This window comes from Furipterus horrens, unplaced genomic scaffold, assembly GCF_987537825.1.
Source record: "Furipterus horrens unplaced genomic scaffold, mFurHor1.1.pri manual_scaffold_1, whole genome shotgun sequence".
NCBI classification, from domain to species: Eukaryota; Metazoa; Chordata; class Mammalia; order Chiroptera; family Furipteridae; genus Furipterus; species Furipterus horrens.
Window position 1 is genome coordinate 214595368 of NW_028327171.1, and position 119102 is coordinate 214714469.

Genomic DNA, 119102 nt, shown 5'->3' on the forward strand with positions numbered 1-119102 from the left:
CTGCCTGCCTTTTAATCCGGCCACTGCTGTGCTAACCCAGACTCAGCGCGAACAGCTTCACTGTGTTGTTTAAATCACGAACGGGGCTCCGTCCACGCTTCCTTTCCACTGCGAGCCGAGTTGCCAAGGCTCTTAGTCTGTGAACGTGCCCATCCCTGATACCGTGGCGCCCCGACGCTCAGGAGAGGGGGCTGCGCTGTTCCTCAAACTGGAGAGGTGGGCAGGTTGGTGCAGACGAAGGGAAACGTTAGGCCCAGAAGCCCAGGCAGAAAGACGCTAAGAAGCATAGTTGGCTCAAGTGATCTGTGTGCTTAAAAACAGTTAAATATTAATTGAGGTTGTGGCCCATCAAGGGCAACGTGCCGAGCGGGGAGAGGTAGGCGCGGCCTGTGAGGCGGGTGGGGATTTGGGGTGAGGAGCGCAGCCAGGAGCCCTGGGGCTCAGGGAGCGGAACCGATCCTCGCTGCTACTTGTCCGCCCTGCCAGGATGGCCGGCATCCTGCGCGCAGGTCGGGGCATTTCTGCGGGAGTCTTCCTCGTAGCGCTTTGGGATGCGGTTCTCGGCGCCAGGCTGCTGGTCGTCCCTCAGGATGGAAGCCACTGGCTCAGCATGAAGGACATCGTTGAGGTGCTCAGTGGCAGGGGTCATGACATCGTGGTCCTGGTGCCAGAAGTCAATCTGCTCCTGAGAGAATCCAAACACTACACAAGACGGACCTACGCGGTGCCCTACAGCCAGGACGAGCTGCAGCGGCGCTTCCGCGCCTTCGGGAACCAGCACTTCACCCAGAGGTCGCGCCTGAACGCCGCCCAGGTCGAGTACAGGAATAACATGATAGTCGTGGACCTGTTCTTCATCAGCTGCCAGAGCCTTCTGAGGGACTCAGCCACCCTGAGTTTCCTCCGGGACAGCAAGTTCGATGCCCTTTTCACAGACCCAGCCATGCCCTGCGGGGTGATCCTGGCCGAGTACCTGGGCCTGCCGTCCGTGTACCTGTTCAGGGGCTTCCCGTGTTCCCTGGAGCACACGTTCAGCCGGAGCCCAAACCCCGTGTCCTACCTTCCCAGGTGCTACACTCAGTTCTCAGACCGGATGACTTTCTCCCAGCGCGTGGCCAACTTCCTCGTTAATCACTTGGAGAGCTTCCTGTTTTACTGCCTGTACTCCAAGTACGAAGACCTGGCCTCAGACTTCCTTGGGAGAGGGGTGCACTTGCCCACCTTATATCAGAAGGTCTCCATCTGGCTGTTAAGATACGACTTTGTGTTCGAGTACCCCCGACCCGTCCTGCCCAACATGGTCTTCATTGGGGGCACCAACTGTAAGAAGAAGGGAGTCCTGTCTCAGGTGGGTGGCTTGCTTTCTTTGTGATGGCTCCATTTCTTCACGCTCTGCTTCCCTCGCTTGTTTGGCACCCCCCAGCGACTGCCATCTGGGAGGGCTACCTGAAATGGGGTGCCAGGCTTGGAGTAGGGGGTGAAAGAGACCCGAGGCAGAGCTTTTGGATAATGCAGAGGCTTTGAATGAAGACGGTGCTCTTGCCTGGCTTTAGCTAGGTAATCTGGGGACAGCCACAGAATCAGGGATGAGCCTTAGAGATTTCCAGGCCAGATCCTACCCTTATCTGTTGAAGAAGCAGGTGAAGCCTTGACCAAGGGAATAGAGAGCAAAGAGGACAATCCAGGCCAACACCTGTTCTCCCAACTCTATGTCATGCCTTTTCCCAACCCCAAAACTGGGGGTCAGCAAACTACAGCTGTTGAACCCAATCTGCCCGGAGCCTGGCTGTTATATGGCCCACAGCTAAGAATGGTTTTTATGTTTTGTTTTCTTCAATTTTTAAATAATTATTTATTTGTTTATTTACTTATTTGTTTATTTATTTTTAGAGAGAGGGGAAAGGAGAAAGAGAGGGAGAGAAACATCACTGTGTGGTTGCCTCTCACTCGCGCCCCCAACTGGGGACCTGGCGTGTAACACAGTCATGTACCCTGACTGGGGATCGAACCAGCGACACTTGGCTCGCAGGCCGACGCTCAATCCACTGAGCCACAGCAGCCAGGGCTGGTTTTTATGTTTTTAAAAGGATGTTAAAAACAAGTAATATGGGACAGAGGTGTACGTGGCCCACTAAGTCTACAGTCACTATGTAATCTTTTACAGAGAAAGTATGTTGACCTCTGACCTGAGGCAGGTGTTTGTAGATACCCTCTGACACACGGGGAAGAAGGCCAGGCACGACTTTGGAAAATAAAAACTTGTGAGGCTCCAGGGTCCCTCCCTTGTCCCCATTTCCTTAGTAGAGTTAGAGCTATGAGACTCGGATTCGAACCCGGCTGTGTGGCCGAGGTAGGTGGCCTACCTGAGTGTTCATCCCTCCCTGTGTTAAATGGGAACACTCAGGAGTTGCAGTGGTGGGCGGGGAAGATCACGTTCCCGGGAAGGCTTTGAACACTGTTAATACAATGCAAATGGGACAGGGCCGCTTTAGGCTGGAATAACAGGGTGGAGGCCCTCAGACAGGAGGCAGGCCAACTCCGTCATGTAAAGGGGCAAACTGGGGCTTCTCCCCGAGTGAGCTGGGGAGGCCAGGGCTGCAGCTGCACGCAGAGGCACGATCCGTCCCCTCTCCCTGACATTCCCACCCGAGGTCACCTGCTGGCCCACAAGTAGCAGCCTCAAGAAGGGAAGGAAGAAAGCTGGATGGTGAGTCAGTGGATCTGACCAGCCCCCTCCTGGCCGTGTAGACTCGGACTTCTGCTTCCTCGCCTGAAAATGGGGCCAAGAACATCTGCTCACCCCTCTCAGGGTTGTCTGTAGAAGCGCATGAGAGACAGAAGGCGGGAGTGCTTTGGGGCTCTCAGGGGAAACCATGGCCCCCTCTTCTCTGCACCTCGGCTCTATCCAGGCGGAAACTTTCTCTCTGTGAGGGGCGGAAAACAATGTGGTTGTCTTTCGACAGTCTTTGGGGAGCACTTCCCTGGAAAACTAGGTCCCAATTCCTCATTATGAGCTCTTTCGTGCCCACGTTTTCTGCTCTCGTGTTCCGGAATCATCTAGATAGTGGTTCTCAAATGGGAACGATTTCGCCCTTTGGAGATTAATACCCGAGGACATTTTTTGCTGTCACAACTGGGAAGTGACACTGTCATCTAGTCAGTTAAGTCCAGGGATGCTGTTAAAAATCCTACAAAGCACAAGAAATAACCAACCTACACAATCTCAACAAAGAATGATCTGGCCCAAAATGTCAGTAGTGCTGAAATTGAGAAATGCTGACCTGAATACCTTCCAAGGGAGTATCAGTGACCTTTATGCAGCAGGGCCGGGAGCCAGGCGATGAGGGGGCAGCAAGCACCCTTTGCCCGCCCCCGAGCTCACCCCTTCTTCCCTACAGAGGTATCTCCAAGTGGAACGCCCTCAGGCTAAAACCTCAACCCTTGTTGGTTGAGCTGAGGATTGAATTCCAAAAACATCAGGAGAACCAAATCCCCCAAAATGCCAAGTCATTCTTAACAGGCACTTTTAAAAACACGTGACTGAAGCCAATGTCTACAGTTTTCCTATAACCGGTTGCCTCTCCTTCTGAGCCCTGAGTTTATATCTTTATGGCTGTTTATCTTGGAGATGAACAGACGTGCGGAACGTTTTGACAGCGCGGCTTCTGTTACACGGCCCTTGCCCAGAGAGCGGCGAAATGCTAGAACGAGTCAGACGTGTCTGAAAGACTAGAAACTTGGGTGGGTGATAATGGCGATAATTCGAGGAGAATGAAATGAAGTGGGTTACTTTATGTGAAGATGTAATTCACATGTCATTGAAAGTTTATGACTCCGTGGCGTTTAGTACAATCCCAGAGTTGCGCCATCGTCACCACAACCCTTTTTTAAAACAGTTGCCATCAGTCCCCCCACAAAAGGTACACTTTTTTTCCTGACTCCCTCTTCTCCCCACCCTCTGGCAACTCCTAATCTAGTTCCTGTCTCTGTGGATCCGCCTGTTCTGATCATTGCATACAAATTGAATCGTGTAATAATGTGACTGACTTTTTTCACTTAGCATAATGTTTTCAAGGTTCATCCCCGTTGTATCGTTTTCTTACCGAATGATATTTCGTTCCATGGATGGACCAGACTTTATGTATCTACTCATCAGCGGATGGACATCTGAGTTATTTCTACCATCCTGGGGCCTCTGCAACTCTGATTCAGGCCCTTGCCTCTCACCACCAGGCTCCCAGCAGGGCTCCCAGTAGGTCCAGCCTGACCTACGAAGTCATTCCTTACTTCTATGCAAGAGGGACATCTCAGGAACACGAAGCCAAACCTACCATACCAACCTCAGCGGCTGCCCTAGTCTTTAGGAGAAGGCTGGTGGAATTGAGACCCCTTCCAAAAAGTCCTAAGCCCCTAGCGCCTCAGAGGGTGACCTTTGGAAACAAACGATCTTTGCGGAGGTCGTCAAGTCAGCATGCGGTCACTAAGGTGGCCCCTGGTCCAATATAACTGGCATCCTTATAAAAAGGGGAAACTTGGATCTAGAGACGGACACTTGGGAGGAAGACAGCTGAAGACACCGAGGGAGAAGATGGACAGGTGACTGGAGTGATGTCTCTGTAAGCCCAGGGAGGCCAAGGGTCGCAGGCAAACACCAGGAGCTGGGAGAGGCCACGTAAGATCCCCCTAGAGCCTTCAGAGGGAGCATGCCTGATTTGGGCTCTGCCCTCCAGGGTACGAGACGATACATTTCTCTCCTGTTCCCAGTCCCCCAAGTCCGGGCACTTAGTGTCGGCAGCGCCAGGAAGTGAACGCACCCTGTCTGCTTGCGGCCTCTGGCTCCCTGCGCTCACGCCCTCTGTGAGCTTCTGGGCTCCCACTGCTCAGAATGCTTCCTGGTGGGGACACCAAAGCATTGGAGAATGGGTCTCAGGGGCGTGATGCGGCATGCACGCGTGGCTTGCCCTCATAGCAAAGTGCCCTCAGAATGGGTGCTGGGAAAGGCAGTCTTCCCCGGACCATCTTCGGTCCCACTGGCCGTGTAAGAATGGGCCCCGGGCGGGGACGTCTTCCCCACCAAGAGCCTGTGCCGCCTCATCACCTAGTGCGGGAATGACTTCCCTGTTTCAGGCTCGAAGAAAGTTCCTTCGTCTTTGCTTGAAGCGTGTGGGTCCCCTGGCACCGGGCCAACCCCAGTGTTCCGTCTACCCTCCAAGGGGAGGGGACAGGGTCTTCCTACTGCCGCACAGTGGGGGTGCAGTGGGCGAACTGCTCTGTGTCTGCTGTCATAAACACCTGCTGGCCATGGGAGGCCACAGTTGGAGTTGTCTACTCTGTCTCTTTCCCACACAAGTAAAGCATGTTGCATCCAGTGCGTGCCCACATCACGTTCTTGGTGACTCCAGTAGCAAGGTGCCGTGCGCAGAGGTGTCCGGCCTGCTCTCTCTGGTGGCCGGCAGAGTGATGGTCTTCACTGTCCTCCGTGAAGTTGGAGTTGTCCCCTGGGATTGATCCCCGGTACCCAGTGACCTGCTCTGACAGTTTGGTGCAGTGAGCAGGGTTGCCAAGGAAACACCATGGCATGGAGGACATGTGTGGGCCCCTGAGCATCACCGCCCCAGGGTGGTGCTGGCTGTCCAGCGAGATAAGCTGACTGAGGTGCTGGCCACTTTCTGGCCACATGGAGACAAACGAGCTGCAGATACTCTCCCTGTTAACAGGAAGGAGTGGGTGCAATGGCTGCAGGCAGGCATAGGAAAGGTGGGTGCAGGGAACCTCTGCCCTCCTGCTCCTGTGTTGTTTGGTGCCCCCTTGCTCTCCTTCAGCTTCTGCATGTCTTCCCTTTCTCTGCAGTGCCTTCAGACAGCTTTAAAAAGGGTTTTTTGGTAAGAATTTGTAATGATGACCTGCGAGAGCACTGGTCTGATAGGAACTACTGTTGTAGTACCAGAAGAATGAAACATTTTTTTGTGGGCGAATAAAACATTGTTTGTCATGTTAAAAATCCCAGTGAGATTTTGTTTGACCTTGTGTTAAATCTATAGCTTAATTTGGGACAAAATCAAGAGTGTTACCATGCTAGACCTTCCCATCCAGGACACTGCATGCCTCTTCACTTATTCTGTCTAGATTTGTTTTCATCTCCAATTGAAGCAGAGAAAACATCACCACCATCACCAGAGCCCTGGGTCCACCCTGTCTTCTTACTTGGTTTATAGCATCTTGTCAGGTTGGGTTGTAACCACAAGGCTGATGATCACAGTGACAAAAACGAGGCAGGTGGCCCTGGGACACACACCCTCTGGCAGGTGTTCGGTGTAGTGCAGCCGTACAAGGAACAGGGACGACCGAGTTCTCAACAGGATGAAGGTGACCCATCCCGTGACCTGCTGCTTCCGCCATTGGCATGGTGGTGGCAAGAAGCCGTAAGGGCATCTTCTCTTCATCGTGATAATAGCAGCAGCTGCAGCACCGGTAACAAACTTGAAGAGGTGCTTTCCCGGCTACGGGCTCCATTCGCCCTCATGCACTTAATGTAGGACATGAGCAGTCTCGAGCCTACACACTGAAGTCCTGTTGCCTGGCTTTTTGTAGACGTGAACGGGGGTGAGGGGACAGATGATAGGACTTATAAGACCTGTGAGTAGGGGACAGAAACGGCGCCTTGGGGAAAACATACCGTTATACTTCAGACAGAAAGAGGATCCGAAAAAAGGGGGCAGAGACGTTACTGTTGGAGAGGCAGGTGTAGAACCAGGGTCCTGGACTCAGAGCCTGCAAGGAAGGGGTGGACCTAACGCTGCCCGCACAGTGGGGGCTGGTGTTCCATGGGCAGTGTCCTGGTGTGCACACACATGGCCAGTGCTGGGATCTGTCACTGCCGTGGATCTTTCACGGGGTCATTTCCTTCCAGAGGGATGCCTCGGCCTTGCTAGTCCTGGCGCCCTGAGCCTGGATGTGGGTTGGCAAAGACTGAGGATGCAGAAGAGCACACTCAGTGGGGGAGGAAGCTGGACAGGCAGGGCAGGGCGCTTACTCACATCGTCCCCGGGGCAAACAGGACACGGAGATGGCAACTGAGCTCACAGGGGAGCAAGCCTGGCCTCCTAGGCATGGGACCTCTGAGGCTGCACAGGCTTCCCCTCCTCCCAGGAGGGGCCCCCACACTATGCAGCCCATCCTGTTCTGGGGAAATCCATTCTCACGGACTCAGACTGTAAGTGACCTTGGAGAAAAGCCTGAATGCACGCTGCAGGCTGTACGAGAGGCCTGGGTTAAGGCGCACCCCGCTTCCCGAAACACAGCCGTGGGAGACTGGTCCCTGCAGCACCCCAGAGAAGAGGGATTCAGACAGAGCCCAGCCTGAGGCGAGGTGACAGCTCCCCCATGTCCTGGGGAGAGCAGGCCCTGGGGGGAGGGTGCTCTCTGAACCCCTGCGTCCTTGCCCGCTCATGCTGTAGATAATACCACCTTCTCATTCCCGGAGGTGGGTCGCGAAATCTCAACAAACCCTGTGTTGTCTTCATCAACGCTCGAGCTCAGGGTCCCTCCGGACGTTTTCATGTTTGACAGCTGCTCAGGCAGACTCTTCCCTGAACGTGGCGAGTGATGTCTTTGTGTGGAAGAGGAACAAACCCAGAGAGCCCGGGTCCCTTTCCCCGTCGGAGGAAGCTGTCTCAGCCACGTGCTGTATATTTGCTGGGTGTGCTCTGTGTGACCCGCCAACGGGAGGGAAGACCTTTAAGAGTTCTCAAATACGGTCACGCCCAGCAGAAAGGCTCTGGCTGGGGACTGGGCGCTGGGCGCCCCTCGGGGCTCAGCCACAGCCCTGCAGGACATGGTGAACAGGTGTGGGCGGTGAAGGGTTGGAATGAACCGCCACAGTCTCGTGTGGGGAATGGAATGAGAAACGAAGAGGGTGAACCAGAAAGTTCCCTGGAGAAAGCAGCAGACTCAGATGGATTTCTCCAAAATAAGGGGGATCGTTATCTCTCTAGGGAAAGTAGAAGGGTGAAGGCCAGGGACAGGTCCTTCTGTAATGATTAACGTAAGTAGGGCACCCTGCCCTCCGATGACGTGCCCTGCTGCTAACTGGCCTGATGGTACGATAAGACAAAGAAAGCACTCGTATCAGGCGCAGTCTGAGCCGAAAAGGCAGCTGCTGGCGCGTCTGCGGAGATGGCCGCGGGCCCCCGGCTTCCGCCGCCCGTGCTCGCGCTCACGGGGCTGTTGCTCGTCCTGTGTGCCGGGCCCGGGGCCGAGGGCGGGAAGCTGCTGGTGGTCCCCACGGAGGGCAGCCACTGGCTCAGCATGCGGGAGGCGGTGCGGGAGCTCCACGCCAGAGGCCACCAAGTAGTGGTCCTGGCCCCGGAGGTGACTTTGCACATCAAGGCGGAGGACTTTTTCACTCTGAAAACATACGCTGTTCCGGTCACCCAGGACGAATTTGAGTATGTCATGGTGAAGCAGACTCAGCTGGTTTTTGAAAGAGTGCATTATCTAAAAACATTTTTGAAATCTGTGGTAATTATGAGCAACGTGTCTCTTGTCTTTCAAAAGTCTTGTGAGGGTCTGGTGCTTAACAAGGACCTGATCAGCCATCTGAACGCCAGTGCCTTTGATGTGGTTTTGACGGACCCTGTGTACCCCTGCGGGGCGGTGTTGGCTCAGTACCTGTCCCTTCCTGCTGTGTTTTTTTTGCGTGCCATCCCATGTGACTTTGATTCTGAGGGCACACAGTGCCCAAACCCTTCCTCATATATTCCCCGGCTATTAACAAGGAATTCGGACCATATGACATTCCTGCAGAGGGTCAAGAACATGCTCTACCCTCTGGTCATGAAGTACCCTTGCCACGTTTTTCTTTCTCCTTACGCAAGGCTGGCCTCTGAGCTTCTGCAGAGGGAGGTGTCGCTGGCGGACATTTTCGGCTACGCGTCCGTTTGGCTGTTCAGAGGAGACTTTGTGCTGGACTACCCCCGGCCGATCATGCCCAACATGGTCTTCATCGGGGGCATAAACTGTGCCAACAGGAAGCCGCTCTCTCAGGTGTGTATTCATGCGCATGTTCAATCGGTGTGTCAGGCAGGGCACGTTTTATATTTTAAACTAACTCCAAGGGCTTATGTGCCTACCAGCCTTTTCGGTGGGTTTCTGCCTTCTAAGTCTTTGGGAGGTGAGTTGGTCAGGGGGCCCCAGTAGCGTGGTGCAGGTCAGCCACGGTCACCAAGAGGAATGAGAGGCGGGGGTGAAGCTCTGTCACAGGATTTACAAACGGTGGTGTGAGCCCCCCAGGGCGGTCCTTTGGTAAAGGGGCTGTCTTGAGGGTTGCTTTAGATTATTTTGGGTTTATGCACAGAAGTGGAATCGGTCAATCATATGGTAATTGTATTTTACATTTTTCGAGGAACTAGCATATGATTTTCTGCACAGCCTTACATTTCTATCAACAGTGCACAAGGATTTCGATTCCTCCACATCTTCTCCAACGTTTGTTTTCTTTTTAAGTAGCCACCCTCATAAATGTGATGTGGCATCTCATTGTGGTTTGGGTTTGCATTTCTATTTGTGACGGTGAGCATCTTTTCATGTGCTAATTGGCCGCCTGTATATCTTCCTTGGGGACATGTTTTTTCACGTCTTTTGCCCATTTATGCATTTTTTTCGGTGGGGGGGGTTGTTGAATTTTTGAACTTGTCTATGTATTCTGGATATTAATTGCTTATCAGATAAATGATTTGCAAATATTTTCTCTCAGCCTGTGGGCTGCTTTTCTACTGTGTTGCGAGTACCGTTTGATGTACCAATTTATATAAATTTTCATAAAGCCCAATTTGTCCGTTCTTCTCATTACTTGTGTCTTTGGTGTCGTATCCAAAAGTCACTGTCAAATCTATGGTGTCCAAATTTGTCCTGTGTTTTCTCCTAGGCGTCTTATGGCCTTAGGTTTCTCATTTACGTGTTTGATTTCCTCGGAGTTAATTTTTGTCTGTGGTGTCAGCGGAGGGCCCAACGTCATTCTTTAGGATGTGGGTCCCAGTTTTCCCAGAAACACGTGTTGGAAAGACTGTCTTTTCCCCCCATTGAAGGGTCTTGCCACCCTTGCCAAACATTGTTTGACCGTATCGATAAAGTCCTCTGTTTATTTTTAACTTAAAAAGTTCATAAAAACTTGCTCAAAGAGTTCATAACATTTTTAAAATGCCTCTTGTGATAGTTTCTTTGATGTAAGAATTCTGTAGAGTCACATAATGTATACATAATCGATTTCATTCCTTCCATTTGGTGTAAACTCATTCTCTTGGCTTTGTTTCTTGTTTCTTTCCTTTCCTTCTTTCACCAGCCCTTTCTTGTTGCTGCTGTCACCGTGGAAGCTCTCCGGCACTTTTCCCTCCCCAGTCAGTGCCGAGTAGCATGTTTAAACCTCCGCTCTCTTGCCTCCCTCTTTCACCTACAGGGACCCTTGGGAGTACATGGAGTTTCCCCAGATAATCCAAGATAATCTCGCTCTCTCAAGCGCCTTCACTTAACCATATCTGCAAAGTCCCTTTTGTCCTGTCCGGGGCCAGGGATTAGGACGTGGGCACACTCACAGGGCCAGTTTTGTGCCTGCCGGGCACGGTAAGCCTAAAGTGAATGCCAGGTCCTACAGAAAACTTGCAAGTGCTCCTCTAACTTATTAAACTTTTTCCTCTGGTTCCTTTGGGAAGGTGTGTCCTCCACAGGTTCCTGTTTTCCAGGCTCTTGTCACTGTCCTCTCACTCTCCAAACGGGACCCTCTCTATTTTCCGTGGCATCATGGGGGAGCATCTCTGACAGAAAACATTTGTATCACTGATTTTACTTCCTGCCTCATCAGTTGTGATCTTTTTTGCTTTCTATGTGCATTAAAAAAAAATCATTATCTTGCTTCCTTCAAGTCAGTTACTATCCCCACTCCATGATATGAATATATATTTATCTTCAATGAATAATTTTGTTTTCATAAAGCTCCAAATAAAGAATTCACCTTAATTTTGTCAAGTATAGACGAGTCAAGTGGAGCAATCTCCCTGGTCTTACATAAATATCTTTATCCCTTAAGTGGGAAAAAAAAAAAAAAAGAGGTTCCCTTGAGAACTTCACCTTAACAAAGCTTATTTCTGACTGGGTGTACAACTAGTTGCTTATTAGTGGGAGGAAGAGTTCTCTAAGTTACTGAAAGTCCAAAATACAACTGAGTCAGGTACAGATGAACTGACTGTTGCATTACCGAGGCCATAGCCAACTTCCCAGAATATAGTCACCCTGCATGGCTGTCACTGGAGTTCTACTGAAGGCTGTAAAGGACAACGGGAGCGAAGACAATGAAGGGACCATGTGTTTACGGAGAAAGGAAGCTGACTAGGTGGGATTAGAAATTCCTAGAGAGAAGCAGCGGAGGGAGTGATTTCCTAAAACGAGGAAGAGAGTAAGTGGATTCACAGGGAAGAAGGCTGATCCTTTAATAGTTATTTAAAGAGAGCATTCACCCTTCCAAAAGCTTTCCAGCAGAGGCGGATGAAGGTGGGTTGAGGCCCCGGGCGCAGAAGAAAATATTGGGCCCCTTAAAAGAAAAAAAGAGGGAGACGGGGAAAATTAAAAATACATGGTTTTGCGGGGCCCTTCAGAAGTCGGGGTCCAGGGCGAGCGCCCGGTGCGCCCGCCGTAAAATCCACCTCTGCTTCCCCCTGCGTGGTAAGCGGAACTAAGCCAGGAAGGTGCGCCACGCCAGCTCAGGGAGGTGTTTGGCTGTTTGGGTTCTGCGGGGATGGCCACGGGTCCCCAGGTCTCCTGGGTTTTGTGGGAACACGTATCTCCCCGCCTGGTGTGCTCTTTGGGAAGATGCTAGAGATCGGTGGGGTTCCTCACTGCAGGAGACATGAGGTGGTCAGGTTTGCAACAGAGCAAATGCCTTTTCTGTTTTTTGATTTGAAGGTCTGGACATTTTAAAACAGATGTTCAATTTTGAAAATTCTTTAAGTAAAATGCTTTATATTTCTGTAAAGGAGAAACTTCCCACTTAGGAGCAGTCATCTAGGATATTTCAAACTGCAGTGCTGTTTATTCTCAACGATTAGAACGAGCCAGAGCTGTTATGGATCTATGACCTCTGAGTGACCCTGGTATGCCAGACTTTTGCTGGACCCAACTGAAGACTTTCCTGGCTACTGAACATTGGTGACTTACTTTAACCAACGGTGTAGACACAAATGCCCTTATTCTGTCCTCTTCAGAATGGTAATTTTCAACCCTTACGTGGCACATCTACTATGGAAGTATGCACCCGTCTTCCTATCATGTCAAAACTCCTGACATCCTGTCCCCTCCTGCTCCCGCCAACCCTCTCCCAGCACATTACTCTGGGAATGTCTTCACTGGTGTGAGTTCCTTTGCCTGGCAAGCAAATGATCTCATTTTTTAAAAAGCTGTTTTGTTCTGATAGTTGTTATACAGTGGCTCTTTGATGTGGTTTTTTAAAGTATATTTTATTTATTATGTTGTTACAGCTGTCCCAATTTCTTTTCCCTTCGCTCCCCTCTTCCCAGTACCCCCCTTCCCTCCAGCAATCTCACCCCCGTTAGTTCATGTCCATGGGTCATACGTATATTTCTTTGGCTTCACCCTTTCCTATATTATTCTTAATTTCCCCCTATTTTGTACCAACCGATTATGCTTCTTAATCCCTACACCATTTCCCCATTTCTCCCCCTTCCCTCTCCCAGCTGATAACCCTGCAAATGATCCCCACACCTATGATTCTGTTCCTGTTCTGGTTGTTTGCTTAGTTTGTTTTTGTTTTTATTTTTTAAATTTAATTGTTGATAGTTGTGAGTTTGTTGTCATTCTAGTGTTCATATGTTGATCTTTTTATTAACTAAGTCCCTTTAACATTTCATATAATAATGGCTTGGTGATGATGAATTCCTTTAGCTTTACCTTGTCTGGGAAGCACTTTATCTGCCCTTCCATTCTAAATGATAGCTTTGCTGGATAGAGTAATCCTGGTTGTAGGCCCTTGCTTTTCATCACATTAAATACTTCTTGCCAGTCTCTTCTTGTCTGCAAAGTTTCTTTTGAGAAATCAGCTGGTAGTCTTATAGGCACTCCTTTGTAGGTAACTATTTGCTTTTCTCTTTATCCTTAACCTTTGGCATTTTGATTATGATGTGTCTTGGTATGGTCCTCTTTGGGTCTAGCTTGTTTGGGACTCTCTGTGCTTCCTGGACTTGTATGTCTATTTCCTTCCCCAAATTTGGGAAGTTTTTCTTCATCATTTTTTCACATAAGCTTTCAATTTGTTACTCTTCCTCTTCTCCTTCTGGCACCCCTATGGTTCAGATGTTGGCATGTTTAAAGTTGTCCGAGAGGTTCCTAAGCCTCTCTTCATTTTTTTCAATTCTTGTTTTCTCATTTCGTACTGGCTGACTGTTTTTTCTTCCTTATGTTCCAAATCATTGATTTGAACCGCAGTCCTTCCCTTCACCACTGGTATTGTGTAGATTTTCCTTCATTTCATTTAGCATAGCCTTCACTTCTTCCCTTATGCATTTGCTGTACTCAAGCATATCTGTTAAGTCTGTGGGCATCTTTATCACCTGTGTTTTGAACTCTATATTAGGTTGGCTATCTCCTTGTTTGTTAGGTTGGCTGTCTCCTCATCGCTTAGTTTTTCCACTGGAACCTTGATCCATTCTCTCTTTTGGGCCATACTTTTCTGTCTCCTCATCTTGACAGGCTCCTGTGTTTGTTTGCCTGTCTTAGGTAGAGCTGTCGCACCTGTTACGTTTAAGGGGAGGAGCCTTAGGGATTCGTCAGTACAGGGCGACCTGTTTCACCACGTTGTGGTGCTGTGTTTGGGGGAGGGGTCTGAGTGGGAACAATGCTGCTTGCTCAGCACTCGCCCCTTTTCCAGGCACTTCTCCCACTTCCGTATGGGACTGGTGCCTCTCTAGTTGTTGCTCTGGCCATCATTCCCAGAGTGGGTGGGTCTGTGGATGTTCTAGGACCACGGGGGCCCTTTAAACAAGCAGACTCTGCTGAGACACCAGCAGTTTCTGCCTCTGCCCCAAGCCCCACAGGTTTGCACAGTCAGAAGCAATGAGGCTTGATTTTCCTGGTGCTGGGACCGTGAGCTGCATGGTCTTGTGCTGGGAGCACTCCTCAGGTGTCCCTCCCTACTTTTTTAAAGGTGCGACTGCACTTTCCGCCGGCCTGCTGCAGCTGCTGCTACCACCATACCACATCCTCTCCACCCCGGCTCCGCCCCTCTTACCTGTCTGGATGAGTATTTCTTCTTTATATCTTTGTTTGTTGGACTTCCATGCAGCTCAATTTTCTGGAACTTCTGGTTGTCTCTAGTTTTGAGGTAGTTAGTTGTCTTCCTTCTTAGTTGAGGAGGGAGACCCAGTGTGTCTCTCTAGGCCTCCATCTTGGCTGGAAGCCTTTTGATGTGGTTTTAACAGACTCCTTTTGCCCATGTGGGACAGTGGTGGCTGAATCGTATGTTCCTGCTGTGTAGTTTGCATGTTACACCACGGGCATTGGACTGTAAGGGCACTAAAGGACACCAAACTCATTCACATACGGGCTACATTTCAGTTGTCTTTTTGCTCTTTTGCTTTATGCAAGCCTTCCCTTGGAGATGACCAGGGGAATAGCACACTTTGTGATGGGCTAACCCAAGGCAACCATACCCCAAGAGGGTTTCTCTAGGGGCACAGACTGGCCCAACAAAAGCCACTCCCTCAGATGTGTGTATGTTGCGTCACTCAATCAATATTCCAAGTGAAACCTGGCTTTCACCAGCCTAATGTGATATGAGATACAACCTGTGCATGACAATGCAATGGTGTTATGTAGCCGCATAGAAATGCTTTTCACATTTCCATCAGTTACAGTTGTGGGAGCAAGTTGGGTCAAGGTTAGCAATGTGACTTGAATGAATGTATATAGCAGTCATCACTACCACTGTTTTATTAAGTGACCTGAATATGGTCCTGATGTGTTTAACCAACCATGGGACTAAGAGAAATTCACTTATTTAGCCCACAGCCTTTGGAGAGAACATGTGCCCGCCAACACTGATTTCAGTTCAGTGAAACTGACTTCAGACTGCTGACTTTCAGATCTTTAAGAGAATAAATGTGGATTTTTTTTAAGCCACCAAGTTTGTGGTAGTTTGTCACAGCACCCACTGGAAAGTCATACATCCACTTCACCATGTTTATCTGCTTTCCAGAAGGCTAGGCTTAACATCATGTTTAAACAACAGTTAACTACCGTGTTTCCCTGAAAATAAGACAGGGTCTTATATTAACTTTTCCTAAAGACATGCTAGGTCTTATTTTCAGGGGATGTCTTATTTTTCCATGAACAAGAATTCGTATTTATTGTTGAACAAAACATCAACAGTTATTAATATTCTGTAGTCATGTCATCACAAACATCAGCATAACCAGGCAAGCTCTGAATTCCATCAAGAATTTGGGGGGAGCTGTAGCCATGACTGCCGCCAGGTCTTATTTTCAGGGGAGGCCTTTTATTTCTAAGCTTGAAAAAAAAATTGCACTAGGTCTTATTTTGGGGGGATGTCTTATTTTCGGGGAAACAGGGTATGTCACTGGCATGTGTATAGAACCAAATACATCTTTAACTTAAGCAGAGGTATTATTCATATCTTCCTATCTTTTACTACCACGGGCTACTAAAAAACGAAGTAAACTGTTTCATCTTGGTAGTTACTAACTCCAGAACCAACTACCTGGCTGACATTTCAAATAAAATGGAAAGGTAATGTTCAAGGTGCCGCTATGAACATTTTGCCTTAGTACCGTGACATTAACACCGTCTGCCTCAGGATTATGTTTGATCAAAGCAAAGGATATGTTGATATTTACAAGGGTTTTAAAGGGAAGCAACCAGAGGTCCTATTCACGCGTCCCCAACAAGAAGAACAAGTAGGCATTGCTTGGCATGAACTGTTTATAAATTGCTGAGTACAGTGACTCTGAAAGTAGAACCCACTTGCAATCTTCAAAAAATGTCCCGCTCCGCCTCCTGATGTGTTTTCGGTTAAACGAGGACTGGAATTACTTGGTGTTGATGGGAAGCAACTGCTCTTTGCCATTTATAATCAGGGACTTCAGCTCCCCGTCTTCTTCGACTTCCACCCTTTCTTGGCCATTGTCGATGATTCGCTTGGTGGTGATACTTTTGCCATTAATGATTTCGGTGGAAGTTGACACGGACTGGAAGTGACCCATCCCACCGTTGCCGCATGTCATGGAGAAGGAAGCAAGGCCCCCATTCCCCTGGGAGGTAAAGGAATTAAATCCTGAGTCGAAAGAAGAAAAACCACCAAACGCTGGAAATTCACTGAAGGTGGAGAAAAGGGGTGCGGACCCCCTGCTTCTGCTTCTGCGGGTGCTCCTCCGACCTCCCCAAAGGGCCTCCAGCGGGTCTCTGAACAAGTCAAACGAAAATGGGTCCTGGCCCCCAAAAAACTCCCTGAAGACCTCGACTGGGTCGCGGAAGGTGAAGGCACCGTGGAAGGGGTCCTGGAAGGGCGCCCCGCCGCCCACGCCTCCCTGCTCCACTCCCGCCTCGCCGTAGCGGTCGTAGACGCCCCTTTTCTGCGCGTCGGACAGCACCTCGTAGGCCTGGGCCACTTGCTTGAACCGCCTCTCGGCCTCCTCCTTGTTCTCGGGGTTTTTGTCGGGGTGCCATCTGAGCGCCAGCTTGCGGTAGGCCTTCCTGATGGCGTCGGGGGAGGCCTGGCGGGGCACGCCCAGCACCTCGTAGTAGTCCACCATGGCGGGCGGCGGGCCACGGCCCCGGGCGGAGACAGCGAGCAGCGCAGCCGGAGTTCCCAGGCCCCGGCCCAGGGCCCAGGGAGCCCAGGTCTCCCAGTAGCGGAGCCCCTTGTGACGCAGCCCGCAGCTCATTGGTCCAGGCGGCGTTCCGAAGGGCGGGGCTACGAGGCACGCCCCACGCCCCACAAGGCGCTCTGTGACGGGTTCCCTGCAGGAGCCGAGGCCCCGCCCACCAGGGGCCCCGCCCACCCCTGGCTCCTCCCAACCCGCCACCAGATGAGCTGCAAACTCCAGATAGGGTCCAAAAGAGAGGAATTTAACCCGCGGAGAATAATTTTCTTTTCTATTTTCTTTTTTTAATAATTTATTTATTTGTTTATTTATTTTTAGAGAGAGGGGAAAGGGGAAAGAGAGGGAGACAACATCACTGTGTGGTTGCCTCTCACTCATGCCCCCAACTGGGGACCTGACGTGCAACCGAGTCATGTGCCCTGACTGGGAATCGAACCTGCAACACTTGGCTCCCAGGCCGATGTGCAATCCACTGAGCCACGACAGCCAGGGCTGGAGAATAATTTTCTTAACGTGGTCTTTACTTCAGGCTTGCCTTGGCATGAAGTGCAGGTGGAGTGAATTTATTCACTCTGGGCTGAAGGACAGTTATATATTTTGTCTTGGACATTAGTTCTCCCAACTTTTTGGCCTCTGGACCTGTTTGCTTTTGTTTGTGTGCGTTATAGCTATCGATACTTCCTCCGTGAGAAAGTAAGACAATTAGAAAAATTCATTAATCAACTCAGTTACAACAAACCCATTACATGCTATCATATATCGTATTTTTATGGAAAAAATTACTTTTTTGAAACAAAAAGATTTAGTGAAGAGGGTCATCATTTTACATTTTGTGCTTCTCACTGGCTTAGCTGAAGAGAGCTAGATTCTCATTTCTTCTTCTGCATGCAATCTATTGTTATATTACATGTCCTGAGGCCACTGGCAGACTCCTGTGTGCACTTGGGAGAGAATAAGAGTGATAAAGTCCAATATCATAATTATGGAAGTAGTGCTGACTTTGCAAAATTCCCCTGAAGAATTCTTGGGGATTTCCCAGAGTGCCCTGGTGCATAACAATATCAAAATGATCGAAACTTGCTGGTTGCATTTGTAATATGTGGCTAAACTGGGGGCGCAGTGATTATTTCCACTAAAACTGTTGTATCACACCTATGGTTTTATTTCTGGCATTTCCTGACATCTGATCTCTCTCTCAGTCTCTCTCTGACCCTATATTCTCTGCTTCGATAAATGGTGGGGCAACACTAATAAAGGTCACTTAGTTCTAAGAGGAAAATGATTAACCAATGAACTCTCTAACGTTTCATCATAAAGGGTAGTTGATTCAAAAGCGTACATGTGCTGTATCCCCAGAACAAACTGCTAACTTTATGTCACCTTGAGATACTGCATAGAAAGCCCCCGACCTGGCACTTGGGACACGCAGTAAACTAGAGTGAGAAGCTGCCCAGGAGTCGAGTCCAGTGTGAACGAAGCAATGTGGGAAATTACAAAGCGTCTTTGTGGAAGAGCAAATGGTCCGGAATGGCTGGAGGGAAAGGGGCAGAGGACTTGAGTGGGGGCCTGAGCTTGGGGAGGTGGGCTGGGTCCATCCCCAGTTCTGAGGGCAAGGCTGAGGAGTCTGAATGTTATTCTGGACCATCAGAAGCTGTTGACGAAGGTCTCAGGGGTGGTGGTGAGGTGGGGCCGCGCAGGGGCAGCTGAGGCCAGGAGTCAGAAGGCACAGATGGGGGTCGGGAACGCTGGCCATTGAAGTCCTCAAACAGGACCATGGTGGCTGGATCTGAGAAACAGCGATAGAGTTGTCTGGATACAGTACTTACTTGCTTGGATGTGGGGCCTAGAACAAAGGGAGAAATGAAGTCACAGCTGTACAGGAACATTTACTGAGTGCTTAAGGTCTGGCAAACCACAGACTGGCACGTGAGTGACAGAGTGACTCCAAAGCTGATGCTGAAAAACCCTGCTTATAGGGAATATAGATAGATAACTAGATAGGCACACGCAAGGAGCAGAGACGGTAGGCAAACTGCGAAAGCATACAAGACAGAATTAAACAAAGCTACGGAGAGTCAAGGAAGACCGCTTTGTTTCCCTTGGAAGGTCTTATAGATTATCCCAAAAGCAATAAACTTGTTTACACACCTGCTTTAGGAGCATCAACAAGCAACTCCAGTCTGGTCCCATCAAAGGAGCTAGGAGTGAGTGAGATGTTGGGTCTCTTAACCACTGGCTTCGGCTTTACAAAGAAAACGCCTTCCAGTGGGTTCCAGGAACTCTCGCAGACAACCCCACTCCGCAGTTGCTGCCCCCCCCCCCCAGAGCCCACTCACCTGTACTGTAACTTCCTGGTTGTCTGTCCACGGGAGCCCTCCTGATGGGCACGAGCTACTTCTAACTTGGTTTTCCGGTGCCAGTTCCCAGCATGGCGCCAAGAGGGCCAACACTCTCTATACACGTTTGGTGACTGGGAGGATTAGCAATGGATTTTGCATTTTGGGTCTCCTCGGGTTCTAGAGTAGAAGCTTTATTGGGTGGCTTAGTAGTGGTTCTTGATCTTAATTCTTGAGAGTGAATGTGGACTGCCTGCTATTCATGTTAGTAAACAACATACTCCAGTCGTGGGTACAGTTGGGACTGAAACCCCCTAGGTGCACAGAAGCCCCCCAAAGTTCTGAGGTTCTGTGTGGTGCAGGGAAGTCATAAAATCATTACAGCAGTGACTGTGTTTACAACCTTTGGTTCCGTGTAATGTACAGATGAGCTCTCATGACATAGAGACTTTAGGAGAATTATTGTCCTTGATCTTGAGACTGGAGTACGAACATCACAATTGCAGATAAGGGCACACCAACAAGTCAAAACACTTCTCCCCTTTTCTCCTCATCCAGAATCTCAGTCCTGGAGAATGGAGAGTGCTGGAGGCGGAGGTAGTGCGGAGGAGTTTCAGGGTACATGTGCATGTGGGCACACACATGCGTACTTGTCTATAAGCACATGCAGGACTGGAGGTCTGTGGAGGAAGGATGGTGGTACAAGGACAAGGGACCCTAAGTACCTACTACTCTAAGGACCAGTTGGAGGGGCCCTGTGAATATGTCTGACAAGACACCAATGCTCTAAAGTTAGCAGTCTCTCCATGACCCTCCTAACAGATCCCCCAAATATGGGTGGCCACTGTCATTCACATCAAAATATTGGAATTGGTGTTTCATCCTTGGATTGTACAGAGCAGCACTGGGTCCCCAAAGGAGAGGGGGGACACTTGGTTCTGTCTGCACTCCAGTGTGCCCTTTCTGCAGAAGGGGCACTTCTGTTAGGCAACTACCTTATTTGTTCCCTGATGCTTCGCCCGATCTGTCGGGGTGCCGGCTGGTGCTGGGTATTGCTGCGTGAGCACATTCTACTTGGTTCCAAAGTCCGGCCCTCTGCCCTCGCTCCGTTAGTGTCCGAGGTAAGGACTGTGGGAGCATACCCTCTGAGGCCAACTGGTAGATTTTAGTCGTGACCTTACGTACTATTATCTGGACCCTGCTCGAGGCCAGGGGGCGTTGTGGTAAAGAGCAGGGTCTCTATGCCCTGACAGTCACAATCTGGGTCTCAGCTCTGTCACGTGGTAAATGTGGGCCTCCGGCCAATCCCTTTGCCTCTCGGAGCCTCAGTGCCTTTGTCTGTCCACTGGGTATAATAGTATCCGCCTTTACAGGATCATTCTCGGGAACTGCATAAGGTGTGTTGTGAAGTGCTGGGCACAGGGTACCTGCTTCAGCAAGGTCATCTAACTTTCCCAAAGTGTCTTCCTTCCCCTGGCCCTTGGGCCTGTGTGATGCGTATAATTTAAGTTTTGTTTTGTCACCGATGTTAGCCTTTTACACACAGAAATCTTCCCGCTGCCTCTGCATGAATGCAGATCTGTCCTGCAGAAGGGCGTCTGCGCTCTTGTACTCAAGCGGGCTCCCCTTTCCCTTCATTTTCAGTCCCACCTGCACTCGGGTCCTTCTTAGCCTTTTTCACAACCTCTGACGGGTCTGTTTATCTTTTTAAGTTGTCTGTCTGTCTCTCCTGATGGAGGAGGGGTTCTGGGGAGGCGAGAGACTCCTTGGTGGTGGCCTCTGTCGGAGCCTCCAGGCCAGCGCTGGGCTGGACTCAGTCGATACATGTCGGCCGAATGAATCCAAGCTGATTGGAGTGCAGAGAAGTACATTCTGAAAGGCTTCTATGGGCCAAAGGCGGGCTTGCCAAATCTTATTCTTTTCTTTCTCAAAGGCATGGGCAGCTTTCTCTCTCATTTCTGGAAAGGAGGTCTAATTTTCACCCCATGGCCTTCGGTCCCTTTCAAGTAACCCTCTCTTGGTCTGTGGAAATACTGATTTAATGGAGTGAAAGCTGCTAGCGATGCTTTGCCGTCTCTGGTCACATAAGAATGTGAGCTGAGTGGCTGATAAAGAGCCCCAGCCAGTTAAAGCTTGTGTTGCCCTTTTAATTTCTGTTAAGTAAACTTTCCGTGACCTTTAGTTGATTGACAGCTGTTGTCACCGGCTACCGTCAAACATTAACTTGTTGTATCATCAGTTCTTGGAAAAACGTAAGTGGCAGAGGGCAAACGTCTGGCAGATGGACATCTTGGTAGCAGAGGCAGAGGCGCTATGGCGGCAGGGTCCCAGGGCCCACGGCCGCTTGTCCTGGGCCTGCTGCTGTGTGTGCTTGGCCTGGCTATGTGCCAGGGAGGGAAGCTGTTGTTGGTCCCCATGGACGGCAGCCACTGGCTGAGCTTCCGTGGGCTCATCCGGCAGTTGCAGCGGAGGGGACATGACGTCGTGGTCTTAGCGCCTGAAGCCTCGGTGCACATTACAGAAGGAGCGTTTTACACCTTGAAGAGGTACCCCGTGCCATTCAAGAGGGAGGACCTGGAGGCGTCTTTTATCAGACTTGGGCATAATGCATTTGAGAAGCAGCCTTTCTTGCAGCGTGTGGTGAAATCATACAGGAAGGTCAAAGAGGACTCGGCTCTGCTTCTGTCTGGGTGCTCCCATTTACTGCACAACAAGGAGCTGATGGCCTCCCTGGCCGAGAGCCACTTCGACGCTTTGGTGACAGACCCTTTCCTCCCTTGCGGCCCCATCGTGGCCCAGTCCCTGGGTCTGCCCACTGTGTTCTTCTTGAATGCACTGCCATGCAGTCTGGACTATCAGGGGACCCAGTGCCCGAACCCGCCGTCCTACGTGCCCAGGGCTCTGTCGTTTAACTCGGATCACATGACCTTCCTGCAGCGGGTGAAGAACATGCTCATCGCCCTGTCAGAGAACTTTCTGTGTAGCGTGGTGTATTCCCCGTATGGGACGCTGGCCTCGGAGGTCCTTCAGAAAGATGTGACTGTCCAGGACCTTATGAGCTCTGCATCTGTCTGGCTTCTCAGAGGTGACTTTGTGAAGGACCACGCCAGGCCCATCATGCCCAATATGGTATTTATTGGCGGGATCAACTGCGCTGACCAAAAACCATTATCCCAGGTGTGTAATCTGAGCGGGAGCTTCGCGAGCCTGTACTTTAGGGAGATGAACTGCTGGTCACGGATACATCCTGAGTGAGCACGTCTAGTTTCAGATGCCCTCTGGTGTTAGCTTCTGCCTTGCAAGTCTCCTAGGTCGAGTTGTAACTTATATCTGTCTTTGAAATCATCTTCTGGGTTGTTTCTTTGGCTCGGAGGCTTTGGGAGAGCATGCTCTGGGCAGCTTATTCTCTGGCTCCAGGGGACAATCATCAGTTACAGGCAGCAGGGGTTAAGGGCCATGTGCGCAGAGCACTGGGTTCTGGGTTTTGTTTTGTTTTTTCAGAGAACAAAAGTGCGCAGGATGCACCTTGCCTTTGATTGGGTCAGGCATGCAAGATTCAAATGCTGAAATAAATTTTTGACATCTGTAGGTCCCAGCAGGGAAAGTTGACTTTATGTTCCTGGTTAAACCGCCAGTTTCTAGATATTCCAGCTTCCCAAGCTGGATTCCACAGTCCTATCATCTCTCGTAAGAAAATAACCAGACAGCCAGGTTCTGACATTGGGCAGAAAGGTCATGAGTGTCATCCGCTGCAATGCTCATCTGTTCATTCTTCCTCTACGGAATTTGAGGAAAAAGGAGCACACACATCCTCTTCCTGGAGGCCCCTCCGGAAGACGGGTGGGGAGGGGTTCTTGGGGAGGTGGCCCCTCAGTGGGCTTTCACTCATTTATTCTTCAAGTTTGGCTGAGGGTCTGCTGACAGTTCAGGTACTTTTCAGGGGCTGCGTCATCCCCGTGGAGAACCATGAATCTTATGTCCATCCACTGTGCCTTCAACGCAATTCACATTTTAAATGATCGTGCATTGTCATCGCAAGGAGAGACTTTGGGTGATAGGAGAAACACCAAGTGAGAAATCAGGGCTGGGCTGGGCTGGTGCCACCGCCCGCGGCAGACCAGATCGCCCCTGTGGGGCTCTGATCTCTCCCCTAGAATGTGGCGAGAGATGTGATGGCTTCTAATACTCTGTAGCCTGCTGGGCAAGTTTGTGTCTGAGGACGTGCTATGGTTAAGAAAGAAGGAAGTGCTGTTATTTTCAGAAAGCAAAAGGAGAAACCCTAGCAGTATAGAAAACCATTAATTATTTTCTCTCTTTAAAAAATAATTATTGTATCTTTTCCATTATCATTTAGTCCCCTTGTACCCTCCTCCCCCCAATTATTCTCTTTCACATGGAGGAGAAGGAAAAGATGAATATTACCAGACCAACCGGCACATCTCAGGTCAAAGGAAAGAAAGCTAGCCAGCATGTCCGGGTCAGAGAGGTGTGAAAGGGAAATACTTTGGGTCTCATTAAGAAGGATCCCAGAGAAAACGATCGTGTCTCCCATTGACTTTGAAATGGAAAGGTCTTCACTTTGGAGACGTACATGCATCATGGAAATTCCATGTGAAGTAGAAGGGCTTGCCTACGCTGGCTTTCCCCTCGATTCCTGGGACATTCCAAAATACGTCCCGGTTCAGGACCCTTGAACATGCTGTTCCCTCCTTCTGCGATGCTGTTCCCTGAATCTGTTAGGTGGCCATCTTCTCATGATTCAGGTCAGCTTCAATGTCACTTCCCCAGGGGGTCCTTCTCTCTAAGACAGTGTCCTGCCATTTCCTTTATCACACATCACATATCGTGATTGTTTCATTTGCCTGATTATTTATTGACTGTCTCCTCCTTATGTGGGGGCGGGGACCACTCCTGCCAGGGTACCGCATCCTTAACACCTGGCAATGGATGTGCACATGACTGGTGTCCCATAGTATCAGCACCTAAGGCATGTAATAGGCCCTCATCTACTGTTTGTTATGTGAATGAATGAAAACGGAAAAAAGCGGCCAAACTGAGGACTAGCCACTGTCTGGGTAGTGATCCCCAACTGTTCCTTACGTCCCTAGAATCACACACAAGCACATGTACACGCAGAGAATCTTCGGCTGCTCCCTGAGCACCATCCGCTCGGTTAACAATATGTCACGGACACAGCTCTAGCTCTAAATATTGCATCTGGGTGTTTAACTGCTACGTAGTATTTCACGGTATTTACATGCCATGGGTTATTCTGTCAGCTACCCGGGCTAGAGCCCTGCGGAGGGACCCCGAGATGGGTATTCCAGGGTGTTTAGCTCTCATTACTTCACACGTTACGTTACCGACGATCCCATACATTACAGTGTTCTTTGTATTGGTTCTGTTCTTTGCTTAGCCACTTTTCTTAAGTGTTTCATACTTTTGGGGGGTCAGTACTTTGAAAGTGATATTTTTTCCATTTCTGCCTCCAGCTGGTTATCTACTTCCTATTCGGCCATCTCATCTAAATATTGATCTTCACCATTACAAAAAAACAAGCAGGCAGTCATCTGCCAAAAAATAGATTAGAGTTTTTCTGTTCTAAGTTCCATGCCAACTGTCAGTCTTATTGAATTAGCTAGACTCTCTAAAAATAATTGAATACCTTTGCCAATTGTAAGGATTCCTGTTTCACTCCCAATTTTAATGGAAATCATTTTTCATTTCACCACTTTGCATTCTGTTTGCCTTTCTGTTTTTTGGCAATTGGGCTTTATTTATTTAAGTAATTTCTTTTTCTACATTAGGATGATTAATGGAAGGGGCTGCTGAAATTTATCAATGGCACTTTTATGTTTTAATTATTATTAATCAACATATTTTTCCCCTGTAAACTTGTCTAAATGGTGAATTGTATTGACTAGCTGCCCTGTCTGGTGCAAGCAAGCTTAGGTGTGAGGATGTAATTGTAGTGTAAATGGTACCTGACAGTTCCCCTCTTGGTCCTATCTAATGCTTTAATTTGAAATTCCACTTTTTTGGTAGTAATATCATCATCCCTGTATTATTCTTGTTTACTTTCCCTAGTATCTCTTTAGCTCCCCTTTGTCTTCAAGATTTCTTCTTCTTCTTCTTCTTTTCTTTTTTTTTTAAATAAAGAACAACACAGAGCTGATATTTTTAAGTTGGTCAGACAGGTTCCTTTAACGGGTAAATTTTGCCTGTTTGCACTTAATTTAACAACTGATAGAGGGGGTCATTCTTCCATTTGACTTCTTTTTATTTTACGTTGTCATGTTCCCTTTTCCTGATTTTTGCTGATTCGTAAGTTGCTATTTCTTTCCCCCCTTTGTGAGTTAAAGAATATTACTTGTCCACTGAGGGTCGTTGGTGCCAATTCAACACCAACAGGAGCCCAGATTTGGGGTGCAGAGAAGAAGGAAACTTTATTCAATGCCAACAGCTCCGCTGTGAGGCAACACGCAGCTCAACGGTCCTACAGCTCAATTGTAAAGCAGCAGGGCTGTGGGCGGGACCTCGGCTGAGGCCCCTCCCCCACTAGACAGCTCTACTCTGCTCCACCCTGCCCTGCCCTGTTCACCTGCTCCCCCTGCTCTGGCGAAAAGTCTCAGGGAGCAACGCAGCCTGCATCTTTCCGTCTTTGCCGGAAGGGAAAAGTGCACTCCCAGAGCCAGAGGGGAGCTGACTTACATAGAGAAAATTTCTGCTGCTGGTCCCCGATAGGCTCATCCTTATGCAGATGAGGAATCCAAATCCTTGCAGTTTGAATGACCCAAAAAGCGCTGTCCTGACTGGTCCGCAAGGAGCCTTCCTGATTGGTTGGTGAAGATGTTGATGGGGGAGGGCAGGGATGGAGCTGAGCAGCTCCATTTGGGTGGGGAAGCCTCAGTCCTGTTGGTTGAAGTAGAGTTCCAGAAACTCCTTTGTAAGGGTGGGCTCGGAGGCAGCAACGCTGTGCAGGCAGGCGGTCCAGTATGGGAGGCAGGCGGCTTAGTGCTGGCTTCTTCCTGAAGCAAGGGCCACATGAGAGGCCCCTGTTTAGAAACAGCGGCTATGCTCTTTGTACGTTTGAGCCCAGTTAGCCCCCAGGAGTTCGTGGTAGGCATCTTCTTCCTTGGGGTCAACATACTCTGTACGTCCATTCCTCTGCGGGAGACTGTCTTACTCCCAGGGCTTTTGGTTAAAGTCCTGAACTTCAAGAAAACCAATAAATCTTTATTCAATAAAGAGGGTCCACAGAGAAACCACAGCCTGGCATGGGGCATACCTTGGGATGCCCAAAAGACAAAAGATAGTAGAACAGCATTGAGAGCAAAGGAACGGAACTCAAGATTCCACGATGTCATTTCCCTCTCGGGGTGAGGGACCATCTCTGTGGACAGGTAGAGACTCGGAGGTGAAATTCATGCATATATATTGGGTGTGCGGGGAAAATAGCCGAACAGGAGATCAGGGAGAACAGACACGTGAAGATGGCGAGGAGAAGAAAGACTGGCGACCGCACAGGCCTGCAGTACGTGTAGGCGACTCTGAATGCAAAATGATACAGTGACATGCTTCCAACATGCTAACTGCTTAACCAGGGCTCTTGCAAAACTAAGGACATTTGGGAAGGGAGAAGGTAAGAAGAGCCTGGAACTAAAATGACTAAACTCTCAGCAAAAGTAAGGAACTATTTTAAAGACCTCACTGGAGTGGGTGAGTGCTTTGACTTCAGAAGTGGCTTCATTTCTTTGCAAGGTGATAAGAGGTGGGAGAATCACAGGTTATTTTCAGTTAAGAAACACGTTGCTCCACTCTTTGGCCATCCCGGAGTCTGTGAAGTTGCAGCAAGGTTTAGGGGAGGTTTTGCCAATTAGGGAGAAGGTGGACCGCACGTTAATTGACTCCCGTAAGAGCTGGCCCGGGACAGGCTTGCCCATGATCCCACGGTCCGTGTGGTTTGCCTTTGGGATCTATAAATGCAGTTCTGTGCCATTTAAACTTTAGCCGAGTGCTGATATTTACCCTCGGGTGTTTGCGGCCTGTGGGTTCCGCTCGTGTCCTTGCACTCTGCTGGTTGCCGAGTGGGTGTGGGAGGGACGCCGGGAGGGGAACTTGGATCCGTCCCTTTCCAGACAAGGTGAAACATGAGTGGCTTCACTCAGGAGTGAAGGCAACGCTTGCCTGGAGCTGAGCTGTGTCTTCCCAAGCAGGAGGGCCGGGGCGCAGGTCTTAAGGAGGAAGGGTCTTGGGAGAAGCATCTTCAGGATGTCCTTACCACACACCCAAAATGCAGTGCGGTGGCAGAGAGGACGGTGCTGGCCTCCCGGACCTCTCGGGTGAACCCGGCGGAAAAGGCCGGGATTTGGCCTCCAGGAGCCAGAGGCCTGGAAGAGGGGCTGGGGCTGGGAGGGCGGGCCAGACAGGGGGCTCTCCTCTGAGGGTGGCGGGTCAGTGATCTTACTGGTCAGTCTCTGAATCGAGGCTGGCAGAGCCTCTGAAGAACGTGTGTGCTGAGCCCTGTCAGACGTCTCCTCCGTCTCACATCCGGGGTGACCCACATCTGGGTCTGTTCAGGTGTAACGCCAGAAGTGCCACGCCCCAGGGAAGCCCTCAGTTCTGGGAAAACGCTGCCACCTCGCGCCATCTCACTGATGCCCTTGGCATTCTTTGGAGACATATAAAACCATTTGGGGACTCTTGGGGAGTTGATTAGATCATCAGTGACCTACAGTTGGGGAAATTACATTACTTCTTTCTTGCTCTGTTTCCGCTAAGTGAATTATCACTGTGCGTGTGCGTGTGTGTGTGTGTGTGTGTGCCCTTGCATATATGTGCATGCAGGTGTGCGCCTGGGTATGTGTGCATGTGTGTGTGTATGTTTTCTGAAAACTAGAGTTGGCTTTCAAGGTCATGCACAGAACAGGTAGAGTTAAGGTCATTGCCAAGGGTTGAATCTCAGGGCTTCCTTACTCTCTTCCTGGAAACACGGCCCCCACTCTCATCTCCAGCTGCCCGTTGCGATGTGTTAGTTAATGTTGCTGTTCTTCTGACGGCTGCATCCTTTCCGAGCTTCTGTGGGCCACTCACCTCCAACGTACGCTCCGCATCACGTCGGGAGTAGGTCTTCGATGAGCCGTAACCCGAAGTCAGTTTACTAGTTGGGCTTCCCTCCCGTCATGGTCTCTCTCCTCTCTATGCACAGACAATTTCTAAAATCCTACAGTGCTGCCTCCAAGGGACACGGATCACTGTGTAACACTCATTATCAACTGGAAAATCACTCCCTGCGTACAGCTCAAAGATACCTGAACTCATTTGATCAAAAGCCAATTACTCTTTGATCAAAAAGACGACTGAATGGCAACAGATCGCCGTCAGCACTAGCAAGGACTTTGAATCAAGTCAGCCCCTCCCCCCGTGCCCTGGTTTTTAAATGATGCCATCTTGTCCATCTTGCATGCAGGGGAAACCAGCTGATGTGATTGTAGAGGCCCCTCCCTGCCCTTCACTCCTTATTCTGTCAGCCAGCTGGCCCAGAAGTTTCTTCAGAAGCAAGGCCCGGTGTTTTGAGTTCCATCCTTAAAGGGCCAAGGCTGTCATGCCCACAGGAAGTCTTTGCTGGAGACAGTGGAGTGGCCTTCTAAGTGTGGCCTTCCTCAGGTGACAGTGATGGACATCTTTCTGTAGGGAATTGGCTTCTGGACCAGGACAGGAGCAGTCGGTGAAGGTCATACGCTCGGTGGGCTGGGAGTCAGTGCCCGTCAGACCTGCCCACGGTGGCTTTGCCAACCGAGGTTTCCTCACAGGCCCTTGCCATTTTCTGAACCGTGTAGAAGGGGCTCAGGTCCCTGGTGCCCCCTTGGCCAGGGTGTCTGTCCCCTACTTTGTAGCTCTCAGACCCAGGGAGGAGCAGTTTGCTTTTTTGGGTCCCTTACGGAACCAGCAAAGAAAGAGTCAAATACACCCCTGCATATTCTTCTTGCTCAGGCAGGAAGGTGGACTCACACTCTTTAGAGAGCTCTTCTCCAGGAAAGCTGGAGCGAGGCGAGGCTCGCTGGTTACACTACCGCCCTGCGTGGGTGCGACTTCGCTCTGGAATCACCCACGAGACCGGCTGCCAGGAGGCTGTCCTCCCCTGGGGGTTTCCCCTTTCCTGTGAGCCTGAGCCTCACACTCTGGAGCCTTGTGCTTACACGCTCTTTCCACATAGAAAGAATGTTGCAGAAGCCGTGGAAAGTGACAGAGACCTTTACTATAGGCTTTCTTAAGGGGAAAGTGCAGGCGCTTTCGAGTCCGTAGCGAGCTTTCTGAGACCCCCTTTGAGCAGCGTCCTCTCCCCCCGTGCTTCTGTTCACAGCTAAAGGCTCTGTCCTCTCTCCGTGATGCCCCTCCTTCCCCACTGCCTTCTGCTCCCTCCTGGCCCTTCCCTGAAGCCTGCGCTCCCCCTAAAACCTCCCCAGCTGCCCAAAGCCCTGGTCACGGGGCCTGGGCTCATCTCTGATTGGTTTCCTTTTGGAAAATTGGCACATTACCTGGACTCTGCCTCTCAGCCCAAGAGAGAGCTCAACACTGAAACCCGCGGGCAAGAAGCTTTTCTCCTTTGGAAGGGAGTAAGGCAGGCAGAGATGCCGTGACACACACTGATACCTTGTGTTCTCTACCACACACACCCCCTGCATCACATTCTCCTTTTACAATGCTCACCCGAGGATATGTTTTTATTGATTTGAGAGAGAGAAGGGGGCAGGGGGGAGAGAGAGAGAGAGAGAGAGAGAGAGAGAGAGAGAGAGAGAGAGAGAGAGAGAGAGAGAGAGAGAGAGAGAGAGAGAGTGGTTGTCTCCTGCATTTGCCCCAATTGGGAATTGAACCTGCAGCCTTTTGGTATACAGGATGATGCTCCAACCAGCCAAGCCACCCGGCCAGGGCTAAATCACGTTCTTTAGAGAAAGATATCAGAGTCATAGCTTAATGTAGGCAGTCACCCAATGAATATGAGAAAAATTAACTGGAAATTTCTCCTCTGGGTCTAGGAATTTGAAGCCTACATTAATGCCTCTGGAGAACATGGAATTGTGGTCTTCTCTCTGGGCTCAATGGTCTCGGAGATTCCGGAGAAGAGAGCTATAGAAATTGCTGATGCTTTGGGCAAAATACCTCAGACGGTAAGACGATGCTATACTTTATCTGTCGTAAGAGTTCTAACCCCAAATTCCCAGTTCTGAATTAATTCTATAAGTTGGACTTTAGACTTGGGTTCCCTGCCACTTCCTAATTATTAATCCCAAGTTCTTTTTGCAATTCTGCTCTCAACTGCTCTGTTAAACCATGATCCACTTCACCTGGATGGCTCATCTTCCCCGAGATACTCAAAACTGTGTTAAGGAGAACTTATTTTAAAAGTAAAATAAAATAGCATATTGTCTCTTCATATTAGGTAGGAATATTTCCCCAGAAAGCTGTTGGTCAGAACAATCATATATAATTATAGTTCTACATTCACTCATTTTATTAAATAGATTTTTCCTTGAAGTGCAGAAAGGTACAAAACTCATAAATGTGTAGTTTGCTAAATTTTTACAAATTCACAAAATGTTATCAGTCCCCAGAGCCTTCTTAGTTACTATACTCTGCCCCCGCCCCCCCAAATGAGGTTATGTCCATTCAGAAGACTCCAGTTTCTAGCCACTATAGGAGATTAGAAAAACAAAATCGCATTATGTTCTCTAAACTCTCTTCTTCTTTGTAAGGTCCTGTGGCGCTACACTGGCACCCGACCCCCGAACCTGGCAAAGAATACGATCCTGGTCAAGTGGCTGCCCCAGAATGATCTGCTTGGTATGTGGAAAGGATTTGATGTGTAGGTCCAACCAAGGTCAAGTTAGGAAAGTGGCGTAGGCACGGCCGCTCTGAAGGATTGTCTAGCTGGCAAATACGATGGCCAACATACCCCACCTTGCTTTTTACCTGGGCGGCGGGCATCCCCACCTCATTGTCTTCCGCAAACTCCTGCAAGGGCCACGCGTGGCAGCGCTGAGTGCTCAGAGCGCTTTCAGGACCTGGCGGTACCGGGATGTGACCCTCGGCGCCCTGACCACCGCATTCCTCCCTCGTTGCCTCCCAGGTCACCCGAAGACGCGTGCCTTTATCACACATTCCGGCTCCCACGGTATCTACGAAGGACTGTGCAACGGGGTTCCGATGGTGATGCTGCCTTTGTTCGGGGATCAGATGGACAACGCAAAGCGCATGGAGACCCGGGGAGCAGGCGTGACCTTGAACGTCCTGGAGATGACTTCCGAAGATTTAGCCAATGCCCTCAAAACTGTCATCAATGACAAAAGGTAAGAGAGGCGGCGGAGAGGAACACTATGTCTGTCCTGCCCATTGCGTTCACAGTACGTATTCAAGCAAATGCTTTAAAATCTGTTCATACAGAAGAGGATTTGGGGTTATTATTCATTTTATAAAAGAATGCTTGATTCCTACTGAATTATGGGAATGATTTTAAATAACTTTTCCCTCATAGGTTTAAAACGTAATTTAAAAAATGTCAGCATAATAGATGCTTGATCTCTAAGTTCCTGAAGAGAGAGAAAGATTCCGTTGCAGGAAGCATGCTGGAAGTACAGGGTTTCCCAGCCCTGAAACCTATGAGAAAGTGTGTCCATGAGATCTGTGAATGGCAGGGCTCATGTGCTAGCACTTGTAATAAAAGGCTCATAGTGCAAAGCAGGGACAAGTTTGTTTGCATGTGGCTCTGAAAATAATTCAAAAGGCAGAGCTATCAGATCAAATGATCGCTGCATAAAATGTATAGCTGTCAAGGTCACTAGTAGCAGAATGCTTAAAACTTTGAGGAAAGAAGTGATGCCCAGGGGTAGGTTTCATCCAACACTCCGTAATGTGTGTGTACAACTGTGCGTGTGCACACGTGTGCGCAGGTGCGTACATGTGTGTGTTTGTGTGGACACCGGCCTGCGAGAGTCTCAGGTCCCTTCACCTGTGGTTTCTTCGTTTCAGAAGAATCACCAGTTAGGAGGGCAGATGTGACTCCTGGGAATGTGTTCGGAGGGGGCGAGATGCACCGCAGGGGGACACACGGAGCCTGGAAGAGGGGAAATGGAGGAAGGGCGGTGCTCACGCGGGGGCGGTGCCAGTGGACGAGAAGGGACCGTCCACAGGAGTCCCGGGGTACCGTGCCCCGAGCGCGCAGTGGCGGCTCGCCCAGGGCGGCTGGGGCGGGGCTCCCCACGGCCTTCAGCTGGCTGCTCCGGGGGGCTGGCTTCTCAGTGTCACGCCGCTCACCCGCCGGGGCACTTCAGACCCGTCTTCTCTCTCCGTGTGCTGAAGGAACTCGCGCCCGAGGGTCCCACCAGTAACATTGCTCTGATCTTTCGCTTGCTGGTGGAGACGGCTCCTTGAAACCTCACAGGGACCTGGCAGACGTTCTCTAGTACATTCTCTTTAAAAAACACTAATCCATCAACTTAAGTTGTTAACTTACGTCAGCTGTTTGCTTCCGAGCCACCTCTGTCTGGCTGTGAATCTCCATGTTTCCAACAATCTGAGCTTCAGCTGAGCCTACATAAAATAAAGATAAACGGAAAAAAAAAAATTTGAACAGCAGATTACGCAACCAGGCCATAACAGGTGCTCGATAAATATTGAATGAATTAAAGTCCAAGGAAATCTACCTTGCTTAAGATAAGACATATAAAATGAAGATGATTAACAGGGTTTATGGCCAAATATTAATGTAATAATGCAATAATGTATCCAAATAAAATGATGGGCATGTTTAAGGGCAGCAAGGGTCATAATTACTTATGAACAGAAGTAATTTTTTTTCCTTTCTTCTCTCTTCTTTTTCCTTTTGCTCCTCCTCCTCCTCCTCCACTTCCTCCTCCTTCTCTCTTGTCTTCTAGTGCATGTATACTAAGCGTTGAGACATTTAAACCATCTGGGCTTTGGATGTCCTCATGTGGCCGTCCACACTGCCAGATAAACAGGAACCCGTTTGCTTGAACAGTCTGCGTAGACACAGCTTCACGCAAAACTTAGATCAATTAAATCGATTGTCTTGGAGATGGTGCTTAAAAATGGCTTTTACTTTTGATTAGATATGATTCTTTATAAGTTCAAATGAGCAATCATTCATAACTTCTAATATGACATTTTCTTTATTTTTTTATCTTACTCTAAAGAAAGTATAATTTAATATCCTACAAAAATATTACTAAAAAGAAAAGAAGAAATGTAGCAAGTAGGTTTCAAATAATGTAAAATTGTAATTTTGGCTTCCGGTTTTTCTTTCTTTTCCTTTCTCTCTCCCCTTCCGTCCTTCCTTCTTTCCATTCTTCCTTCCTTCCTGGAGACAAAGAACACTGTGTGTGCGTGTGTGTGTGTGTGTTCTTTGCTACTTGTAATAGAGACACATTTCTCTGTGGAGTTGGAAAAATCAGGTAGCGTGTCTCTATGCAAGCAAGCATGCATGACAGTCCCCTGTCACCGGTGTTCCCGGCATTCACATAACTGTCTTTGTGTGTAGCTACAAGGAAAACGTCATGCGCCTCTCCAGCCTCCACAAGGACCGCCCCATCGAGCCGCTGGACCTGGCCGTGTTCTGGGTGGAGTTCGTGATGAGGCACAAGGGAGCACCGCACCTGCGCCCCGCGGCCCACGACCTCACCTGGTACCAGTACCATTCTCTGGACGTGATCGGCTTCCTCTTGGCCATCGTTCTGGGAGTTGTCTTCATAGTCTACAAATGTTGTGCTTTCGGCTACAGCAAATGTTTCGGGAAGAAACGGCGAGTTAAGAAATCTCAGAAATCCAAGGCGCACTGAGGGGTGGGTGGGAAATGAGGTGCCCGAATCTGAAGAGTGTATTAGATTCATGTTAGGCTTGTTGAAGAAATACTTTGCTGTATCAAGTTAGACACCCCAGAGTCTTTTTTAAAAATAAAAATAATTTAATTGGCAATCGCACCTACAGGTAGAAATATTTGAAAATGTTTTCTGCTGCCTCCAGTACCTTTAGCTGGGGCCACACTTGCTACCTTTCAAAGGACCTGCCAAGAGGGTCAGACAGGTGCCTCCTTCACTCTGTGTTGCTGCTCTTACTCAGAGAGGGGCCCGTCTGGGAGCCAGGGCTGCCCTTAGTGTGGATGATGGTCCTGACATCATCTGACTTCTATAGACTGTTGTGATCAATTCCTTCAGTAAGAATGGCAGGTCCTAATTTACTTACATGCTTCCCAGATACCACTTTGGGTGTTTAAAGAAGGGAACATGTATTCCTTTAAGGCTTCGTGCCTTGTACTTGAAATGAATGAATGCCACAGGGCCCTTTGGGAACAGCGTATGACTCTGTCTTTGGGGGAACATGTTGATGTCTAAAGTTGACGGGCATTGTGTTTGAGAGGATAGTCATTGTTTGTGCCAAGTGCACCTGAATTTGATAAAAGTCCAAAGTGTATTTCTCTCTGGTGTGCGTTTCCTACAACTAAAAAACATATCAATAAATTTATGTAAGTTATATTTCTCAGGTGTTCTTCTCTTCATTGGTGTTGCATTTATTTATTGTTAACTTACATGTTCCGATTACAAAAGTAATGCATCATTATGACAAAAACACAGGCTTGTACTCATACGCGCACAAGAGAATAAAAGTCGCCCGTAGTCCTTCCTGTTCCTCAGAAATAATCGCTGTGACTATTTTGGCAAATGCACATAAACTATTGCAGGTATACGAAATATTTCCAGTGTTGCCTGATATCCTGTCTTCACTCCACTCTATCATGAATGTCCTTTGTATGAACATTAATTTGTTTTCAGTGACCAAGGATTATTCTGTTGTGTGGATTTACCAGGACGTATTTAACCACCACTTCTGGGTGGATCCACTCTTATCTTCTTTTATATAAAAGAGCTAAGTCTTTGCACATATTCCTGCCTATTTCTGTGGGAAAGAGCTTTACCACAAATTAACCGCTGTCTGAGCCTGGGCTCCTGTGCGGTGAGGATTTAAGGGGGAGAGGTTTGTTTGGGGACTGAAGGGAACCCCAGCACGGCGCGGGGAGTTGGGTGGGGAGTGAGGCCCGCCAAGAAGCCGGCTCTCCTGTGGGGGACGGAGCTGAACCCCTCTGGTGGCCGCTGGTGCCAGTGCAGAAAATGCGCCGGACTTATCCCACCAAGAAGCAAGGCCCTTGGGTGGGGAGCTGAGCACTCGCCTTGTCAGTAACCTTGGCCGGTCCCAAGTGGTTGTTAATTCCCTGCACTTCCAGTGAGCCCGGGGGCTCTGGGAGCCAGATAGCCCCTGGGAGGGGAGAGGAGGGCGTGGTGTTGGAGGTGGGCTTGTGCTCTAAAGAGAAGAGGGGACAGGACATCTGGCTGGGGCACGGCCGCATCTCACTGCAAAGGGTTTGAGCCCTTCCCAAACTGCATCCCGCGATGCGGTGAGAAAGCCGCTTCCCGCAGCCTCTGCAGGATAAAGTACTGCCTTGCAAACAATGGCAGAAAAATCCCAAACAATAACAAAAAAATCAACGTGCTTGAAGAAACATGGGATCTTTTTTTACATTTCTTAAAATTCTATTATACTCTTAAGAGATGAATTTTTACAAGCGCATGCATTTGCTTTTCCCTTCCTGTGCCTGTTTTCGATGGGGTGTATTACCCCGAGGACTTGCCGAGGGAGCTCACTGCCCGAACGAGAATATCCTAGCGTGTGCCGGGAGTGTATCTTCTCCACCTGTTCTTCGCCTTTAATTGTGTTCACACCTCTGTTCGTTGCTTTGTGTTACCTGCAGACACTTTAAACATATCAGCTCCAGGTGGGGCTGCGTGTCACACGGGTAGCCAGGACTCCCGACCCCAGCCCCATTCGCTCCGTCCCCTGGCTGCTTTCGGAACACCAGCTGTTCACGCCAGCTCCTTTCTCACATCTTTGGGCCCCATGGGGATTCTTGGACTAGGGGCGCCCTCCTTCCGGGCCCTTGCGACGCCCCCCCCCCCCCCCCCCCAGCGACCATCCCCTGGGCTCCCTGCCCACGCTCCCTGCCACTGTGTCTGTTTCAGGGACCCTGAGCTGCTCTGGGTTCCCGTGTGCTCCTCTGCACCTTGGTGTTTCTAGCCCTTATGGCCTCTTGTTTCCAAGTAAGAGACCCCCACTCAGGATACCGTAAGCAAAAAGGGGGCCCTTTTCTAAGGAGGTGGGTTTCCTAAGGACTCAGGGCTCCTGGCCAAGCCTCCAGAGGGGCCAGAGTGAGTGGAGTCTCTCTTGTCCTCTCTTGTCCCTGTGTGCTCTGGGTGACAGCTTTGCTCCCCTCTGCTCTTGTCCTTCTCCGCCCCTCAGTCCCCAGGTCCCTCAGCCCCAAGATCCCGCAGGATACTGACTGCGTTTTCTCTTACCCACGTTCCTGAAATCCTGGGAGAAAGGATCCGGACCAGCTGGATCAGGTGCTCACTCCTTGTCTGCTCACGATTGTTGGGGGAGGGATTACAGAGGAAAACCGTGGCCACCAGGAGCCTATGACTGTGACCCCAAGGGTCAGAGAAGAGGGAACCTTGTGAGCTGGGGAGATGCCACCGACGGTGGTCAGTACCTGCATACATTTCCCCCGCTTCCTGCCTTGGTTCTTTCATACACTGAAGCTCCCGGGTCTCTATAAATACAAGGTTCTTTTGTTTTCAAGTTAGTTCCAACGGAAGTGAGGGTGGGGACCTCTGTAGGGTGACAGTATATGAGGGTGGCTGATTTTATGAATGGATTAGGAGTGAGTCAAATATTATTGTCATGATCTGAAAAATAAAAGAGTATTTTTATTTTGGAAAACCAAGGAGGGTCCCCTTGTCATTCCTTGATCTCACTGTCTTTGGGTTCTCGCTAGATAACGTATTGGGGGCATCACACTTTTTGCTGTGCTTATATACTCACCGCGTGTGTAAGAAGAAAGTAGCCCTCCTCTACCTCTCTTAACAGCTATGTCCTTTACCCTTTGCAGCTCTTCTCATGAAGGGGGATCTATTTCCCCAGCTCTTGCGTCTGGGCTGGCCTCTGACCTGCGTTGGCAGCGGTGATGGGTGGCAGTTCCAACTCTAGGCTCCGAGAGGCCTTCGTGTTTCTGCTCACTGTCTGGGAACCCCGCCTAGCTGCTGTGAGACCCAGTCGCCCCAGTCCCTTCAGCCAAGAGCCAGCCAACTGTCAGACCCCGTGGGAGGCCATCCTAGACCAGCCAGCCTCCGCCCACCCCACTGGCTGCAGCAGATGCACGAGTGACCCCCTCTGGGCTTGGCTGGACATGGCCCAGGTCAGCAGAGCCACCCAGCTGACCACCCACGGGCTTGCGAACAATAATAAATGGTTGTTGTCAGTCATGAAGGTCAAGGTGGCCTGTTACACAGCCTTGGCTCACTGACACGTTCACTTCCGGCTGTACATCCACGACATTTCCTGTGCGGGGTCTTTAGACCCTCAAAGGACAAGGTTGTGTCCACCCTCCCTCTGGCTCTGCCACAGCATGGAGGCCACACTTGGCTGCTGGGAACCTGCACCGTGTCACTTGACACGTCTTTGGAAGAGAGAAGAAAGCCTAGAGGGGAGTGAGAGGGGCCCGTGCAAGAGGGGGCTTGTGTGATCATTGTCTTCTTGCGTCTGGTCCCGATTTGTCAATATGTCTCCAGAGGGCAGACCAAGGAACGACGCTTACAGCTGATGGGGTAGAGGCGGTTGGCACCATACAGACGAAGCTCATCTTCTAGCCACCCAGAGTCAAGAAGTAGAAGTGGGTTCACGAGGGTGACAGGCTGCCCGGTACCAGAGGCGCCCACCGGAGGCTGAGAACTCACCCCCTCTCGGCAGGGCGGGCAAACTTGGGAGTTAGTGTAGCTAAGCAGCCGAGAGTCAGGTCGTCCTCAGGCTTGTTCTGCGTCCCCGCAGCGCAGGAACCGAAAGGCTCCCAAACGCCAATATGTCCCTGCTCAGACCGATGACCTGGACTCTCTCACAGCGGCCAGTGACAGCGGGATCCTTGGCACCTCACGTTTGGTTTCAGAACACAAGGCCCCTGCCTTCTTTGAGGTTCTTTGCCTTTGAAGAATTCTGCCAAGAGGACGCCCTTCCCCATCCTGCAGGTCACCCAGCCCTTGGGGAAGAGGCGTCCTCGTCCCAGAGCCTTGCTGGAGCCCCACTGCGCTCCACGGCCCTGACCACACCTGCCCCACCCCCAGGGCCCTACGACAGCACCCCCAGGGGACTCGGGGGTGAAGCAGCCGCCCGGTCCCCACCATTTCCCTTTCCCAGACAGGCCCCCGTACTTCACCAGACACGTGGCTAACGGAAACGTTCCCGCAGCACGAGGGGGGTTTTCTCGCAGGGCAGGGCACTGTGCGCTCGTCAGCACCATCAGCTCACAGAGACTCAGGGAGGCAGTTGGAGCTCAAAGTTCCAAGGCTCCGGGCCCTAACGGTGGTGATCTGAGGACGCCCCTCCGTGCCAGGAGAACTGGCCCTCCCCTGCGTGCCTGCTGAGGAGCCCTGCTGTCCCCACGCGGACAGGCGGCCCTGCCCCATCTGCATTGCCATCGGTGTGTTTTAGGGCAGGAACGCGGCTTCCTCTCGCATTGTATTTTTGTTCCAGCTGGGAGAGGATTCGGGGAGACGGTCAGTATTTCAGTCCCAGAGCAGCTCTTGAAAGGATTCGCAGGAGGAAGGAGCCCAGGGTGGGGGGAGGGGGGCCCTGGGCTGGAGTCCGAGACCGAGGAACTTGGCCATGGGAGGAGAGGGGACCTGGGAGCTTCAGTCTCCCGTCCTGACACCCGTGCCGCTGTCCGTCAGCCCCTAGGAAGCTGCTCACGTCACGGCAGCCCCTGGTCACGGGCTCTGTGGCTTGCTGGGCGGATCCCTACTTAAGCTTTGTCGTCAGTGTCTAGAAAAGAGGGAGGAGGGCCTAGGTCACCAAAGGAATTATTTATTTATTTATTGCTGCGTCACCAACGACTATAAACCGAGGGGCACTTACTATCACATCGTTTCTGTGAGTCCGGGTCTGGGCACGGCTTTCCAGGGACCTTTGCTGGGGCTGCCCAGGCTGCACTCAGGGTGGCAGATGGCTGCCTTCTTTCTGGAGCTCGGTGCTATCCCAGGCTCACGTGGGTGTTGGCAGAACCCAGGTCCTTGCGGCTGTAGGAGCGAGACCCTTGGGTCCCTGCTGCGTGGCCTCCTCCACGGCAGCTACGTAGTGGCCGTTACCTTTCAAGGCCCGTGGGAGAAGGTGAGAGGATGCCTTCGTCCCGTCCGCTAAGACGGTGTCTGATATGACATCATATGCCATGGGAGGGGCTTCCCAGGAGCTCTGCCATATTCTTCCTGGTTAAAACCAAGTCATGGGTTCTGCCTGCCCTCAAGGGGAGGGGACAATACAGTGTATATTATCTTAGAGGGTGTCAATACACCATGTATTTTATAAATCCTTTTTTAAAGATTTTATTTATTTATCTTTAGAAAGAGGGGAAGGGAGGGAGAGAAACGTCAGTGTGTGGTTGCCTCTCGCACGTCCCCAACCTGGACTGCAACCCAGGCAGGTGCCCTGACTGGGAATTGAACCGGTGACCCTTTGATTCACAGGCCGGTGCTCAATCCACTGAGCCGCACTAGCCAGGGCTACAGATCTTATTCATGTCCAAAGAGCCTGAGGAAGAGACGGCAGAATCAGCGATAGACTCAAATGAGCACCTGTCAGATGAGACAGAGGAGCCGGAACCTCTGGAACCAGATGACGGTGGTGAGAAAGTCACCCACATCCTTGCAGTCCTGAGCCATCTTGGCCAGTGACCCCCTGAGGGCACATCCCAGCTGAGGTCTCAGTTTCTCCACCTGTTCAGTGGACAAGAAGGTCCCTGTCCCCACACCCCACAGGGGGAGCCGAGGCTGAGCAGGAGTCGGGGAGGCCTGGGCACAGGAGCACCTGCTGTGTCATGTCTATCTTAGGGACTTTCCAACAAGTCACAAACCTGCTCGACATCATGGACAGCGAGTCAGCCATGACGGACACTCCTGGGGCTGGTCCCAGCATGCGGAAGGTGCTGGCCACGGCGATCATCACGGAGAAGGCTTCCACCGCGCCCGGCGTGGTGCTGAACGCCCTCATCCGCTGCCTGCAGGTGCCACAGGTAGGGCCGCCTTCGCCCACGGTCGCTCCTCTGAGCCTGGCCCCGGCGGCTGCCTGTGCCCACCCACTGCTTGGCCCACGTGCACCAGCCATCGAGGGGGCAGGGCTGGGCGCCGGCAGGACTGTGAGGTTCTCGCAGTCCTTGAGGACCCAGGGTGCCCTGGGGCTTTGACAGTTTTTAAAACTCCTCCGTATTTAGACGCAGTGGGTTCAGGAGCCATCATCCTGGAGCAAGAGCAAAGCCAGCAGATGTTAGGGAGCAAAGACTCAGCCGGCCCCGGGCGAGGGGATGCTGGGCCGGTCAGGGGACAGTTTAGCGGAGCAGGAGGCTGGGATGGAGGGTGCTGAAGGGATGATGGGAAGTGTGACGGGAGACCGTGGTGGGCCGCATACGGCAGGGCCTTGTGGGACACGGTTGGGATAGAGCATCAGAATCCCCTGGATAGCTGGACCCCCACTCAAGAGTTTCTGGTTCAGTGGGTCTGGGGTGGGGCCCGAGGAATCAGCATTTCTAGCAAGTTCGCAGGTGCTGCTGCCGCTGGTCTGGAGACCACACTTGGAGACCTCCTTGAGTTGGGCGGGGGGGCAGCAATACTACCTGGAAATGGGTAAAACCCGTCCTTGGAGGTGGGGGGGTCATGAAGGAAATCTCACTTTTTATGTATAAAGCACAGAGAGGTATACAGCCCATAAAGAGGTCCATACTGTATTTGGGATATTAAGTTTTCGTGGAAAAAAGTTCCAAGAAGGGCCCTTAGGGAGCAATAAAAAATAGAGAGAGACAGTTGAGAATCACCGGCCTGGAGCCACACGGCTGTCCTCTGCCCAGCAGCCCTCGCGAGGAGTCTGGCTGGGGTCGCCCAAGCCTCCGTGCCTTGCGATACCAAGACGAGGAAAACAAGACCAGCACACCCTGCACCGGATTTCTGTAGAGCGTACAAACTTGGGTGAACGCCTCTCTTCTTGAGGTCCCCAAATGGGCTAAGGTGTCTGGCCTGTTGGGAAGTGACCCTCTTGCCACCCGGGGGAGGGAGCCTTCTTCCCAGATGGCTTTGCAGGCAGACAGTGGCTCGCGTTACAGAGTCGACCCTCCTTCTGTAGGAGTGGAGGGTCGTCCCTGATCTAGTGAGAGTCATTCTCAAGCGCGACTCTGCGGGTGTGGCCGGGCTGCGCAGCCTCTGCCAGTCCCATCGTTTATAATAGTGATAAGTGCTATCTGGGAACCTAAACTGGGTCAGAGGGACAGTTCCGGGTCTGCAACGGTGCCTCACTCGGCCGAAGGGCAGGGCAAACCCACCTCCCTGGACTCACGGTTGGGCTGGTGCCCAGTTCGTGGCGGACCTTGGCCGTGACCGTTGGACGCCCGCCTTGCTGCGTGTGCAGCCTGCAAACAGGGCGGCGAGAACAGACTGGCAGGCCACCGTGGCCGGGCCAGCCGGAGGAGTCAATGTGGGGGAGATGGCAGGGGAGGGGTGCAGATGGAGGTGTCGGGGCCTGGGGCTCGGTGACAGTGGCGGGGGCGCGTCCCCGGATGGCGGTGCACAGGGAAGGCAGGAGAAAGGAGGAGACGGTGGAGGGTGTGCTCGGGCAGGGCTGGCTCCGTCCCGGCCCTGCTACCTGGTCCTTGATCTTCCCACCCGCCATGCTTGTCTCCCAGATTCCCATGCAGCGGAAGGTCAACATTTACTACACCCTCCAGGAGATCATCCGGCAGGAGGGCGAGCTGGAGGAGCAGTGCGTCCGGAGGCTGGTGGCCATTGCCTCCAAGGAGATGAGGGAGATCCTGGAGGTAGCAGGACTCTGGGCTCCACCAGTACCCTGTCCCCCACCAACCCAGGGGCTGGGCTGTTGGGGGTCACGGCCGGCATATCCCAAGACCCTTGTCCAGTCACCTTACTGGGCAAGAACAGGCTGAACCCCAGACGACATGGGGCAGGAAGGTTTTTTTTGAGGGTCCAGCAGATGATGGCATCACATGCCCCTCTTTGTCCCCTCAGATGGAGGGCTACTTGAGGGCCGAGGTGGCCAGCGACACCCTGGTAGCTCTGTCCCGAAACCACTTCAGCTTGGTCATGTATGAGATGCAGCACCACCTCAAACCCCTCGACCTTGCGGATGAATTTGTCATTGTCACCTTGGCGAAGCTGGCCAATGGCAATGGTAGGGTGTGCCCCTTCAGGCTGGCCCAGGGCTCCCCTCGGTCTCTGCCCCCACCCTTCCATTTCTCACTTATTTTTCCCTGGCGTCCCTCCGCTTCTTCTCCACGGGTCTCTCTCCGCTATTAAGACTCTCCCCCCGTGTCTCTGCCTCACAGTTTGGTCTCTGTTCCCCCGTTATTCCCTCTCCTCCAGACCCCTCTCCTCTCTCCCTCTGAGGCTTGCTCTCCACTGCCTCTCATCTCCCTTCTTGTTTTACTTCCTGTCTCTCTTGCTCTTTCCTTTCACGCCCCAAACAGGGACTGAGTTCCACGCAGGCCTCGCGGTGGGTGCTGGGCCTCAGCAGTGAATGAAACACGCACGGTCCCTGCCCTTGTAAAGGACCGTAAACAAATAAACAAGAAAACAGTATGGGGTGATGAGTGTGAAGGGGAAGCCAGGTGGCTGCTGGACATCAGGACAGGGGGACAGGACCTCATCCTGGCAGGGTCCTCATGGAGGCAGTGATAGTTCGGCTGTGACCTCAAGGATGAGATGATGCTACCTGTGTGGAGAATGCGATGGGCGAGAACAGCATGTGCAAAGGTCCTGTGGCAGGGCAAAGCCTGGCTTCTCCGAAGAGCAGAGGGGTCACTGTGGCTGGGGACAGAGAGGGAAGGGAGGCAGTGCAAGATGAGGTCAGACAGTTGGCAGGCCGAGTGCGTGGAGTCTGGACTGCATCTGAGGACGCTGGGAAGCTACTGAGGGATTTAAGGTACAGCTGCCTGCTGAGACGTAGCTGCTCTGTGGATGGACCCAGGTAGGAGCTGTGTGAAGCTACCAGATGCTGGCTCGGGCTGGAGCACGCCTGGTGAGGGATGGACACGCGGGGGGTGGGGTGGGGCTGGCAGGTGGGGCTGGGACGAGGTGTGTGTGGGAGTGGAGAGGAAGCGAGAGTGACCCCACGTTTCAGGTTTGAGCAACAGGTGCCTGGTTGGTCATGTCCTGAAATGGGAAACATTGGGGGGGGGGTAGAATTGGGGAGCTCAGGAAGAACCTCATTTGTGTGCATTGAGTTCCCAGTCCTCGTGAGATGTCCAAGCGGAGGCTCATGTGAGGGTGCTGAGTTCAGAGGGCAGGTCTGGGCTTGGCCTTCCTACCAGGGAACCCCAGAGTGAAGGCGATATTCAAAGCCACGGGCCCCAAGGACAGGGCGGTAGAGAGAGGAGAGGAGCCTGGCACTGAGAAGGCTTGGGGGACTGGGGGGCGGGACGTAAGAACGGGGTGGATGGTGAGGACAGGGCAGTGCCGTGGTGCCTGTGCGGAGGACAGTGATCCAGGAAGGGCCCAGAAGCTGGTTGTGTTCCAGAAATGGGGCTAGAGGAGGCCGCTTAGCTGTGAAGAGTTTCCTGGGGAGCCGTGAGCCTGGGTGGGCTGCAGAGGGGTGAAGACCAGGAGGGCGGGCCGCTCGCTGTGAGCAGCTCAGGGGCAAGGGAGGACCTCGGCTTGCAGTGCCAAGGCCAGAGAACCAGGACAAAGGGACAGATGTTTGGACAGAAGGAGGGGGCCAGCCAAGGAAGGAGAATCTGAAGAAAGCCTGTTGATGGGGGTGGGGGCTCCCAGCATCATGGAAGGCCTGGGCTTGGGGCGGGCTTGGGGGGCCGGCCTGTCACCCGTTACCCTTTCTCCCAACAACCTCTTTCTCTGTCCCCGTCCCTTCCCGGGTTCCTTTCTCTCTCCGCCCCCTTTCCTCCGCCTGCCTGCCTTCTTTCAGCCTCTCGTCCTCACTCGGGGAGTCCCCATTCCTTCATTCACTCAAGGACACCCGTGGCACCCACAGGAGCCAGATGCCATGCAAGGGCGGACGTGTTCTGAGAGCCCGCTGTCCCCTGCCTCCCACGTCGCCCGCTCTTCCCTGTGGCTCTGTCCCTCTTCCCTCTGTCCTTCTGTCCTTCCTCCCCTCCCCCTTCTTTCCCTGCACCCACTTCCAGCTGGCTCCTCACCGCACACTGACTTCCACTCAATGTCCTGTGAAGTCTCCCTGGCGTGGCACTGAGGGATTGTGCGGGATTGGGGGGTGGGAATTGGAGGTGTGGGCAGCCGGTTGTCACCTCTGCCTTCCCTCTGCTGACACTCCTCCTGGCGTCCTCTCCCACCCCACAGTGTTTGAGTTCATGCCCTACATGGGCATCACCTTGGCCACCATTTTCACGATGCTGAGACTTGTCAATGAAGCCAAGATGCGCCAGGTGATCTGTAGTGGTACGTGTCCCATATGGGCTGCAGGTCTGGCTCGATCAGGGTGCTGGAGGGAAAAGTGGGTAAGAAGCAGGTGGAGGGTCTGCTGAACCAGAGGCAGGCTGTTCTTTTATTCCCAAACATTTGCTTGGACTGCTACTTGGTGTGGCCTCTGATTGTCTCTCTGATGGTGGCAGGGATCAGGTGGGTGGCTTAGAGGGAGGACGCTGTCCCTGTGACTCCGTTTAGCTTACTCTGTAGTCAAGCTTTTCGGGAGAAGACCAGAGAAGGCTGATTGGGATTCACAGGGGAAAGATCTCTGGGTCAGGCTTGGTCAGGTCTTTGATGCTGTTTACATCTTTTCTCCTTGCCCCAGGGTTTGATTACATAATATCGTGGTCCCTAAGCCCCTGACCCTTGAAAACAATAGGGCAGACTGGGCTTGTTTCCCTCTGCACTGGAGTCCCAGGATGTGGGTGAAGAGTATATGCAGGCCCCACCCTTGACCCCAGCAGGTGACTCTCAGTGGCTGGGGTCTGGACATACCTGTGTGCTCAACACCCCCCTGGGGGCATCTTTCACACACAGGCCTATGGAATAAAAGTGAGGGAGCTGTGGGTGGTGGGAAGGGCAGAGAGGGAGGGATGTCGTGGGGACTGTTCTGGGCTGTCCCCGACCACCGCAGTAGCCCGCTAGCCTGGAGGTGTGTGCGTGCTCCCTCCCTCCTGGAGAAGGTGGCCTGGGAACACTGTGTCCCACTGCTTCCTGCTCCCCTGAGCCCCTCGCCTGCCAACCCCGCCCCAGCCATGGAGACTTTCTGTGAGACGGTGCAGTTCTACCTGAAGCACCTGGAGGACAGCGTGTACCCTGTGATAACGGAGGAGCAGTTTGCTGTCAAGCTGTTCCCGATGTATCGCTATTTCATGACCGTGTGGCTGAAGAGTCACAACCCAGAGGTGAGACAGCCCTTCTCAGGGGGAGGGGCCTGCTGCCCCCCCAGGTAATGGCTCCCCAGCCTGTGGGGCGGGGACCGCTGAGACACCTCGGGGTCCAGCCTCATTCCCAGAACCCCCGAGAGACGGCGACCTGACTGATGGCGGCGCTGGGAGGTTGTGACGTGGAAGGCGCAGGCCCGGGACCTCAGGAGGCCGGCTTGCTGAAGGCTCTACGAGCTTCTAGAGGAGGGTCGCATTCTGGGCATGTGGGTGCTGTCAGAGCACCTCACCCGTGGGAGCTATTTCCACACCAACTCTGTGCTGTGGGACTGTTACAGATGAGGCAAGGGAGACACAGAGGGGAAGTACCTGTCCACGTTCCCCTGAGTGACAGAGCCAGGACTCTCGGGGACAGCCTGGCCTCGCTGCCCACCTGCGCGGCCTTGGGCGAGGACTCGACCCTACTTCCAAGGTCCCCTCTGTCACATGTCCTTGATTCTGTGGACGGGGCTGGCGTCCCTCGGCCTTGCTGGGGGTCCTGAGCCCAGGAGTCCTGAGGCCCCGCTGATACGGCAGGTGAAGCTGGGGGTCGTCAGGTCCTTGAAGCCCATGCTGAACCTCCTCCTGCCCAGTGACGACCTGCGGGAGCAGGTGTACGACTACGTCCCCCTGCTGCTGGCCGAGTACCAGGGCAGCCTGGAGGCCCTCTTCATCACACAGGTGAGGGCCGCGTGGGCAGCACCTGGGCTGGAGGCGTGGTTCCCGGCAGTGCTGATAGGGGGATGCCATCTGGGTACATGGAAGCCGGGACCCGACAGCAGACCCAACATCTGTGCCCTACGAGGGGCCACGGGGCCTCGTACTTTTCTGGAAATAAATGCTGCCATTCCGGGGGGGGAGACATGATCTCAAAGGGTCTTAGAGGCCACGTGAGGCGGTGACATTTGTTTCAGTTTCCTGGGGTTGCTGTAACAACAAACCACAAGGTGGATGGCTTAAAACAACAGGAGTTAATTCTCTCAAAGTTCTGGAGACCAGAAGTCCAAAGTCAAGGTGTGGACAGGGCGCGCTTCTTCCGAAGGCTCTCAGGAGAGTCCTTCCTGCCTCTTCCCACTTCCGGGGCCCCCAGCATTACTTGGCTTGTGGCCGCGTCACTCAGACATGTGCTTCGCTTTCCCATGGCCTTCCTCTCTGTGCTGCTCTGTCCTCTCCTCTTCTTCTAAGGACACCAGGTGTTGGGCTCAAGGCCTGCCCTCAATCCAGGATGCATCTCATCTCCAGGTCCTTGACCGATTCCATCTGCAAAGTCCCTAGTTCCAAATCAGGTCCCATTCTGAGGGTCCAGGTGGACATAACTTTTGGGAGCACATACTTCAGCCCATGGCACCTTTGAACCCATGTGAGTGGAGGCATGACCAGGGCTGCCTGATGTCTGTGGTAAAGCGGTTGCCACCTACAGGCAAGACGTGGCCCTTAGCTGTAAAAGCAAGCAGCAGAAATGAACGTGGCGGAGTTAGGGAGCCACCTGTACAGCTTTCTGGCTAAAGAATGACAGTCCCCTTCAGTGACTAGGAGAGAAAGGGGAAGATGGCCTGGAAAGTCAGGCCCGGTGGCCAGCGCAGGGTTCCCCAGCTTCCCTGAGCACAGGGGTTGCTTGAGGGCTGGTTGAGATGCAGGGTCAGTTCAGCCAGTTTGTGGCAGGGGCCCGAGAGGCTGCCTTTCCAACTGCACTGAGCAGCCAGGGTGTCGAGTGTGACTCTGAGTTGGTAGAAGGCCATTTGCCCGTCCGTTGCAGGTTTTGAGGCAGATACTGGAAGTGTCGGTCACCACCAGCACCCCCGTCCCCCAAATGCAGCTACACACCATTTTCACGGAACTGCACATCCAGGTGAGGCGGGCAAGCGCGGCCGGCGGGCATCCTCAGGGTGGATCGGCGGGACGTGGGCTGGGGCCAGTGGCCAACCGGGGCCAAGGGGGGGATGGTGGCGGAGCCTCGTCTCCTTCCTGTGCACCTGCGTCCCGCTGTTCGCTGTGGTCTCACCGCCCTGCCCCCTGCCCGCCCCCTCCCCAGGTGTGCGCCAAGGCCCCCACCCAGCAGCAGTACGGTGGCCAGAACGTGAGGGAGATTGAGCACTGCTTCATCGCCCTGGGTGAGGCCGAGGCTCAGGCTGGGCCTGGGGCTGCCGGCGCCCCGGCGCTGGCCCCGTGGGAGTGACTCAGACAGCCCTTCCCCCTGCAGCCCGCTCCTACCCCAAGGAGCTGATGAAGTTCTTCCTCAGCCAAATGGAGATGATCACGGAGGCCGTCCGTGTGGGGACCCTGACCCTGATCAGGGCAGTGGTGGGCGCAGATGGTGAGCAAGGGCAGGGAGGTGGGCGGGGGGCGGGGAGGCGGGTCTCACCCACGTCTGGACCTCTGTCATCTCCTCTTCGGTAGACCCCATTAGGTGGGCTACGGAGCCAATGCTCTCGGCCGCTTCACATTTCCTGTCCCAGAACCTAACCAGCCTTGTGACCCACCCCCGTCCCCACCCCTAACCCTCTCCTTAAACCCTGAGTCCCAGCTTCCACTTGAGTCTGAACCTCAAACTGGAAACCTGAACCCCAGTACTAACCACAAAGCTAAATCAGAGGCGAATAGAGAGCCTCGTTATAGCATACGGGTATAGCCCTAAAGCCTCATTGGCCCAAATACCCAACCTTCGTCTAACCCCCTGATTCTAGATCCTTAAGCCCAAACTTGGCCGTGATAACCTGTGTAATCGAGGCGCCCGCTCAGAGCCTCACCTTTTGAACATGGCGCCCCTGCTGGCCGCGTGCGGCCCTGCGGGCAGGTGCCTCCAGGAGCACCGCGCGGCTTCCGGTCAGCCCCCCCACGGGGCGTCCCTGTGCGGGGCACGAACGGGGCGACTAACTGCACCTCCGTCTTTTCCACATGTGACTTTAAGCACACGTCTTTCCCCATCCAATGGGCAGAGATGATATGACCAGAGTCAGCCTGGCCATTTTTCTGTAAAAGGTGATGGTAAAAATATTCTTCGCTCTGCAGGCCCCGTGGTCCTGGGAACAGTTAGTTACTCACCTGGGCCGCTGCGGAGCAAACGCAGCCGCAGACTGCAGAGCATGGCTGTGTCCTGGCCGAGTCTTATTTACAAAGCCAGGCTTTGGGTTGCGTTTCTCCAAGCGGGTACACTTTGCTCATCCCTGGTATAGAATAACAAGAAACCAGCTTCTCAGGCTTCTTTGATGGGGGTGCAAATTGATGAAGAATTGTGGACGCTCAGTTGGGCAGGGACCAAAACTGGGGCTCAGCGATCCAATTTTTTGTCAGTTGTCTGAATGAAAGAATTGCCCAAAGGTCATTGGACGGCAGTGTTCATTATAACATTGTGCATAAAAGCAAAATGTGAGAAACAAACTGAATTCTTCTCTATAGGGAATTTGTGGGAAAAATGACAGTATATCCACATAATGGAGTATTTCTTAACACACCATTAAGGGTGTAGTCGGCCTACACTTTTCCATGGAAAAGCTGCTCTTTATATATTAAGTTTAACAATATAGTAGGAGATAGTATATATAGCAAAACCTCGGTTATTAAAAGAAATCGATTTGCTTATTTATGCATAGATGGGTTTAGAAGGACACACTTAAACCGTTGAGTGGTTATTTAAAATTTTAATTTTGCAACAAACATACACGATCATCTTCGTAATCAGAAAGAAAGGAACATTCCCCCTCTGTGCCCGGTTGCTTGTCTTCATTTCCTGTTTTCCCTCCACCGGCATTCACTTCTGGTAACTCCTACCCTTGAGCATAGCATTAACCTCGTCACCCACCCCCAATTCTGCCCATACGCGCTCTCTCCAGAACCTTCCGTGGGGGTGCTTAATCCCCCTGCTTCTTTAACTGGGGCTGCCACCATCCATTTAGAAATACACAGCAGCACCTCCCATGTGCCAGGCGCTGTGTTAACGCGTCACTGCCCAGCAGCTCTGTGAGGGAGGGACTATAATTATCCACATTTTCCCGGTAAGGAAACTGAGGCACCGAGGGGCTAAGTGATTCACCCGAAGTCGCACAGTTGGGGTGTCCCTGGGGCCAGGCCTGGAACTCCAGGCCCAGGCTCCCTGCCACTGTGCCTGCAGCCTGCTCGTACCTGCGGTGTGCCCAGCACTGTCTGTGTAGCTCAGGGGACTGAAAAGCTCTTAGGTGGAGACCCTGCTTCAGGGAGAGTCCAGCAGGAGTTGAAAGAGATGCCCATCGCGCAGAGGCCAAGGGAGTGGGGCGTGAATGCATCGCCGGGTGCTGGGCCAGGGTGCGGCTGGCCGGGCACTGGGGGGACGGGAGGCGTTTGAGGGACGTACCCTTCAGCACGTGGTGGCCAGGAGGAGGCTCAGGAGGCTGTGACGGGGAAAAGCCGCCTGCTGCCCAGCTCTCTGCAGAAGGTGGCGGGCAGGGGTGTCCGGGAAGGTGGGCTCCTACCTCTCCAGGCACCTCCTCAGCACCCAGCCCCGAGGCCATCGGCACCCCGGCTGGTTCTCCTCTTTCAGAGCCCCGAATGAATATCAAGACCATCTGCCTGGCCATCCGGGTGGTCAAGAGCTCCATCTCTGACACCCGGTCCAAGGTAACAGGGCAGAGGCCCGTGAGCGGGGGGCACTCCCCGGTCTCTGCTGGGACGCAGGGGCCCTTCTCCCATCAGCGGGGTGGAGGCCAGGCTCCTCGGGGAACGCCCCTCAACAGAGAACCCAGCTTCCAGGCCGGCTCTGACTAGGGCCGCCGGTGAGTGAGGCCACCCTCATCCCATGCTCGCCAGTCCCCCCAGTGTGACAGTGAGGAGTCTCAGACACCCCTGGACGAGGGCAGACTCTGGGGGTGCAGCTCTGGCCAGAGCCGTTAGGCAGCCGAGGGGTGCTGGGGTATTGTAAGGTCGTAAGCAACTGGGGACACAGCCTCCGCCCTCCGACTAAGAGCGTCAAGGCAGCCAGGGCCGCCGTGGAGGGCAGCTCTGGTTCTAGCCTCGGGCCCTGGTGCTTCTGCCTGTCCCCGCGGAGGGGGCGCAACCAGGATGGGAGGCTGTCGAAGGACGAGAGAGCAGGCTTGTTCGGTGCTGCCTCACACAGCCGAAGAGTCAGGGGGTCCCCTGGGGGTGGCACTGTCTTAGTAAAAGGAAGCGTGCTCTGTGTCTCTGGATGGTTCATACGTGGCTCCTGGGTGGGCATGCTGCAGAATGTGACCCTCGGGGTGAGGCAGGGGTGGTGGGCAGAGTGGGCAGTGGCTGGGTGGCCCCTGAGCCCCCTCGCAGCCCAGAGCACCCCCTACGTCTCGCTATCTTGTGCCATGGCATTGGGTGTTAGATGCTGAGCCCCCCACCCCACGGCCCACCCCAATGCCCGGTGTGTCCGCCACCTTGTCCCCCCAGGTGCGAATGGCTGTTCTCCGCATCATCGGCCAGTTGGCTCTGTCTGGCTTCCAGGACAGGATCAAAGGCTGGGGCCTGAAGTTCGTGTCCATGCAGCTGACCCTGTCCACCTACAAATCGGTGAGTGGCCCTGACATGCAGACCACAGAGTGGCTGGACTTTGGAAATGGTTTCCAAAGTGTTGAAGAAAGGACATGCGTGAGCTTGAACCTGTGGCATGTACATCCATGACACGGCTATGCAGGCACAGAGAAAGCCGCAGGCAAAGATGGGGCAGCCACACAGGCAGGAGCCTAGAAAACGCAGAGAGACAGTCCCAGCGCTGCACATCCTGAGACTCAGTATCTGGGCATCAAGCCCCTTGGGGGTGAGGAGACCACACCCAAGGCCACAGCAAGCCTCTGGCCAGCCCACAAGCAGGGTCCTCTTGGTTCTGCATTCCAGACAAATCGCCGGGACAGCTTTCATCAGAGGGACCTGGAGGAAAAGATGGTCCACAAAGTCACCATGGACACCGTGAAGATCATCACCTCTTCCATCAGTGGGATGACCCGAGTGAGTGAGCCCCCTGACCCCCGTCACATGCCCGCCCAGCTGGTGCACTGCTGTCGATGGTTCATGTCTGCACGGCTCGGGCTTGGGGGAACAGTGCGTGCCCAGAATTCTGTGCTGTTGCTTCTCCCATTCCTGCCGCCTAGAGTGCCTGGAGGCCTTGATCCTCCACTTGCCTGAGCCCTAGTCCTTCAAGATCCAGGTCCAGAGCCAGGTGCTTAATGGGAACTTAGAGTCCCCAGAGGCCAGGGCACTGCCTGGCACACATGTGTGTGTGTGTAAAGAGATGATTCGAGTGGTTTAATTCTACAAACAAGGCCCTGGCTGCCGTGGCTCAGTGGATGGAGCGTCGGCCTGGGATCCAAGTGTCGCTGGTTCTATTCCCAGTCAGGGCACATGACTCGGTTGCACATCAGGTCCCCAGTTCAGGGTGCAAGTGAGAGGCAACCACACAGTGATGTTTCTCTCCCTCTCTTTCTCCATTCTTCTCTCTTCAAAAATAAGTATATAAACAAATAAATAAATAAATATATTATAATAAAAAAAAATAATTCTACAAACATTCAGTAAGTACCTACTATGTGAAAGACATGAGTGCACACCAAAAGTGCTCAGTATGACCGCAAGGAGTTCACAGCTTAAGGGGAAACAAATATGTCAACTTTTAATTGCAATGCACCATGACACAGCAATATGACATGAAAAATTTACCATGACAGCTCAAGGAGGGTATCGTTGTCCATTAAACAGTGGCAGCTTATCTTAATAACAGACATAATGAGAAGAATAATGGTCTCAGCACCTCGATGAACACCAACATGTAGCAGGTCCTGTACCAGGTGTACAACGTGTAGACTCTCATTTCATTCTCCCAACAACCCTATGGGTTAGGATCTCTTGTTATTACCCTACTTTTGTAGATGAGGAAACTGAGGATCAGAGAGACATTAATTTGCTCCAGGCTTTGAAGCTGGCAATCAGTGGAGCCAGGATTAACATGCGGTTTCCTGTTCACCATGATGCCCCAAGAGCTGAGGATTCTCATCCTGGCGGCTAGAACAGCCCGAGTGACTGCATTTGTTAGCTGGTATCTCAGAATCCTTAGCCCAAGCTCCCAGGGCTGTGGAGTGAGGCTGAAGAGGGGCCAGCATTAGCTGGGGGGCGTTCAGAGATCATCCACAAGAGAGGGGGGATGGCAGGGTGAAGCCGGAGGCCTAGAGACACAGCTCCACGAATGTGTGTATCAGCCAGCATTCTCCAGAGAAACAGAACCAGTAGGACACACACACACACACACACACACACACACACACACACTACCTGTTTCAAGGCATTGGTTTCTGCAGCTGTGGGGGCTGGCAAGTCTGAAATTTGCAGGGCAGGCCAGCGGGCAGGACACTCAGGTAGGAGCGGCATGGCCTCGTTGAGGCAGGATGTCTTCTTGCTCAGGGACACCTCAGGTGTCTGCTCTCCGGGCACTGTAACAGGTGAGACGAAGTCCACCCATGTTATCGAGGACGACCTCTTTTCATCACATCTGCAAAACCCTTCACAGCCACAGCTAGATTAGTGTTTGGTGGAATAACTGGGTACCCTCGCCTAGCCACGTGGGCGCGTAAACCTGCCCATCACAGTTGGTGGGCACGTGGCTTGTCTGCCCAGTGTGCACCGACACAGGATTGGGGTTGGAGGGACGGCACCAGCCAAGGAGGACGTGGAGAGTGTGGGGCTGGTGGGAGGTCAGCGGGGGTGGGAGTTGGGCTCCCAGGATTAGCTCGCTCCCTCTGCCACATGGGGGGTGGGGGTGCCACTCAGATGGCCCTGGCAAGGCCCGGGGCTGGCAGCAGAGCCAGCCAGGGTGGACGCTGTCAGTGGGTGGGAACACTGAGGCGAGGCCCACTCCGGGGGAGCCTGAGCCCTCTCCCCGTGTGGCTGTGGGATGCCCCAGCTAACCCGGACCCCTCCCCTCCCCTCCAGGAGTTTTGGGTCAGGCTGCTGTGCTTCATCATGGAGACAGATAACGTGGAGGTCTTGACCCCCATCTGCGTCAGCCTCACGAACCTGGCGGAGCGCCAGCTCCACACCACGGACGTGGAGGCCGACGCGGCCGGCAGGAAGAGCAGGCACGGTGGGCAGCACCCCTGAGCCAGCTGGTGGGACTGGGCAGGTGGGCTGTTCCGTGCCTCCAAGTGCTTCCCCTCCTCCAGGGAACACCCCAGGGTCCTGACAGCCTTTGGCACACGTGAGGATGCGTTGACATCAGACAGACTTCCTCTGGCAGCTCATGCCTCACGCCCCCATGCCCAGCTCTGACCCACTCACCCCCACCATGGAGGTCCTGGCTTAGCTTCCCCGCTGGTGCGATGTCTCTGGGCTCCTGTGAGCCGGTGGGGCAATTGAGGGCATCCCCCCTGAATTCTGCATAAACCACCCTACTGTGGTCCCCACAACTGAGCCCTGTTAACCTCAAACTCTCTAAAAAGTGACGAGGGCCCCTTATGTACAGGTGACGCTGCTGTTCCCAGCGGCCTGGGGCTTTGCTGATGGGCATGGCTGACGAGGTGGTTCTGGGAGCCCTTTCGGGCCCAGGGACAGCAAAAGGTGGAGCCTGCTCTGAGCAACCAGCAAGGCCACCCCCCTGAGGTGTTCCTCCTGCCCCCACCTCCAGCTGGAGGGGGGCTGTGTCCTCTCCGCCCCCCCCCCCCCACTTGCAGCTTCTAGCAGGCTAGGCCCTCCCTTGCCCATGGCCCACGGGCCCTGTTTGCTTCTTACAGACTCATTGACTCCAGAGTCTGCAGCTGGGGGAGGTGGGGGCAGGTGTCTGATTACTCTTGGCCCAGTGGATGCCAAGGTTCACAGTAAGAGATGGACACTCTCTCGGGAGGCCCTGGGGTCCACTACGAAGGAGGCTCATCCTGAAAATAGCATCTTCTAAGCTCCAGCGCGTAGCATGATTCTCCATCCTTCTCAGGACAGGCCAATTAAAATGATGTTCTTCGTGCGAAAATCTTCTGTGTCAACACATTCTCCACTCCGGGGACAATGGGATAGTTTTGGGGGAGACCCTTTTGGGAACACGGGGGGCACACCCTGGTTTGGGCCAAGTGCTTCAGTGGGGGTTGTATCTCCTTCCTCAGTGGACCTCCCGGCGCCACAGAAGCTGCTGGCCCGTCTCCTGGTGAGTGGCTCACCCGGGTCGTGCCCTGCATGGCCAGGCCCTGTCCGGTGGTGCCTCTTCCTTGAGCCCCTAATTCCCAGGGTCCCCAGAGGGTGGCGGGAGATGGACGCTTTGCCCAGCAGAGATTTCCTGGTCCCTGTTGTCCCTCTTGTGCCGATGTCAGGGACCGTGTGCTCATACCTGCTCAGCCTTTGTGCAGCCTCAAAGCATCCCCAGGCTGATGGCCTGCCTGTCCCCAGGAGGTGGGCTTGGTCCTGCACCCTTGTGTGGACTCTGGAGGCTAATCTATGGTTCATGGAAATCTGGGCTGGGGAGGGCGCTCACAGTCTTGTCCCTGGTCCCCTTGGTGGGAGCAAGGTGCCCAGGGCTGCCCAGAGCAGGCAGAGTCCCACGGGAGTCTTGGTCCCCTCCAGGTGCTGATGTCATCTCCCTACGAAGGGGAGGGCAGGGGGATAGCCATGCTCAACCTTCTGAGGACACTGAGCCATAGCATTGCGCCCTCCATGGCCGACATGTGGGAGGTGGAGATCCCCCCGTTGGTCAAGTACTTGGAAGGTGAGGTGCTCGAGGGGCCCACCCGCAGCCCACGCCCCCTCAGTGTGCAGGCTGGGTATCACTCACCGGGCTTGAGCCCTAGGAGCTGAGGCTTGCGGCGGGCCAGCACAGCCTGTGGGACGGTGGGGAGGGAAATGCAGTGTGTGCCCAACCTTCCCATGGGGGGCTTCCGAGGCCCAACTAAGGAGGTGGCCCAGAGGAGAGGCACAGATGACAGTAGCACAGGTGGCCCTTCTTTCTGCAGAACATACTAAGTTCACCTGGAATCAGAAGACCTGGGAGGATAAGCTGATTCAGGTGAAGAAATGCCCCAGCCTGCCGAGATCAGGGTGGGGCGGAAGGGGGGGGGGGGGATGGACGGAGGGCACGAGGCGGGGCTGGCACGTGGGGAGCTTTGGAGCCCCTAAAGGGCACATCCTCCTGCTGTTAGAAGACTTGGGGAGCACCATGCATGTCCACTGTGGCTCTCCCAGCAGGGGAGAGCAGAGGGCCTTCTGTTCTGGGACACCAAGTGCTCAGGATATCAGCATGGGGGTGACATCCCTCCCATCAGCCCCCAAGGCACAGCTGTTCCCCAGGCCCACGGGCCAGAGAACGTCAGCACTGGGTCAGGGCTTTGTGGGTTGGGTGGATCCATCCAGAGATTGGGGGAGGGGGCTCGAAAAGTTGGGCCCCTGCTCCATGTCACACAGCCCTCCTGGAGCCCTGCCCAGCGATGTCTTCTGCCTCCCTAGTTTCTGAGACACTCCCTCAAGAAGACTCGGGGTTCCAACTGGAGCCTGCGTCTGGGCAAAGAGCTGAATAACCAGATCGAGAGCTTTGACAGCCCCTCCCTGGAGAAGGTTGGTGCCCATTGCAGGGGCGAGGCCGCTGGAACAAGGAGGGGCCTCTGGGGGTATCACAGTGGAGAGGCTGCGCTGTGTGGGAGAAGCGCTGCACCCCTGGGGGTCTGCAGCGTCCTGGGAGGTGAGGTAGCTGGTCCACGCCACGGGGGCTTAGCTTTTTGTTTTGCTTTTCTTTAAGAGCCTGCTGGGTTGAGGCTGGGAGTCTCTCCTCGAGCCCACCAGCATCCCCGTCCTCTCACATCCCTCTCCACCTGAAGTTATCTTAGAGTCGAGTCCCCCAGGCGAGGGCTAAGATGTCCGGACAGCTCTCGGTAAACAGGGAAAGGTGAGGACGGTGCTGAGCCACAGGTGTCCAGGTGGGCGCTCAGCCGTGATCAGGCCAGAGGCAGAAAGAGAGCGAGGGCAGGCTGGGGTTTGGGGCTGGGCTCCCAACCGCCCTCAGCCCCGCCCCGGACAGACAGCTGCACAGAGTTCCTTCCACCTGGTGCCTCCAGATCCTGGCCCGTGGTCACGTGTGTGTGCTTCGCTATGGAAAGGTCTTTACGAAACTACAGGCGTTGTTGAAAGAAGTCAGAGGAGGTCTCAATCCATGGGCAGCACCCCATGTTCATGGACGGGAAGACGGCACGTTTAAGATGACGACGCTCCCCCAGTTTTTATCTGTAAGGTCAACACCACAGCCATCCTAATTCCAGCCAGGCTCTTTGTTCAGAGGTTGATGAGCTGATCTTCAAGTTCATGAGGAAATGCAAAGGGCCCAGAATGGCCAGCATAATTGTTATTTTTAGAAGAGAACCAAGTTGGAGAAGTCACACTTTGCCATTTCTTACACACGCGCGCAGCCAGCTAGACCCTGTGGCACGGGCACAGGGACAGACACGCGGATCGATGGAGCAGAACTGAGAGTCAGAAATAAGCCTCACGCTTACTGTCAATTGGTTTTTGACAAAGATGCCAAGGCAGTTCAATGGGGGGGGGGGGGGGGGAAGAACAGCTTTTTCAACAAACGGAGCTGGGACAGCCACGTCTCCCCCGTGACGGAGTGGGAAGCTGGACTACTTTCTCACGCCATACATAAAAATTAACTCAAAACGGGCCACAGACGTGCGTATAAAGGCTAAAACTATAAAACCCTTAGAAGAAAACACAGGTGTAAATCTTTGCAACCGTGGCTTGGGCAAAGCCGTCTTGGAAAGGACACTAAAACCACAAGTGAAAACTAAGTAAGTTGGTCATAGTCAAAACCAAACCCTCTTCTGCTGAAATTAGTGCCATCGAGAAAGTAAAAAGACACCCCACAGAATGGTAGAAAATATCTCTAAATCAAGTTCCTCACAAGAAGCTTGTATCTGAAATATATAGAGGACTCTTGTAACTCACTAATAAAATGACAAACAAGCCAATTAAAAATGGGCAAGGGATCCAAATAGGTATATATTTTTTAAAAAGATACATAAGTGGTGAGTAAGTGTTCAAGATCATTACCATTAGGGCAATGCAAATCAAAACCACACTAAGACACCGCTCCATACACACAAGGACGGCTTTAATAAGAGAGACAATACAGGAGTTGGCAGATGTGGAGGCACTTGAACCCTCATCTACTGCGGCTGTGAATGCAAAACAGTCACAGTGACTTTGAGAAACAGTTTGGTGCTTCCTCAAGGTGTTAAATATAGAGCTAACACATGATCTAGCCATTCCCAGGAGAAAGGGAATTATATGTCCACACAAAAATATTGTATATGAATGTTCCTAGCAACATTAGTCATATGGCCAAAAAGTAGAAACAACTCAAATGCCCACCAATAAATGATTCATAAGCAAAACGTGCTACAGCCACGGAGTGGAGTACTATTTAGCCATCAAAAGGAACAATGTACTGACACAGGGAACCAAAGAATGATCCTCGAAAACCTCCAAGTGAAAGAAGCGGATGGGAAGGACACAAAAGACCACGTATTACTTGACCTCGCTTACGTGAACTGTCCAGAACAGGCATCTCCACGGAGACAGAAAATAGGTTGGTGGTTGCCAGAGGCTGGAGGAAGGGTGGCTGACTGCCAATAGACCTGGGGTTTCCTTCTGGGGTGACAGAATGTTCCAAACATAGATTGAGATGGTGGTGACTTAAGTCTGTGAAGATACCATTGAATTTGTAAGCTTTCAATGGGTTAATTTTATGGGATGTGAATTATATCTCAATAAAGGTGCTTTTTAAGGGATTTTTATAGGTGTCAACCAAAAACTGCGTTTGTTCAGACATATACCCTTACAGGTGAGTATGTAAAATAACAAACAGTAAAGTATATAAGATATACTTTACAGTAATTAGCTATGGAAGTAGCTAATTACTGTAGACTTGCAGATACAAGGTCTTTATCACATGTCAGTGTAAGGCCAGATGCCCATTTGATAGAAAGTAGCATACAGTTGGTAACAAGGAAATGCATACAGTTTAACCATATTGCAATAACTCACCTGGCTCCAGGAGAGTAAAGAAATAAATAGGACTTTATTGGCTCAGAGAACTTGAGAAGGCACAGCTGGATCAGCAGCTTAAGGAGCGTCACCAGGCCCCCCCGCCCCAAGCTCTTCCTGGCTGGACCGACCCCCTCTAGGTGGGGGCAGGGTGGCCACAGCAGCCTGCAGACGTATAATCCCAGTGGACAGAGCCAGTCTTGTTCCAAAATGAACATGCAGAAACCAGTTTTTCTCTATATAAATAAAACAAAGGTACAGTAAAATGAAAACAGGTCCCATGCAAAGGACCGATGCAATGCGAAATACGCAATCAGTATATAAATGCGGCCGTAAAATATTGAATATGTGGAATGATGTGGGACCATGGTGAAGAAGACAAAATTCCAAGGAGCAGTAGGGGAGCCGAAAGAAGCCCGAAGCAAGGAGATACAACCTCTTGTTTGTAAACAGAAAGTCTCAGCGTTGGAAAGGTCTCCATTGTTCTCAAATTAATCTGCAATGCAGTTTACATAAATTTGATACATTTATGAACTTTGACAAGATTATTTCTAAGCTCATTTGAATGAAAAAAATGTAAGAGTAACTAAGAACACCTTGAAAGTGAAGCACAATAAGGACAGTTTTGCAGTCCCAGGACAATCGAAGGTTGAAGTGTACTGAATAAAACTGGAGCGACCAGAACATGTGGGTGAATATTTTTATAATCTGAACTTGGAACAGGCCTTCCTATGCATGAAAAGAAACCAAGAAAGACAACGGAAAAGAAAGACACTTCCCTCTATGGAAATTTTCTGTGCGACAAAAGAAAATGATCATAAGCAAAATCAAAAGGGAAATGAGACGTTGGGGAATTTTACCTGTGTGATCAGCCACGTGAGTCTTCCGACACGGGATCGTTCAGAAGTGAGTCTCAGACTGTGCTTCCTTTCAAATCCTGGTCCCATTTGCTGAATACAACAGTCGTGGTTACCTTCTAGAGTTGCGTGGAGTAAGTGAGATAACATAGGTTGGTTGTTATTTTTTCAGATACACACCGAGTTCTTTTATTTTTCACACCAAGTTCTTAAAAGTAAAAACAAGATGAGAGAATAACCGAACAGAAAATGGGGACAGAATCTAGACGGAAATTCAGAGCCATGGGTACAGGACCCATGAAGAGACAGATGAACGTGGAAATGTCCCTCCTCCCACTGGTGACGCTCTATGTGTGTGCGGGAGGATGCGGGGAAGCTGGTCCTCTTGGGCTGGCTGGCGGGAGTGTCCGCTGGTCCCATCTGCACAGGATGTGCCTGCCCTGTGCCTACAGCCCGCCCGGCCCTGAACATCTCTGTTAAAGAACGTACAAAATGTGTAGACATCTGCCTTCTATATTTAGAGGACTCTGCAGCGAATCCGCCCCCCGACCCCTAGAGGGCAGCGGGTGGAGGCCCAAAGCCCCCCGTTTCCTCTGCCGCCTCTCCAGGGCTTCCTGTACCGGGCCCTGGGCTTCACCTTGGCCACGGGCCTGGAAGCAGAGAAGGTGGAGCTGCTGCTGCTGGAGCTGCTGTACAAGACGGACTACGGCAAGGACTTCGACAGGGAGGTGAGGGCGCCCTGCAGCCCTCCTGTCCGCCGGAGCTCTCTGGGCCCCCAGGGGATGCGGCGTGTGTGTGTGCATGGGTGCATGCAGGCATGTGTCTGCCTGTGTGCCTGCACATGGGTGCCAGTGTGTGCATGGGTGCATGTGTCTGCCCGTGTGCCTGTATGTATAGGTGGCCTGTACATGTGTACCAGGGTGTGCATGGGTGCATGTGTCTGCCTGTGTGCCTGTACATGTGTGCCAGCGTGTGCATGGGTGCATGTGTCTGCCTGTGTGTCCTGTGTGCCTGTGTGTATAGGCGGCCTGTACATGTGTGCCAGGGTGTGCATGGGTGCACGCAGGCATGTGTCTGTCTGTGTGCCGGTATGTATAGGTGGCCTGTACATGTGTGCCAGTGTGTGCATGTGTCTGCCTGTGTGAATAGGCGTCCTGTACATGTGTGCCAGGGTGTCCATGGGTGCATATGTCTGCCCGTGTGCCTGTGTGTATAGGTGGCCTGTACATGTGTACCAGGGTGTGCATGGGTGCATGCAGGCATGTGTCTGCCTGTGTGCCTGTACATGTGTGCCAGTGTGTGCATGGGTGCATGTGTCTGCCTCTGTGTCCTGTGTGCCTGTGTGTATAGGCAGCCTGTACATGTGTGCCCGGGTGTGCATGGGTGCATGTGACTGCCCGCGTGCCTGCATGTATAGGCAGCCTGTACATGTGTGCCAGGGTGTGCATGTATGTGAGCATGTGTGTGCAGGTGTGTGCACACTTACGTGCATGTGTATGGGGGGGCTCCATCTCTGCCCCCACCGACCCCTCACCCCAGTTGACTGGGTCTCCTTGCAGGGAGTGATTCTGTGCTTTGGCCTGTGTGCCCGCGGCCAGGTGAAGACGGTGCTGAACGTGCTCCGCGACTTCGAGGAGAGGATCGAGGAGTCTGAGCAGTCCTGGCAGATCGGCGCCTGGCGGGTAAGGCTCCCTCGCTCCACAGCCAGGTCGTCGGGGGGCCCCTTAGGACAACAGGTTCTTACTTGATCCCGCCATGTCTTCTGTCACCAGAATGGTGTTTCGGGGCCACCTCTAGCAGATCGTTGGCTCAGGGTGGGTCCTTCCAGGCCCCACATACTGCAGAGGGGCCCCAGCCCCTTCTACTCATGGCGGGGGCGCCAGGTGCTGGTGCCGGGTCCCAGGTCTCGCCCAGACCGCTGGGGCTGAAGAAGTGTAGGTGCTCAGTGGGGCTGGGATGGAGGGGGTGTAATGGCCACTGTCATGTAGATGGGAGCGCTGAAGTTTGTCCAGAGGAGGGCAGCTGGCCAGTGGTGAAGCCAGGAGCCGGCCCCAAGCAGCCCAGGGCCCGCCTCTGCTGCAGCTCCCTGCCTCAGGCTGTGGTGCCCCAGGTTGGCAGAGCCCCCAGTGGACAACCGGCTGGAGTCACCAGTGCCTCAAGTTTGGCCTTGACCTTTGACCCTTGCCCTGGGGGTCTTAGGCTTCTCCACTGAGCAGGACCTGAGACCTGGATTTCTACTTGCATCTGGCAGGGCTTGGGATTCCCCTGCCCCCCTCCCATGGTGGAGTTGGTGGTCTCCAATACCTCCTGAGAGCAGGGCTGAGGCTGTCTGTTCCCACTGGCTCCCCAGCTTCCCGAGACCCCCTGGCCCAGAGCAGGTGCCTGGCAGGGGGAGGTAGGAAGGTGTGCACAGCCAGCCTCTGCTTAGGGGTGTCCACATAGCTAACTGCTCACAGCTAATGGCAGTCTGGCCCTGCTCTGACCTGCTCACCACGCTCCACTCAGGGCCTGGCATGTTGTAGGTGCTCAATAAAAAGGTATTGAATGAATGAATGAATGAATGAATGAATGAGTGTTGTAGGCACCTTCAGCTGACTCAGTGGCTCTCTTGGTCTTGTGACCAGAGATGATCCACGAGCAGCTGGGGCAGACCCTGCCCCCTCCCAGCAGGGCCGGTGGAGCACAACACGTCCACCAGCCCTCCTTCCTCTCTCGTGGGCCTTGCAGAAGGACCACCCCTGGAGGCGGGAGACAGTGAAGGGCGCCCTCATGGTGATGTACAGCTGTGTGGCCCTGCACTGCCACTGGCAGATGCTCCGCACCCATGTGGACACGCCCATCACCGCGAAGATCATTCACCACTATGCCAGCAGCTCCCAGGCAAGTCCAGCCAGCCGCAGCGCCCTATTTGGTGCCGGCAGACCCTCTCTTTGAGCCAGCCTGGCGGAGTCACCCTGCCTCCCTCTCTGGGTGGTGGGAGGCCAGGAGCTGGACCCAGGCAGCCCATGGCCCACAAGGGGACAACCAGGAGCCCTACCTGACTCCCAGCATTTGGGAGGCCCGTGGCCCCCACCTGCGCCTCTCTCTGCTGCAGGAGGAGGTGAGGGTGGCCCTTCTCCCAGTGCTGGGGTGAGACAAGGCCTGTGTGTCACAAGATGAGCCCCCTCTTTTCAAGTCTCCCTCCCTCCACCTCACCTTTGCCCCCCGCCCCAAACACCTGACCCTAGACCGTTTCATAAGGGACAAGATGTGAGGCTGTCTTCAGAAATGCAAAGAGAGGAGCTACTTTCTTGGAATACCGAGGAGAAAACACAGAATGAAGCAAACGTTATTTTATTATTTTTAAAAATTGTGATAACACGCATGTGACATAAGCTTTGTCATCAGGACCACTTTTAAGTGGCATTCCGCACATTCACTTAGCTGTGCAACCGTCCTGCCACCCGTCTCCCGACCTCTCCCTGGGGCCCAGCTGACACTCCGCACCCGTCAAATGATGCCCTGCCCCTCCCCCAGCCCCTGGCACCTGAGGTTCCACTCTGTGACTCTGACGAGTCCAGGGGCCTCATATGAGTGGGATCACACACTGTTTGTCCTTTGGTGCCCAGCTTATTTCACTCAGCGTGACGCCCTCAAGGTTCATCCATGTCGTAAAAGCAGGACGTTACCTCGGTAACTTACTCTGCCTCTCTGGTGACACACAGAGCTCGGTGTCCCTGGTCCGCGAAGGTGCCCCCCGGCTGGCACTGCTGCCCTTGGGCCCAGGTGTCGGGGGGCCGGCCCCTGACCCCGCCACGTGGCAGATGCCCTGTCCGTGGATGGAGGACAGAATGGGGCCAGCCATCACTCTGAGCACAGAGTTCAGCATGTCCCCAGGCGGCCGCAGGGTCCGGGAAGGAGAGCCGTGGCTCTGGGGCCTTGGGTTCACTCACGAGCAGCTTCTTCCTTCCCTTGGTCTTGGTCTGGGCACAGGACATCTGCCTCAAAATGGTCTTCATGAAGAGCGTGGTGCAGGTCACCAGCGCCGTCGAAAACCTCAAGGATGAGGAGGATTTTCAATTTGCCCAAAAGACGACTCTTACTGCCATCCTTGTGGTAAGCCCGGGGTCCTTGGCCCCGGGCAGCTGGGCGTCTAACTCTGCTGAGTTCCCGAGGGTGGCTGAGGGACATGGGGCCCCAGGGTGCTCTGAAGGCCATCCTTGTCTCAGTTCTGCTTGGATCCAGCTGAGATGACATCCTGTGTCTGATAAAGGGCTTCATGGCCACAGGACAGCCGGGCTGTGTGTGCCCCTGAGGTGGCTGGTTCAGGGCTGGGATGCAGGGGCCCCCGGTCATCCCCACGGTAGCCGCGGCGTTCCTCCGTGGGCGGGGCCCGGGGGTAGGCCTCAGCTGCAGGCAGAGCTTGACGCTATCTTTGCACAGAACTCCGGTGAGCTCTAGAAAATGTCAACGGCCCAGAAGCAGGAGGCGGTGACAGGTGCTGATGGAGTTTGTGGGACGGCCGCTGTCCCTGGCCCCGGAGCTCCCCACTCCCGAGCAACGTCTTGGTGCTGGGCACCGCTCCTGCTGTGGTGGGAGCCGTTCTGGGGGGACACGAGGACAGGAGGGGTCGAGAAGGAAGCGGATGCGCATTTGGATCCTGTCTGGACCAGGAGGCACACGCGCATCATTTCACGCCAGCCTGGCCCGGCCCCTGAAATAGGCCACCGAGCCCTGGTCTTACCTGTAGGGGCACAGCTGGGCTCAGGCAGGGGAAGCGCTTTACCCAAGGGGACACCCAAGTAAGGCAGACCCGAGGGGAAAGCACACGCCCATCTTGGGCCCACGGCTTCCGTCAGATTTTGCCCCCCACCCCCCCCCCCCCCGTCCCCGAAAATGTCAAAGATCAAGTGGTCCTAAAAAGGTCAAACCTTCCTGGCACTAACACTGGGAGTGCTGCCACCATTGGGGTCACTGTGACTGAGGGGGTCCCCTGTTGTACCTGGCCTGGGAAACGGTGGGGGGGGGGGGGCTTGGCAGCTCACTGCCCTGCTGTGCCCACAGGACATCATCAAGGCAGAGCCACTCGAGAGCCTGGTGTCTCCTGTGCGCACCATGGCCATGGACGCCCTCTCGCACCTGAGGTGAGCTGGGCTCCGCCCCCAGAGTTCCCCATTCCGTGGCTCTGAGGCCGGGCCCTGGGGTTTGCATTTCTAATAAACTCCGAGCCGATGCCGCTGCTGCTGGTCCTGCTGTTACACCTCAGCCCTGGGCCAGGATCAGCCCGGAAGGCAGAGTCCATGGTGGGGTCAGGGAGGAGCAACAGAACGCTTCTGAGCAGGAGACGGACAGGATCAGAGCAGGCACCGAGTAGGAGCGGTGGCCTGAGACCCCTGAGTCTGCCCCTCAGTCCCAGACAGTCACTGGGCACCGATGGCTGGGCAAAGCCAGGGCTCGGGGTACATGCCTGAACCCACAGCTGGGGAAGCTGGTCCTTTCCTTGGTGTATGACATACCTCTACTCTCTAGACGGGGCCATGGGTCTCAACTCCCCACTGGCCACTCCTTCTGTCACTTTTCTGTCCCCAGCAAAGTGAAGCCTTTCTACTCCACGGAGGAAAACAGTGAGCTGATGGATATCAGTACACATTCTGTAATTTCTCTCCAGCCTCCAGGAGAAGACAACGAGTCCATTACAGTAGGTCCCTCTGAGCCACCTCCTTTTCTGGCTCAGGACTTGGAAGTTTACTTTAACATGAGTCCTGAACCAGTCATTTGTGGTTAGAGGCAGTCAAGGGCTGCAGGCTCTGTTAGTCAGTACAAGGTGATGCCGGCTGCTATAACAGATAGACTCTGAAATCTCTATGGTTTGACAAGATGAAAGCTGAGATCTAACTGGCAGTGGGGGTGGGGACGGAGGTGCCTCCCATGGCTATTCAGGAGCCCTGCCGTCTTGGGTGAGTGGTTCTAAAGGTCCCCATGGGTACTGACATCCAGCCTGGAGAGGAAGAGAGTGTGCAGGTGTCATGAGTTGCTCTGCCCACCTTCCATTGGCCAGAATTCAGTCACATGGCTCCACTTGATGCAGGGGTTCCTGGGAAATGTAGTCCCAGACTGGACAGTTGTTTTCCAGGAACACTGTTGGAACAGAAGGACAAATCTTTTGTGGCCAGGTAGCCATCTGTGCCTCCAAAACTGGGCTCTGGGAGTTCCGTTTCCTCCTTGGTGAAAAGGGTCCCTCTTAGGAGCTTGCCATGTGTGTCACATGAGATGATAAGTATAAAGATTGCCATGTGAGCAGGAGGAAAAGAGGGGATTATCAAACCATCCCCTGCTGTGCGCACCCCTCATTGCTGCCTAGCTCTCCCTTCCCCTGTCGTAGGCCCTGCACACGGGCGCCTTGCAGGCTCTGGAGCTGCTGATGGAAGGCCTCGTGTGGAGGCAGCTGGACCCCACGGGGCTGCAGGAGATGGTGCAGGTGAGCGAGTGGCTGGGAGCCGAGAACGGCCACCCTCGGAAACGCTGGCCCCGGGGCCGGACTCTGTGGGAAACAGGCATGTTTATGGTAACTTTATTTAGATAAATATTCAAATTTGCCGAAAAGTTGCAAGTATTGTAAAAAAACCTCCTGTATAGTTTTCACCCAGATTCAGTTCTTAATATTTTGCCACAGTTATTCCCTTTTTCTCATCTCTCTCTCTCTCTCTCTCTCATGCACACACACACACATGCACACACACACGCACATGCTCCTTTTAAATCATAGGGAGTTAGTTGCAGACATTAAGAAGAAGAATCATGTTTTATATAACAATACAATGATCAAAATCAAGAAATTTTCCATTGATACAATGCTAGATTCTAAGCGATGGTCTATAGTCGGGTTTCACTAACTGTTCCGATAATGCTCAGCTATTTCCCACTTGATCCAGGACCCAATCTGGATTATGCGTTGCATTTAACTGTCCTTTCTCTTTAGTCTCCTTCAGTCTGGAACAATTCCTCAGTCTTTGGCCTTCACAATCTTGGTGTTTTTGAAGGGTACTGGTAGGTTTTTCTTTTTCTTTTTAACTAGGTTGTTGGCTTTCTTATTGTTGGGTTTTCAGAGGTTTTATATTTTCTAGATACAAGTCCTTTATCAGTTATGTAATTTGCAAATATTTTTTCTCAATCCGTGACTTGTCTTTTCATTAATTTCTTGGTCTCTTTTGAAGAGTAGAAGTTCTACATTTTGATGAAGTCTAATTTATCATTATTTTTTCTTTTATGGATCATGGTTTTGCTGCCCTAGCTAAGAAATCTTTGCCTAACCCAAGATCACAAATATTTTCTTCTAAAATGGTATAGTTTCAGGCTTTACAATGAAGTCTGTGATCTATTTAGAGTTAACCATTGTATATGGAGTGAGGTATGGATCAGAGTTTAGTTAATTTTTGTATTTTTTGCGCAGGGATAACCCATTGCTCCAGCATCATTTGTTGAAAAGACTATCTTTTCTCCATTGAATGAATTACCTTCGCACCTTCGCCAAAAGTCAGTTGACCACGTATGGGTGGCTCTATTGCTGACCGTGGATTCTGCTCCCTTCATGTGCTTGTCTGTTTTCACACCGGTGCCATCTTGTCCCAATGGCTGCAATGTTGTAATAAGTCTGGAAATCAGAAGCAGACTGTATGGGTTCGTAGGCTTTGTTCTTGGGAGGCTGCACCCCACAGACACCGATACGTTGCATCCTAACTTTATTTCCGTTCAATATACACATTCATTTCTCTTTTGACCCACGGGTTTTCTACAAATTTCCAAACAGTTGAGGACTTTTCCGGAGGTCCTTCTGCATTTGATTCCTACTCTTGTAGTCGGAGGACATGCGTTGTGTGATTCACACCCTTTACTGTGTTGGCCAGGTGTGGTCTGTCTTTGGTGACCGCTCCGTGTGTACTCGGGAAGAATTCTGCCGTGTCGGGTGGGGTGTTCCTAAATATCAGGCCAAGTTGGTTGGCAAGTGTGGTTCAAGTTTCCTGGATCCTCCCTGATTTTCTGTCCTCTTGTCCTCTTAGTTACTGAGAGAGCAGTACTGAAATCTATCATTGTGGTGTATTTATTTCTCCTTTCAGTTCTACCCATTTCTACTCTGTATGTTATTAAGCACCGTTACTGGGGAGGCCCCGGAGCACAGGGCGGCCCACGCTGCTGGCCCTCTTGCGGGCCGGCACACATTGGGAGCAAGGCCCAACACATTAATTAGTCTAGAGCCGTCTTGGTGAGCATGCCAGGAGAGCGCTCTCTCTGCCCACGACCTCATCACCCTTGTGGTGGGGCCTGGGGAGAAAACCAGAAGTGTCTAGAACGACCCAGAAACACTGAAGGTCAGATTCTGAGCAGGAGGGAGCAGGAGGGCAATAGCTGGCCAGGAAAGGCCTGACCCTGGGATGTCCAGGCCCCCTGCTGTATTCTTGGCTCTGCCGTAGCTCCTGGAGAAGTGGATCTTGTCGGAGAGAGAGTGGGAGCGGGAGAAGGCTGTGAACCTGCACCTCCATCTCATGCAGCTCTACATCCAAAGTGTCGGCGTCTGCGTGAGTGTGGGGGACCCCTAAGGAGTCCCTCAGCCTGGGCTCTGACCCCTAAAGAGTCCCGCAGGACAATGCTGCTTCCTTCAGGAATGACCATCAGACCCCGTGGAGGGCCAGCCCGGGGCTCTCGGTCGGGCTGAGGGAGAGCGTGGGCCACAGCTTGCATGGATCTGGGTTTCATGGGGCTTGAGGCTCGTACCATGGCGAGGACCCTCTCTAAAAAAAGGACATAATCATGGCTACCATGTGGGTGAGAAAAGCGAATGTTCACTTAAAACAAGAAAATAAACTACCAAACAATGACAAATTTTACAAAGTTTGACGAACACCATTGTTGGTTCATCGCTTGACATGACCTGATGGGACCGCTCTTCCTACCTTTGCTCGCTCCACCATCTTGGGCGTACTGGTCTTCGGGGACAGTTGGCATAGGCAGGAGGACAGTGGTGTCCTGGGGCTGGGGTGTGGGGACCAGCCTCAGGTCTCAGGACTGGGACGCAGTGAGAACAAGGTGAGCAGGACGCAGGCCCAGCAAAGTGAGGTGGAGGCCAGGACAGGTGCTAAGGGACGTTTGTGGCCAGAGGCAGGCTTTCTGGATGCAGGTCTCACGCTGCCCCCTGAAGGAGGAGGTGCCCTTATTATCAGGCGAGGCAGGCAGGGGTCCGAGGTTAGGTACCTTGCCCAGGTCTCACAGCTCGTAAGTGGGGAGGCCCAAATTTGAACCCAGGGCTCAATTATAGGAACGAGGCATGTGCCTGAACATAGAACCTGGGCTGAGGTCAGCCAGACTCTTCGGATCCTGGCTGCTCAGCCTCCGGGGCCCAGCTGGGGGGCTCAGAGGCAGAAACTTGGCAGCAGACAGACAGCGACATCTCCCCTCCCTCCCAGAGAGGGGTGGTACTTTCAGGGCAGAGATTCCCCTCTCCGGCCACCTACTACCCTGCCCCTGGGCAGCACCAGGTGTGCATGAGGGGACAGAGAGTGTGACCCTTGGGGTCTCCTGTCCCTTAGATCCCCCTGAAGCTGGGGCAGTTTGGCACGCTGGTGGGACTCATCGCCCCACGCACCTGTGACTCCCACAAAAGAACTCGCGTGGCCTCAACAGATGTCCTGTCCACCCTGCTGGATCTTCATGGTATGCAGAAGGCGGGACAGGGTGACCAGCCTCTCCAGACTGGGACTGAGGGCTGATACCAGGGCTGTCAGCTGTGGGGCTGTCCTGGGGGCAGGGGGCACATCATGGCCTGTCTGTGTAGACAAACAAGGTGACTGGCAGAGATGGCAGAGGGGGTGCAGAGCTCACTGAAGGGCCATGAAGCTTCTGGAAGGAGAGGCTCATCGGTTCAGCGTAACTCACTGTGGGCATGTGCTGGGCACTGAGGGCCCCCTGGGGCAAGGCCAGCTCACAGATACCAAGGACACAGCAAAACTGGCCGAGATGGGCTGGGGGGAGGTGGCAGTGTGGTGACCTTCAGCGGGGGGGGGGGTAGGAGGGTTGGCTTCTGGCTTGGTGGCTGTTGGGGCGTCCATCTCAGGAGGACTGCTGGGGAGCAGGCGTTTGAGCCGTGTGCAGAGGTGGTGGGGGGCACAGGGAGCACAGGGAGCACAAAGGCAGGAAGGGACGGGGTGTCCCGATGCTGCAGTGAGGTCGGGCCCTGAACAGCCCCGGTGCCCTGAGAGCCGGGGCAGGAGGCGGCCGTGACGTAGCACGTGGCTGTGCCTCCTGCCTTTGCCAACCACGTCTGAAACGACCCCCAGCAGCAAGCCAGACCTGCTCTTCGTGGGATGCACCCAAAGAGCTAGAGCTGGCACGGTGCAGAAAGGACCTCCAGGGCGTGGCAGGAGAGAGGATTCTCAGCGTGTCCTCCAGGATCGCCGAGGTGAGGAGCCAGCCGGGTTGGGGGGCTGCTGGACTGGCCTCCTGGGGCCTGCGTCACTGCTGGGGGCAGGCCCTGGCTCCGCCCGCCACACAGTCCCCACCTTCTTCCTGGAGTCCCGACGCCAGCGGCCTTTGGTCCATCTCATGCCATCAGTCCTTAAATGGCCCAACTCTAGAAGGTCCCCTTGGGGTTCCTGGCACCCAGGAGGTGCTGGACAGTCCCCAGCTATGGTCTCCCATCCTTCTGACGTGATATAATGAGGGGGGAGGGGCCCCAGAAAGTCGTGACCACAAGGCCCAGCACACAGGCTGAGGCACACTGGCAGGCTGAGGGCGTTCTGGTGACGGAAGGTGCCAGAGCCCAGACCATGCCCAGCTCACCTCCGCCTTGTCCCCGCCGCCCCCGTGGGAGGTATGGCCTTCGGGGCTGCAGAGGGGCAAGGTCACTTCTGCCTCAGGGGACAGAAGGGGCTTCCTGGAGGAGGGGGCTTGTGGAGTGGCAGGACAGAGGGGGGCCCAGGGCGCGTCCTTAGGGAAGGCTGCAAGGGACGGGGAGGGTTTGGGGTGAGGATTCCTGTGGGTAAGGCAGGGCTGCGGCGGGGGATGGGGACTGGGAGGTTGGAGGGGCACTTGGGAGGCCTTGGGAAGCCCCGCTGAGCCCCAGGAGGCTTTGGGAAGACAGTGACTACCCAAGCAGGCCCAAGACAGGACAGAGAGGAGCTGGTCAGGAAGGCGGCGAGGAGGGTGGGGGCTGGGTGGGGGCAGGGGACCTGGCTGTGGGACCCCAGGAATGGCTTTCTCTGGTCCTAGGTGGCCTGCGTGCAGTTCAGTTGTGATGACGTGGTCTCGCTCATCCAGAAGCTCTGCGAGAACCTCGGGGCCGTGGACCTCCAGCATGACCAGGCCTCGGTCACCTGGATAGGCACCTTCCTCCAGATGCGGGTCAAGGAGCTGGAGGACAAGGTAGCAGAACTGGGGCTGGGGCTGCCCGGCGCACCCGGGCTGGAGGGACCCGCGGGGACCCAGCTGCACTCACCGACCACGCCTCCCAAACCCCTGGCTGCAAAGGGGAGGGGGCAGGAGGGTTCTAGAAGGAGAAAGAAAGGTGTGGAGGAAGGTGGCCAGGCCAGTCAGCGCATGGTGGACAAGGGCCCGTGCGCTCTCTGTCAGAGGGCACTGCCTCCCACTCCAGAAACCTGGTCAAGTTCAGGAAAGGACCCAGGGGCTCAGTGGAGGGTGCTGGTGGCTCAACCTCCCCATCGTCCAGCTGTGCGAGGGTCCCCAGAGGGGGTGTGTGCAGTAGGCTGAGGGCCACGCTGCCCTGGTGATGCCCAGCCCCGCCCCCCGCCCCCCGCCCCCCAGGTGGCTGAGATCCTGGGCGCCGTGCTGGGCCACCTGCCTGTGGTGGACCCCCCGGAGGTGCGGCGCCGGCTCATCGATGGCGTCCTCCTGCTGGCTCACTACCACCAGGAGACAGTCCTCACGTTGCTCCTGAGGCAGCCCCTGCCCATGCAGAGGTGGGTGCCCGGTCAGCGGCCGCGGACTGCGGTGCAGCCCAGACCATGCCCAGCTCACCTCCGCCTTGTCCCCGCCTCCCCCGTGGGAGGTACGGCCTTCGGAAGCCACGGCCCCGGTTCTGTGAATTCTAACAGGCAGTGCACGCAGCTCTTGGTTGCATTTGACCTTGTTGGCCTCGTCTCTTTGTCCCTTTAGAACCCACCAGGACCCCCCTCACTGTGCCCGCGTAACCAGGTCCCTCCTGTCGAGGGTCCCCCTCTCTTCTCAGCCGGGCTGCAGTCTTGGGCGTGGGGACTAGGAAAGCCTCTTCAGACTGTAGTCCGGCAGGTCCTCGCTCCCTCCCTGGAAAAGCGGAGATGAGAGAGCTCTTCCTCTAAGACGTACCGGCAGGTGGGAGGGGTGTGACGCCAGCCAGTGCCTAGGGCCCGCCTGGCTCAGGTCGGGCGCGTGGAGGCTGTGACCACATGTGTCCATAGGTCATCAAACAGTGGGCCTAGTGGGGGCTTCCGAGGTCACCCAGTCGTGCTGCTGGGGCTCGCCAGGGGGCCGTGGCTTTCTCAGGGGCACTGTGAGTCGGGGCACAGAAAGGAGGCCGAGCGTGGAGTCAGGGACCTGGGTTCTGGTGAGGAACACCTGGCGGCTCATTCCAGTGCCCTGAGAGTCAGCTTCCAGAGTCCACGCACTACTCAGGGGGCTGCTGGGGATCCAAAGAGGCTCTTACCTGGCAGGTGACATGGCAGGCAGCCCACAGTCCTTGTCCCCTGTCTCTGGCTAGCCACCTGAAGGAGGTGTGGCTGGCTGTGGTGGAGAACCAGCCCTTCGCCCGCTCAATGCTGCGTGGGCTGATGGGCCGGCTGGAGTCACAGCTCAGCCCCCAGGCCACCGCCACCTCCAAGGCGGACATCTGGCGCCTGGCCGCGGTGGACCCTCTGATGGTGAGTCACAGGGGCGGGCCCCGGGGCTCCTCAGGGGCTCTGAGTAGGAGCCCTGGCGCCTGCTGGCCTTCTCTCTGCAGACCCTCTGCACCATCCACCTTCTCGTTGAGAAGACAGACAAGGACGACAAGCTCCCGGACCTCCTTCCAGACCTCATCTACACCCTCCTGATGCAGCTGGGCAGCAGCCAGGGGCGGGAGGCCGTGTCGCCCGTCCTGAAGACGTGGAGACTCATCCACACGGGGACCCTGCCCGAGGAGATCAACCTGCAGAGGTGCTCTCCAGGGCCTGGGCTGGATGCAGCCCCTTAGACGTCACCTCCACCAAGAGGCCCTCATCATCCCTCCTGGTGGGGAGAAGTTTCTGGAAGCTGATCTTACTTACAACCCTCTCTCCCACGTGTCCAGCATGGAGCAGACCAGCCTTGGCCCCCTGAGCTAGGCCCGGCAGGCGTTGGGACCCCGCGTCACAGACCTGGGTGTGGTGCTGGCCCCTCTGAGACGCTGTGGGTGTTGCCAGCCGGGCTGCCACACCGTGACACGGTCCCCCTTCTTCCAGGATCACCATCAGATGCCTGCAGCTTTTGTTCAGGAGGCTCAGCAGTGAGCGGCTGGTGCAAACCCTGGAAGAGCAGGGCGTGTGGGCCCTGCTGGAGAGCAGCTCTACCTTCCTGCAAGGAGCGGGCCAGCTGGCCAGGTGGGCACCCGGGCTCCAGCGGCGGCGGGCGGTGGGACTCGCTGAGCCCCCTCCTGCCGAAGGCCTGGGTGACGGCGGAATGCCTCACTTCTGGGGACTGCCAGGTGGACCCGTGTTTCACCCTTCAGGATGGTGGTAGCCAGCAGGGAGGGCACAGGGACTCTTTCCTCCCAATGCTTTGTGCACTAGAGCAGGAGAGGTGAGGTCAGAGGTGGGCTGGGCTTGGCCAAGGCCACACGGGGCTTCTGAGCGGGGCTGGGATTGGGGGGTTCCCAGGTCCTGACCGCTCCCCAGCAGCCCTCTTTAGAATTCTTTTTATAAAAAGGTGACGGAAAGTGAGTACTTCAGCGACGCCCCCTGGCCAGGAGGGGGAGCCCCAGAGGTGTTAGCTGCAGCCATGGGTCCCCAGCCCCAGAGCTGCTCAGCCCGGCTAGAGCTGAGACACCCTCCCTGCCCGCCCGGTGGGCTGTGCTCCCCCCGCAGGCTGTGCGTCCGGTACACGGAGGGCCACAGGCAGAGGCTGTCGGAGCTGGTGCTCAGGGGCATGGCCTCGGAGGCCCTCAGCTGCCGCATCAGCAGCACCGCCGTCTGCGTGGAAGTGAGGCGCGGGGGTGGCCAGCTGGGCGGGCTGGGGAGGAGGGGTGCGTGACCCGCAGCTCTGTTGGGGGGCTCCTCATCTGTGTATTCATTCACTCCATCCCTTTGTTGCCCCAGCAATTTTGGGGTGGGCCCTGTGCAGTGGGGGGCTGAGATGCGGCCGTGTGGCAGCTCAGTGACTAGTGACATGGTGAGCGCCACACGCCCAGGGGCAGAGGAGGGCACCTCGGGTTTTTGGTGGGACAGAGGCACCGGGGAGGGCCTTGCAGGAGGGCATAGCTGGGCAGGAAGGCTGGGGCAGGGCGTCATGGCCATAGGGTCAGCTGCCCCCTCTGCGTACTTGGGGTGCTAATGGGATCACCTCTCCCGAGCGGCCCTTGCTGCCCCTTCCTGGTGGCCTGGTGGGGAGGAGAAGTTTCTGGAAGCTGAGCCAGGGAACCGGCCCGAAACCTTGAGGAGAAGGGTTATTGGCAGCGCGATGCCCAGTGTTCCATGGGGACCGCACATCAGCCTAGGGAGGTGTAAAGCCTCATGTGTGCACATGCACATGCAGTCACACACGTGCATACACGTGCCAGAGGGGTCCCTGTGGGCCTGATGTCCTGGCCTGTGGAGAATGAGGGTCACAGTGACTCTGAATCCCGGAGGAGGGCAATTCTTGCTTCCTGTGCGTCTCTGCTCGGACACGGTGGGCGTGGCTGCCGCCCATGGTGCTGCTCCGTCGTGGTGACCGAGGAAGCGAGTGATGAATCTTGTGTCATGTGGGGAACACCGCCCTGGCACTTCCCACCAGCTTCCTTACTGAGGCTGCGTGGCAGCCGTGTGAGGCCGGTGCTGGCGCCACGCTCATTTAACAGATGTGGAAACTGAGGCGCAGAGGTCGAGTGACTTGCCAGGGCCCCACAGTGAGCAGGCGCAGGGGCCGAGCGTGGGCCCCAGGAGCTCGGGCACTGGGTTGAGTCCTTCCTGCTCCCAGGGAGACCACTCTGTGCACTGAGCAGACTCACACGGCCGCCCGCGGCTGAGAAAGGGGCCTCTGTTGGGGGTCACTGCAGAACGTTCTCCTTTCTAGTTCATGCGCGACCCAGTTCTGCACCAGGAGAAGCTGCTGAAGCCGGCTGTGCTGCTGCTGGGCCAGGGCGTGGGCCAGAAGGATGAGGCCCTCCGGGTGCTGTCCCTGCGTGCCCTCGGCAACATGGCCCTGGGCACCCCCAGAAAGGTGCTGCGGCCGCCCTTGGACCCAGGGGCCCAGTGGACTGAGTGTCCAGTGCTGGGATGTTCTGATCACATGGGGGGTGGGGAGGGGTCAACCCTGGAGCTGAAGGCCTGCTGTGCCCCCCACGCCCCCCGCACCAGGTGAGGCAGTACCGGAAGCTGCTCCTGGAGACATGCCTGTGCTCCCTGCGGGGTCCCGGTGGCAGCAGCGTGCCCTCTGAGGGCATGGATGCCCTGGCCAAGATCCTGGCTGAGCTCCGGGAAGGGGACATAGGCTCCTTCTTCAATACCATCTCTGAGCAGTGCAGGTCCTTCTTTGACAATGTGAGTTCCAGGAGAGACTCGCTGCACCCGGGCCCTGGCGGGGGTTCTGCCCGTGCCTCTGGGGAGCAGACAGGGTGGCAGGTCCCACTTGACCCTGATGTATTGACTGGCTGATCATGGGATCTTGTAAAAAAACAAAAGTCTTCTTCCAAAGCCAACGGGACCCTCCTCCCTGCTTTTAGGGGATGAGATTTCCCTTCGAATGCCTTGTAGCCCACAGCTGCAGCTCTTTGGACACTTGTGATGGGCCGGGTGGGGACTTTGCCGGGCAATATGTGAGTGCAGGCTCAACACAGCCGCCACCTGGGAGGCCAAGGTCACAGATAAAGAGTTATGACCAGTCCCAGAGGCCTGCAGGAGAACCCCGTCCTCATGGATGATCCAGAAGGCTCCGCAGCGGCCGAGGCATTGGAAAGCGTCCATGAAGAGCGGCGGGGGTTTTGCTAGGCTTCCAGCTCCCTGAGCCTCAGGACTGCTTTGCACGTCTCGGCCACAGGAGGACGAGGCGCTGCGTCTCAGAGCCTTCCTGCTCTTCGGCACGCTGGCCAAGGTGGTCAGGATTTCCAAGAGGCACTTCTTCAAGGGGGAAGTGAAGAGAGCCTGGGTCCCGCTCATGCTGCACTGCCAGGACCCCTGCCCCGACGCAGCCCAAGTAAGACACTCTCGGCTTTGCGCCCCATGGTCAGGGGCCCGCTGTCCCCAAAAGGGAGATGTTTTCTGGGCCTACTGGTTCAGCTACCTATGGGCTCCCCCACCAGCCCCGGGCTTGTCCCCCCTTCCCCATCTGGCCCCACAGTCTCCTAGAGAGCCCAGAGGCCACGGGCCAGGCTGGGGACGTGGGTCACCATTCAGGGTGACCCACAAACCGACCTGGTTGATGTGGCATTCAGGGCGGCAAGCGCTGGGTGCCTGGCATCAGGGGGATGAGAAGGCTCACCAGGGTTCTGCCAACCCCAGCCAGGCCCACGGTCCAGTCTCTCGGAAGGGCAGGTCCCAGGCAGGGCTGCGGAGGGCGTGGAGTTGCTGCTAAGGGGGCAAGTGGGCTGCATCTGCCCCCAGGGGGCTTTGTACGAAGATGCACACAGCTGTTACCTGGGGGGTGGGGTCCGGTCCCAGGTGCCCCCCCACCAGCCCACCCTTCAGCTTCCCGAGGCTTTCCCAGGCTGCCCGCTGGCTTTATTGATAGTGCCAGCTGGCCAGCCCGGTCCCTCCTGATGCGACTCCTGCTGTCCTGCTCTGTCCCTCCAGGCCTGCATGGCCACCATGTATCGGTGTGTGCACTTCTGGGGCTGCAAGGCCCTGGAAGACTCCTTGGGGCGAAGTGACGCCAGTGGGGCAGACGCGACGACCGTTCTCCAGACAACCCTGTGCTCTGTCCTGGTGAGGAAGCTGAGGGTGACCAACCTTGGGGGTGGCTTCCCAGTGGCCTGGGGCCGCGGGTCTTGGCTGCCACAGAGGCCCACTCATGACCCTGTGCTCACCTCCTAGATGTGACGTGTTGAGGCCAGCACTGTGCAAAAGAAACGAACGCTGGCCACATGCCCGTTTTTAAGTTTTCTAATACCTGTGTTAAGAAAAGTGAGCCCTGGCTGGTGTGCCTCAGTGGATCAAGTGCCAGCCCATGAACCAAAAGGTCGCTGGTTCGATTACCCAGTCAGGGCACATGCCTGGGTTGTGAGCTAGGTCCCCAGTTACAAGGGTGTGTGAGAGGCAACAACCAGTTGGTGTATCTCTCCCTCTGCTGTGGCTCAGTGGACTGAGCGCTGGCCTGTAGACCAAAGGGTTGCTGGTTCGATTCCCAGTCAGGGCACATGCCTGGGCTGCGGGCCAGGTCCCTAGTTGGGGGTGTGTGAGAGACAACCATGCATTGGTGTTTCTCTCCCTCTCTCTCCTTCTCTTCCCCTCTCTCTAAAAATAAATAACTAAAATCTTAAAAAAAAAAAAATGAAAAGAGATGAAACCAAATTTAATCATAAATTTTATTTAACCCAATAGATCCAAATCATTATCATTTCAACATGTAATCATATAAAAGCTGTTAATCCAGGCTGGTCACGTTTCTGGTGCTTAAGCACCACCGGTGGCTGTTGACCGCTGTGTCGGCCAGCACAGGGTCTGGGCGAATGCCATCTCTTCTCTGGGTCAGACAGGAACGGACCGGGGGCTGGAGGCTGCCCAGGCTCTAATGTGCTGTGTGGCGCTGGAGTGGGGCTTGCCCTCCCTGGGCAGACCCCCATGTCAGGCAGGTGGGAATACACTTGTGAGCCGCCCGGCTCCAGGACCTCAGCCTCCGTGGCCCTGTATCGCTTGTTTCTTGCAGACGCAGAAAAAGCCCGCTGTTCTCTATGGTTTCTTGATAGAAACGATGACCTACATTAAAAGTCACTTGTCAAGGATCAGGATGGCTTCCTGCAACTTGGCAGGTGAGGGGCAGATGTCTCCTGATGCAAGGGGGGCCTTGAGGGCCACTGGGTCAGACCCGGGGTCTGGAGGGCTGGGGATAGGTGTCAGGGCCAGAGCTCTGGTGAAGTCCCCCCCCCCCCCCCATGCCTCCTGTCCCACCGTGCAGCACACCGGCCTGATTCTCAAGTAGGCGTCCTCAGCTGACACTCGCTAAGGTAATACCAGATGTCTCGCTGACCTCCCATCGGGGTGGTGAGCATTGCTCTGGCTGTCATTTAGGGATTATCATGAAGCAGATGTCTGAACGTTACCTGAAAAAGCTGGACTTCGCGGCGTTACGGAATTGTAAGTCGTGGGGAGCCTAGTGAAATGCCAAGGGAACCCCCAGCTCACCCCTGGTTGGGGGCTGTGATCAGGGCACCGAGAGGTGGATAGCCCCAAGGAAGGCTTTCCAGGGAAGACAAGTGTGTGTGTGTGGTTCCCTGTTCCCCGGCCTCTGCTCCCTCCCCTTCACAAACATCTATAAAGTGCTTCCGCCCTGATTCCTTCAGCTGACCCAGGGGACGACTGGGTTCTGGGGGATCCTTCTGTCCCTGTCACACAAGGGGAGCGCCAAGTCACGGGAAGTGTGTGTGGACACACAGCTGCACCTGCTGCCTCCAGACTTCAAACACAGGGGCTCGTGTCTGCAGCCCCGAAGTCCCTGCTAGACCCCCCGCCCCCCGGGCCTCTGTGGGCAGGTGTGCAGGGACGGGGGTGCCGCCTCCCCCCTGGGGTCCCGACCCTCCCGTTTGATCTCTCAGCTTTCCAGGAGCTCCAGCTGGACTCGGATCCTGGGGTCCGTAGGGCAGCCCTGGACACCCTCAGAATCTTGGACTCCTGTAGTCAGCACCAGCTTCCGGCTCCACCTGCGGGCGTTTCCCAGGTGGCCCGAGTGTAAAACGCACCCGCCCACAGCCAGGCGGACAGCAGTGAATGCCGTTTGTAAGGAAAGCGTTGCTCCGAGATCACCAGCGTCCCTTCCCTCCCACTGAAATAAACCTCCATCGCCACGTGGAGTGCAGGTCCCTGGCTGCAGGACAGCGGGGCGAAGGGGGCCACACCCCTCCCCCCGCCCGCCAGGGTCCCACACGGAAGCCCTAACCTCAGTGTGAGGGTAGCCGAGGGGGCTAGTGCCCTTAGATCGGACAGCGGACAGCACCTGCCCCGTGAGCACAGCGAGGAGCGCTGTCCACAAGCCAGGGGAGTCCTCGCCAGAACGTGGCCACGCGGGCGTGGGGATCTCAGACTCCCAGCCTCCGGACCGTGAGGAATAAATTTCTGTTGCTTGAACCACCCAGTCCGTGGTGCTTTGTTACGCAGCCTGAGCTGACACACAGGCGAGGTGGTCCCGGCGCAAAGATGTGGGTGGAAAAGGCGCGCGATTCTCAGGACAGTGACAGGCTGGGGGAGGGGAGACGTGCCATTTTTCCGTAACCTTTTATTTAAAATAAAAACCCCGTAACACATGGCACTAGAACAGTTGCTGTGCATGGGTCTGGGCACTGTGCTCGAACACCTGAAACAGCATTTTACTGAAGCAGATATTCTATTAGGGACAGCTGCAGCAGGAGTCATGAGACAGCTCGCTGCCCATGGCCGCGAGGTGTGGGGACCGTCACATGCAGCATGCTCTCCTCTAAAACACAGAAGATTACTCTTTATGGGTGACTCATGTTTCTGTTTGCCACCTCCTGATATGGGACGTTCCAAGTCCCCTGGGTCTGAATTTAAAAGACGAAGCAGCTGTATTTTTCCTTCAAGGATCATGTCCAGGGCCTAAAGTTAGGTTTCAGAGCAAACAACGTCTCTAAGGAAATGACACCTGCATGCGTGTTTAAATCGAGCATAGAAACCATGAGCAAAATGGCCCAAGAAACATTAACACTTGTAACTGAGCAACTTCATTCCAATCCTTTCTACACCAAGAACTCAGATTCAGCTCAACGAAACGCATGTCACTGGCATGGGCTTTGAAGGGCAGGCAGAGAACAGAAGCAAGTCCTAGCACAGCCTTGCGAATCAAACACATGCCCACAGAATAAGGGAGAAGAGGAGCGATGCTCTTAAAATGAGCAGCGATTTTAGCTTCGCGTTTTCTAATACCAAATCACTTATCTTCCATCCTGAAAGATGAGCTCTTCTTTCCTCTAGAAAAACAAAGAAGACAGAAAATGATTTCAGGAAGATTCCACAATTCCCAGTGCCAGCTGCCAAGAGCTCAACCGTTTCATACTTATCCCAGTGTCTATGTATGTGCATACCATGGTCTTCTAGAGAAACGCCCACACGCTTTAAAATACTCTAAGGGATGAAACAAACAAGCAAGCAACCCCCCCAGGACCCCCTAAAAACAACGAGCGCCGGCAGTGACGGCGACTGGCCCAGCCCCGCACGGCCTGGGCAGGTTCAGCAGCTGTGAGACTTACGCTGAATTCCTCATTTACCAAAAGAAGGGACAGAAGCTATGGAGTCAGGGCTCGTGGGGGTTAAGGAGGAGGAGCAAGAGGGGTTCACCGTGGCCTGGTGAACAGAAGGCAGTCAGAGGTCAGCCACTGAAATCCCTCCTGTGGGTACAGCTCACGAAGGTTCGGTCCCTTTCCTCAAGAAATGTATGAGGTAGAAAAAGAGGGAAAACGATTAAATATGTTCATGTCGTGGTTATGACGGAACCGCAAAGGCCTCCACAGGGGAGCCGGGGGGGTCCCAGGGGCCACGAAGGCTGAGTTCTCTCCTCGGCCCTCCGTGTCCAGGCCCCAGCCTTGCCTGTGACCGTGGCCGTGGCCGTGGCCGGTTCTCTAAAGCCGAGGCCCGCTGGGAGCTAGGGGCCCCTGTGCTGGGCGCCCAGAGAGGGGAGCGGAGGCAGAGGAGGGCCGTGACCTTCCACGCCCGGGGCCCAGTCCGCAGGCGGCCTGAGAGGTGAGAGGCACGAGCAGACCAGGGGACGCGCGGGAAAGGCACAGAAAAGGGAGCAGATCAGGAGGGAAGCTGCGTGAAGAAGAGGTTGAGGTTCTGACAAGTAGGGGCAGCAGGACAGCGGGGTCATGACGTGTCAGGGGCCAGCAGAAGCCTCAGAGGTGGCCCTGGGGCTGAGGCGTCCTCTGGTGACATGCACCCTTTCAGCCAAGAAACGAGGTGTTCCTGAAGGGGGACGAGAGGTGACCTGTGAGAGCCCACGGGACAGGCAGCTCCGCACTCCCCGTGTCTGCCTCACCCTCTCAGGATTCTGTCACCCGGCTGGCGGCCTGGGGACAGGGCCAACTGCCCACAGCCCCGGCACATGGGAAGACGCGTGGTGGTGGTGCCGGGTGGGGCGCGGCCGCTGGTGTCCCCGGCTGACCCTTCCTGCCTGTGCTCCGGCTCCTCACTCGGCTGCCCCGAGGACCCCTGGCCCGGCGGGTGTCCCGGGTGGGAAACCTTCCGCATGACCCGGACACCTGCGTCACATCTCTGCTGAGAAGAAATCAGTGCTGGTCTGTTTCATCGGCTTCTGGTCCACTCACATGGGATTTTATACACGGAGATCCGTTTAAAAAATAAAACAAGCGGGAGACTCTAGAACTGAGCCACCAACATGGAGGGCACCTAGTCAGCTTCCCACGATGAACGCAGGCTTCACAGGAAGGAGCAGACTGGGGGGGCACATTTAGGAAACGCGTACAGAAGGATCCTGCCATGAAACAGCCGCGCTCGACAAAAACTCACCTTCTCTGCCCTGTGCCCCTCTGCCCCGGGCCTCGGGCCGGCCCTGCCCACCACGTGAGGGGGATCCCGGCAATCAGCCCGCCTTCCACGCACGTGAGGGTCTGATAACCGGAGTCTTTTCGCCTGGGGCGCAGGGTCACACCGGGCAGCCAGAGCTGACCACGGGGACGGACGAAACTTGGCTGCGTCTGAGCCCAGTGAACTTCTGCTGCACTGGGGTGACGACGGCAACTTCTGGGGCCCTTGGTGGCCGGAGTCCAGACGTAATTTTCCTAAGGGGTCCTCTTGATTCTGAACGTGCACACGGGCTTGTTCTGCAGACGTTCCAGGCCAGGAGGGCGCCTTCGTCCGCGGAGCCGGGTTTTGGCAGCACTTCTCGTGGAGCTGGTTAAATCTCTCTTTGATTTCATTGTAACAGCCCCGTGCAGGGCCCAGGGGTTGGACCCCGGGGACTGAAATAGCTTTGTTGAGTGACACTGACTTTCTAGATATTCCAAGACGATTTCCTTGAAAAAGACCAGCTGTTGGCTCAGGGCGGCCTGGGCTCTGGGCGGAGTTAGTCCTCAAAAGTGATGGGGACGAACCCCTTTCTGGCAGCCATCTTCCCGCTCCAATAGCTCGTTTGCCCAGGTTCTCGAAAGCCTCATTTAGACACCTGGCTTTCCCTGTGCTGAACTGCCGACTTGGCCCGTGGGGTTCTAGGCCTCGGGAGCCACCTGGACCCGCGGAACCAGCTCTGTGCACGTGGACCCCAGAGGGGCTGGGTAGGTAGGTCAGGCTTGGCGGCTTCCTGGGGCTTAGACAATATTCCTGGTAAAGTTTAACAAATTTGCTTTCGAGCTCCCTGTAATGACTCCCTCTCTCACCCTGCAGTATTCTGGGTCTGGGAACTATTTTTACAGGAGAAATTAACCACGTTAATGTCATTAATCGACTTTCCTGACTTAGACGATGCATCGTATTTGAGTCTACGTAAGTCAGTGACTTCTGGGGGGTTCCCTTCAGCTCGTTCCAGATTTGGAGTTTGTTCACTTCAAAAGAAGCTTTTTTCAATTTCAATCCTGCCTCCCGGCCAGGGGGGTCTGCAAAGTTCTGGCACTCTCTCAGGACCCCCACCTCTCTCGCAGGCTCAGGCCGGGGCACGGGTCTCTCCTGGGACCCCCTCCGGGCGTGCCCAGTGCCCCGACTATATGTCCTGTTCATCCTGCTCCGACCCCGGTGCCTCCTCCGAGAGGCCCAGCCCCGGACGATGAAGGTTTTGGTAGAGATGATACACGAGGGCCTCGTGCCCAGCAGCCGGCTCATGGAGTGCAGCATGCCTGCGTACAGGTCACTGAGGGTCACGTTGCAGATGTCGTCGGCCCCAAAGGACTGGCCACTCAGGAAGCTGCAGCTGCTGGTCTCTCGCCACGAGAGGCTGTCGCTTCTGGGCACCAGGGCCATGTCTGTGGAGCCGGGGTGTGAAGACACGGCTGGCTCAGGAGGACGCTCTGCAGAGCCCCAGCCACAGCCGCCTGCGGAGAAGCACACAGGGACAGGTATGTCACCACGTCACTCGTCCGCATGCAGAGATTATGGGGCTGAGGGCCGGAGCTGACCGTGGTGGTCTTCTCCAAGCAAGGCAGAAAGCAGAAGAAAAAGTTCACAAGTGTATGGGAAATCTCTGAGGAGAAATCTCTTAGAGGCTTCTTTCTAGCTGTATAAACTAAGTTTCTACTCTGCACCAACCTTCCCCAAAAGTCTTCCTTCCCCTGGGACGGCTCAGAACTTGGCTGCCTTCTCAGAGACCAGTCGGGGTCCGGGAAACAATGACACTGTTTGCCTGCAGGGAGGGCAGGAGGAGTGAGAGACTGGGACACACCTCCTCAGGCAGCTCTGACTTTCGCACCATGCTCCATGTTTTATATATAAAAAAATACAGTCAAACCAGCAAAGATGGGGATCACTCTGAAATATACAGAAAAAAAAAGACCCTAAAAGTGTATCAAACTGATAACAAATGGAAGCGAAAACAAAGTCCTGATAACTGCGCACAGTCCCTGAACGTGCTCCCCCAGCGGGGCTGGCTGAGGATAAAAACGGCAGCGTGGAGACCTGGAAGCTCCCGCAGCGGACTGCTACCCCGCTCTGAAACTACCCGGCGCCGCACGCCGGCCAAAGGAGCAACATTCTCCCGGGGGGAGGGCAAGCATGAAGTCAGGGCTGGGGAGCTAGGTGCTCAAACACCGATGGGGGCAGGTCAGTGGACACAGAGGCCAGGCTGCAGTTCCTCCAGGCCAACTCCGGGACCACGGGGGCATCAAACTGAGTCCTGGTTCTTACTGATTGGAGAAAAGTTAAAAAAAAAAAAGAGGGACGGACCGCTCTTCCTCAGAGCAGAACGCCAGCAAGGGCCTGCAGAAGAAATGGAAGAGCCGGGAAAGGACTGGTTTGAGGACACCAACTCAGGTGACAGTGGACCGGCGGCCCAGGCACAGGGCAAGGTTTTGGGGAAAAGGACCCCCGGCACCTCAAGGGGGCGCCCACGGACGCCTCGGAGGAAAAGGCCCTTTTGCAGTGAAAGTCTGGTGGGTCCTTCCTGAGCTAAGCAGCCAGACTCAAGAGTCACCAACAATGGAACGGACAAGCCGTCCCCAGCAGACACATGTCACCTATGTAGTTTATTTGCTAAAAATGCTTAACGTGAACGTCGCCGTGAGGAAGCAATCAGACAAGCCCACACTGAGGGGCCTTCTGCCAAACTATGGGCAGCCCGACTATTCAAGGAAGTCAACGAGAGGAGCGTGATGACGAGGGTGACCGGAAGGCCGGGGGGACAACTAACGCGAAGGGCGAGGCCCCTGGGGACGCTAAGCTGGTTGAGCAAACGAAAAGGCCACACAGTGGGGGTCACTGGCCTCTGCCCCTGTGACGTTTCTGGCCTGTGCCCTGCTGACTGCTGTGATGCAGAACTGCCCTGTGTTTGAGGGGTACCCGTGAAGCATTTAGGGACAGCAGATGTGGACGCAGATAGCTATATACCGTGCACGTGTGTCTGTGTGCGTGCGTGAGAGAGGGGACCGAGCAAGGGGGACAAGCTGGTTGTAAGTGCAGGCGAAGGATGTGTGCTGCACGAGTCCCGCTTCCCTGGAGGTGCAAACATTTTCAGAAAAGTGAGTTGGGATGAAGAGCTAATTAGCACTTAGTGCACCAGAGCCCAAGGGAAGACGCAGGTCCCTTTTTAACTCCTGCTAATCTACCGACGACGAGGTGCAGGTGTCGGTCACAGCTCACGGTGCTGCCTTGGCCCAGCAGACGGGGGCGTGCCCAGCGGGGGGGCGTGCCCAGTGGAGGGGCGTGCCCGGACCAGCAGGTGCGCAAGACGGGGCCGCACAGTCTGTCGCACTCACCGTGGGCAGGCCTGGGAGGCGAGGCCAGGGAAGGGACCAGGGTCACACACGCATCTCTTCCGTCTCCATAACCACTGTGCTGAAATCAAAGCAAGGGGTTGTAAGGAAGAAGATGTCAGCTGTCAGCTCGGGGCGTATAAGACGCTCTCCCCCAACGCCGCCCCGCAGGATGCGAGGGGGCTGGACGGCTGAGCTTGGCAGCAGCAGCGACCAGCATGTGCCGTAGTAACAGCGGCCGTGGCCGACTGGGCTCACAGCAGTGGTGGGACGTGTCTTGGGAAAACAAGACTGTGTCCGGGGGGCCTCCAGGATACCCTGGGGAGGGCCGCCTGCTGCTTTAGGATAAAGGCAAAGGCGCTGCTGGAGCGCCCACCGACGCAGCGGCGCTCAGACACGCACGCGCCCCCGTTACGCGGGCCGCCGCCGCGATGAACTCTTTATCCCACACGCGCACTTCCCAGCTCCTGGTGCTCAAACGTCCTCTTTTATGAAAAGACAAGTGACAGGACCTGGAAAACTAGAGCGGGGGCCCTTACAGAACCTGGCCCTCAGCGTTTCGGCTCCTCTTAGCAAAGCTCCGGGACATGGGAACTTGGGGGTCACTAGCCCTGGGAAGAGGGACAACCTCCTGCAGGGCTTAGCACCTCTCCACGCAAGGGAGGGGCCCTGCGGGATTTCTGAGCCACCCCAGAACACAGTGGGCATCACAGGGCCCAGCCGCCAGCTTCCCTAACCACACGGCCCGGGGGGGAGCCAGAGCGTTTACTCAGGAGGAGAAGCCTGCGAGCCTGTGTGCCAAAGGGCCGGGCCACAGCTGCTCAGAACGCTCTTTACAGTCTGAACAGGGAGAGAGCAAAGCAGGGCTCCACTGTCCCTCAGCATGTCTCCAGTCTGCGGTCAGCGGCAGAGAGACGCACGCTGGGGGACAGGTCACCTCTGCGCACGCTGGGGGCTGGGTTACCTGGGGGACGGGTCACCTCTGCGCACGCTGGGGGCTGGGTTACCTGGGGGACGGGTCACCTCTGCGCACGCTGGGGGCTGGGTTACCTGGGGGACGGGTCACCTCTGTGCATGCTGGGGGCTGGGTTACCTGGGGGACGGGTCACCTCTGCGCACGCTGGGGGCTGGGTTACCTGGGGGACGGGTCACCTCTGTGCATGCTGGGGGCTGGGTTACCTGGGGGACGGGTCACCTCTGCACACGCTGGGGGACGGGTTACCTCTGTGCATGCTGGGGGATGGGTTACCTCTGCGCACGCTGGGGGGCGGGTCACCTCCACGTCTTGCAGCAGGCTGTCCACCTGGTTCAAGTATTTCCTTCTTAACTCGTCCTTCAAAGGGCTCCAAGGCACTGCAGGCTGAGACAAGAGGAGTCAGCGTTCTTAGGAGCTTTGGGGATGGGTGAGCTCTTGACTTCTGGAACCAGCTGGCCAGCTCATTAACGTGCCAGCCTTTAAATGAAGTTCCTCAAAGTCACCTTTTCACTTCCCGAGGGTACCAGAACAAACGGTCCAGCCCCTCTGAAAGCCCACCCGACCCAGGAATCTGACCTCAGGGAACTCCCCCGTGGTAACAACGCCAGAGAAAGTAAGAGGAAAAGTCCAAGCCTGTAGCGTTTATGAAGGCACTGGTCAGGCAGAAAAAGGGAAACAATCCGCATATCCTCAGGCGGGCTCAGGACCCCACTACCGACCCCGACCCCGACCCCCATGTGTTGTAAGGAAGTTCTGCGCTCCAAGTCAGGAGGCGGGAACAGCCACCTCTCCGCCTGTCACCCCCCACCCCCACTCTGTGCAGCTGAGTGGGGCGAGGCCAGGCCTGGGGACACAGACGGGGTCGCACAGACGTGCGTGGTTCGGTGGGCTGTCCCTGCTGTGGGCTCCCTACTTCCTGTCACTGCCACTATCCCTGCGTGACGTTCCCCAGGAGCCCCCTTCCCCCCCTCCAGGGTCACCACCTTATCTAACAGACCCTCAAAGCCGCACGTCACTGTGCGAGCTAACCTGTGCACAGAAACGGGTGATTTCAGAGAAAGGCACATCCTGACTAGCCCCGCACCGGGCACGGCCAGGCGGGAAGCTCCATGTTCTGTGTGCGCACGCCCGTCTTTCCCAGCAGAGAGGACAGGTGAGCAGCAGACCCTACACGGAGATGGTGGTTTCCGGGCCTGCCGGGGCACGCGGGCAGCCAGGCACCAGCCTGCCGGGCACATGACGCCAGGACTCAATGGGCTTTCAAGGACCCACCCGGGAACGGTCCCTAGAACACCTTCCTGTGACATTGCCTCTGTGGAGAAAGGCTGACTTAGAGATCAACTTTCAGTAATGTGTGCCTGATCGGGGTGGGGGGCGGCACGGTGTGAACCCCAGCTGTGATTTCCACGTGCAGAGGGAACGTGATCCAGCACCGGCCGAGTTCAGTAAATCAGGCCTGAACTTGCGTAGTGGGGCTGCCGTGTGCTAGACAGAGAAGGATAGGCTGGCTGTACAGGGGACCCGAAGAGGGAACCTAACACTTGAGGGCGGGATTAGCAAAGAGCGAGCCTTGGAGGAGGAAGGCGCAGGGAAGAGGGTGTGCACTGCACCCCAAGCCCCGACCGTCCCTGCAGAGCAGAAGGCGGGTCTTACCGGTAAGGTCCCGGCAGCCAGATCCTCCTGGTTTGAAGTCTCATTAACATCACTGCTTTCTGAGTCTAAAAGCAAAAAAGGAAATTTCAATTGGGATTTTCAAGCACGCTCGCGTTTTCCTGTTAAGGACGGTTTCTGTATCACGCGTGCATGTTCTGCAGTAAAAACCCCGGCTGCTGCAAGTGCGCTCCCTTCTGTAACGACGCAGGCATCCGTCCGTGTGCCTGGTTTCCGGCTCATTCACAGGGAGGGGGTGCGGGTGCAGTTCAGACAAGGGTTCAAGAAGAGAGGCCATGAGGCCATAAACACCCCCAGACGGGGCCTGGGCTGGGCGAGGGGCTCCAACCAGCTCTCGAGAGGGCGCCCCGTGCCGATGGGAGCTGGGCTGAGAAGGAAGGAGAGGGAGGGCACAGAGCTGCTGAGGCCAAGGCCAAGGCCAAGGCCAGGCTTTCTAGAAGCTTCAAAACCAGCTGCCCCCAGAGAAACATGTAAGACAAGGAAGGAAGCAGAGGCAGGGAGACCTCTGGGGATGTTAGCAGTGCATGCCACCACCTTATAAGGGAAAATTGTAGGTCTTATTGAATTCTTGAGAGAAAAAAAATTTTTTTTTTTTGCAAAAAGTTAAAACATGGGGTGGAATTGAGAGGCGTGTTTATTACTGTGGAATAACTGAGTCCTGTTTATGCATCACATATCACGGCGTAAGATGGCTCCTATGGGGAGCCTGGGGGGAAATAACAGGACACCTTAAGACGTTCTGCTTTTTAAAACAGCACTTGGAAAAGCCAAAGAGAGGCATCTGGACTTTGAATGTTGTCACAGAGACGTGGCAGGCCCTGTCCCCGCCGTCCTCGGTTTCTGGCCCCGGGCACACTCACCCACGCCCAGGTCCTGCGCGCAGGGTGCGGGCAGCGCGTCGCCTCTGGCCGCGGCTCGCAGGGGGCCCTCGTTCCCGCTGACCGGCTTCGCGGGGAAGCCCTCAACGTGCGGAAGCTGATAAAGACACGCTCATTTCAGTCGCGAGACATTTCAAGGCCAGTGCAAAGTAACAAGCCTCCCGGGGGAACAGGGAGTCTCATGAGACTTCTGTTCTCGTACATTCTGGGAGAAAAGGCCTCAGAACGCATCGTAGATGGCCGAGGCCCCCTTGGAAACGCGCCTGCGTCCTCTGCTTGTGCCCAGGGCTGCCCCTGGGTGGTGAGGGACGGGGCAGGCAAAGCGAGACGCCGAGGCCCGAGCACAAGGGTCTGACCCTGCCCACGAGTGATGGCAAAAGAACGGGACAGGACTGTCGCTAGGTCGTCAGGGAGAACCCAAAACTTCAAGAGGTCCCTGGGGGACTCCATGTGACCTTAACAACATGCTTATCTCGATGTTGGGAGGTCTGCAACCCCCAGGAGCAGAACCAGGCCAGGCCTAAGCTACAGTCGCAGGGCTGGTGGTTGCTGTGACCAGGACTCGTGACGCAGGCGTGGTCAGGGGCTGCGTCATGAATGCCACCCACGGGCTCTTATTAGTGAAGTTCAAGAATCCAAGGTACCAGATGGACTAAGACATCTCGCAAGGACAGCGGGGAGGGGTGTGGGGAGGCCTAGGCCTTTCAGGCCAGCCCTGAGGCGCCGTCCCCTAAGGGCTGGGGGGCTGTGGCTGCCATGCCACAGGGTGACTGAATCCTACCTGGCAGAGTCTCTGGAGCTGTGGGGCTGGGGCAGGACTTGGTCTGAGAATTATGGGGCAGCGGCCCTAACTGCTGGCCACTCTGGGGTAACAAAGGGAACCCGGGCCCCGTGTTAGGGCCAAGCTGGCTTAATAAACAAACCCACAGCCTCCAGGCGGCAATCCTTGGGGGGCGGGGGTGGGCAGGGGCTGAGTATGTGGGTGTCTGGGAAGGGAGAAGGCAGACTTGGGCACAATCACCCATGGCACTTTCGGGTTGTGGACATCTGACCGGTCACCACTGACTAGGCCCAGTTTTCTAATTCCAGGATAGGGGTTTAAAATTCTGTAGATCTCCGAGAGGGGGTCTACGCTTTGAGCAAAAACCTTAAATATCCAGATTACAACATTTTGCCACCAGGACCATCAAGCACTGGTCTGACTGGTGGGCATCACTGTTAGGTATAACGGGTGCATATTCTTTGACCTAATAACCCTACTTTTGAAAAGGGTTGATATCAGCACCGAGAAGAGACTTTACAGGAAAAGTGTGCTGATCCTGATTTGCAGTAAAGGTGCGAAGAGCTAAATACCTGTCCACAAGAGAGGAGTTCTAATGGAAGAGGAACGTTCACAATAAACAATAAGCGGCGTAAAAGAGGGTAAAAATATGTGTACTTATAAATGTGTACTATAAAGAGGAGTCACATTATATTAACATATCATCCGTGACTATCTAAAGAAGTCAGGTCAATTTTCAGTACGCAGTTATATGTATTTCTAACATTCCTATGGCTAAATGTATTGTGAGTGTTATTAAAGTAATTAAGCAGGAAGGCGTGTGACTTCGGAATTGCTGTTCATTGCTTTGGAACCCGAAGCCTCCTCGGCCGAGAAGCGGTGATGGGGAGACAGCAGACATCCCGGCAGAGGCTGCTACCGTGGAAGACCGCGTGGCAGGAGCGGCTGTATGGGCACCTTCCACGAACATGACAGGCCGTGGAGCTGCAGTGGCCACGGGGGAACTCGGGGCCAAACAAACCCACTGCAGCTGGGCTTCGAAAGGTAGCGCCACACGGCAGGAAAGGACCCTGAACCTGTGCCAGCCCCCCCGTCCTCACCTCCTCTTCCCCCTTTCAGAAGAAAGGAGGCGCTGTTCTTTCCTAGAAGGACCCGGACTTGGTCTTTTCTGTAAGAACCCAACAAGGGCAGTTCGGGGCCTAGGGCGGAGGGGACGTGGGGGGACAGAGGGCTTAAGCATCACACAGCTCCTCCTTGAACTTGACAAGCAACAGAAGAAATGCTTCTCAGCTGATCCTTAACACAGGGGAATAGGGTGGCTAAGGTGAGGCCACCGGGGAAGAAGGGCCCTGCGGTGGCCCCAGAAGCTGCTAGAACGGCCACAGCTCGCCCACCCCTTCATTCACATCAGTATCCCCCCACGGCAAGGCATGTTGGCAATGACACGTGACACGAAATACCTGGATGTGGCCTTTGCTTTTTTTCTTCACTAGTCTTCCACCCCAAACTCTTGATCCTGAAGAAATGAGATAAAAACGACTGTGTAAGTAACCCTGAACACCGCGTTCCTCTTTAATCCGCACTCAAAGAAAACCCAAATGGCAGGCGAAAGAAAATGCTATATTAAAACCTGGCCCTATTTCTGATCTTCTATTGTTTCTCATCTTTGTGAAGCTGAAGGCTTTTTCGTTTTTTTGAAATCGAGGTTAGACAAAAATCTGTCACTAATGAATATCTCTACCTGGTGGGCAGCAGCTGGTCAAGTTTCTCTGTTAAGCCACCAAGTTAAATGGAAACGAGGCACATATGAATACCAAGTACTGCCCCCCCCTCAGGACAGATACAGAGGGCACTGCCCGTCCTGGCAGAGGGAGAGGGCAAGCACTCTTCAAGGTGCTCTGTCTACCCCACGGGCAGGGGACGTGCTTCCCGAGGGCAGTCCATCCGTTCTGTGCACAGCAAGATTCAGCCTGAGGGTAAACAGTGAGTTTTTGAGTCCTGCCACCTGCTAGCTAATATACCCTGAGCAAGATACTTCATCTCTTGCGAAACCTTCCTTTGCTTCCAGGTCAATTCAAGGGACTCAGAAGGGGTCGTGGGGTTTCATGGAAGGTAACAGCAACCAGCACTTCCACTGTGCTTACAGTGTCCCAGGCTCTGCTCCAACCACGCCCCCCCCCCCCAAGTGCACCTCAGTTAGTCTTCACAAACACTCACTCACACATTAACTCTAATAGGACTCCCACCCGCTACAGGACAGGCACTCACCAACTTCACTGTACAGATGGAGACACAGCAAGGTCAAGGCACCAGCCCAGGCCACGTGTCCACGGGGCGGAACCAGGCTGTGAGCCCAGGACAGTGACTGTGCTCCCGACCACTGGCCGTGCAGCCTTTCCCAGAGAGGCAACGTCTGAGCAAACACACTTGGAGGCAAATCCAGACTTTGCCCCCTTGGCTAAGTGACGTGGGGGGAGTTCATTCACCTCTCTCTGCTTTTTCCCCGCGAGGAAGCAAGGATGATTCTAAGTACAGTGCCTGCCTTGCAGAATTGTTGAGAATCAAAAGCATGAGACTCTCAGGAGCACACACTTAGCTGTCAACACATGTGAACTACTACCACCTTCCTGCTGTCTTCATCATCAGCGTGGGAGGGTCAGGTCCAGAATCCTATCTATGGCGTTGCCTTAAATTGAGAATTCATGCTACAAGGGTAGCCAGTTAGCATACAATCAGGCAAGCCACTCCCGAATTGAGTGTCCCTCCAGGCCGAGCAAGGGACCTGTGCTGTATCACCAGCTAGCACCTCATTAGTCTGCAGACCTACTGAATCCGCACCTACCACCCACCGTCAGGAGCCCCAGGAATCTCTGCTTTGACAAGCCCCCCAAGTGGTCTTCTCCATGCAAGTGTGACAGCCTTGAAGGTGGTTAGGTGCTTCAGCTGCTGTTCTCATCAACACGGGGGTCAGAAATGAATTCTCACTGGGGCCGTTAGTGGGATTCAAGACACATGAACTGGCAAACTGTTCCAGACACGGCCCGTTCTCAGCGAAGCCTGCAGGAACGGTTCCTCCGGAGCTCTGTGTGTCCTGCCCTCGGGTTAGAGTTGTCACCGCCTGCTGCAGACCAGAGTAACGGACACCGGCAGTGGGAACACCTTCGCTTCTGCCCGTGCCAGCTTTTCACACAGGGTATGGGGGCTGTCAGCGAAGGAGGTGAAGAGCTAGGGCGTCATTTAAGGAGCAGGTCTCCTGAACCTCCTTGTGCCTGTCTGACCCAGCACACGGCAGGCAGCCCTGGATCTGAGCTCGAGTCTCATTAGTAATGACAAGCTGGTCCTAAGCTGAGTGGGAGGAACGCACATCACCCGGTGCAAACTTCCTCCGGCTGTTTCCCGAAGCGAATCCATGAAGCTGAAGTCCATCTGCAACGCCACCATTAACCAGCTAACTGTGCATATGCAGAAGGTGGGGCGGGGGGGGTGATGCCGTACCTTGGGGCGTCTCGTAAGTCAGCGTGGACATCTGCACCACCGGGGCGTCCTCGAAGGGCTGGTTGTACTGCAGGAGAGACGGGGGCGTCACGTGGGGTCCGGGCGCGCAAGGAGCCCCTGAGCCGCGCTGATGAGAGGCCGCCCCCCGGTCCCCAAGTCCTACTCTGTCCCCGGACCAAGCCAATACCTGCAAGCCCGCCTTCCCTGCCCTTGCCCCCGGCCCCGGGCCCACCTCCCCGTACCGCCGCTTCCCTCCTAACCCCAGCCCCCCCCCCCACCGCCGTCTCCCCTGCTTCGCCGGCCTCGCGCCCCTCCCCGCGGGCCGCCGGGGGCCCGCACCTTCTCAAGCAGCTGCTGCATGTGCCTCTGGAAGCGGCGGCGGCTCTCCCTGAGCTTCTGCAGCAGCACGTCGTCCGCCGAGACCTCACTCTCCATGGCACGCGGAGGCCCAGACCCCGACTCCCGCAGGAAAATAAGAATGGGAGCCCTAGAACCGCGGCCCGTTTCAAATCGCGACTCCGCCCTTCCTGCCCAGCCCTCGGGCTTCCCATTGGCTGGCGTGCAGAGGCTGGGCGCTGATTGGGCCTTTCAAACGCGGCCCTGAGCCTTTTTTTTTTTTTTTTCCCCCCTGGCCAATCTGCGCCGGAGTTACTGCACCCGCCCCGCTCCAACGTCGGGGGCGGGGGGCGCCGCCGCGCGTGCGCACGGTGACCGCGCAGTTACCCCTCGGGCCGCTCGGGGGTCTGATCATCAGCGCGACGAAGTACCCCATTTCCCCCGCTGTGCACATGGGGGGGCAGCCCCCTCACGCGTTAGGCCTCGCCGCGCCCTCCCCGGGGGCCGTGGCTGTCACGAGAGCCGGGGCCAAGAAAGAGCCCCGCCCCCTGAGTGACGAATGCCAGAGGAGGCGGGCAGGTGCGCACGGAAATGGAAGTTCCAGAATCGTCACCGAATCCGGAAAACACACTATTTTCTTTCCCCTCCTGGCACACCTTGTACTGCACACCCGGCCCGCGTTGGTGTTACTGCAGGAGAGAAAACTCCTTCCTCGGTCTGGCTGGCGGAGTCAGCGCCTGTCTCAGAGCAGGTGTGTTCGGCTTCCCAGCGGGAGCCTGTCCGCGGGCTCGTGCCGGGTTGGTTTCCACGGCGGCGATCATGAAGGGCGTGCCTGTGAGCGCCACGAGGCCCCTCCCCGCAGCCGGCTCCCCAACCCCATCATGCCACCCGGCAGGACTGAGGGGAGCGGAGGGCGTCGGGAGGCACTGCGGGGCTCCTGAAGTGGGGGCGTCCAGGAAACGCGCCGTGATGGACTCAGAGGGGTGCTGCCCAGACCCGCCTTCCAGGTGCCCCCGCGGCCACGGCGGCGACTGCTGGCGCCTCTGCATTCGCTTCTGCGGGTGCAGAGCGCCCTGCATCCGGCCCTGCGGCCCCGGGGCGGCCCCCATCAGCGGGTCCCGGTGGGGGTACGAAGGCTGGGCCACTTCAGTCCAGGGGACGACCTGACGCTTCTGCGCTCCCAGCGGAAGTCAGCGCCGCGCCCTGGCCAGCGGCCCTCCTTTCCCTCCCGTCCGCGGGTGTCGCACGGAAGGCCACTCCCTACTGAGCACCCCACAGCTGACTGCCCCCCGCTCTGCAAACTGGGGAATCCGGTCTGGGGCGAGGACCTGGCTGCGAGTGGCCACGGGATGGACACAGTCAGTTGGTGGCTTTTCCAGTTTTCACAAATAAGCGGAGGGCGCGTGTGTGTGTGTTCATTTTCCCTCCTTCGCCATGCTGTTCCTTCGCCGTTTGCACACCGGTTAGTTTTCAGACATCTAACTGTCACATTTAGAGACAGGAGGCCTTGGATAACATTTTCTTTTTCTTCTCTTTTTAACCCTTTGAGTGCCACGCGTGACTGCTAAAATGCGTGTGAGAAATGCCAGGCTGTTTTGCTGACAAATGCAGAGTTTATGAAAAATGTCTATAAAGGCATTATTATTCATAATAATTTGCCGAAAAGTTCACGACATACAGTAAATATACTCTTCTTTTGTAAGCAGTGTTCTTTGACGCAATTTAGCAAAAAATTTATTGCATTAAAATTATTTTATAACTATTTTAGAAAAAATAATTTCTTTCCTTCAATATGGCTTTTGAAGTATAATATATGGCATAATATAAAACCTATGATTATAATTTGAAAAAACACATAGCAACATGAATAACAGGCAAGACATATGCCAAATATTGCATCAATTTTTGAAAAAAGGAAAAACAGAAAACTTAATAACGCTCCATGACTCCATCGCTGGTGAAACGGACCTAAGACACAGCACTTCTTTCCTCGGTAAACAATGTCCCCTCGTCGGAAAGACTGACTCATTGTGTGAGAAACGCTCACAATAAAAACCGGGACACAGGACTTGAGCAGTAAAGCGAGGCCTTTATTCACGAGTCTGCAGAGCCGGGCGCACCCTCACAGCCAGGAGAATGTGCGCCCCAAGTAGACAAAGGAACCTGGTTTTATAGTCTTAGCCTCCCCACCCTAACGCAACTAGTTTCCCCTCCCCTCTCCTCCTTCCCCGTTTCTCCATGACTGGATACTCCGGAGGTACAATCTAACGCGTTCATCTAAATGCCCCTATTGTGATTTGTGAATATGCTAATGTTATCCACTCCCTTCTCAGAGATCCTTTAATTACATTTGCCCTTAAGACCCTTCAATTACATTTGCCTTTTGTTACCAATGACTTTGCTACTGGTTTGGGAGTCACTATGACCTTGTTTCTAACAATTGTAAGATGATATAAGGTCCCCCGCTCTGTTTCATATCCGTATTCAGGTTCCTGTCTCTCCCTATGAGTTGGCCAAATGTCTCAAGGACTCTCCGCGTTTCCTCGTGCGTGAGAGCAATAAACCTGCTCTGCTGAGACACCGGAAAAAATGCTAACGCTCTACCATGAAGCGATGAGACTGTCCATTAGCAGAAGCTTCCTTATCACGCACACTGCAGAGCGTTTCAACGGTTGTTGCAAAGATAAATGAAATTGGAATGACCGTTTAAAACATAAGTAAAAATTATAACAAAATTAATATGTCAGTATTTGAACAAACGTAAAAATTTGAAATTTGGATCAACACGAGAAAAAGTTATATCAATATATAACCTGAGGTACAAAAAAAGAGAACAAAACATAAAATACACATTATTCCATTGTTATTTACATTTATAGCCATCGAAAAACCCGCTGGGAGCGACGCTGGCACTTTTGGGAAAATTTGTCAGCGCCACTCACAGTGATGTTGGCACTTAAAGGGTTAAGGCTTGGAAAACTGTTTCTTCTCTGACTCTAAAAAGTGTGATCGTGACACTTCTCAGAATTGACCTCTCTTAGGTCCTGGTCCTTGCTCCTAGGAATCCACTCCCAGGTTTCAGGGCTTCCCTGATTGTTCAAGGATCTGTCTCTATTCCAGGCGCCCGTGGGTGAATTTAGGAGAAAGATTTCTCAATCTCAAGCTCATGTCTTTCACTGAAGGTCGAAAATCATGCACACTTTGGCTAATCCTCTCTGAGCCAGCCAAAGCTGGTGCCTCGGCCCTTGTCCTTCAAGTCTGCTGGTCTCCCAGGCCTCTCTGACTGGCTTTCCCCAACCCACGGTCCAAAGTGGTGGCCCAGCGAAGGAAGGAGCCCTGCGTGATGCTCCTAGCTTGGCCACATTCTCTCAGCCCCTCCCCTCCCGCACACACACCTTAGCAACCGAAACATGTGACCCAGACCCCCTGCCAATTCCTTCCTCACCACTCCCACCCCCGTGTAACAGGGAAGGACCACACGTCAGCTCCTTCCCTGGCAGTGGGCGTGGCTGGTGCAGCACCTTGGGGTCTCACAGGCGTTGGTAGCCTGCAGGAGTGAGGGGCTGCTCAGCCCTGCTGCAGAATCTCCACTTCTGGCTGCACCTGCCCAGCATCCTCTGCTGGCCTGGCCAGAATTTTCCACCATCGAAGTGCTGTTTAAAATAATGTACATAGGCAGTAATTCTCCCTGGAATTATTGTATGTCTGCTCTCCTAAAATGTGCCTGGATTTGATACAATTTTATACAGTAAATGGGGATTTATTCGGCAAAGAGGTGCCATGCCCATACTTTTATGCTGGAAAGGTGTGGATACATCATCACCTGTCTGGTTGGAGAGGCACAGACTTGGCCGGTCCCAGCGTTGACACAGAAACTGTTACGTGGCAGTGGAAACAGTGCTCTGAGGTTGGGGATCAACCACAAGAGTCAAGCTCACCAAGAAAAGGGTTCAGTCTGTTCTGTCACCCCAGGACCAATGGAAATGGGGGACTGGGAGGTAACCGACGAGTGGGCTTTCCAAAAGGTGTCAGTCAAAGCTCACAAAATATGTTCTTTGATTTAATGAGTCGGCTTTTAGAGGTCTTTCCTAAGTAATGTAGGATGTTGGCGAGGCTTAGCTGTAGGATCGGTGGTGAAGCATGTTTACAACGTCCAGTGCCAGAAGGAAGGTTGAATAAATGATGACACGTATGTATGTTCCATGAACAACAGTTTTGAAGAACTGTGTTTATTTATTGTCATCGTAAGTGTAAGTGATTTTCTCTTAGAATAATGGAGGTTACAAACGTACGTATTATGTATTTGCAGTTTAAAAGTATCCATTGTATGTTTTAAAGATCCGAGTATGTACATATCAAAATGTTTCCAGTGTTGCCCGGGACAATGGCGTTATGGATTATTTTCAGCGTTCATTTCCCTCAGCTGCATTTCCTAGAATGAACACGTGTGTCAACGCATGTAACAACCATGCAGCAGGACTGATCGTGTGTTTCTACCTTGGCTCTGCAGACTCAGAGACCACCTGCCCCAGTAAGACACCTGCGGCTCAGGCATTCTGAAGTGCCATTGTGCAGCCCTTCATCCTGACGACGCCTCACCTCCCAGCTTTTACCCAGAAGTGCTTTTCTTTTTTCCTGGGAAAAGCAGGGCTCCGGCTCTGCTGGGCGATGTTCCCCCCTCAGTTTCATGCGGTGGGAAATTGCTTTCTATTCTTCACCTTAGGCTTTTTGCAATACGGCTATACTCTTTGGGCCGTGATTAATGTGTTTTAATGGACAATCCATTTTTAAAAAAAATTAGTGGAAAGGATTTACATTAAAAATAGAAGGCAATTAGATTGATTTGGATGACCTATTTTTAATCAACCCCATTATTTATGGATCTGAAAACTCTCCAGACCTCTTTCTGTAGAGCATTCAAGGACCCGCTCTTCTGTGATTATGGATGGGTAATTTTAAAACAGGAGGCACCAGGTTAATTGATAATTTGCTGGATACTTTTCAGAAAAGATTACCTGCCTTAGAAATGTTCCCAGATTGTCTCTCTCATTTCTCCTTTCCTCAGCCCATTTCAGTTCCTTCTCACTGCCGGTGGTTGACTAGAGTAAGTTGGAAAATTACAGAAGAAAGTCTGTTCTGTTCTCGAAAACTTCTGCTGTATCCAGTCCTTCCTTAAAATGAGATTTTCTGTTCATAGTGTTACATCTTTATCCTTTGCTATTCAACCTTTGTTTCCATTGCTTCTAACATACTTATTTTTTGTGAGAAATAAGAATTTCTGTGTCTCTCATCACAATTATTAAAATTGTTAGAAAGTGTATACAATGTAGTTTAAAAAAATTTTAGGACTCCTCACTTGTTTTCTTATTTTGAATGTCTGGCTTATATCCCAGATTCTTTTTTTCTTTCTGTATTGCTGAATGGAACATATACTTTAGAACTCTGAACTTTCTTCATTGTATAGCTTTGAAAGTATTGCCTAATCCTTTCTATGTAGTATTTTTACCACATACTTGATTTAAGTATAGAAACGTTACACTCTTCATTGGCAGTCATTCCTCTGAAATTAATAATGAACTGTACTAGTGTTCAGAGGAGAAAGACCTAAGAGAGCAATGGAAAATGTCCCCTTTACCTGGGATATTGGGAGTGATTTGCAGTAAGTGCCGTGGGCCTGACAGTCCCTGAGGGAACTGTGAACGTCCCCCTTGGTGGGTCCGTGGACCTTCAGTGCGTGCGCTCGAGAAGACAGACCTGCAAATGAACGCCAAGACGATGCCCATCATTATTGCCCTGATGGGCACCGCTTTGCCCCCCCAGGTGGATCCTGCTCACTTTGGCTGTGGGTGTGTTATGCTTCCCCAGGCTGGGGCAATGTGATGGTTAATTTTCCACGGTGGCTGGGCGATGGGATGCCCAGCTACCTGGTGCCACATGAGTTCTCGGAGCATCGGTGCAGGTGTTTCCAAGTGAGACTGGCCCTGGGAGCAGTAGGCTGAGCAAAGCAGATCGCCTTCCTCACGTGGGCGGACCTCAGTCAGTTTGTCGAGTCCTGAATAGAACAAAAAATGGAGGCAGAGAAAATGTTCTCTCTGTGCCTGACAGCATCACCTGGGACTTCTCCTGCCCTGAGACCGGGACTTAAACCATCAGCGCTCCGGTTCTCGGGCCTTCACGCTCAGACTGGAACCTCCCCGCAGGCCCTCCTGGGCCCGAAGCTCGGAGTGGGCAGATCGTGGGACCTCTCGGCCTCCATCGGCATGTGAGCCAATGTTTTTAATAATAAGCCTTTAACATTTGTTGAGGATTTGGTACGGTCAATCTCGGCTTCATGGCCGTGCTCTTGCCAGGAAGGAGAGCTGGGGCCAGCTCTGTGCTCGTCAGGTTTGACATGTTGTGCTTTCTTGGTGGATTTTTCTCAGTTACCTTATCTAGTGATCTGTATGTTCAAAGCACCAACTCTTAGATTTACTTATTAGGCTTGCGCACGTTATATCTTTTACCTGATGAGTTTTTAATTTAACATGTTGCATTTTCAGTATTCCTCTTGCTTTACACTTTTTGTTGTTCTCTCATCTTTTTTAAAGTATATTATGTTGATACAGAAGTCCCAATTTTCCCCCTTTGCTCCCCTCTTCCCAGTACCCCCTTCCCTCCAGCCATCCCACCCCCCTTAGTTCATGTCCACGGGTCGTGCATATAAGTTCTTTGGCTTCATCCTTTCCTATATTATTCTTAACTCCCCCCTGTCTATTTTGTACCAACCGATTATGCTTCTTAGTCCCTGCACCATGTCCCCATTTCTCCCCCTACCCCCTCCCAGCTGATAGCCCTCCAGATGATCCCCACACCTATGATTCTGCTCCTATTCTGGTTTGCTTAGTTGGACTTTGTTTTTATTTTTTAGATTCAGTTGTTGGTAGTTGTGAGTTTGTTGTCATCTTAGTGTTCATAGTTTTGATCTCCTTTTTCTAAAGTAAGATCCTTTGACATTTCATATAATAATGGCTGGCGATAATGAATTCTTTTAGCTTTGCCTTGTCTGGGAAGCACTTTGTCTTCCCTTCCATTCTAAATGATAGCTTTGCTGGATAGGGTAATCTTGGTTGTAGGTCCTTGCTTTTCATCACATTGAATATTTCTTGGCAGTCCCTTCTCACCTGCAAAGTTTCTTCTGAGAAATCAGCTGATAGTCTTATAGGCACCCCCTTGTAGGCAACTCTCTGCTTTTCTCTTGCTGCTTTTAAGATTCTCACTTTATCTTTCACCTTTGGCATTTTAATGATGATGTGTCTTGGTGTGCTCCTCCTTGGGTCTAGCTTGTTTGGGACTCTCTGTGATTCCTGGACTTGCATGTCTATTTCCTTCACCAAATTTGGAAAGTTTTCCTTCATTATTTTTTCACATAAGTTTTCAATTTCTTGCTCTTTCTGTTCTCCTTCTGGCACCCCTATGATTCGGATGTTGGCACATTTAAAGTTGTCCCAGAGGTTCCTAAGCCTCTACTCATTTTTTTCAATTCTTGTTTCCTTATTTTGTACTGGTTGACTTTTTTTCTTCCTTATGTTCCAAATCATTGATTTGAACCCTGGTTTTCTTCCCTTCACCACTGGTTTTGTGTGGGTTTTCCTTCATTTCATTTAGCATAGCCTTCACTTCTTCCCTTATGCGTTTGCCATATTCAAGCATATCGGTCAAGCCTGTGAGCATCTTTATCACCAGTGTTTTGAATTTTGTGCTGTTAGGATGGCTATCTCTTTGTCGCTTAGTTCTCCCACTGGAACCTTGATCCATTCCCCCTTTTGGGCCATACCTCTCTGTCTCTTCATTCTGACAGGCTCCTGTGTTTGTTTGCCTCTGTATCTTAGGTAGAGCTGTCACACCTGTTACATTGTAAGGGGCAGAGCCTTAGTCATTTGTCAGTATAGGGTGACCTGTTTCACCACGTTGTGGCGCTGTGTGTCGGGGAGGGGTCTGAGAGGGAGCAATGCTACTTGCTCAGCACTCACCCCTTTTCCAGGCACCTCTCCCACTTCTGTATGGGACTGGTGACCCTCTAGCTGCTGCCCTGGCTGTCGTTCCCAGAGTGGGTGGGTCTGTGGACGTTCTAGGACCGCGGGGGACCTTTAAACAAGCGGACTCTCCTGAGAGACCAGCAGTTTCTGCCTCCACCCCAACCCCCACTGGTCTGCACAGTCAGAAGCAATGAGGCTTGATTTTCCCTGGTGCTGGGACTGTGAACTGCGTGGTCAGGTGAGGAGATGGGAACGCTCCCCAGGTGTCCCTCCTGACTTTCCAAAACACGTGACTGCACTTTCCGCTGGCCTGCTGCTGCCGCCACTGCTGCCACCACCACACCGCGTCCTCTCTGCCCTGGCTCCGTCCCTCCTGCCTGTCTGGGTGAATATTTCTTCTTTATTTCTTTGTTTGCTGGACTTCCATGCAGCTCGATTTTCTGGAACTTCTGTTTGTCCCAAGTTTTGAGGTAGTTGCATTCCTTCTTAGTTGTGGGGGGAGACGCAGTGTGTCTGTCCAGGCCTCCGTCTTGGCCGGAAGTCCTATGTTCTTGACGAGGTCGCCTGCTTAATTATTTCCATTCTTTCCTCTTTCGTGATGGCCACGTTTAAAACTGGAATTTCCTCGGAGCTGGCAGCACTGTGTGGCGCGTGGGAGCAAACTCGGGGCCAGACTGCCTGGGTCCAGAGCCTGCCGCAGCCACTGCCTGGGTGTGTGGCCTCAGGCCAGGTGCCTCCGCTTTCTCATCTGTGGGGAAGTCAGGGGCCCTCCTCACACGGCTGTGACGAAGGTTAAATGCAATGCTATTCTGAAACTCCTTGGTATCTACCTACCCCCTGTGAGCGGGACTTCAGCATTTATCTCTTTAATTCTCTCATCGTGGCCGAGTGTGCCATTGCATGTGTGCATCATCCTTTATTTAACTGAATCCCTACTGATCATGGTTTCTCCTCTTGGATCTCTGACCACCATGAAAGCCCAGAGCTCTGCATTGCCTCGCACGGGCGTGCCACATATCGAGAAATGGGAGCGGCGAGAAAAATAGATTCGTAGAGAATTGCAGGTCTACAGGGCAAATCCACGTAACATTTGATAGACATTGACAAAATGCTCACCCGGGGAGGGGGGGTCTGCCAATTTATGGTCCCACAAACAACGTCTTCCTCAATGTGATGTATTATCAGAATTGTCGATCTGTGCTAATCTGATAGGTAAACTCTTATCTCCTTTTAATTTTTCTTATTATGTTGAGCATATTTTTACAGGTTTAATGGCTATCCCTTTCCCCTTTTCTGTAAAGCGTCCTTTCTTTGGTCCCTTGTCCATTCTGTGCTCTGCCCAAGGTATTGGTGGGGCTCGTGGATGGCCCTGATCGAATGCCTCTGTGTTGGAAGATGTAACGGGATTGGGAGATGGATCCGTTCCCTGCAGTGGGTAATAAATTTGTAAGGACAGTAACACTATTCATTGAGCAGAAACTGTGTCTGCCAATAATTTCAACAAAGAAGAGAGATGACCTGTGTTGACATCTCAATTCTGTAATATAAAAAAATTTATTTATTTATTTGCATGTTTATTTATTTATTTTTAGAGAGAGGGGAAAGGAGAAAGAGAGGGAGAGAAACATCACTGAGTGGTTGCCTCTCACTCGCGCCCCCAACTGGGGACCTGACGTGCAACCTAGTCATGTGCCCTGACTGGGAATCAAACCAGCGACACTTGGCTCGCAGGCCGACGCTCGATTCTGTAATTTTTAACCAAGGCCACCTTGGGCAATTGACCTGAGCCCCAGTTATGTCACCTATAACATGGAGATAGTCTCTAGTTCACAGAATGATGGAGATGAAGTAAAACAAGCTAAGTAAGAGCACCTGGCACAGTGCTCGGTGTGACATGTGATGGTTGCTAAGCAGCGTAATTTCCTAACCATGCAGGTATGGAGCTGGAGGACCGGCAGTGTTACAGAGTTGGGTCCCCCAAATTCCCCAGAGCCTGCAGTTTGGGGGGTGGGGGAGGGGACTCAGTGGAGCACCGCCATTTTTCCTGAGAGATGCCTTTGCACACCTATGGCTGGTAGCTGGTGTCTTAGTTACACAAATGGCTTTGGTTCTTCCAAGGCGCCAAGGAGATGGGAGGGGCTTTGGCCATAGAATGGTGAGGAAAGAGCTTACAGGCCTGCGCAAGGTTCTGTGAATGGTCAGAACCGGTCACCACACCCACTGCATCACAGGCCACGGTCAGGGATGTAAAAATAGGCGGCAGCCATTAGCAGGGGAGAACCGTGGGTCTTTGAAAGGGTGCGGGGCCGTGTGGGCTGAGAGAAGGAAAGGGAGGCCATGCGACCCCGGCTGGTAAGAAGGCCGGCATTCTCCTGCTTTAATTGTGCTGACTTTAGCGGACTCCAAAGCCTGGAATCGGGAACTTTTGAAACTCAGAACATGCAGAGAGGACTTTCTTGGGACTCGTGCCTTTACCGGATTTCACCATTATCCACTGCAACACGGCACATGCTCTCCTGGACTCTTACACGGAGGCTGATGACATCGCACCCCAGATCCTGAAGGATAAGGGATGGGGAACTTCTGGGTGTGTTTTTGGCTTCTAGCCTTTTGGGGAGCAAGGGCAGTGCTGGGTCCCGGGGGAGAACAGGGCTCTGAGCGGGAGTGCTCCCAGCCCCCCACCCCAGGTTGGAACACTGTAAATAAAGGCCTGGTCTCCTCGACACTGGTTGTTGGGTCTTACACCGAGGCGCCACGGGAAAGAAGCCCCTTTGGCTCCGTGACAGCAGTGGGGGGAGGCACTTCCCAGCCACATCGCAGTGCCGTGTGTGGCAGTGATGGGAGAATGTCCCTCCAAGGTGTGTGGTCGGAAAGAAAGGCGGGTAAAGGCGTCCTTTGCCACTTTAACTCCCCCAAATCGTGTTTTCTCTGAGGCCTGGAACAAACTACCAACTTATTTCAGAGAATCACTTTTGGATCCAGCTTTAGAGTTTTAAAAAGCCGAAGGGAAATCAGTAAGTGGAAGGGCAGGTATGAGGGCAGAGGTTTCTAAATGGCTTTGGGACAGCGCCTTCAGCTAAACGGCTTCCCTTCTCTTTTGGAGGGTGCACAGTCTCGCCTTTTCCGGGTGCCTTCCAGCTCGGCCCCTTACGGGACACCTGCCGTGTGGCACATGGAGCCTAATGGACTCTTTTGCCTTGAAAGGTCTGACAACATCACGCTTCCTGCCGCAGCTTTGAACGGTTGCGTGCAGGGAATGCTACCTTTCAGCCTTTGGCTCTCCTGCTTCCCGAGTGGAAGGCTTCTGCTCACCTCTCTGACGGCTTGGAGGATTCCAGGAAGGAAATTTCTAAGCCGCGGTGGTGCCGTGGGCTGCATTCCCTCCAGCAGCTCATCTGTGGGGTTTGGGGGTTCGGCTCTCACCCCATTTACAGTGTGGTCAAATACCCGTCTTGATGTCCGTGTGCTCTTTAACGGAAGAGAAGTCTCACAAAGGGGAGAATGTCTGTTAATGCCACAGAGGGGTCCTTGGATGTGGCACTAGCATGATGGAAGTCGGGATCAGACCCTTATACCCCACTGCTGGGAAGCGCAGGTAACAAGGGGCCCAAGTTCATTATTCGTGGAGACAATTAGACCTGTTGAGGGTCAAGAGGGGAGTCATGGCTGTCAGCCCATGGCCACTCCCCAGCCTCGATCTTACCTACAATTCCACTCCATTGAGAGATGTGGGCGAGCACCCCACTGGGGACATCGCTGTCACCCACTATAGGTAATGCCTCCTTCTTCCTCCTTCTCGGAGGGGACAGATCACTGGGCAGTGCTGCCACGGAAGTAATCGTGACAACCGCGGTGGCAGTAAGTACACTTTCTCGTTAAATCTTTTCCTTTTTTAATGTGAGATTTATCCTCACCGAGCACTGTGCAAGCCATCCACGTCCTGTTGGGAAAATACAAGCAGACACCCCGGGCCCCCACCACGATCAAGAAGTAGGACACTGCTTGCACCCCAGAAACTCCCTGGTGCCCCGGCCCACTTAGGGGACCCCCATCCTGACTTTGAGCTAATAGCACCCTCACTCCGCTCCAGTTTTGCACACGTGGCTCCATCCCTAAACCATGAGGTGACTTTGGCCTGTTTTTGAGCTCCGCAGACAAGGGTACGCACTGCAGGTCTCCTCTGTGGCGGTTCCCCAGGAAGAGGGCTCTGAGACGGGGCTTAAAGCAGGACGTCCCCCTGGGGGTGCACTTGGGATTGACCCCTGTGGAAGGGAAGGGGTGGCGGTCACACAGACCCCAGGGCAGCCCCCACCGCTGCACAGAGAGCTGTGCTCGATGCTTCCTCCGACTGTCCTGCCCTGGCCCGAGATGCCCAGGCCTGTGATGCCCACGCTGATGAGTCGCTGGGCCTAGACCACCCCAGGAAGGGCACGGCCTCGGGCCAGGCGGCTGCCCGCAGGGAGGGTGATCGGAAGGGGCTGTGACTGGAGCCCCCTCATGTCCAGCAGCTCTGGGCTGACTTCCCCGTCAGCACAGGTTGGCAGTGTTGGGGCCATCGTACTACTAAGGGCCACAAAGATGTTTTAATTTTTTTTTTAAATCAGAGGGAAAAAATGGATCCAGCCCAGCCTATACTAACACAGACATAAAATTATAATGATATACATAAGGGACAGGAGGTTGTCTTAGTCTCCCAGGGCTGCTTTCGTATCAAATGCCCCAGATTGGGTGGCTTCAAACAACAGGAGTCCCTCTCTCTATCGCAGTTCACTTACCGCGGCCTCACTGTATCGCGGGTTTTTTTAAAACATTTTATTTAACTATCTATCACGGATTTTTCGCTATACCGCGGGATTTTGCGGTGCTGTACAGTAAATACTAAAATAAATGTCAGGGTCCCAGTTTGCGGACTCTCACCTGTCGCGAGGGGTCTAGAACGTAATACCCGCGGTAAGGGAGGGATTGCTGTAGTTCCATTTAGTCTTTTACCGAATGGGATCTACGATTTGACCAACACTCGGTTCGTCACCCTTTGTTTGTGAATAAGGTCTTCAAACCTACTCTTCTTTTACGAGGTTTTTCTCACCAACCACCTACATTTGAAACGAAACTGCAGCTGTTGCCATGTTTGGGGAAGGGATCTAGTGCATGAATGTTCGGAAGAAAAGACTTCAAATCTGAGCTTTGGCACCCATCACGTTTCTAGTTTCTAAGCGTGTCAGCAAGGCCGCTGCCCCGGGCACACCCCGGGGCTGGTTGGTTCGCTAGTTTGTGGTGAGGCTCGTGAATCATACCGTGCCCACCAAGCGCTCCCTGCCAGCTGGCTCTGGGGATACAAGGACGCCCTGAGAATTCCAGGGTGCAGAAGACGTCGTCTCTCTCGCCTTAGAAGTCACCACGCAGTGGGGGAGCCTGACAAATGAAGGGACAGCTGTGGTCACAGGACATGCGGCTCAGAGGAGCCAAGGGCAGAAGTGGCTGGTGCCACTTGAACTTGGAAGTGCTGCGTTGCCCTTCACGGCTGAGTGTAGGGGTCAGCCAGGCAAAGAGGTGGGGGAGGAAGTGACCCCGTGAGAGGGTGAGCCCACATGCAAGGCCTGGAGGAGAGTGGGGAGCCTCCGGCGGTGGGGGACGGCCGGGCACCCGAGGCCTGAGGCCGGAGACATGCTGGCCAGTCAGCTCGCGGGTGTTTGGGGTCAGCCGGGCAGGAAGCCAGTCTGTAAAGTGGGTCGGAACCCAGCCTGGAGAATAGCTTTCCCATGCGCTTGAGGTCACCTTGAAGGTAAAGCGTCTTCCCTGATGTTGCCCCTGCTACTCCTTCCGTCTTCGGGCTCCAGCAGCTTTTCCTTGTTCTTCCCCCCTGACACCCAGGCAGTTCCCGTTCTGCGTAGATCTGGCATCAGAGATCCAAGGACAGAGAACAGCACCGAAGTACACAGAGAAGAGAAGAAAACAGCTGTGTGTGAACTGTCATGCGCTGGGCCTGAGTTTTGAGTTCCGGTTGCCCAGATACCATGCGGACACCAGGGAAAGGGCTGACCTTATAATTACAGGTGGGGCCAGGATACCCAGGGACTCATCTGCGCAGGACTCCGTCTAAGCTGGGGCAATTCCTAAAATGCCCATTGTGTCGAACCCCCAGGGATGGTCTTAAGAGCGGCATCATCTCGGGAAGTGGGGAAGATAATGGAAAAAAAAAGTTATAAAAATTCTCACCTCACGTTTAGGGCTAGAGGGCGGAGAAGGAACGTCCTTGTAAGGGTCAGGTTCATTTTGATCCTAAAGCGCTTCTTTCCTCCCACGTCTGTCACAGGAGAGAAGAAAAGTTCTCCAAGTAGAATCTACAACCTGTCCCTTTAAAGGACACATTAAAGCACCCAGTTCTAAGTGGTTTTCAGCACACGGCATCACAGGACTCCATCAATAATTGATATAAATTAATGGGCCACGAAAGAAACATATCCTCGCTGATCTATAATTACTGGAAGCATCCTCATACATTTTTCATGGAAGTGTCCTTTCATTGCAGTTTTTTCCTCTAAAATTCCATGGATTTAGAATTTAAATTGCTCTCAATAATTGCTTTCAATTGCTTTCAGCGATGGAGCTTCTCTGTCAGTACGGGCATCGGAGAAGCCTGTGATGTGGGTGCTCCTTTCTTCTCGTCTGGCTCTGCCTGACTCTCGGGCCTGGCATGGTGACCACACAGCAGGAGCCTGTGACGAGCAGGGACACATGTCTCTCTGAGCATGGCTCCCTCCATGCCTCGGGGAAGGACCCGCTGCAGAAGTCTCAGGAGTGGAAGCTGGTTCCAGGGTTGGCGTGAGAGGGAGTCTTCAGCCCAGCCAATGGAAACTTTTTTCCGTTTCCTTTGAGGAGAAAGAATCGTGGTGGGAGGGCAGGTGTTTCCCTGCCTCCTTGCGGAATGGATAGCATGGGGACTCTTGCAGGTCCGCGTTTGAGGACTTTCTGTTACTCGACCCTAGAAACCGAACTGTTTGCAGACAAGGGTCTCCTGATGAAGGAGACTTCTTCTCTTCAAGGTAACGGTGAACTCAAGTTCCAGGGAACTGGAAGCTTGGCCAGAGAGCCCATGTTTGACCTTAGTCCCAGGTCATGGTCCGCAGTTCGGCCATTTGGAGCAGAAGTCATGGTACACAGATGACCAATCAGTCAACCAGTATTTACCGGGCACTGGCCAGGCTGCGTCACCACCCTCTCTGAGGCTTAAGGTTGTTTCCACCTGAGTTGTCACATCACACAGGGACCTCAAATCTTCCATTTGTTTCTGGGCTACGGGAAAATGAACAAGAGACAGGAAACACATTTCAGTCTGGATTATTTATCCCACTCCAGGATTAGAGAAAAAGGCAGTCGGGAGCCAAAAGAGTAAAAACGCACCCCAATGCACCGGTAGTTACCAGGACTCCGCGGTGATGCACGTCCAGACTTGGCTGCGGTCCCTGGCAGTGTTTTCCGTGCAGAGGCTAAGGATGTGCACATTGGAGCGGAGCCTTGACCCACGGCCTGCAATTGGCCAAAGACGGTATATTGAAAAGAACGTTCGACGCCTGCGTGAGTCTTACGTGACTGAGAGCAAGCTGTTGGCGGGGCTGTGTTCCTTCTTGGGGGTGGGAAGGGAGAATCCATTTCTGAATTTCTTCAACTTCCAGAGGCCGCCCCCATTCCGTGGCTCCTGGCCTCTTCCTTGTAGCATCTGACGGTGCCCATTGTCATTGCCCTTTGGCACTGGCTCTCGTCACTGGCCCTCTTTCCTCCCTCTTTCCCTAAAGAGGGCCCTTGTGATTACAATGACGCCCTTGGTCAATCCAGGAAGATCTCCCTATGTGAAGGCCATCGGATAGCAACCGTAATCCCTCTTTGCCACGTGCCCTAACATGTTCATGGGTTCTGGGCATTAGAACACGGACATCTTTGGCGGGGGGCGGGGGGTCATGGTTCTGTTTACGGTAGCAATCTCAATCGAATGCTTCTCAAGAGTCTTTACACTGCTCTTCAAAGAAACTAACATCCCGCCCGTCCCGACGGTGCTGGTAAGAGGGTTCCTGCCACATAATGATAGTGAAATAGAAGAAACTGCAGGTCACCCCTCACGCCAGAGCTGCAGAGCTCAGCCGATTCTTCCTCTTTTCTCATATCCTGGCCCCCAGGCTTTCTGATATTATAAAATCCATCCCTCCTCTCTGTCATCTCTTGTTGGGATTGAATTGTTCCTTTTTTTTTTTTTTTTTTTTTTCCCCCATTTTTAACCTGATTGCTGGGTAGACTCAAGGATAACTTTCCTAAAACACAAATCTTGCAATGATCCTGAGATAAAGCCCTTCAGTGTCTACATGCTTGGGAGGTAAATGCCAAACCCCTCTGCCAGCTCCTGATAGTTGCCCTCCGCCCCCACAGGGCGTTCAATCTCCCCTCCCCAGTCCCAGCCCCCACCCCTGACTCCAGGCTCCAGCTGCACTTCAGGGTGCTGATTTGTGTCCTGTGTTTGGTTCCTAGGAACATGGCAGAAGGGCAGCTTTTCCTCATTCCCCTGGGCCATTGCAATGCCTGCAAGTGGGTACTGGTATTTGTCCCATTGCCTTGGTGACTTCGGTGTCCAGTGTGAGGCCAGTATGTGGTTGGCGCTGAGTTGGTGTTAGGCTGATGGATGAATCAAATGCTGATTAAAGGAGTACATCAATGGGTGAAGAGAGAAGGTAACCAGGAGAGGCTGTGTCTGAGCTCAGGCACCGGGGAAGAAAGTCACTGATGGCTCATCCTCTGCAGAGAGGGCCACTCCCATAGCAGTCACCGGAGAGCAGCGAAATGGCCTCAGAAGGAAGACCTTCCATTAAGGTGTGATGTGCAGGGGTGGCTGGCCGTGAACTTGGGCAGCAGAATACCAACCCCATGGAACAAAGAGAGACGTCACACAAATAGGGCACTTCGACACGTGAAAAACTGACTTCTGCGACATTTGTTCATTCGGCTTTTATTGAGTCCTCCCAAATGACAGGCTCTGCTCCAGGCCCCGGGGGGTGACCGGTGATGCTCACAGCTGGAGGGGAGAGAGAGGATCGATCCCGTGCTGCACTGCATGGGGAGTGATCAGTGTGACGACGGAAACCAGACAGGTGGTATGACAGTGACCAGTGTGGGGGAGCCAGGAGGTCATCTTCGACGAAGGGACCGTCAACCAGAGACCCAGAAGAAGGGTATGATATTGGGAATATTATAACAACGATGATAAACATTTCTGAACGCTTACCGTGTGCCAACCAATATTTTAAGTGCTTTACCTCTATTAAGTACTGAAACTCTCACAAAACGTCTGCAGGGATGGGGTAATTATTACCTTGATTTTACACATGGGAAAACTGGGCACAGAAAGACCAGCACCTTGTCCAAGGTCACACAGTCAGCAGTGAGTGTTAGTTGGACTCCCAAGTCCAAGCTCGTAATCAATTTGCTGTTAATAGCAACAGTGATAATAATAACAACAAGAGTAAACTTTGCTTGAGAAAGGACCTGCTCCAAGAGCTTTACACGAGTTACTCATTTAGTTGTCTTCACAAGAACCCCGGGTAGATACTGTGACTGTCGTCACCATTTTCTAGACGAAGAAACAGGCACAGAGAGGTTAAGAACCTTGCCCGAGGTCACACAGGTGAAACGGGGGAGCTGGGATTTTCACTCAGGCAGTCCACTTCCAGCGCCCGAGCTCTTGACCTTGGTTCTATGCTGTGTCCACGAAGCAGCTCTGTGCTGGGTGGTCTTGGGAGAGCTGTCACCAAGGCCCATGGTGGAGCCTGAGGAGGGACAGGAGGGAGACGCTGGGAGATGAGCTCCTGGTAACCGCTCCAGGCCATTGTATGGTGGGGGCTGTGTCCTGGCTGCAACGGGAATCCACCGGCGGGCTCCAGAGAGCAAGCTGATGCGCTCTGGCAAGGGCTTGGACGGGATGGCTTTGGAGGGGCTGGAGCCAAAGTAGAAGCTGACGAATCATCTCGGTGAGGTGACTGGCTTCCAAAAAAGAGACGGTGGTGTCTTGGTCAAAGGAAAGCGGGGAGACCGGAGAAGTGGGCGGGCCTGGGGTACACCCAATAGAGCGGGGGGTGGAGCCAACAGGGATGGCCTTCGGGTTGGGTCATGGGGGCAAAGAGAAGGACCAAGTTGATTCCAGCATGTGGTGACAGTGTCCTGAGCTGCCGGGGGAGGTGCCAGTTAAGGCCTGAACTCAGCCGCTCTGCTCGGGACCTGCTGGTCTGAGATGCTTATTAGACACATAAATGGCAACATCAAGGACAATCCTGAAATTCCTGAAAATATAACATCTAACAAAAGTTTAGGTGAGCCCTGACCGGTGTGGCTCAGTGGGTTGCATGTCATCCTGTAAACTGAAAGGTCGCAGGTTCGATTCCCGGTCAGGGCACATACATGCCTGGGTTGTGGGTTCTTTTCTTGGTTGGGGCATGTATGAGAGGCAACCAATTGATGTTTCTCTCTCACATTGATGCCTCCCTCCAATCAATAAGCATGTCCTCAGGTGAGGATAAAAAGAAAGGTTTACATGAAAAGGCAGCTGAAACAACCTTGACCTTTGAATTTCCTTAGGGCCAATCTGCCTCCCTGTGTCTCTTACTTGAGTGACTCTGAGTATGTGTGTGTCCCTGTGTGGCTGTATGTGTGCATATGTGTGTGTGTACACCTGTGTGTATTTGCATGTAGGCTGTGTGTGCATGTCCGTCTGTGTGTGTGTAAGTGCCAAGTGCGTGCCTGTAGCAGCTTAGCAAAGAGGTTAAGCCAAAGGCCCCTGGAACCAGACAGCCTGGATTTCAACCCTGGTTCCTCTACCTGTCCGTTACAGAAACTGGGGCGAGTCGCTTAACCTGCCTGCGCCTCAGCGCTGTACCTGTAACACGGGGCACGTTGGCACCCACCTCCGGGTTTGTTGGCGGTTCCAGCGAGGCAGCACGTGCGAAGCACTCGGAACCGTATCGGGCACAGATTGGGCATCGGTGAGTGTGAGCTGTTGTCACAAACACGTCCTTGCAGTGAGTTTCTGGGTAAACTTGTTAAAAATAGGAACTCCGCGTTGCGTGAGTGGTCCGATACTTTCCCCCGAGCCGTTGGCACGACAGAGTGGATGTGAGGAAAAGGCTTAGCAGAAAGCCTGTCCTCGGTCGCTGGGCAGAACGCCTCACCCAAAGAGACAGAGTCCCGTCATCACGGCGCCCACCGGCGTCTTCATCACCCACCATGATTTTCATTCCCTGCTCCGGACCCCTCAGGCGGGGGCCTTTGCCTTCTCAGCGTGTTTGAGTTTTCAGCCTCTGGCCCAGGGCCTGGCAGCCGGCCTGTCCCGGTTTGATGGACGGGACGGGGCTGCTAGGGGTCATCGTATGGTGGTACCCATTCTCGCCTTGGAAAACGGCCTTCCCATCAGCTAATTGTTGGGGCAAATGTTTAGTGATCGCCTGGGGTCACGCGGCTATTTCTGTGCCTGCCATTTAAAACTTTCCCACTCAGGGCCCACTCTGTGGGCTGGTAATACTTCTAATAATCCTAATTGCCCACCGCTTCTCCTGCCCTCTTTCCATTACATGTCGTCACCCACGCTTTTAAGCAGCGTCCAGGCGTCCCTCCCGCCTCGGGGCCGTTGCCATCCCCCGCGGCTGAGGCAGGCGGAGCAGCTCTGCGAACCCACGGGGGCTGCAGTTTCTTCCCATCCCATGACCGCGGACACGTGGCCACCGACCACTCAGAACTCGCTCGTCTCCTCGAGCAAAGTTTCGGTAATTTGGATAAAAGGGATGAAATGGGTTCTCAGTGCCCGGGGCTCTCCGCTGGGACCGAGCAGGGTCAGATAGGCCAAACTGACTGCTGTGTGAATTTTCAAGAGGCAAAGTAGTTTCATTTCCTGGCTCGCTCAGGAGCTGAAGCACTCGGGCAAAATATTTCCCCCAAAGCCCCCCTGCCATCCCGCCCCGGCACCTGATCTGCTTCGTCGATTAGAATTGCAGATTTTTAAGTGCAGTTCTCTCTGAGGCTCTTTGAAATGATCTACTTCATGTCTCAAGCCCCGTTTCGAACGCCTTGTCCCCGACACGGCTGATAGGCTTGTCTCGTCGTCAAGGAGTGGCTGTGCGTTGCTGCGAGCACAGGGTCCCGCGTAGGGCGCTGAGCCCTCAGCAGGGTGCGTGCACCCGTTTTTTGCTCTGAGTCCTGGCACCTGAGCTGAGCACTTCACAGCTGGTGTTACTGTTCTAGGGGAGCACGCGAGGCTCAGAGAGTCAGGGCCTTGCCCGAGGTGGCCCCGGAGCCCGGGCTTTAACCCAGACAGCCTTCCGGAGACGGAGTGCTTGATGATGCCAGTGTCCGGCCTTATCTGCGTGACTCACCATAAACACGTGAGGCAGGCTGCCACCGTTCACATTTACGTTGGTGAATATCAAATGCTTGATCTGTGAGTCTGGGTTGCACGTGGTCCTTATCACTTTGGTATCTGTCATCTCCAGCTCTGTCTTGGTCTCTAGCTCTGTCTCCCTCTCCTTCCACCCCATCCCCGTCCTCATCTGTCATCCCCTTCTCCATTATCTCCTCTCCATCATCCCCATCCTTCTTCTCTCCATCACCTCCATCTTCATCACCCTCCTCTCCGTCACCTCCATCCCTATCACCTCCATCTGCATCATCTCCTCTCCATCATCCCCACCCTTCTTCTCTCCATCATCTGCATCACCTCCATCACCTCCAGCTCCATCATCTCATCACCTCCATCTGCATCATCTCCATTGTCTCCAACATCCCCATCTCTATCTCTGTCTCTACCTCAATTTCTGTCCCCATCTCTGCCTGTACCAGCTACCGTTCATTCTTGCTTTCGGTCCCAGTGGGTTGCCATAGGCTTAGAAAGTTAGGTACCTGACATCAAAAAATCATTGAGGAACTGCATTTAGCCCCTTTTGTCTGGTGTAACCGAGGGAAGCTCCCCATGAGCACAAAAGAGGTTCAAGCTCCTACTGATCAAATCCCTCAGTAAAACCTTGAACTCTAACGAGGTGTCAGGCCCCAGAGTTCCCTGCTGAGGTCACCTTCAGTGGACTTAGGGAGGTGTGACCAGGGTCCCAGGGAGGCGGACCTCAGGCTGCCAATGCTGAGACACTCTGCACGCAGAGACGGGTCAGGAGCTTGTCACTGGAGAGCAGAGGAGAGACCAGAGCCCCAAGGAGGAGGCCACGTGTGATTCTGTCAGGGGGAGCGGAGGTCCAGGGGCTGGCAGGCATCTGAGGAGATGGCCCCTGGGCTCACCAGCCAGATGGGGTTCAGCTGGGTGGCACGTTTTCCTGACCACTTCGCGCTCCTCCATTTCCCCTGGCTGCAGCCTTGGAGCTGAGCGCGGTGCTGGTTGGAGTCTGGTTTTCCCTGGGCCCTTGCTAGGCAGAGAGTGACCGTGGGCCAGGAGCATGGGCTCACAGGGAAAAGATGCAGCGTTCTAGGTCCTGCCCTGTGTCCGCTGAATCCAAGTCTGCATTGAACACCATCGTGAAAGATTGAGAAGTGGGCTTTTTATCACTACTTCAAAACGCCCGGGATACGAAATGGAAGGCTAAAGGCGGAGGGAGCTGGGGGAGAGGGTGCAGATGCACGGAGCCGGTTCGTGTTAGGACCCACACTTGGGTGGCCGAAGAAGGGTTCTGTAGCTCTTGCAAGGGTGGGTGATGCATGCCGTAAGGTGTGCTTGGGCTAGGGGCTCTGTCAGACTCTTGCTTCTGGGACCTGTAAATGCATCCTCCGTCTTGGTCACGGTGTGCTGGGGAGTGCTGTGGGTCCCGTGCTGGCCGGACATTCCTCCAGGGACAAAAATGTTGAGGTTCAGAGGAGTTGGGGTGGAAGCCCCGTCCCTGTGGGACGTGATGGAGGTGCTGCCTGATTTTGGGTTTCCAGCAGTGGAGGAGCTGGCCTTCCCTCTAGGTGCCAGATTTTGGGTTTCCAGCAGTGGGAAGTAGCCTCTTCCTGTAGGGCGGGCCAGCTGCCCCTGGGCCATGTGCCCACTCAACTAGTACCTGAGCCTTCTCTCTTCATCCAGGTCTTGGGAGAAGCCTGGGCCCTTGGTCAGGTGGCAGGGCCAGCTTCATGCAGATAGCCCCAGGGAAAGGCAAGTTCACGGACAGTTGCAAGCGCGGCCTCCACACAAAAGGGGGACTCTTCACGTAATGCCCAAGCGGGCCTTCCCGCCCGGGACCAGAGGCTGCGTCCTTCCAGTGAGTGCCCGTGGAGCACACCTGGCCAGAGGGCATGGCTGCCATGCACGGCTGTGCCCAGAGCCCAGGGCAGGGGAGAGCCGGCCCACGTGCCTGGAGGGGAGGTGGCCCCCAGCGAGCCCGGAAGTCAGGGGTTTAGAGAGGGAAGAGGAGGTCAGAGGGAGCAGGCTGGGGAGCTGGAAGGGGGACGGGTGCGTGCCTTGCACAGCTGCGGATGGCCTGGCTCTGTTGCACGACCTGCGTGTGCCTTACAAAGTTAGGGGCGTGGCAGCCACCTGGCTCTGGGATTGCCCATGTGCGGGAGTTGGGCAGGACAGTGCTGCTTTTGGGAGGGGTTCTTTGGGGGCACAGGGGACCAAGGGACCTCTTCCATGGCCCACGGGGTCCACAGTAGGTTAACGCTACTGTACAGATAAAGCATACATTGGCTCTATACCCTGTTCCGAGCCAGAAGGAACCCCAGGCCTGGGTGAGAAGTGCTAACGCTGGCCTTTTCCTTTCCTTGTACACAACAGGCCTTGGCTGAAGTCGGGGTACCTCCTGGGAGTGTCCCCACTTCTCTTGTGGGGGCCCAGCTCCTGCCTGCTGTCCTTTGCTCCAGGGAAGCTCCCCTGCCACCACTGAGCAGGCTGCGTTTTTGCCTTGTTCCTGCCGAGTGACAGCATTTCTTCTGATGGCACAGAAGTCTAGGGTAGGTGTCGGAGGGTCATATTCTACCCGTGCCCCTAAAATGCCAATGCAGGGGGTCATGGGCCACCCACCCAGTGGAAACCTGTGGGGCTCTGTACTGATGGGGCGTGGGCTCCTTAGTCTTTCAGTGGGGGCTGGGCAACAGAAGGAAAGGCCCCCTCTCCCCAAGGGAACCCCAAGCACATGAACCCCGAGTGAGAGAGGAACAAAAGAAAGTGGATGGAGGAAGAACACCAATATGGTTGGTGCATGTGCTGAGGCGGGTCCTTTCCCGAGCCCCCCCGCCCCCCATCCTAACACAGCCTGAGACACGGGCGTTAGGATCCCGTCTGACCAAGGAGGAGCAGGGCTGGGTAGTTTGCTCGTAGGAAAGTACACGCATCGTGAAACCGGCCACCTTGGCCATTGCTAAGTGTGCGCAGTCACACGACCGCCCCCACCCAGCCACCAGCCACCTCCGGTTCGCTCCCAGCCCAGCCCAGCCCAGGCACACAGGCCGGCGGGGCTGAGAACCAGGTCCGCGGACCCGGCAGGGAGCGTGCCGCGGGCTCTGCCTCGCTCAGCGGGGCGCAGCGGGCTCTGGGGAAACGTGCCAGGCCCACAGCATGCCCCCCCCACCACCTGCTTTGGGGCTGGAAGGGGCCCCGAAACGCCTTTACTGCGGCCACCGATTTTGCTCAGAGATGCCGCCTCCTGGCACTGAGAGGGAACACAGCACCCTGGCGGTTACAAGAACCTTTCAAATTTTTCCTGTTTGCCTCAGCAGAGGCATTTGGGCATTCTGTTAGGTCTTGGAAGAAACGGCAGATCTGCAGGTTATATACCTATGCCTATACATCTATATTCACTTCTGCATCCCTGCCTCTACCAATATATCTCCATCCTTCCCATTGCCTGAGGGTGTTTGCTTACAGCAAAGATCCATTCACATGAGACTCTAAGGAGGAACCGAAGACATTTGCATAGAACTTGTTTATGCCAGATGATAATTTTTAAAAAGATTTTATTATTTATTTTTAGAGAGAGGGGAAGGGAGGGAGAAAGCAAGGGAGAGAAACATTGATGTGCTTAGAGATATATCTGTCGGTTGCTTCTCACACGCCCCCAACTGAGGACCTGGCCCTCCACCCAGGCAGGTGTCCTGACTGGGAATTGAACTGGTGAACTTTTGGTTCACAGGCCGGTACTCAACCCACTGAGCCACACCAGCCAGGGTCAGATGATAATTTGATATAATGAGTTTTGAATTAAGATGATTGGGATTGAACAAAGAACTTGATGGCTGAATCAGAAAATGAAGGAAAAATGTCCACACTGGTTTAATAAACCTCACTTGGAGACCAGCACAGGGTTCCTTGTCTCCTGATACTTCTGATAGTTCCAGTGAGAGCCCATCACGCTGCTCCTCTGAGGGACCCACATTGGCTTTGCGTTGCTGAAGGTGGGCCACGGGGCAGGGCGGGGGATGGCAAAGCCTTCACGGGAGTTCTCTGCTCTTCCCTTGGGTACCCGGGATGGTCCTGGCTGTCTCAAAGGAGGGGTAGACAACTACCCCCAATCTCGGGGGCCGTATCAGTCTGCTTGGGCTGCCATAACAAAGGCCTCAGATGGGGAGGGTGGCAGGGGGCTTAATCAATAGAAATGTACTGTCTCCCAGTGCTGGAGGCTGGAAGTCCAAGGTCAGGTCGGTTTCCCCGAGGCCTCTCTCCTCTGTGTGTAGCCCCTGCCTGCTCCCTGGGTCTGGGCAGGGCCCTTTGCGTGTCTGTGTGTTACGGCCTCTTCTTATATGGCCGCCAGCCCTATGGGATCAGGGCCTGCCCTAATGGCCTCATTTTAATTTAATGACCCCTTTAAAGACCCTACCTCCAAATGCAGTTACCTTCTGAGGTACTGGGGGTCAGGACTTCGCCCTATGAATTGGGGGGTAGTCCCAGCCTTCTGGGGGAGGCAGCAAGGCTGAGCGGTGGTGGCAGGAAGCATACAGTAGGTGCTCAGAAGCACTGGCTTCCCAGAGCCCACCAGGGACAGCATTGGCCTGGAGTCTCTGCCCTCCACACCACCGACACCTCCACTCCCGGCTACATGTCCTTTCCAGTGTAGGTGTGACTCGCTGTCACTATCAAGGACCTACAGGGGATGGCCCATGAAAGCAGCCCCGAGGCCCCTGCCTGGTGCCCAGAGCCCCGCCATTCTATTCTGCAGGGCCACGGCACCCACCATTCCCAGCTCAGAGGCTTCCCAACACCATCCTACTGCTTTGGCCCGCAAGCCAGCCTCCTTGTTCTTGGGGTCTTTCTCTCTGCATAAACCCAAGGTGAAACTGGGCGCCCTGTTTTGCAACCTACACCAATCACTCGTATTTTGGGTCTTTCCCCGTAAATGCAGCTCTAAGTTGAGATGCATTGAATGTCTCTACAGGATTCCATCGGACGAAGGTGAATTTCGTCCCCCAGTTCTCTCATTCCCCGCTCCATGCTTGCCCCCCCCATCTGCCACCAGCTTCCTGGTGTCTACTGGGGGTCACTGCTCCAGGGCGGGGTGGTGGTGGTGGTCCTTCAGTATGCACTGTGTTCTTCAGTCTCTGTAGTTTTCTAGCTTTCTAGTCTTTCCCAGTTCCTTTTCTTCTTCTGGCTTTCAAACTAGATTTTAGGTTCTGCTTTTGCAATTCCATTTTTTCTGAAAATACCTTGGATGAAGCTGTGTAGACTGCAGGCTTGGGAGTGAGAGGCCAGACCCCTGGCTCTCTCTGTGTGCCTGTACATGGGGGTGGGGGAGGAAGTCATAGGGGTGTGGGAGGTTTTAGGGCTAGGATCCCGTCCCTGTTAAAGGTGATTTTGAGATTTCTTTGATTCTCTAGTTTTGTTTTTTCCTCTCTGACTCACTTTTGATTTTTTTTTTTAAGTTTATAGCTAGATCTCTTCTGACATGGGTCCTCATTCAGATCAAGCACCTGTCATTTTCACTTTTCCACAGTCTCTCCCCTTCCCTATCGCCTTCTTCATTCATTTTCATTATCTCTCTGGCCCTTGGAGTACTTGTGTTGTGACCCTATTTTAAGTCTTTTGTTTCTTTTTTATCAAAGGGGTTGTCTCCCTGAATCGAAAATGCTCTCTGTAGGACTTCCCACTGTAATTAGCTG

At 53.9% G+C, this 119102-nt stretch overlaps 4 protein-coding genes across 6 annotated transcripts; 2 read left to right on the forward strand and 2 right to left on the reverse strand.

Moving 5' to 3' along the window:
- The first annotated feature begins 447 nt into the window (after positions 1-447).
- LOC150022819 (UDP-glucuronosyltransferase 1A1-like) lies at positions 448-34782 on the forward strand. Of its 3 annotated transcripts, none has more exons than XM_090285066.1 (5): positions 448-1348; positions 30274-30405; positions 30991-31078; positions 31365-31584; positions 33792-34782. In XM_090285066.1, exons 1-5 carry the CDS (start codon positions 488-490, stop codon positions 34087-34089), a joined length of 1599 nt encoding a protein of 532 aa, XP_090141192.1. In that variant the 5' UTR covers positions 448-487; the 3' UTR covers positions 34090-34782. The 3 variants fall into 3 exon arrangements, with proteins under 3 accessions (XP_090141192.1, XP_090141177.1, XP_090141185.1); XM_090285051.1 differs by lacking the exon at positions 448-1348 and adding an exon at positions 8149-9045; XM_090285059.1 differs by lacking the exon at positions 448-1348 and adding an exon at positions 21517-22414.
- Positions 15614-16925, reverse strand: LOC150022820 (dnaJ homolog subfamily B member 3-like). Its single transcript, XM_090269509.1, has one exon. The coding sequence runs from the start codon at positions 16827-16829 to the stop codon at positions 16107-16109; it is 723 nt and encodes a 240-aa protein (XP_090125635.1). The 5' UTR covers positions 16830-16925; the 3' UTR covers positions 15614-16106.
- Positions 34783-39918: 5136 nt separating the features above from the next.
- MROH2A (maestro heat like repeat family member 2A) lies at positions 39919-78667 on the forward strand. The gene is made up of 41 exons (XM_090288500.1): positions 39919-40024; positions 40231-40412; positions 42069-42200; positions 42409-42571; positions 44710-44808; positions 45589-45740; positions 46296-46439; positions 47515-47607; positions 47791-47869; positions 47959-48072; positions 50272-50348; positions 51144-51263; positions 51588-51698; positions 53673-53823; positions 54833-54873; positions 55287-55428; positions 55673-55725; positions 56163-56270; positions 60220-60339; positions 61171-61293; positions 62339-62491; positions 63584-63706; positions 64655-64734; positions 65180-65288; positions 65973-66068; positions 68059-68163; positions 69172-69295; positions 69922-70040; positions 70850-71002; positions 71402-71556; positions 72333-72492; positions 72573-72766; positions 73051-73188; positions 73672-73786; positions 74858-75004; positions 75142-75324; positions 75821-75976; positions 76573-76704; positions 77645-77747; positions 78007-78072; positions 78531-78667. Exons 1-41 carry the CDS (start codon positions 39919-39921, stop codon positions 78665-78667), a joined length of 5058 nt encoding a protein of 1685 aa, XP_090144626.1.
- Positions 78668-79658: 991 nt separating this feature from the next.
- On the reverse strand, positions 79659-93210 carry HJURP (Holliday junction recognition protein). The gene is made up of 9 exons (XM_090269523.1): positions 92998-93210; positions 92659-92725; positions 90624-90679; positions 88365-88479; positions 87487-87551; positions 86107-86217; positions 84861-84939; positions 81472-82985; positions 79659-79916 (listed from the first exon to the last, which is right to left on the reverse strand). Exons 1-9 carry the CDS (start codon positions 93091-93093, stop codon positions 79881-79883), a joined length of 2139 nt encoding a protein of 712 aa, XP_090125649.1. The 5' UTR covers positions 93094-93210; the 3' UTR covers positions 79659-79880.
- Between the last annotated feature and the right edge of the window lie 25892 nt (positions 93211-119102).

Bases quoted from the DNA above. Each gene is read 5' to 3' on its own strand.
- LOC150022819 (XM_090285051.1), top strand. From the start codon at position 8,176: ATGGCCGCGGGCCCCCGGCTTCCGCCGCCCGTGCTCGCGCTCACGGGG. The intron at 9,046-30,273 runs GTGTGTATTCAT...CTCTGGGTCTAG, and splicing joins ACAGGAAGCCGCTCTCTCAG to GAATTTGAAGCCTACATTAA. The intron at 31,079-31,364 runs GTATGTGGAAAG...GTTGCCTCCCAG, and splicing joins GCCCCAGAATGATCTGCTTG to GTCACCCGAAGACGCGTGCC.
- LOC150022820 (XM_090269509.1), bottom strand. From the start codon at position 16,829: ATGGTGGACTACTACGAGGTGCTGGGCGTGCCCCGCCAGGCCTCCCCC.
- MROH2A (XM_090288500.1), top strand. From the start codon at position 39,919: ATGTCCAAAGAGCCTGAGGAAGAGACGGCAGAATCAGCGATAGACTCA. The intron at 40,025-40,230 runs GTGAGAAAGTCA...TGTCTATCTTAG, and splicing joins TCTGGAACCAGATGACGGTG to GGACTTTCCAACAAGTCACA. The intron at 72,493-72,572 runs GTGAGTCACAGG...TTCTCTCTGCAG, and splicing joins CCGCGGTGGACCCTCTGATG to ACCCTCTGCACCATCCACCT.
- HJURP (XM_090269523.1), bottom strand. From the start codon at position 93,093: ATGGAGAGTGAGGTCTCGGCGGACGACGTGCTGCTGCAGAAGCTCAGG. The intron at 82,986-84,860 runs GTGAGTGCGACA...GCTTCTCCGCAG, and splicing joins GCCTCCCAGGCCTGCCCACG to GCGGCTGTGGCTGGGGCTCT. The intron at 79,917-81,471 runs GTGAGTTTTTGT...TTGTTTTTCTAG, and splicing joins AGGGGCACAGGGCAGAGAAG to AGGAAAGAAGAGCTCATCTT.